The sequence below is a fragment of the Pleurodeles waltl genome, chromosome 4_2 (genome assembly GCF_031143425.1).
Source record: "Pleurodeles waltl isolate 20211129_DDA chromosome 4_2, aPleWal1.hap1.20221129, whole genome shotgun sequence".
NCBI lineage: Eukaryota > Metazoa > Chordata > Amphibia > Caudata > Salamandridae > Pleurodeles > Pleurodeles waltl.
In genome coordinates this window covers 104,313,956-104,458,134 of record NC_090443.1, presented here as the reverse complement: position 1 = coordinate 104,458,134, position 144,179 = coordinate 104,313,956, and the positions used below count along the sequence as shown (strand labels likewise).

The 144,179-nt window shown below is 48.3% G+C and overlaps 1 pseudogene; it reads left to right on the top strand.

The window, feature by feature from the left end:
- Positions 1-11,524: 11,524 nt before the first annotated feature.
- LOC138294406 (5.8S ribosomal RNA) lies at positions 11,525-11,676 on the top strand (annotated as a pseudogene).
- Positions 11,677-144,179: the final 132,503 nt, after the last annotated feature.

The following is a 144,179-nucleotide window of genomic DNA, read 5'->3' as shown; positions in this document are numbered from 1 at the left end:
GATCCAGTTTTTATCTTTTTGATTTTGCAGAGAGTCCTTAGCTCTGACATCCTAAGATGCAGGTAAGAGGTGAGGTTCAGCTCCACCACCATCTCTTCTGCAGCAGACATTAATTCCCTAAAAGTTGGGATACTTTTTAAGAATCTAAAACTATCTCTAGAACTTAATCCAAACTTTTATAAAACATTTAAACTCTAAAAGAAATGCTAACAGGGACTAACACAAGGCCCTAGCAGGACTTTTAAAAATTTAGAAAAATAGCTCAAATTTCAAAAATCAGTTTCTAATGTCAATTTTTTGAATTTTAGTCGTGTGATCAGGTATTGGCTGAGTAGTCCAGCAAATGCAAAGTCTTGTACCCCACCGTTGCCACCAATGTAGAGGTAAGATAGTGGCAAAAAGAGATAACTCTAATGCTCTATTTTGTGGTAGTGTGGTCGAGCAGTAGGCTTATCAGAGGGTAGTGTTAAGCATTTGTTGTACACACACAGGCAATAAATGAGGAACACACACTCAAAGACAAATTCCAGGTCAATAGGTTTTTATATAGAAAAATATATTTTCTTAGTTTATTTTAAGAACCACAGATTCAAGAGTTACAAACAATAATTTAAATGAAAGGTATTTCACTCAGGTATTCTAGGAACTTTGAATTATCACAATAGCATGTACAGTTTTGACAAAAATGGCAATAAGTTATTTTAAAAGTGGACACAGTGCAAAAATCAACAGTTCCTGTGGGAGGTAAGTAAATGTTAAGTTCACAGGTAAGTAAAACACTTACAGGGTTCAAAGTTGGGTCCGAGGTAGCCCCCTGTTGGGGGTTCAAGGCAAACCCAAAGTTACCACACCAGCAGCTCAGGGCCGGTCAGGTGCAGAGGTCAAAGTGGTGCCCAAAACACATAGGCTTCAATGGAAATAGGGGTGCCCCGGTTCCAGTCTGCCAGCAGGTAAGTACCCGCGTCTTCGGAGGGCAGACCAGGGGGGTTTTGTAGGGCACCGGGGGGGACACAAGCAGGCACAGAAAGTACACCCTAAGCGGCACAGGGGCGGCCGGGTGCAGAGTGCAAACAGGCGTCGGGTTTTCAATAGGAATCAATGGGGAGACCCTGGGGTCTCTTCCATGATGCAGGCAGGCACGGGGGGCTCCTCGGAGTAGCCACCACCTGGGCTAGGCAGAGGGTCGCCTGGGGGTCTCTCCTGCACTGGAGTTCGGTTCCTTCAGGTCCTGAGGGCTACGGGTGCAGTGAGTTTTCCAGGCGTCGGGTTCCTTGAAGCAGGCAGTCGCGGTCAGGGGGAGCCTCTGGATTTCCTCTGCAGGCGTCACTGTGGGGGCTCAGGGGGGTCAACTCTGGCTACTCACAGGCTCGCAGTCGCAGGGGAGTCCTCCCTGTAGTGTTAGTTTTCCGCAGGTCGAGCCAGGGGCGTCGGGTGCAGAGTGGAAAGTCTCACGCTTTCGGTGGGAAACATTTTGGGGGTCATTCTGACCCTGGCGGTCGGTGATAAAGCGGCGGCCAACCCGCCAACAGGCCGGCGGTCAAAAAAATGCAATTCTGACCCTGGCGGGAACCGCCAACACAGCCCGCCGCATTAACACTCCGACCGCCACGGCGGAACAAACAAACAACGACTTGACCGAGCCTCCATCCATGAACTGTGTGCCCAGCTGGAGCCAGCCCTGATGTCCCCCATCCGCCAACCCACAGGAATTCCCCCTCTAGTGCAGGTTCTGTCTGTCCTCCATTTCTTTGCAACTGGCTCATTCCAGACAACAGTGGCCATGTCATCTGGGATGTCTCAGCCTATGTTTTCCAAGATCTTATCCAGAGTGTTGTCTGCCCTGATGAAACTCATGCGGAGCTACATCATTTTCCCAGAGGAGGGTGATTTGCCTACAGTGAAAGCTGATTTCTATGCCCTTGGACACATCCCCAACATCATTGGTGCAATTGATGGGACCCATGTGGCTTTAGTCCCCCCAAATGACGATGAACAGGTGTACAGGAACAGGAAGAATTACCATTCAATGAATATCCAGGTGGTCTGTTTGCCTGACCAGTACATCTCCCATGTAAATGCCAAGTTCCCAGGGTCAGTGCATGACGCGTATGTTATGCGAAATAGCAGCATTCCCTATGTGATGGAACAGCTACAGAGACAGCGTGTGTGGCTAATAGGTGACTCTGGTTACCCCAACCTGCCGTGGCTATTGACCCCAGTGAGGAATCCCAGGACCAGGGCAGAGGAACGGTACAATGAGGCCCATGGGCGTACTAGGAGGGTGATTGAGCGAACCTTTGGGCTCCTGAAGGCCAGGTTTAGGTGCCTGCATATGACAGGTGGATCCCTCATGTACTCACCAAAGAAGGTGTGCCATATCATCGTGGCGTGCTGTATGCTCCACAACCTGGCTTTGCGACGCCAGGTGCCTTTCCTGCAGGAGGATGGTCCAGATGGTGGTGTTGTAGAAGCCGTGGAGCCTGTGGAGAGTGAAGAGGAGGAAGACTCTGAGGACGACACAGACAATAGGGACAGAGTGATACAACAGTATTTCCAGTAACACACAGGTAAGAATCACCCACGCCATTTCACAATTGCTTATAGCCTCCTGCATCTGTACTTTCTGTAGTTCCCCACAGATGTTTTTCATTAATTTTTGCCTTTCCCTTCCTTCTCAGTGCTGTCTGACTCAGTACCTGACTTCTGCTTGGTTCGCCCATGAAATACAGCGTATTGACATTGGTATGTTGTCATGACTAATTGACAGAACAGAAATCGAACAGTAATATGTAATACATTTGTCAATAATACAGCATGACTCAAAACAGATTTGTGCGCAAAATTAGATTTATTTACAGTGCTAGATATCGGTACATGTGATTCTAAGGGTGATGGGTGGGGGTGGAGGAATATCCATGGCAGAGTCCAGTTCTCAGTCTCACAGGTGCATTGTCCTTTTGCCTGTGGAAGGATGGAGCATAGGCAGTTCATGATTGGACAGGGTGGCAATGTGGGACAGTGGGAAGACTTGAGGGGGTATGTCCTGCTGGCGGGGGTCTTGACATCCTACTCTGTCTTTTTTTTTGGTCTCAGGCTCCTCTTACGGGGTGGTTGTTCTTCAGCAGGAGGTGGGGTTCTGGGGGGCTGTCGAGGTGTTGGGACCTCCTGTCCACTAGCGCCGGCGGAGGTGGTAGGCTGTTCCTGGTCCGGGCTAGTGACAGGGGCCCTGTGTGGTGCACCATGGTCCCGCAACGCGTCCTCTATCCTGTGGAGGGCCAGGACGATGGTCCCCATTGCGGTCCCGATGATTCTCAGCTCCTCCCTGAACCCCATGTAGCGTTCCTCCTGCTGTGCCTGGATCTCAGTGAACCTGGCCAGTACCGTCGCCATCGTTTCTTGGGAGTGGTGGTATGCCCCCATGATGGTGGTGAGGGCCTCTTGGAGAGTGGGTTCCCTGGGCCTCTCCTCCCCCCCCCTGTCGCACAGCAGCCCTCCGAGCTGCCCGGTTTCCCCCGGCCTCTGTCCCCTGGACGGTGTGCCCGCTACCACTGCCCCCAGGTCCCTGTTGTTGTTGGGGTGTTGGGTTAGCCTGGGTGCCCTGTAGTGGCAGACACACCGCTGATTGAGCTGTCCTAGAGACAGAGGCATGGGCCCGCTGGGTGGGAGCTGTGCTGGTGTTGGCAGAGGGGGTCGGGTCTGGTGTGGCCTGCGGCTGCCTGAGGGGAACCGACTGCCCAGAGGTCCCCGATGGTCCGGGCTGGTCATCAGGTTCACTGTCGACAGAGCTGCTATCCTCAGTGTGGGCCTGTTCCGGTGGTGGGATGGACACTTCTGGACCCTCCTGGCTGGTGTTGTCGTTCGGGTCCTGCATGGGGTAAGAGAGTTTGGTTATTGTTTCTGTGTGTACAATAGCGTGCGTGTTATGGGTGCCCTTGTCCCCCAGTGCAGGCATTCCCTTGAGGGAGGTGTTGTGAGGGTAGTTAGTGGGGGGGGGGGGGTTAGTGCAGTGGTCATGCTTAGGTGATGGGTGCCCATGATTTGTGTTGGCATGCAGGAGTTGGTGTTGGGATGGGTGGGTTGTGCTGGTGAGACATTGTCAGGGAGGATGTGTGCTGGGGGGTTGGGGGTGAGGGTGGGGGTGTGGGTTGGCATGCTGGTGGGGTGGGGGGGATATAGTAGTTGAGATTGGACTTACCAGAGTCCATTCCTCCGGCTACTCCTGCGAGGCCCTGAGGATGCAGGATGTTCAAGACGTCTTGCTCCCACGATGTGAATTCGGAAGGGGTGGGTGGGGGTCCGCCGCCAGTCTTCTGGACCGCGATGTTGTGCCTGGAGACCATCGATCGGACCTTCCCCCGTAGGTCGTTCCATCTTTTGCGTATGTCCTCCCTATTCCTGGGATGCTGTCCCACCGCGTTGACCCTGTCCACGATCCGCTGCCATAGCTCCGCCTTCCTAGCTATACTGGTGTGCTGCACCTGCGAGCCGAAGAGCTGGGGTTCCACTCTTAGGATTTCCTCCACCATGACCCGGAGTTCTTGGTCCGAAAAGCGTGGGTGCCTTTGGGGTGCCATGGGGTGGTGTGGGTGAGGTGTGGGGTGGTGTATGTGATGATGAGTATGTTGGTGAGTGGTGCTTTGTGCTACTATGTGGTGTGTGTGATGGTGTAGTGTGCCTCAGTGTGTCTTGCTTTGGATTGTCTGCTGTGTCTCTCTCTCCTTCTCTCAGTAATTATGGTCGCAGGGGTTTGTGGGTGATGTGGGTGTGTGTTTTATAGTTGGTTGATTGTGTGGGAGTGGTGTGTGTATGTGTATCAGGTGTGTGTATTTCAAATTGTCCAATGTGGCTGTGTTTTGGTGATGTGTGTGTATTCGGACCGCCGCGGTGTGTACCGCCAATGGAATACCGCGTTTGAATGACCGCCGTGTGGATTCGTGGGTCGTAATGGCATGGGCGTATTTCTGTTGGCGTGACGGTGGAGGTTTGGTCATCTCCAGTTTATCGCTGCCCGCTGATGTGGCGGGCTGCAGTGGAGGACGGAATTTTGGAGGTTTGGCCGTTGTGGGTCAGAATGACCGTGGCGGTTAACCGCAGCCGCGGCGGTGTTATGGCGGTCTTCTGACCGGCGGTAAGGGCCTTTTACCGCCGAGGTCAGAATGACCCCCTTGGTCTTTAAAAGTTGTTTCTTTGTTGCAAAGTGTTGCAGTTTCTTAAACAGGGCCACTGTTCTCTTGAGTTTCTTGGTCCTTTAGATGCAGGGTAGTCCTCTGAGGCTTCAGAGGTCGCTAGACCCTGTTGTATGCGTCGCTGTTGCAGGTTTCTTCGAAGTAGGGAGACAGGCCGGTGGGGCTGGGGCCAAATCAGTTGTGGTCCCCGTCTTCACTGCAGGGCTTCAGGTCAGCAGTCCTTCTTCTTCTTTAGGTTGCAAGAACCTATCTTCCTCAGTTCTGGGAGCCCCTAAATACTCAATTTAGGGGTGTGTTTAGGTCTGGGAGGGCAGTAGCCAATGGCAAAAACTAGTCAGCCCACACTGGATGTCAAGTATGTTTTCAGGGGGCATCTCTTAGATGCCCTCTGGGTGCATTTTTACAATAAAGTGTACACTGGCATCAGTGTGCATTTATTGTGCTGAGAAGTTTGATACCAAACTTCCCAGTTTTCAGTGTAGCCATTATGGTGCTGTGGAGTTCGTGTTTGACAGACTCCCAGACCATATACTCTTATGGCTACCCTGCACTTACAATATCTACGGCTTTGCTTAGATACTGTAGGGGCATAATGCTCATGCACATATGCCCTCACCTGTGGTATAGTGCACCCTGCCTTAGGACTGTAAGGCCTGCTAGTGGGGTGACTTACCAATGCCACAGGCAGTGTGAGGTTTGCATGGCACTCTGAGGGGAGTGCCATGTCGACTTAGTCATTTTCTCCCCACCAGCACACACAAGCTGGCAAGCAGTGTGTATGTGCTGAGTGAGTGGTCCCTAGGGTGCCATAAGATATGCTGCAGCCCTTAGAGACCTTCCCTGGCATCAGGGCCCTTGGTACCAGGGGTACCAGTTACAAGGGACTTACCTGGGTGCCAGGATTGTGCCAATTGTGGAGACAAAGGTACAGTTTAGGGAAAGAACACTGGTGCTGGGGCCTGGTTAGCAGGGTCCCAGCACACTTTCAAATCATAACTTGGCATCAGCAAAGGCAAAAAGTCAGGGGGCTACCATGCCAGGGAGGCATTTCCTTACAATATGAAAATATAAAATATGCAGTTTAAGCTCACGGTATTTCCCAAACTTTTTCCTGGTGTGGTAACTTCTAAAACAGCCAGGCACACACAGCCCAGGCTTTAAAGGGCAATCGGGGCAGTACATCCGGCTCTCCCTCCGATTGCTCTCCGGGCACATACTCTACATTTCTTTGTGGGCAAGTCTTTTTTGGGAGTGGGAGGAATGTGATGTGGAAAGTGGCGATCTTTCAATCTAGCCACTTCCACTCTAGGAACTCTTGCCCGTTCCACCACAATAAGGCTCTCTATCACTGACTCCTGAAATTTAAGAAATGTCATCCTTGCTCAGGTGAACAATCCTTGAACACAATAAAAGCATTAAAAGTTGCCAAATGAAATAAATATAGGGTCAACTTTTTATACCACACATAAGACTTACGAAGAGCAGTTTAAGGTTCCAACCTCTGATCTACTCTATCAACACCACCCACGTGCCTATTGCAGTCCAACATGCACGCAGGTTTGAGCACTTCCACAACCTGACCCCAGACAGTCACAGGGGAAGTACTCTCATCATGGATGGTAGATAGCATGTACACATCCCTCCTGTCTGAAAATTTCAGAGCTAGCAGCTCATTATTCCGCAAGGCACTGCACTGTCCCCTCTCAAGTTTTTTACAGACAAGCTCCCTTGGATAGCCTTTCCGGTTAGAACGGATTGTGCCACAAGCAACAGTGTCCACTCTAAACAACTCCTTGAACAACTGCACTCCAGTGTAGAAATTATCTACGTACAAATGGTGACCTTTGTTAAACAGTCGTCTACCAAGTTCCCACACAATTTTTTCGCTACCTCCAAAAGTGGCCGGTCAACCAGGAGGGAATCCCTACCAGTGTAGACCCGGAAATTATACACATATCCTGTACTGCTTTCTGACAGCATATACAATTTAATCCCATACTGTGCCCTCTTACTAGGAATGTACTGCTTAAAAACTAAACGCCCCTTGAAAAGGACCAAAGACTCGTCCACACTTATCTCTTTGCCTAGAACATAGAACTCTGAAAACCGATCTACAAAATGATCAAGGACAGGCCTAATCTTAAAAAGACGGTCACAATCAGGGTGATCTCGTGGCAAGGCTAAAGCATTGTCTACAAAATGCAGCATACGAAGAAGAAGCAATTAGCGATTACGTGTCATAGTTTCAGGAAATATAGCCGTTGCCATCAAGGGACTAGTAGACCAATAAGAAGCCAGTGACGGCTTCCTGATCAACCCCATCAAAAAAGTAAAACCTAAAAACTTTTTCATCTCTTCCAGATATGTGGGAACCCACTGAGTAGCTCTAGACTGAGGCCTAAGTGTGGCAGTGTTGTCCCTCAAATATTGCTCTGCATACAAATTAGTCTGCTCCACAATCTCTTCCAAAAATACATCGTCCATAAACAAGTGAAAGAAATGGACAGGCAAACAGTTTTCCGTATTGACTCTACACCCTGGGAGACCAGTAAATGCAGGTAACAGTTGCTGCTTCATGTTTGGGGCAATCCAGGTGTCAGGTCTTCTAATGGGAAACCCTTCAGCCCTAGGCTGCTGCACTCTTGGCACATCAATGTCCTCCTCTAAAACAGGCCCTTCACTGAGAGTAGCTTCCTCATCAGAAGAATACTCTCGGACAGAAAACTCACTGCCAGAATCTCTCACTTCCTCCTCTGCCTCAAATGCAGAGTCAGTCTCGTAATCATGGTGTAAGGAAGTGCCTCCTTGGCATGGTTACCCCCTGACTTTTTGACTTTGGTGATGCCAAGTTATGATTTGAAAGTGTGCTGAGGCCTGCTAACCAGGCCCAAGCACCAGTGTTCTTTCCCTAAACTGTACTTTTGTCTCCACAATTGGCACACCCTGGCATCCAGGTAAGTCCCTTGTAACTGGTACCCCTGGTACCAAGGGCCCTGATGCCAGGGAAGGTCTCTAAGGGCTGCAGCATATCTTATGCCACCCTGGGGACCCCTCACTCAGCACATGCACACTGCTTGCCAGCTTGTGTGTGCTGGTGGGTAGAAAATGACTACGTCGACATGGCACTCCCGTCAGGGTGCCATGCCAACCTCACACTGCATATGGCATAGAGAAGTCACCCCTCTAGCAGGCCTTACAGCCCTAAGGCAGGGTGCACTATACCACAGGTGAGGGCATAGGTGCATGAGCACTATGCCCCTACAGTGTCTAAGCAAAACCTTAGGCATGGTAAGTGCAGGGTAGCCATAAGAGTATATAGTCTGGGAGTCTGTCAAACACGAACTCCACAGCACCATAATGGCTGCACTGAAAACTGGGAAGTTTGGTATCAAACTTCTCAGCACAATAAATGCACACTGATGCCAGTGCAAATTTTATTGTGAAATACACCCAGAGGGCATCTTAGAGATGCCCCCTGAAAACATACCCGACTTCCAGTGTGGGCTGACTAGTTTTTGCCAGCCTGCCACACACCAGACATGTTGCTGGCCACATGGGGAGAGTGCCTTTGTCACTCTGTGGCCAGTAACAAAGCCTGTACTGGGTGGAGGTGCTTCACACCTCCCCCTGCAGGAACTGGAACACCTGGCGGTGAGCCTTAAAGGCTCACCCCCTTTGTTACAGTGCCACAGGGCATCCCAGCTAGTGGAGATGCCCACCCCTCTGGCCATTGCCCCCACTTTTGGCAGCAAGGCTGGTGGATATAATGAGAAAAATCAGAGAGGAGTCACTGGCTTGTCAGGACAACCCCTAAGGTGTCCTGATCTGAGGTGACTCTGACTTTAAAAAATCCTCCATCTTGCAGATGGAGGATTCCCCCAATAGGATTAGGGATGTGACCCCCTCCCCAATGGGAGGAGGCACAAAGAGGGTGTAGCCACCCTCAGGGCTCGTAGCCATTGGCTACTAACCTCCCAGACCTAAACACACCCCTAAGTTGAGTATTTAGGGGCCCCCAGAACCAAGGAAGACAGATTCCTGCAACCTGAAGATGAAGGACTGCTGACCTGAAGCCCTGCAGAGAAGACGGAAACACCAGCTGCTTTGGCCCCAGCCCTACCGGCCTGTCTCCCCACTTCAAGAAAAACTGCAACAGCGACGCGTCCCCCAGGGTCCAGCGACCTCTGAAGCCTCAGAGGACTACCCTGCATCTAAAAGGACCAAGAAACTCCAGAGGACAGCGGACCTGTTCAACAAACCTGCAACTTTGCAACAAAGAAGCAACTTTTAAAGACCACACGTTTCCTCCCGGAAGCGTGAGACTTTCCACTCTGCACCCGACGCCCCCGGCTCGACCTGCGGAAAACTAACTCTACAGGGAGGACTCCTCGACGACTGCAAGCCCGTGAGTAGCCAGAGTTGACCCCCCTGAGCGCTCACAGCGACGCCTGCAGAGGGAATCCAGAGGCTCCCCCTGACCGCGACTGCCTGTTTCTAGGAACCCGACTTCTGGAAGACACACTGCACCTGCAGCCCCCAGGACCTGAAGGAACCGAAGTCCAGTGCAGGAGCGACCCCCAGGCGGCCCTCTTCCTAGCCCAGGTGGTGGCTACCCAGAGGAAACCCCCCTTTGCCTGCCTACATAGTTGAAGAGACTCCCGGGTCTCCACTTTGAATCCTATTGCAAACCCGACACCTGTTTGCACTCTGCACCCGGCCGCCCCTGTGCCGCTGAGGGTTTACTTTCTGTGCCTGCTTGTGTCCCCCAGTGCCCTACAAAACACCCCTGGTTTGCCCTCCGAAGACGCAGATATTTACCTGCTGGCAGACTGGAACCGGGGCACCCCTATTTCCATTGAAGCCTGTGTGTTTTGGGCACCACTTTGACCCCTGCACCTGACCGGCCTTGAGCTGCTGTTGTGGTAACTTTGGGTTTGCCTTGAACCCCCAACGGTGGGCTACCTTGGACCCAACTTTGAACCCTGTAAGTGCTTTACTTACCTGTGAAACTAACAAATACTTACCTCCCCCAGGAACTGTTGATTTTTGCATTGTGTCCATTTTTAAAATAGCTTATTGCCATTTCTTGCCAACACTGTACATGCTATTGTGATAATTCGAAGTTCCTAAGATACCTGAGTGAAATACCTTTCATTTAAAGTATTGTTTGTAAATCTTGAACCTATGGTTCTTAAAATAAACTAAGAAAATATATTTTTCGATATAAAAACCGATTGGCCTGGAATTGTCTTTGAGTGTGTCTTCCTCATTTATTGCCTGTGTTTGCACAACAAATGCTTAACACTACCCTCTGATAAGCCTACTGCTCGACCACACTACCACAAAATAGAACATTAGAATTATCTCTTTTTGCCATTATCTTACCTCCAAGGGGAACCCTTGGACTCTGTGAATGCAATTTCTTACTTTGAAATAGTACATACAGAGCCAACTTCCTACAACAATCAAACTTGACTATCTAGAGGAAATAAAAGTCGTAACAAGGTTTCCGTAGGTGAACCTGCGGAAGGATCATTAACGGCGGAGCGGACCGAGCAACCCAGGGTGCCAGCCCTAAAGCCCTCGGCTGCCTCCCAGAACGCAACACCCGTAGGCACAGGGCCCGGCCCTCACCCTGGCGCATCCCTGGCTGGCAGAGCGGTCAGCGGCTGCCGGGGAGCCCGGGAGAGAGGACCGGGTGCCGGGTGGGCTCCTCCGGCCAGGAGGACCGACCCTCTCAAGCGGGAGGGACGAAGGAGCGCGTGCCTTCCCGGCTCCGGAGCCTCCGGGAGCGGCAAGGCGGAAAAAGCCCCTCCCGAGACGTAACCCACGCCCACCCGGCACGACCCTGGGAGGGAAAACCGAATCGAAGTGCCTCCCTTGGCTGGGACCACCCCCAACCCCAGAACGTCCTGCCGCCTGGGCGCTCCCGTGCCCGATGTCCAGACCCGCGAAGGAACCACGGCTCCTTCCGACCAGGGCAGGGGGTGGGCTAGTCCCAGCCGGCTGGCACAGCTCGTGCCGCCCGCCTTGAGCCTGGAGACTCTCGACCCGCAGGGGTCGAGACCCCATGGAGGCCGGCCGGCGTGCAGGTGGGGAGAGACCCCCCTCGTTGCCAGGTACCCTGACCCGTCCCTGTCCCGTGCGGCCGGGCCGAGTGTTTGAAGACTCGCACGGCTCCTCCCAGTCCTCCGGGAGGGAACAGCGGCGGCGGGGCTGCCCGGGCCGAGCCGCTCCGGGAACACCCCTCGCCCGTGGAGGGAGGCTCCCGGGCCGAGTGCCTGGAAACGTTCTTGGAATCGTGGAGGCTGACTCTCAAGAGGGGAAATGTTGCCTGTGACTCTTGGAGGTGGATCACTCGGCTCGCGCGTCGATGAAGAATGCAGCCAGCTGCAAGAATTAGCGTGAATTGTAGGACACAGTGATCATCGACACTTCAAATGCACCTTGCGGCCCCTGGTTCCGCCGGGGCTTTTCCCGGGGCGTGGCAGGGGCCGTCGCAGGGTAGCTATGCTCCCTTCGTCCCCCCAACTCCAAGGTCAGACCACCCCCGATCGCCAGCAGCAGGATCCCAACCCTCCCGCCCCCGGGTCCCGCCGCGGAGGTACGCCTGCCAGCGCGCCCAGCCTCGCCACCCTTCCTCGGTGGGAGGGTGGGCAGGCTCGCTGTTCCGCCCCGGGCCCGTCCCGGGCCACCTGGCTGCGTGCTGAGCATGGCTGTCTGTGGTGTCCCACGGCTGCCCACGCGCACTGCCTCGGGCGCCCACCTCCACGGCCGGTCCCCCCTGCGGGGCGGCGGAGGGCCATGCGCTGGCCTCGGGCTCCGATCGGGGGGGAAAAAATAATAAAAGTGCGTGCTGGCTGCGGCTCCCCCGTCCCCTGCAGCCCAGGGGACGGTGGTCCCGGCTTGTGCCCCCGCTGCTTCGGCATCCGACTATGACCTCAGATCAGACGTGGCGACCTGCTGAATTTAAGCATATTACTAAGCGGAGGAAAAGAAACTAACCAGGATTCCCCCTGTAAAGGCGAGGGAAGAGCCCAGCACCGAATCTCCGCCCGGCGGTGAGTGCGGGAAATGTGGCGTACAGAAGACCGACTCTCCGGCGTCGCTCAGGGGCCCCAAGGCCTTCTGATCGAGGCTCACCCCGCGGACGGTGTTAGGCCGGTAGCGGCCCCCGGAGCACCGGGATCGGGTCTTCTCGGAGTCGGGTTGCTTGGAAATGTAGCCCAAAGCGGGTGGTAAACTCCATCTAAGGCTAAATACGGGCGCGAGACCGATAGCCAACAAGTACCGTAAGGGAAAGTTGAAAAAAACTTTGGAGAGAGAGTTCAAGAGGGTGTGAAACCGTCGAGAGGTAAACGGGTGGGGTCCGTGCAGTCCGCCCAGAGGATTCAACATGGTGGGAAGGTCAGCCGGCCGTGACGGTGGATCCCCTCCGAGGGACCACCGCCCAGGCGCGCCTGGCCCCCACAGGGCGCATTTCCTCCGCTGCGGTGCGCCGCGACCGGCTCTGGGTCAGCTGGGAAGGCTTCAGGGTGGCAGGTGGCTCTCCGCTCCGACGGAGAGTGTTACAGCCCCCCTGGCAGCAGCTTCGTCGTGTTGCGGGGCCGAGGGAGATTTGACCGCCTACGCGCCCTGCCCGGCAACCGCCCCTGGCCGCCCCTCGGGGTGTGCCGGGGCAGGGAAGAGGGATGGGGCCCCCTGCTCCTGGTGCGACTGTTCGACTGGGGCGGACTGTGCTCAGTGCGCCCCGACCGCGCTGCCGGGCGGGGAGACCCACACCGGGCGCCAGAGGTCTGCGGCGATGTCGGTTACCCACCTGACCCATCTTTAAACACGGACCAAGGAGTCTAACACGTGCGCGAGTCGGAGGGCCGGGCGAAACCTTGTGGCGCAATGAAGGTGAGGGCTGGCGCGCGACCGCTGAGGTGGGATTCCGCAACAAACCCAGCGGCGGGCGCACCACCGGCCCATCTCGCCCGCTCTGTCGGGGAGGTGGAGCATGAGCGTGTGTGATAGCACCCGAAAGATGGTGAACTATGCCTGGGCAGGGCGAATCCAGAGGAAACTCTGGTGGAGGTCCATAGCGGTCCTGACGTGCAAATCGGTCGTCCTACCTGGGTATAGGGGCGAAAGACTAATTGAACCATCTAGTAGCTGGTTCCCTCCGATGTTTCCCTCAGGATAGATGGCGCTCGGAAACCCCAGTTTTATCTGGTAAAGCGAATGATTAGAGGTCTTGGGGCCAAAACGATCTCAACCTATTCTCAAACTTTAAATGGGTAAGAAGCCCGGCTCGCTGGTGTGGAGCCGGGCATGGAATGCAATTGCCTAGTGGGCCACTTTTGTTAAGCAGAACTGGCGCTTCGGGATGAACCGAACGCCGGGTTAAGGCGCCCGATGCCGACGCTCATCAGACCCCAGAAAAGGTGTTGGTTGATATAGACAGCAGGACGGTGGCCATGGAAGTCAGAATATGCTAAGGAGTGTGTAACAATTTACCTGCCAAATCAACTAGCCCTGAAAATTGATGGCGCTGGAGCATCGGGCCCATACCCGGGTGTCGCCGGCGCTGAGAACCGCGGGGGCTAAGCCGAGATGAGTAGGAGGGCCGCTGCGGTGTGCACGGAGGCCCGGGGCGAGGGCCCGGGTGGAGCCGCCGCAGGTGCAGATCTTGGTGGTAGTAGCAAATATTCAAACGAGAACTTTGAAGGCCGTAGTGGAGAAAGGTTCCATGTGAACAGCAGTGGAACATGGGTCAGTCGGTCCTAAGAGATGAGCGAGTGCCGTTCGGAAGGGACGGGCGATGGCCTCCGTTGCCCTCACCCGATCGAAAGGGAGTCGGGTTCCGATCCCCAAACCCGGAGTGGCGGAGACGTGCGCCCTCACGGCGTCCAGTGTGGTAACGCAAATGATCCCGGAGAAGCCGGCAGGAGCCCCGGGGAGAGTTCTCTTTTCTTTGTGAAGGGCAGGGCCCCCAGGAATGGGTTCGCCCCGAGAGAGGGGCCCGAGCCTTGGAAAGCGTTGCGGTTCCGGCGGCGTCTGGTGAGCTCTCACTGGTCCTTGAAAATCCGGGGGAGATGGTGTAAATCTCGCGCCGGGCCGTACTCATATCTGCAGCAGGTCTCCAAGGTGAACAGCCTCTGGCATGTTGGAACAATGTAGGTAAGGGAAATCGGCAAGTCAGATCCGTAACTGAGGGATAAGGATTGGCTCTAAGGGCTGGGTCGGTTGGGGTGGGGCGCGAAGCGGGGCTGGGCACGCACCGCGGCTGGACGAGGCGTCGTCCCCCGGGGCAGAGGAGACTCTGGACGCGAGCTGGGCCCTTCCTGTGGATCGCCCCAGCTGCGGTGGTCGCCTCTCCCCGTGCCCCTCCCGGGGTGCGGGCCGGCGTTCTGCCTCGGCCGGCGCCTAGCAGCTGACTTAGAACTGGTGCGGACCAGGGGAATCCGACTGTTTAATTAAAACAAAGCATTGCGAAGGCCCGAGGCGGGTGTTGACACGATGTGATTTCTGCCCAGTGCTCTGAATGTCAAAATGAAGAAATTCAATGAAGCGCGGGTAAACGGCAGGAGTAACTATGACTCTCTTAAGCACGGTCGCCTGGGGGTCGCTCCTGTACTGGAGTTCGGTCCCTTCAGGTCCTGGGGGCGGCGGGTGCAGTGCTGGTTCCAGGCGTCAGGTTCCTTGTTACAGGCAGTCGCGGTCAGGGGGAGCATCTGGATTTCCTCTGCAGGCGTCGCTGTGGGGGCTCAGGGGGATCAACTCTGGCTACTCACAGGCTCGCAGTCGCCGGGGACTCCTCCCTGTAGTGTTAGTTTTCCGCAGGTCGAGCCGGGGGCATCGGGTGCAGAGTGGAAAGTCTCACGCTTCCGGCGGGAAACGTGTGGTCTTTAAAAGTTGCATAAAGTTGCAGTTTGTTGAACAGGGCCGCTGTTCTTGGGAGCTTCTTGGTCCTTTTAGATACAGGGTAGTCCTCTGAGGCTTCAGAGGTCGCGGGACCCTGTTGGGTGCGTTGCCGTTGCAGTTTTCTTTGAAGTAGGGAGACAGGCAGGTGGGGCTGGGGCCAAGTCAGTTGTCATCTCTGTCATCACTGCAGGGCTTCAGGTCAGAAGTTCCTTCTTGTTCTTTAGGTTGCAGGAATCTATCTTCCTTGGTTCTAGGAGCCCCTAAATACTGAATTTAGGGGTGTGTTTAGGTCTGGGAGGGCAGTAGCCAATGGGGTGACTCATCCTTGTTTTCCTCATTATCTCCTCCAGCCTTGCCGCCAAAAGTGGGGGCAGTGGCCGGAGGGGCGGGCATCTCCACTAGCTGGGATGCCCTGTGGTACTGTAAAAAAGGGGGTGAGCCTTTGAGGCTCACCGCCAGGTGTTACAGTTCCTGCAGGGGGAGGTGAGAAGCACCTCCATCCAGTACAGGCTTTGTTACTAGCCACAGAGTGACAAAGGCACTCTCCCCATGTGGCCAGCAACATGTCTGGTGTGTGGCAGGCTGGCAAAACTAGTCAGGCCACACTAGAAGTTGGGTATGTTTTCAGGGGGCATCTCTAAGATGCCCTCTGGGGTGTATTTCACAATAAAATGTACACTGGCATCAGTGTGCATTTATTGTGCTGAGAAGTTTGATACCAAACTTTCCAGTTTTCAGTGTAGCCATTATGGTGCTGTGGAGTTCGTGTATGACAGACTCCCAGACCATATACTCTTATGGCTACCCTGCACTTACAATGTCTAAGGTTTTGCTTAGACACTGTAGGGGCATAGTGCTCATGCACCTATACCCTCACCTATGGTATAGTGCACCCTGCCTTAGGGCTGTAAGGCCTGCTAGAGGGGTGACTTATCTATGCCATGGCCAGTGTGAGGTTGGCATGACACCCTGAGGGGAGTGCCATGTTCTCCCCACCAGCACACACAAGCTGGCAAGCAGTGTCTGTGCTGAGTGAGGGGTCCCAAGGGTGGCATAAGACATGCTGCAGCCCTTAGAGACCTTCCCTGGCATCAGGGCCCTTAATACCAGGGGTACCAGTTACAAGGGACTTACCTGGATGCCAGGGTGTGCCAATTGTGGAGACGAAGGTAGAGTTTTAGGGAAAGAACACTGGTGCTGGGGCCTGGTTAGCAGGCCTCAGCACACTTTCAAATCATAACTTGGCATCAGCAAAAGCATAAAGTCTGGGGGTAACCATGCCAAGGAGGCATTTCCTACACAACCCTCCCCCCCCCCCAAACGAAAGAGGATGAGACTAACCTTTCACAAGAGAGTTTTCATTTTCTAAGTGGAAGAACCTGGAAAGGCCATCTGCATTGGCATGGGCAGTCCAAGGTCTGTGTTCCACTATAAAGTCCATTCTCTGTAGGGAGATGGACCACCTCAACAGTTTTGGATTTTCACCTTCCATTTGCATTAGCCATCTGAGAGGTCTGTGGTCAGTTTGAACTACAAAGTGAGTACCAAAGAGGTATGGTCTCAGCTTCTTCAGGGACCAAACCACAGCAAAGGCCTCCCTCTCAATGGCACTCCAACGCTCCTCCTGCTAATGAAAGCAACAGGCTGGTCAAGGCCATCGTCATTTGTTTGGGACAAAACTGCCCCTATCCCATGTTCAGAGGCATCAGTCTGCACAATTAACTGCTTGGAGTAATCTGGAGCTTTTAGAACTGGTGCTGTGCACATAGCTTGTTTCAGGGTGTCAAAGGCCTGTTGGCATTCTACAGTCCAGTTTACCTTCTTGGGCATTTTCTTGGAGGTAGGTTCTGTGAGGGGTGTCACTATTGATCCATATCCCTTCACAAACCTCCTTTAGTAGCCAGTCAAGCCAAGGAATGCCCTGACTTGGGTCTGGGTTTTTGGAGCTGCCCAGTCCAGAATAGTCTGGATCTTGGGCTGGAGTGGCTGAACTTGGCCTCCACCTACCAGGTGTCCCAAGTAAACCACAGTTCCCTGCCCTATCTAACATTTGGATGCCTTGATAGAGAGGCCTGCTGCTTGCAGGGCCTTCAAAACCTCCTTCAGGTGGACCAGGTGATCCTGCCAGCTGGAGCTAAAGACAGCAATATCATCAAGATAAGCTGCACCAAAGGACTCCAAGCCAGCAAGGACTTGATTCACCAACCTTTGGAAGGTGGCAGGGGCATTCTTTAAACCAAAGGGCATAACAGTGAACTGATAGTGCCGTCAGGTGTGGAGAATGCTGTCTTTTCTTTTGCTCCTGGTGCCATTTTGATTTGCCAGTACCCTGCTGTCAAGTCAAAGGTACTTAAGTATCTGGCATCACCTAGTTTGTCAATCAATTCATCTGCCCTTGGAATGGGATGGGCATCTGTCTTGATGACAGAATTAAGTCCTCTGCAGTCCACACAAAACCTCATCTTTCTCTTTCCATCTTTGGTGTGAGGTTTGGGGACTAAGACCACTGGGCTAGCACAGGGGCTGTCACAGTGCTCAATGACTCCCAATTCCAGCATCTTGTGGACTTCCACCTTGATGCTTTCCTTAACTTGGTCAGACTGTCTGAAAATTTTGTTTTTGACAGGCATGCTGTCTCCTGTGTCCACATCATGGTACACAGGTATGTCTGACCAGGGGTTAGGGAAAAGAGCTCAGCAAACTGTTGCAGGACTTTCCTACAGTCAGATTGCTGTTGGCCAGAGAGGGTGTCGGAATAGATCACTCCATCTACTGAACCATCTTTAGGGTCTGTGGAGAGGAGATCAGGGAGAGGTTCACTCTCAGCTTCCTGGTCCTCATCTGTTACCATCAACAGATTCACATCTGCCCTGTCATGAAAGAGTTTGAGGCGGTTCACATGGATCACCCTTTTGGGGGTCCTGCTAGTGCCTAGGTCTACCAGGTAGGTGACCTGACTCTTTCTTTCTAGCACTGGGTAAAGGCCACTCCATCTGTCCTGAAGTGCCCTGAACCCAGACTTTCTGCCCTGGCTGAAACTCCACCATAGCAGCCTTTTGGTCATACCACATCTTCTGGAGTTGTTGGCTGGCCTCAAGGTTTTTGCTTGCCTTTTCCATATACTCTGCCATCCTTGAACGTAGGCCTAGTACATAGTCCACTATATCTTGTTTAGGCTCATGAAGAGGTCTCTCCCAGCCTTCTTTTACAAGAGCTAGTGGTCCCCTGACAGGATGGCCAAACAGAATTTCAAAGGGGGAAAACCCTACTCCCTTCTGAGGCACCTCTCTGTAGGCGAAAAGCAGACATGGCAAGAGGACATCCCATCTCCTTTTGAGTTTTTCAGGGAGCCCCATGATCATGCCTTTCAATGTCTTGTTAAACCTTTCTACAAGACCATTGGTTTGTGGATGGTATGGTGTGGTGAATTTGTAAGTCACCCCACACTCATTCCACATATGCTTCAGGTATGCTGACATGAAGTTGGTAGCCCTGTCAGACACCACCTCTTTAGGAAATCCCACTCTGGTAAAAATACCAATGAGTGCTTTAGCTACTGCAGGGGCAGTACTGGACCTAAGGGGAATTGCTTCAGGGTATCTAGTAGCATGACCCACTACTACTAGTATGTATTGGTTCCCTGAGGCTGTGGGAGGTTCAAGTGAACCCACTATGTCCACACCCACTCTTTCAAAGGGGACCCCCACCACTGGAAGTGGAATGAGGGGGGCCTTTCGGTGTCCACCTGTCTTACCACTGCCTTGACAGGTGGTACAGGAGACACAAAACTCTTTTACCTTCTGGGACATGTTGGGCCAATAGAAATGGTTAACTAACCTTTCCCAAGTCTTGGTTTGTCCCAAATGCCCAGCAAGTGGAATATCATGAGCTAAGGTCAGAAAGAACTTCCTAAACTTCCTTAAAAGGTTTGGGATCTCTTGCCTCAGTGTAGAGGAGTCCATCTTCCCAATAGACTCTATGTGTTCCAGTGATTTTTCCTTTGGACTCTTCAGCAGCTTGCTGCCTAAGGCCTTCAAGAGAGGGACAGGTTTCTTGCCCCTTACACAACTGTTCCCTTGTGGGTCCCCCTGGGCCTAGGAGCTCAACCTGATAAGGATCTAACTCCATGGGTTCAGTTCCCTCAGAGGGCAGATCTTCTTCCTGGGAAGAGAGGTTCTCTTTTTCTTGTTGTGTTGAAGCGTGTTTCCCAGTCTTCTTTCCTTTTCTCTTGGACGGTTGGGCCCTTTTTCCAGGCTCCAACACCACTTTTTCACCCTGAGCCTTGCACTGTGCCCTTGTCTTGACACACACCAGTTCAGGGATACCCAGCATGGCTGCATGGGTTTTGAGTTCTACCTCAGCCAATGCTGAGGACTCCAGGTCATTTCCAAGCAAACAGTCTACTGGGATATTTGAGGAGACCACCACCTGTTTCAGGCCATTGAGAACTCCCCACTCTAAAGTTACCATAGCCATGGGATGTACTTTAGTCTGATTGTCAGCGTTGGTGACTGGATAAGTTTGTCCAGCCAGGTATTGACCAGGGGAAACCAGTTTCTCTGTCACCATGGTGACACTGGCACCTGTATCCCTCAGGCCTTCTACACTAGTCCCATTAATTAAGAGTTGCTGCCTGTATTTTTGCATATTAGGGGGCCAGGCAGCCAGTGTGGCTAAGTCCACCCCACCCTCAGAGACGAATGTAGCTTCAGTGTGAACCCTGATTTGCTCTTGGCACACTGTTGATCCCACCTGGGGACTGGCTATTCCAGTGTTAGCTGGAGTGGAGTTAGAAGTGGAACCTTTCTTGGGACAGGCCTTGTCTCCAGTTTGGTGTCCCTGCTGATTACAGCTACGACACAAGGCCTTTTTGGGATCAAAGTTTTTACCCTTGTACCCAAAATTGGATTGTGAAGAGGCTTTGGACCCTCCCTCCTGAGCAGGTTTTTGGGGCCCTGTAGAAGACTCTTTACTTTTTCCCTTGGATGTCTCAACACTCTTCCCCTGGGGAGTCTTTGTGACCCCTTTCTTTAGGTCACCCCCTGTGGAAGTCTTGGTCACCCTAGTCTTGCCCAATGGTCTGCCTTCTTTCCCAATTCTTGGGGAGAAATTGGTCCTAGGTCTATCACATGCTGATGCAGTTTATCATTGAAACAATTACTTAAAAGGAGTTCACAAATAAATTGTACAGGCCATCATAATCATTTACACCACTGCCATGAATCCAACCATCCAGTGTTTTAACTGAGTAGTCAACAAAATCAACCCAGGTCTGGCGCAAGGATTTTTTAGCCCCCCTGAACCTAATCCTGTACTCAGTTGAGAATCCAAAGCCCTCAATCAGGGTAGCCTTCATGAGGTCATAGGATTCTGCATCTTTTCCAGAGAGTGTGAGGAGTCTATCCCTACACTTTCCAGTGAACATTTCCCAAAGGAGAGCACCCCAGTGAGATTTGTTTACTTTTCTGGTTGCACAATCCCTCTCAAAAGCTGTGAACCATTTGGTGATGTCATCACCATCTTCAAATTTAGTTACAATCCCTTTAGGGATTTTCAACATGTCAGGAGAATCTCTGACCCTATTTATGTTGCTGCCACCATTGATGGGACCTAGGCCCATCTTTTGTCTTTCCCTTTCTATGGCTAGGATCTGTCTTTCCAAAGCCAATCTTTTGACCATCCTGGCTAACAGGAGGTCATCTTCATTGAGACTGCCTTCAATGCTCCCAGAGTTGCTAGACTCTCCTGTGAGAGAAGCAGCATCTCTGACTATCACTTGTGGAGACAGGGTTTGAGAGACCCTGGGCTCCCTATCTAGGACTGGAGGTGGGAAATCCTCCACATCACTAGCTTCCCCCTCTGGGAAGGTATCATCAGAGGGGTTGTTTATAGAAAACTCTGCCAAAAGCTCCTGGAGCTGTACTTTGGTAGGGTTTGAACCAGTGTTTATCTTTTTTATTTTACTGAGAGACCTTAACTCTGACATCCTAAGATGCAGGTAAGGGGTGAGGTTGAGTTCCATCACTATCTCTTCTGCAATAGAAATTATGGGGGTCATTTTGACCTCAGCGGTCTTTTTGAAAGACCGCTGAGGGACCGCCGTGCGGAAGACCACCAGTGGTGGCGGTTTTCCACTCGGCCTATTATGACCGTTGGCAGCTCTCCATCCTTTTTCGGACGGAGAGCCGCCAACAGCCATACTGGCGGGAGGCGGGGAAGTGGAGGTTGCTCCACCTCCACCGCCACACCAACAGAACACCGCCCAGCGAATCACGTCCTGTGATTCGCTGTGGCGGTGTTCTGTTGGCGGCGTGGTGTCGGCGGAGCTGCCCCCATGGCTCCCGTCCCCTCCCGGAGAATCGACGGACCAGGTAAGTCGATCGTCCGTGAAGGGAGGGGGGGGGGGTGTTGGGTGTTGTGTGCGTGCATGGGGGTGTGCGTGTGTGTATGTGAAGGGGGGGTGTGAGTGCGTGTATGCTTGCGGGGGTGTTGTGTGTATTGGAATGAGTGCATGTATGTCTGTGGGTATGTCAGTATGGATGTGTGCGTGAATGTTTGAATGTGGGTGTGCGGCGTGTCTGCTTGTGTGTGTGTATGTAGGCATGTATGTTGGCGTGTGTGCGTGTGAGTGTGTAGGTGGTGCCTGCGTGCGCGTCATGTGGGAATGGGTGATGTGATGTTGGGGGTCGGGGTGGGGAGGGGGAGGGGGACCCTGCCACCTTTGGGGGGTGGCAGAGGTGGTGGGGGGTAGGGGAGGGAGTCGTGGTGGGGGAGACCCCTATCAGTGCCAGGGAAGGAATTCCCTGGCACTGATAGTGCTTACCGCCATGGATTTAATGGCGGTTCAAACCGCAGGAAATCCAAGGCGGTAAGCCGGGTCAAAATACCGCCGGCGGTATAGTGACGGCCGCTGGGCTGGAGACCCAGGTCTCCAGCCCGGCAGTCGTCTCCGCCCTGGCGGGCGGAACGGAGAACCCGCGGATGACCATGGCGGTAACCGCCATGGTCATAATTCCATGAAGGGAGACTGCCAGCCTGTTGGCGGTCTTACCGCCAGTTCTCCGCCTTCCGCCAGGGTCGTAATGACCCCCTATGTTTCTAAAAGTTGGAATAATGTTTAAGAATCTAAAACTATCTCTAGAACTTAATTCAAACTTTTACAAAACTTTTAAACTCTAAAAGAAATGCTAACAGGGACTAACACAAGGCCCTAGCAGGACTTCTAAAAATTTAGAAAAATAGCTCAAATTTCAAAAATCAGTTTCTAATGACAATTTTGGGAATTTAGTTGTGTGATCAGGTATTGGCTGAGTAGTCCGGCAAATGCAAAGTCTTGTACCCCACCGCTGATCCACCAATGAAGGAAGTTGGCTCTGCCTGTACTAATTAAAAGTAAGAAATAGCATGCACAGAGTCCAAGGGTTCCCCTTAGAGGTAAGATAGTGGCAAAAAGAGATAATTCTAATGCTCTATTTTGTGGTAGTGTGGTTGAGCAGTAGGCTTATCAGAGGGTAGTGTTAAGCATTTGTTATACACACACAGGCAATAAATGAGGAACACACACTCAAAGACAATTCCAGGCCAATGGGTTTTTGTATAGAAAAATATATTTTCTTAGTTTATTTTAAGAACCACAGGTTCAAGATTTACAAGTAATACTTCAAATGAAAGATATTTCACTTGGGTACTTTAGGAACTTTTAAACAAAAAGAAAAATAAATGGACAGGGGGAAATTAACATAGTTACGTCAGTGCGAGGCAGGGGGCGGGGGAGACACGGAAGAGCTTCTGTGTCTCCCTGGGAACAAAATAAAAATAAAAAAATCCTCGGGTGCGTCTAACCCCCTCCCTGGTGTCAGTCACTGGTCGTGACCCGCACCAGGGAGGTAGTGCGGGTGTCGGGCACTGGTGGACGCCCGCATTGAAAGGGTTAAACAATGAAACAAACATGAACAACAAAACTAAACAAAAGAATGGAAAATAATTGATCAACGCGATAAAAAAAGTCATCAAAATGTTTCGGTTTGTGTATCAATCTCCTTTATCTTCGCAACCCCTCCAGCTCTTTATTTCCTTTCACCTCTTCTTCCCTTTGAACAGCATCTTTTCCTCACAGTTATTAGAACTAACGTTTTCCATTTCACTGTGAGTACCTAAGTTTCTACAACTAGCATCTGGATAGACTAAGTAAGATGCACCATTGTTGACCACAGCTGACCTCCTGGATTCACTACTGTTCGACTTCATGTTACCATTATTTAGTCGGTCACAATCCACCACCTTTGCAACTCCCCTCTTACTCCATCACTTCCCAGCTTCTATTTTAACCCGTACGGTGCCTTGGACGAGGTGATCTCGTCGGACGGGATCCCCTCGTCCTGCACCCGGCCCACCCACACCCGCTGGTCGTGGATGGAAGGGGAATCGCTTCCCCTTCCACCCCGCCCCCCCCCCCCTCGGCAATCTGATGACGTCAGCGCGCTCACAGCGCACCGACGTCATCAAGTATTGCCGAGGGACGCATTGGAAGCCATTTGCTTCCAGCGCGTCGGCAAGAGAGGACTCAACAGGTGAGTCCTTCCCTTTTCAGGGGTTTGGGGGGGGGAAAACAGACACGGGGGAAAAGGAAAGGGTTTTTCCTTTCCTCCTGTGCCTGTTTTCAGTGGATTGATCCTCCACGATTGCAGACGGGGCCCGCGATCGTGGAGCAGGAATCCCCACTAGGCACCAGGGATTTCTTTTTATGGTTAGTTTTGGGAGCGACCCCTTGGGCAAGGGTCGCTCCCATTGGGGGGCTATTTTCTTCCTATTTCGGACCCCCTGGGGGCAGATCGGGTGAGTTTTCGGCCGATCTGCACCCGGTGGGGCCGAAAATCACTAGACACCAGGGAAATTTTTTTGGGAGCAACCCCTTGGGCAAGGGTCGCTCCCATTGGGGGCTAATTGTTTTTCCTATTTTGCCCCCACCCCCGGGGCAGATAGGCCGATTTTTCGGCCGATCTCCCCCCAGGGGGGGCCGAAACCCACTAGACACCAGGGAAATTATGTTGGGCATGTTTTTGGGAGCGACCCCTTGGGCAAGGGTCGCTCCCATTGGGGGCTAATTTTTTTTCCTATTTCGGCCCCCCTGGGGGCAGACCGGCCGATTTTTCGGCCGATCTGCCCCTAGGGGGGGCCGAAAACCACTAGACACCAGGGAAATTATTTTGGCCATGTTTTTTGGGAGCGACCCCTTGGGCAAGGGTCGCTCCCATTGGGGCAAATATTTTTTCCTATTTCGACTGCCCTGGGGGCAGATCGGCCGATTTTTCAGTCGATCTGCCCCGGAGGGGCTGAAAACCACTAGACACCAGGTCATTTTTATTTGTTATTTTTTTGGGGAGCGACCCCTTGGGCAAGGGTCGCTCCCATTGGGGGCTATTTTTTTAATTCTATTTCGGCCCCCCCCATGGGCCGATCTGGCCCCCAGGGGGTCAAAACCCACTAGGCACCAGGGATTGTGTGGTGTGTGTGTGTTTTGTGTGTTTGGGGGCACCCCTTGGGAAATTTCATATTGGTCATCTCTGCCCCCTTGGGGGAAGATGGGCCTATTTTTGTAGGCCCATCTGCCCCCAAGGATGGCAGAAACCACCAATACGGCAGGGAATATTTTTTTTCCCACTTTTTTTGTTTAGTGCTGGGGGGTGCCCCCTTTTGCCCCCTTTGGCAAGGGTCGCCCCCTAAAGGGGGCACAGAGCTCTTGGCCATTTCTCCCCCCCTTGGGGGCAGATTAGCCAATTTTTTTTTTACACCCATCTGCCCCCAAGTTGGGCAGAATCCACTTAGGCACCAGGGATCCTGTGTGTATGTGTTTTGTGTGGGGGGGGTGGCACCTTTGGCAAGGGTCGCCCACCAAAGGGGACACTAGTGATGGCCCTTTCTGCCCACCTTGGTGGCAGATCAGCCTATTATTTTTTTAGGCCCATCTGCCCCCAAGCAGAAGGCACCAAGAAGATGTCAGAGATAATTTTTTTTGGTTCCCTTAGTTTATTTTGTGCTGGGGGCACCCCCATTCGCCCCCTTTGGCAAGGGCCACGCCCCCAAACAGGGTACAGAGCTGTTGGTCATTTCTGCCCCACATGGGGGCAGATCAGCCTATTTTTTTTTAGGCCCATCTGCCTCCTAGTGGGGCAGAAGCCACTTAGGCACCAGGGGCAATGTTAAGTTCTTGGTGACGGGGTGTTTGTCAACTGGCGAAGTATTTGTATTTGTGATTATAACAGTTTATTTCTTCTTTTTGTTCTAGTTCAAAGCTTTTGATTCCTTTGCTGTGGATCCTTGCGGTTTTGGCAGTAGTTGTCCTGCGGTTTGCATTGTTGCATGTTTTAGGTAAGTGAAAGCAATTTACTCCAAAGGAGTATTGTTGACATGCATGAATGACATGTTTGTAGGTGGTGTACTAAATGCAGTATTGTGTGTGAAATTGTCCTTAGATTTGAGCACAATGATATTTGTGTTGTCAGATGTCTAATTTGCTTTTTTCTTTTTTCTTTTTAATGGGATATCATTGGTGATTGCTGTGTCTGTGCAGAGTAGTTGCTGGTGAGTAGCTTTTTCAGGCAAGTGAGTGGTATAGTTTTTTAGTACATAACTCTTTGTGATAAAGCTACACTTTTTTTATTACTTATTTTAGTGCTAGTTGTTGTTGGCAATCCATTTGTTGTTAGTGAGGATCATGGCTAGCCGCAGAGTGACCGCTCAGCAGGTTGTTGGCATGCTCTTTGAGTCATCTCCAGACCATGATTACGAGACTGACTCTGCATCTGAGGCAGAGGAGGAAGTGAGAGATTCTGGCAGTGAGTTTTCTGTCCGAGAGTATTCTTCTGATGAGGAAGCTACTCTCAGTGCAGATGAAGGGCCTGTTTTAGAGGAGGACATTGATGTGCCAAGAGTGCAGCAGCCTGGGGCTGAAGGGTTTCCCATTAGAAGACATGACACCTGGATTGCCCCAAACATGGAGCAGCCACAGTTACCTGCATTTACTGGTCTCCCAGGGTGTAGAGTCAATACGGAAAACTTTTTGCCTGTCCATTTCTTTCACTTGTTTATGGACGATGTATTTTTGGAAGAGATTGTGGAGCAGACTAATTTGTATCCAGAGCAATATTTGATGGACAACGCTGCCAGACTTAGGCCTCAGTCTAGAGCTACTCAGTGGGTTCCCACATATCTGGAAGAGATGAAAAAGTTTTTAGGTTTGACTTTTTTGATGGGGTTGATCAGGAAGCCGTCACTGGCTTCTTATTGGTCTACTAGTCCCTTGATGGCAGCGGCTATATTTCCTGCAACTATGACACGTAATCGCTATTTGCTTCTTCTTCGTATGCTGCATTTTGTAGACAATGCTTTAGCCTTGCCACGAGATCACCCTGATTGTGACCGTCTTTTTAAGATTAGGCCTGTCCTTAATCATTTTGTAGATCGGTTTTCAGAGGTCTATGTTCCAGGCAAAGAGATAAGTGTGGACGAGTCTTTGGGCCTTTTCAAGGGGCGTTTAGTTTTTAAGCAGTACATTCCTAGTAAGAGGGCACGGTATGGGATTAAATTGTATATGCTGTCAGAAAGCAGTACATGATATGTGTATAATTTCTGGGTCTACACTGGCAGGGATTCCAGTATTGACCCTCCTGGTTGTCCGGCCACTTTTGGAGTTAGCGAAAAAATTGTGTGGGAACTTGGTAGACGACTGTTTAACAAAGGTCACCATTTGTACGTAGATAATTTCTACACTGGAGTGCAGTTGTTCAAGGAGTTGTTTAGAGTGGACACTGTTGCTTGTGGCACAATCCGTTCTAACCGGAAAGGCTATCCAAGCGAGCTTGTCTGTAAAAAACTTGAGAGGGGACAGTGCAGTGCCTTGCGCAATAATGAGCTGCTAGCTCTGAAATTTTCAGACAGGAGGGATGTGTACATGCTATCTACCATCCATGATGAGAGTACTTCCCCTGTGACTGTTTGGGATCAGGTTGCGGAAGTGCGCAAACCTGCGTGCATTTTGGACTACAATAGACACATGGGTGGTGATGATAGAGTAGATCAGAGGTTGGAACCTTACACTGCTCTTCGTAAGTCTTACGTGTGGTATAAAAAGTTGGCCCTACATTTATTTCATTTGCCAACTTTTAATGTTTTTATTGTGGTCAAGGATTGTTCACCTGAGTCAAGGATGACATTTGTTAAATTTCAGGAGTCAGTGATAGAGGGCCTTATTGTGGTGGAACGCGCAAGAGTTCTTAGAGTAGAAGTGTAGGAAGTTGACTCTGTATGTATGTAGGAGGCTGGAATGGCTTGTAGTGAGTACCAAGGGGTACTTACACCTTGCACCAGGCCCAGGTATCCCTTATTAGTGTATAGGGGTGTCTAGCAGCTTAGGCTGATAGAAAAGGTAGCTTAGCAGAGCAGCTTAGGCTGAACTAGGAGACGAGTGAAGCTCCTACAGTACCACTAGTGTCATATGCACAATATCATAAGAAAACACAATACACAGATATACTAAAAATAAAGGTACTTTATTTTTATGACAATATGCCAAAGTATCTCAGTGAGTACCCTCAGTATGAGAATAGCAAATATACCAAAGATATATGTACACAATACCAAAATATGCAGTAATAGCAATAGAAAACAGTGCTAACAATGTATAGTCACAATAGAATGCAATGGGGGCACATAGGGATAGGGGCAACACAAACCATATACTCTAGAAGTGGAATGCGAACCACGAATGGACCCCAAACCTATGTGACCTTGTAGAGGGTCACTGGGACTGTAAGAAAACAGTGAGGGTTAGAAAAATAGCCCACCCCAAGACCCTGAAAAGTGGGTGCAAAGTGCACCTAAGTTCCCCAAAGAGCACAGAAGTCGTGATAGGGGAATTCTGCAGGAAAGACCAACACCAGCAATGCAACAACGATGGATTTCCAGACGAGAGTACCTGTGGAACAAGGGGACCAAGCCCAAAAGTCACGATCAAGTCGGGAGTGGGCAGATGCCCAGGAAATGCCAGCTGTGGATGCAAAGAAGCTGCCACCAGATGGTAGAAGCTGAGGATTCTGCACGAACGACAAGGGCTAGAAACTTCCCCTTTGGAGGATGGATGTCCCACGTCGTGGAGAGTCGTGCAGAAGTATTGTCCCGCAGAAAGACCGCAAACAAGCCTTGCTAGCTGCAAGGGTCGTGGTTAGGGTTTTTGGATGCTGCTGTGGCCCAGGAGGGACCAGGATATCACCAATTGCGTGAGGGGACAGAGGGGGCGTCCAGCAAGAGAAGGAGCCCACTCAGAAGCAAGTAGCACCCACAGAAGTGCCGGAACAGGCACTACAAAGTGGAGTGAATCAGTGCTCACCCGAAGTTGCACAAGAGAGTCCCACACCGCCAGAGGACAACTCAGGAGATCGTGCAATGCAGGTTAGAGTGCCGGGGACCCAGGCTTGGCTGCGCATGAAGGAAATCCTCGGTGAGTGCACAGGAGCCGGAGTAGCTGCAAAACACGCGGTTCCCAGCAATGCAGTCTGGCGTGGGGAGGCAAGGACTTACCTCCACCAAACTTGGACTGAAGAGTCACTGGACTGTGGGTGTCACTTGGACAGAGTTGCTGAGTTCAAGGGACCTCGCTCGTCATGCTGAGAGGAGACCCAGAGGACCGGTGATGCAGTTCTTTGGTGCCTGCGGTTGCAGGGGGAAGATTCCGTCGACCCACGGGAGATTTCTTCGGAGCTTCTAGTGCAGAGAGGAGGCAGACTACCCCCACAGCATGCACCACCAGGAAAACAGTCGAGAAGGCGGCAGGATCAGCGTTACAATGCCGAAGTAGTCGTCTTTGCTACTTTGTTGCAGTTTTGCAGGCTTCCAGCGCGGTCAGCAGTCGATTACTTGGCAGAAGGTGAAGAGAGAGATGAGCTCTTGCATTCGTTATCTAAAGAATTCCCCAAAGCAGAGACCCTAAATAGCCAGAAAAGGAGGTTTGGCTACTTAGGAGAGAGGATAGGCTAGCAACACCTGAAGGAGCCTATCAGAAGGAGTCTCTGACGTCACCTGCTGGCCCTGGCCACTCAGAGCAGTCCAGTGTGCCAGCAGCACCTCTGTTTCCAAGATGGCAGAGGTCTGGAGCACACTGGAGGAGCTCTGGGCACCTCCCAGGGGAGGTGCAGGTCAGGGGAGTGGTCACTCCCCTTTCCTTTGTCCAGTTTCGCGCCAGAGCAGGGCTGGGGGATCCCTGAACCGGTGTAGACTGGCTTATGCAGAGATGGGCACCATCTGTGCCCATCAAAGCATTTCCAGAGGTTGGGGGAGGCTACTCGTCCCCAGCCCTTACACCTTATTCCAAAGGGAGAGGGTGTAACACCCTCTCTCTGAGGAAGTCCTTTGTTCTGCCTTCCTGGGCCAAGCCTGGATGGACCCCAGGAGGGCAGAAACCTGTCTGAGGGGTTGGCAGCAGCAGCAGCTGCAGTGAAACCCCGGGAAAGGCAGTTTGGCAGTACCCGGGTCTGTGCTAGAGACCCAGGGAATCATGGGATTGTCTCCCCAATACCAGGATTGCATTGGTGGGGCAATTCCATGATCTTATACATGTTACATGGCCATATTCGGAGTTACCATTGTGAAGCTACACATAGGTAGTGACCTATATGTAGTGCACGCGTGTAATGGTGTCCCTGCACTCACAAGGTCCGGGGAATTGTCCCTGAACAATGTGGGGGCACCTTGGCTAGTGCCAGGGTGCCCACACACTAAGTAACTTATCACCCAACCTTTACCAGGTAAAGGTTAGACATATAGGTGACTTATAAGTTACTTAAGTGCAGTGTAAAATGGCTGTGAAATAACGTGGACGTTATTTCACTCAGGCTGCAGTGGCAGGCCTGTGTAAGAATTGTCAGAGCTCCCTATGGGTGGCAAAAGAAATGCTGCAGCCCATAGGGATCTCCTGGAACCCCAATACCCTGGGTACCTCAGTACCATATACTAGGGAATTATAAGGGTGTTCCAGTATGCCAATGTAAATTGGTAAAATTGGTCACTAGCCTGTTAGTGACAATTTGGAAAGAAATGAGAGAGCATAACCACTGAGGTTCTGATTAGCAGAGCCTCAGTGAGACAGTTAGTCATAACACAGGTAACACATACAGGGCACACTTATGAGCACTGGGGCCCTGGCTGGCAGGGTCCCAGTGACACATACAACTAAAACAACATATATACAGTGAAATATGGGGGTAACATGTCAGGCAAGATGGTACTTTCCTACACAACCCCCCCCCCCAAACGAAGGGCAATAAGACTAGCCATGACCTGATGAGTCTTCATTGTCTAAGTGGAAATATCTGGAGAGTCCATCTGCATTGGAGTGGGTACTCCCAGGTCTATGTTCCACTGTATAATCCATTCCCTGTAGGGATATGGACCACCTCAATAATTTAGGGTTTTCACCTTTCAGTTGTTTTAGCCAAAGTAGAGGTTTGTGGTCTGTCTGAACAATGAAGTGAGTGCCAAACAGGTATGGCCTCAACTTCTTCAGTGCCCAGACCACAGCAAAGGCCTCCCTCTCTATAGCAGACCAACGCTTTTCTCTAGGGGTCAACCTCCTGCTGATAAAAGCAACAGGTTGATCGTGGCCCTCAGAATTAAGTTGTGATAAGACTGCCCCTACCCCTAATTCAGATGCATCAGTTTGGACAATAAATTTTTTGGAGTAACAGGGGCTTTTCAGGACAGGTGCAGAGCACATGGCCTGCTTCAGCTCCTCAAAAGCTTTCTGACAGCTAGCTGTCCACAATACCTTTTTAGGCATTTTCTTAGATGTGAGGTCATTAAGAGGGGCTGCAATGGAGCCATAGTTCTTTATGAACCTCCTGTAATACCCAGTGAGGCCTAAGAAGGCTCTCACCTGGGTCTGAGTTGTAGGGGGAACCCAATCTATAATCGTTTGGATTTTCCCCTGAAGTGGTGCAATCTGTTCTCCACCTACCAGGTGTCCCAGATAAACCACTTTCCCCTGCCCTATCTGGCACTTTGAAGCCTTGATAGTGAGGCCTGCCTTCTGCAGGGCCTCTAAAACGTTCCATAGGTGGACCAGGTGATCATCCCATCTGGAGCTAAAGACAGCTATATCATCTAGATATGCTGCACTAAAAGCTTCCAGCCCTTGCAGGACTGTATTCACCAACCTTTGAAAAGTGGCAGGTGCATTTTTCAATCCAAAAGGCATTACTGTGAATTGGTAATGGCCTCCAATGGTTGAAATTGCAGTTTTTGCTTTTGCATCTTCTGATAACTTGATCTGCCAATACCCTGCAGTCAAATCAAAAGTGCTTAGATACTTGGCAGATGCAAATGTATCTATTAGCTCATCTGCCCTGGGTATAGGGTGAGCATCAGTTTTGGTTACCTGGTTGAGACCTCTATAGTCTACACAAAACCGCATTTCCTTCTTTCCATCCTTGGAATGAGGTTTTGGTACAAGTACCACAGGAGAGGCCCATGGCATTTCAGAGTGCTCAACCACTCTCAGTTCAAGCATTTTCTGTACTTCTTGCATTATGCAGTCTCTGACATGGTCAGGCTGCCTACAGATCTTACTTTTGACAGGCAAGCTGTCTCCAGTATCTATAGTGTGCTCACACCAAGAAGTGGTGCCTGGCACAGTAGAGAAGAGTTCAGAAAACTGACCCAGGAGATTTATGCAGTGGTCTTTCTGCTCAGCAGTAAGACAATCTGCCAAAACTACACCTTCCACTAGAGCATCTTGTTCTGTGGAAGAGAAGAGATCAGGGAGAGGGTCACTCTCTTCTTCCTGTCCCTCATCTGTTGCCATGAGCAGGGTGAGATCTGCCCTGTCATAGTAGGGTTTCAGGCGATTGACATGGAGCACCCTAAGGGGACTCCTGGCAGTGCCTAAGTCAACTAAGTAGGTGACTTCTCCCTTCTTTTCAACAATTATGTGGGGCCAACTCCATTTATCTTGGAGTGCTCTTGGGGCCACAGGCTCCAAGACCCACACTTTCTGCCCTGGTTGGTACTGAACCAAAACAGCCTTCTGGTCATGCCATTGCTTTTGAAGCTCTTGGCTGGCCTGAAGGTTTTTACTGGCCTTTTTCATGTACTCAGCCATCCTAGATCTGAGGCCAAGTACATAGTCCACTATGTCTTGCTTTGGAGCTTTTAAAGGTTGTTCCCAACCCTCCTTAACAAGTGTTAGAGGACCTCTCACAGGGTGTCCAAATAGGAGTTCAAGGGGGCTGAAGCCCACTCCTTTTTGGGGTACCTCCCTGTAAGCAAAAAGGAGGCAAGGTAACAGGATATCCCATCTCCTGCTGAGTTTTTCAGGGAGTCCCATAATCATGCCTTTGAGAGTTTTGTTAAATCTCTCCACCAGTCCATTTGTTTGTGGATGATAGAGTGTGGTGAACTTGTATGTCACACCACATTCCTTCCACATGGCCTTTGAGTAAGCAGGCATGAAATTGCTTCCCCTGTCTGATACCACCTCTTTTGGGAAGCCCACCCTGGAAAAGATTCCCAGGAGGGCCTTTGCCACTGCAGGAGCTGTAGTGGTCCTTAGAGGAATTGCTTCAGGATATCTGGTGGCATGGTCCACTACCACCAAGATAAACCTATTGCCTAAAGCAGTAGGAGGGTCAAGGGGGCCAACTATGTCAACCCCTTCCCTTTCAAAGGGGACCCCAACCACAGGCAGTGGGATAAGGGGTGCCTTTGGAGTGCCACCTGTCTTGCCACTGGCTTGACAGGTTTCACAGGACTTACAAAATTCCTTTGTGTCCTCTGAGATTCTAGGCCAATGAAACAAGGGGACAAGCCTGTCCCAAGTTTTCATTTGCCCCAAATGTCCAGCTAAGGGAATGTCGTGGGCTAGAGTTAGGAGGAACTTTCTGTACTCCTGAGGAATCACCAATCTCCTGGCAGCTCCAGGTTTTGGATCCCTTGCTTCAGTGTGCAAGAGGTTGTCCTCCCAGTAAACTCTGTGAGAGTCACTGACATCCCCATTTGCTTGTTTGACAGCTTGCTGCCTTAGACCCTCTAGTGTGGGACAGGTATGCTGTGCCACACTCAGCTCCTCCCTGGCAGGCCCCCCTTCACCCAAAAGCTCAGCAGTGTCTGCTTCCAGCTCCTCTGGTGTAGGTTCTGCACAGGGTGGAAATTCTTCTTCCTCAGAAGTAGAATCCACTGTAGAGGGAGGGATAGTAGGTAGTGATTTACTTCTACTAACCCTAGCTTTAGGGAGCACTTGGTCCATTCTTCCAGGATCCAAGTCACCCTGTCCTTTTTGCTTTTTGGCCTGAGCCCTGGTTAAAGCAAAAATATGCATTGCTGCATGAGCCTCCAACTCCACATCTGACCAAGCTGATGTCTCTAAATCATTTCCCAGTAGACAGTCTACAGGTAAATCTGAGGCAACCACAACTTTCTTTGGACCAGTAACACCCCCCCCCAGTTGAGATTTACAACAGCTATGGGGTGGCTAAGTGTGTTGTTATGAGCATCGGTTACTTGGTACTGGTGACCAAGTAGGTGTTGTTCAGGGTGGACCAGTTTCTCTATTACCATTGTAACACTGGCACCTGTGTCCCTGTAGGCCTGAACCTCAACACTATTTATTAGGGGTAGTTGCTTGTACTTATCCATGTTAAGGGGACAAGCAACCAAGGTGGCTAAATCAATAGCCCCCTCAGAGACTAACACAGCCTCTGCGGTCTCCCTAACAAGACCAACCCCAACTAAATTACCAAAAGTGAGCCCAGCTACTCCCTTGGATTGGCTATTAGTAGGTTTGCTCCCACCACCACTGCTATTACTAGGGGCACTAGGTGTAGCAGCAGGGGTTGTAGTGGCAGGAGGCTTGGTGCTTTTCTTTGGACAACTGGGATCTGTTGTCCAATGGACTTTTATTTTACATAAATAGCACCATGGTTTCTTTTCTTTGTTTTGATTTGAAGAGGATTTGGGCCCACCACCCCCACCAGAGTGTTTTTGTGGGCCTGATGAAGACTCATTTTTAGATTTGTCCCCACCCTTGTCAGAAGACTTACCATCCTTCTTCCTGCCATCTTTGTCACCCCCTGTATGAACTTTTCTGTTCACCCTTGTTCTGACCCATTTGTCTGCCTTCTTTCCCAATTCTTGGGGAGAGGTCAGATCAGAGTCCACCAGGTACTGGTGTAACAAATCAGACACACAATTATTAAGAATATGCTCTCTCATGATTAAGTTATACAGGCTTTCATAGTCAGCAACCTTACTGCCATGTAACCACCCCTCCAAGGCCTTCACTGAATGGTCAACAAAGTCTACCCAGTCTTGTGAAGACTCCTTTTTGGTTTCTCTGAACTTCATCCTGTACTGTTCAGTGGTTAAGCCATAACCATCTAGGAGTACATTCTTAAGAACTTTGAAATCATTGGCCTCACTTTCTTTTACAGTAAGGAGCCTATCCCTACCCTTTCCACTGAAAGATAGCCATAGGATAGCAGCCCACTGCCTTTGAGGAACATCCTGTACAACACAGGCCCTCTCAAGTGCAGCAACCCACTTGTTAATGTCATCCCCCTCCTTGTAAGGGGGAACTATCTTGTGCAGATTCCTAGAATCATGCTCTTTTGAAGGATGACTATTTGGAATACTGCTGCTGCCACCATGGGTTTCTAAACCCAATTTCTGTCTTTCTCTTTCTATTTCTAAGGACTGCCTATCTAAATCCAGCTGTTGCTTCTTGAGCTTCAGCCTGGATTGTTCCACTCTCAATCTATTGAGTTCCCTTTCTAACACTCTGTCATCAGGGTGGGTGGGTAGGGCATGTCTTGAAACAGAAGAATGGTGAGAATGAACAGAAGGAGACCTGGCCTTAACAGATGTCACACTAACATTCTGGCCTACAGAAGTGATACTTCTACTGTGTTGAGAAACAACACTATTACTGTGATGTGAAACAACACTCTTACTGTGATGTGAATTCACATCAGTACCAGCTATGCTAGTTGGTTTGCTAAGGGGCGGGTTGGAAAGATTCCCTCCCAACTCTTTTGCTAGGGGTGCCCCAGAATCAGAGTGGGAACCATCAGCTAATTTCTCACCAGAAGTACCAACAGAAGTCTTGTCTTGTTCAACTAGCATGTTAACTAGTAGAGGGATTCTTCCCTACCCCTAAACCTCTTTCTACACAGAGACTCCTTGCTGCCTTCCAGCTAAGGTGATCATAAGCAGTCTTGGACAGATCAACAGTTTGGCCTGTGCCAGACATTATAGAAAGTGTTTAAGGGATAGAAAAAGAAAGAAAAAGTTTTTAGAACTTTTTAAAGAACAGGAAAAAAACGTTTTTTACTTTTAAAGAACTTTTTGAAAGTTTTAGAGGTACTTTTCAGCACTTAGAAAAGAAGTGAGAGAAGAAAAGCAAAACTTTTTGGTTAGGTGTACATACACTGAACTTGTTTTGTATATTTTTCTCTTATGAAAAGTACAATGACAAAAGTGGTAAGTAGTTGCAAAGTACTTATCCCACCGCTGCACAACCAATGTAGGAGGCTGGACTGGCTTGTAGTGAGTACCAAGGGGTACTTACACCTTGCACCAGGCCCAGGTATCCCTTATTAGTGTATAGGGGTGTCTAGCAGCTTAGGCTGATAGAAAAGGTAGCTTAGCAGAGCAGCTTAGGCTGAACTAGGAGACGAGTGAAGCTCCTACAGTACCACTAGTGTCATATGCACAATATCATAAGAAAACACAATACACAGATATACTAAAAATAAAGGTACTTTATTTTTATGACAATATGCCAAAGTATCTCAGTGAGTACCCTCAGTATGAGGATAGCAAATATACACAAGCTATATGTACACAATACCAAAATATGCAGTAATAGCAATAGAAAACAGTGCAAACAATGTATAGTCACAATAGAATGCAATGGGGGCACATAGGGATAGGGGCAACACAAACCATATACTCTAGAAGTGGAATGCGAACCACGAATGGACCCCAAACCTATGTGACCTTGTAGAGGGTCGCTGGGACTGTAAGAAAACAGTGAGGGTTAGAAAAATAGCCCAACCCAAGACCCTGAAAAGTGGGTGCAAAGTGCACCTAAGTTCCCCAAAGAGCACAGAAGTCGTGATAGGGGAATTCTGCAGGAAAGACCAACACCAGCAATGCAACAATGATGGATTTCCAGACGAGAGTAACCTGTGGAACAAGGGGACCAAGTCCAAAAGTCACGATCAAGTCGGGAGTGGGCAGATGCCCAGGAAATGCCAGCTGTGGATGCAAAGAAGCTGCCACCGGATGGTAGAAGCTGAGGATTCTGCACGAATGACAAGGGCTAGAAACTTCCCCTTTGGAGGATGGATGTCCCACGTCGTGGAGAGTCGTGCAGAAGTGTTTTCCCGCAGAAAGACCACAAACAAGCCTTGCTAGCTGCAAGGGCGCGGTTAGGGTTTTTGGATGCTGCTGTGGTCCAGGAGGGACCAGGATGTCACCAATTGCGTGAGGGGACAGAGGGGGCGTCCAGCAAGAGAAGGAGCCCATTCAGAAGCAAGCAGCACCCGCAGAAGTGCCGGAACAGGCACTACGAAGTGGAGTGAATCAGTGCTCACCCGAAGTTGCACAAGAGAGTCCCACGCCGCCAGAGGACAACTCAGGAGGTCATGCAATGCAGGTTAGAGTGCCGGGGAACCAGGCTTGGCTTGTGCACAAAGGAAATCCTCGGTGAGTGCACAGGAGCCGGAGTAGCTGCAAAACACGCGGTTCCCAGCAATGCAGTCTGGCGTGGGGAGGCAAGGACTTACCTCCACCAAACTTGGACTGAAGAGTCACTGGACTGTGGGAGTCACTTGGACAGAGTTGCTGAGTTCAAGGGACCTCGCTCGTCGTGCTGAGAGGAGACCCAGAGGACCGGTGATGCAGTTCTTTGGTGCCTGCGGTTGCAGGGGGAAGATTCCGTCGACCCACTGGAGATTTCTTCGGAGCTTCTAGTGCAGAGAGGAGGCAGACTACCCCCACAGCATGCATCACCAGGAAAACAGTCGAGAAGGCGGCAGGATCAGCATTACAATGTCGCAGTAGTCGTCTTTGCTACTTTGTTGCAGTTTTGCAGGCTTCCAGCGCGGTCAGCAGTCGATTCCTTGGCAGAAGGTGAAGAGAGAGATGCAGAGGAACTCTGATGAGCTCTTGCATTCGTTATCTAAAGAATTCCCCAAAGCAGAGACCCTAAATAGCCAGAAAAGGAGGTTTGGCTACTTAGGAGAGAGGATAGGCTAGCAACACCTGAAGGAGCCTATCAGAAGGAGTCTCTGACGTCACCTGCTGGCCCTGGCCACTCAGAGCAGTCCAGTGTGCCAGCAGCACCTCTGTTTCCAAGATGGCAGAGGTCTGGAGCACACTAGAGGAGCTCTGGGCACCTCCCAGGGGAGGTGCAGGTCAGGGGAGTGGTCACTCCCCTTTCCTTTGTCCAGTTTCGCACCAGAGCAGGGCTGGGGGATCCCTGAACTGGTGTAGACTGGCTTATGCAGAGATGGGCACCATCTGTGCCCATCAAAGCATTTCCAGAGGTTGGGGGAGGCTACTCGTCCCCAGCCCTGACACCTTATTCCAAAGGGAGAGGGTGTAACACCCTCTCTCTGAGGAAGTCCTTTGTTCTGCCTTCCTGGGCCAAGCCTGGCTGGACCCCAGGAGGGCAGAAACCTGTCTGAGGGGTTGGCAGCAGCAGCAGCTGCAGTGAAACCCCGGGAAAGGCAGTTTGGCAGTACCCGGGTCTGTGCTAGAGACCCGGGGAATCATGGGATTGTCTCCCCAATACCAGGATGGCATTGGTGGGGCAATTCCATGATCTTAGACATGTTACATGGCCATATTCGGAGTTACCATTGTGAAGCTACACATAGGTAGTGACCAATATGTAGTGCACGCGTGTAATGGTGTCCCTGCACTCACAAGGTCCGGGGAATTGGCCCTGAACAATGTGGGGGCACCTTGGCTAGCGCCAGGGTGCCCACACACTAAGTAACTTAGCACCCAACCTTTACCAGGTAAAGGTTAGACATATAGGTGACTTATAAGTTACTTAAGTGCAGTGTAAAATGGCTGTGAAATAACGTGGACGTTATTTCACTCAGGCTGCAGTGGCAGGCCTGTGTAAGAATTGTCAGAGCTCCCTATGGGTGGCAAAAGAAATGCTGCAGCCCATAGGGATCTCCTGGAACCCCAATACCCTGGGTACCTCAGTACCATATACTAGGGAATTATAAGGGTGTTCCAGTATGCCAATGTAAATTGGTAAAATTGGTCACTAGCCTGTTAGTGACAATTTGGAAAGAAATGAGAGAGCATAACCACTGAGGTTCTGATTAGCAGAGCCTCAGTGAGACAGTTAGTCATAACACAGGTAACACATACAGGGCACACTTATGAGCACTGGGGCCCTGGCTGGCAGGGTCCCAGTGACACATACAACTAAAACAACATATATACAGTGAAATATGGGGGTTACATGCCAGGCAAGATGGTACTTTCCTACAATGTACTATTTCAAAGTGAGAAATAGCATGCACAGAGTCCAAGGGTTCCCCTTAGAGGTAAGATAGTGGCAAAAGAGATAATTCTAATGCTCTATTTTGTGGTAGTGTGGTGGAGCAGTAGGCTTATCAGAGGGTAGTGTTAAGCTTTTTTTGTACACACACAGGCAATAAATGAGGAGCACACACTCAAAGACAATTCCAGGCCAATAGGTTTTTATATAGAAAAATATATTTTCTTAGTTTATTTTTAAGAACCACAGGTTCAAGATTTACAAACAATACTTTAAATGAAAGGTATTTCACTCAGGTATTCTAGGAACTTTGAATTATCACAATAGCATGTACAGTTTTGGCAAACATGGCAATAAGCTATTTTAAAAGTGGACACAGTGCAAAAATCAACAATTCCTGGGGGAGTTAAGTAATTGTTAAGTTCACAGGTAAGTAAAGCACTTACAGGGTTCAAAGTTGGGTCCAAGGTAGCCCACCGTTTGGGGGTTCAAGGCAACCCCAAAGTTACCACACCAGCAGCTCAGGGCCAGTCAGGTGCAGAGGTCAAAGTGGTGCCCAAAACACATAGGCTTCAATGGAAATAGGAGTGCCCCGGTTCCAGTCTGCCCAGGCCAGGGGTGTTTTGTAGGGCACCGGGGGGGACACAAGCAGGTACAGAAAGTACACCCTCAGCGGCACAGGGGCGGCCGTGTGCAGAGTGCAAACAGGTGTCGGGTTTTCAATAGGAATCAATGGGGAGACCCGGGGGTCTCTTCAACGATGCAGGCAGGCACAGGGAGGGCTCCTCAGGGTAGCCACCACCTGGGCTAGGCAGAGGGTCGCCTGGGGGTCACTCCTGCACTGGAATTCGGTTCCTTCAGGTCCTGGGGGCTGCGGGTGCAGTGTCGTTTCCTTGAAGCAGGCAGTCGCGGTCAGGGGGAGCCTCTGGATTTCCTCTGCAGGCGTCGCTGTGGGGGTTCAGGGGGGTCAACTCTGGCTACTCACAGGTTTGCAGTCGCTGTGGAGTCCTCCCTGTAGTGTTAGTTTTCCGCAGGTTGAGCCGGGGACGTCGGGTGCAGAGTGGAATGTCTCATGCTTCTGGCGGGAAACGTGTGGTCTTGAAAAGTTGCATCTTTGTTGCAAAGTTGCAGTTGTGTTGAACAGGGCCGCTGTCCTCAGGAGTTTCTTGGTCCTTTTAGATGCAGGGTAGTCCTCTGAGGCTTCAGAGGTCGCTGGACCCTGGGGGATGCGTCGCTGTTGCAGCTTTTCTCGAAGTGGGGAGACAGGCCGGTAGGGCTGGGGCCAAAGCAGTTGTCTCTGTCTTCTCTGCAGTGCTTCAGGTCAGCAGTCCTTCTTCGTCTAAAGGTTGCAGGAATCTATCTTCCTTGGTTCTGGGAGCCCCTAAATACTCAATTTAGGGGTGTGTTTAGGTCTGGGAGGGCAGTAGCCAATGGCTACTGGCCCTGAGGGTGGCTACACCCTCTTTGTGCCTCCTCCCTGTGGTTAGGGGGGCACATCCCTAATCCTATTGGGGGAATCCTCCATCAGCAAGATGGAGGATTGCTAAAAGTAAGCGTCACCTCAGCTCAGGACACCTTAGGGGCTGTCCTGACTGGGGAGTGACTCCTCCTTGTTTTCCTCATGATCTCCTCCAGCCTTGCCGCCAAAAGTGGGGGAAGTGGCCGGAGGGGCGGGCATCTCCACTAGCTGGGATGCCCTGTGGCGCTGTAACAAAGGGGGTGAGCCTTTGAGGCTCACCGGCAGGTGTTCTACTTCCTGGAGGGGGAGGTGAGAAGCACCTCTACCCAGTACAGGCTTTGTTCCTGGCCACAGACTGACAAAGGCACTCTCCCCATGTGGCCAGCAACATGTCTGGTGTGTGGCAGGCTGGCAAAAACTATTCAGCCCACACTGGAAGTTGGGTGTATTTTCAGGGGGCAACTCTCAGATGCCCTCTGGGTGTATTTTTACGATAAAGTGCACACTGGCATCAGTGTGCATTTATTGTGCTGAGAAGTTTGATACCAAACTTCACAGTTTTCATTGTAGCCATTATGGTGCTGTGGAGTTTGTGTTTGACAGACTCCCAGACCATATACTCTTATGGCTACCCTGCACTTACAATGTCTAAGGTTTTGCTTAGACACTGTAGGGGCATAGTGCTCATGCACCTATGCCCTCACCTATGGTATAGTGCACCCTGCCTTAGGGCTGTAAGGCCTGCTAGAGGGGTGACTTACCTATGCCACAGACAGTGTGAGGTTGGCATGGCACTCAGAGGGGAGTGCCATGTTGACTTAGTAATTTTCTCCCCACCAGCACACACAAGCTGGCAAGCAGTGTGTCTGTGCTGAGTGAGGGATCCCTAGGATGGCATAAGACATGCTGCAGCCCTTATAGACCTTACGGGCAGTCCCAGGTCTGTGTTCCACTACAAAGTCCATTCCCTGTAGGGAGATGGACCACCTCAACAATTTTGGATTTTCACCTTTCATTTGCATTAGCCATCTGAGAGGTCTGTGGTCAGTTTGAACTACAAAGTGAGTACCAAAGAGGTATGGTCTCAGCTTCTTCAGGGACCAAACCACAGCAAAGGCCTCCCTCTCAATGGCACTCCAACGCTGCTCCCTGGGGAGTAACCTCCTGCTAATGAAAGCAACAGGCTGGTCAAGGCCATCATCATTTGTTTGGGACAAAACTGCCCCTATCCCATGTTCAGAGGCACCAGTCTGCACAATGAACTGCTTGGAGTAATCTGGAGCTTTGAGAACTGGTGCTGTGCACATAGCTTGTTTCGTGGTGTCAACGGCCTGCTGGCATTCTATAGTCCAGTTTATCTTCTTGGGCATCTTCTTTGAGGTAGGTTCTGTGAGGGGTGTCACTATGGATCCATATCCCTTCACAAACCTCCTGTAGAACCCAGTCAAGCCAAGGAATGCCCTGACTTGAGTCTGTGTTTTTGGAGCTACCCAGTCCAGAATAGTCTGGATCTTGGGCTGGAGTGGCTGAACTTGGCCTCCACCTACGAGGTGTCCCAAGTAAACCACAGTACCCTGCCCTATCTGATATCTGGATGCCTTGATAGAGAGGCCTGCTGCTTGCAGGGCCTGCAAAACCTTCTTCAGGTGGACCAGGTGATCCTACCAGCTGGAGCTAAAGACAGCAATATCATCAAGAGGAGCTGCACTAAAGGACTCCAAGCCAGCAAGGACTTCATTCACCAACCTTTAAAAGGAGGCAGGGGCATTCTTTAAGCCAAAGGGCATCACAGTGAAGTGATAGTGCCCATCAGGTGTGGAGAATGCTGTCTTTTCTTTTGCTCCTGGTGCCATTTTTATTTGCCAGTACCCTGCTGTCAAGTCAAAGGTACTCAAGTATTTGGCAGCACCTAGTTTATCAATTAACTCATCTGCCCTTGGAATGGGATGGGCATCTTCTTGGTGACAGAATTAAGTCCTCTGTAGTCCACACAAAACTTCATCTCTCTCTTAGCATCTTTTGTGTGAGGTTTGGGGACTAAGACCACTGGGCTAGCCCAGGGACTGTCAGAGTGCTCAATGACTCCCAATTCCAGCAGCTTGTGGACTTCCACTTTGATGCTTTCCTTAACTTGGTCAGAGTGTCTAAAAATTTTGTTTTTGACAGGCATGCTGTCTCCTGTGTCCACATCATGGGTACAGAGGTGTGTCTGACCAGGGGTTAGGGAAAAGAGCTCAGCAAACTGTTGTAAGATCTTTCTACAGTCAGCTTGCTGTTGGCTAGAGAGGGAGTCTGAATAGACCACTCCATTTACTGAACCATCTTTAGGGTCAGTGGAGAGGAGATCAGGGAGAGGTTCACTCTCAGCTTCCTGGTCCTCATCTGTAACCATTAACAGGTTGACATCTGCCCTGTCATGAAAGAGTTTGAGGCGGTTCACATGGATCACCCTTTTGGGGGTCCTGCTAGTGCCTAGGTCTACCAGGTAGGTGACCTGACTCTTTCTCTCTAGCACTGGGTAAGGGCCACATACCATCGATTTTGTGACTGTCTACGTAGGCTAGTGTTTTAGACCAACAGTTTAGCCAATAGCAGAGATGGCATCTTGATGGATGACTGCTGCCGCCACTCGGGTTATAGAGGACAGCTCTGACATAGGATCAGAGACTGAGACATCAGATACTGAGACAGCATCTGAGGGATAGGACAATGGCGCAGACTCTGGGAGTGATTTTTCAGTCGGAGGAGTCCCATTCGATAACTCCTCTTCCGGTACATTATGATTGAGGTGATGTGGACAGTCCTGCTGTCCCTTCGCAAGCAGTCTGTGCAACTGGGTAATAGTGGGTTAGCCCAACCCAGAGAGCAGGTGAATGCGGCGGCAAGCAGAGAGAGAGAGAGTGCTATCTTGGGAGCTCCCCAATTTAGTTTAGCCCCAAATTCCACCGCCCAAATTGTATTGTGGAGACATCAAAATTATCTATCGCAAAACTAACTGGTTTTGTAAGGCAGGCACCTGTGTTTTTGGTCCTGGGTTCGGTGGCCATATAGAGAAACACACTAAACCCAAACATTTCTGGAAACTAGACATTCGGGGGAGTCCACAGAGGTGTGACTTGTGTGGATTTCCCAAAGTTTTCTTACCCAGAATACCCTGCAAAGCTGAAATGTTAAATAAAAACTCTATTTTTCTCGCATTTCTGTCACACAAACTACAGGAATATGCTGGGATCCACAAAATTCCTACCACCCAGTGATTCCTCACCTGTCCTGATAAAAAACACTATCCCACTTGAGCCTGCGTCAGGAATGGATCACAGCATGGTTAACAGCTGCCTCATGTAAGGACCAACAATGACCGTTGTGTGATCTATTCCTGTTGCGGGCACCAGGCCTACCCACACAAGTGAGGTACCATTTTTATCGGGAGACTTGGGGGAACGCTGGGTGGAAGGAAATTTGTGTCTCCTCTCAGATTCCAGAACTTTCTGTCACCGAAATGAGAGGAAACAGTGTTTTTTTGGCCAAATTTGATGTTTGCGAAGGATTCTGGGTAACAGAACCTGGTCAGAGCCTCACAAGTCACCCCATCATGGATTCCCCTGGGTTTCTAGTTTTCAAAAATGTGCTGGTTTGCTAGGTTTCCCCAGGTGCCGGCTGAGCTAGAGGCCAAAATCCACAGGTAGGCACTGTTTTCAAGGAAAAAATTTGATGTGTCCACGTTGTGTTTTGGGGCATTTCCTGTCGTGGGCGCTAGGCCTACCAACACAAGTGGGGTATCATTTGTATCGGGAGACTTGGGGGAACGCTGGGTGGAAGGAAATTTGTGGCTCCTCTCAGATTCCAGAACTTTCTGTCACCAAAATGTGAGGAAAACGTGTTTTTTTAGCCACATTTTGAGGTTTGCAAAGGGTTCTGGGTAACAGAACCTGGTCAGAGCCCCACAAGTCACCCCATCTTGGATTCCCCTAGGTCTCTAGTTTTCAAAAATGCACAGGTTTGGTAGGTTTCCCTAGGTGCCGGCTGAGCTAGAGGCCAAAACCTACAGGTAGGCACTTTGCAAAAAACAGCTCTGTTTTCTGTCAATGAGGTATCATTTTTATCGGGAGACTTGGGGGAACATAGAATAGCAAAACAAGTGTTATTGCCCCTTATCTTTCTCTACATTTTTTCCTTCCAAATATAAGAGAGTGTGTAAAAAAGACGTCTATTTGAGAAATGCCCTGCAATTCACATGCTAGCATGGGCACCCCGGAATTCAGAGATGTGCAAATAACCACTGCTCCTCAAAACCTTATCTTGAGCCCATTTTGGAAATGCAAAGGTTTTCTTGATACCTATTTTTCACCCTTCATATTTCAGCAAATGAATTGCTGTATACCCAGTATAGAATGAAAACCAACTGCAGGGTGCAGCTCATTTATTGGCTCTGGGTACCTAGGGTTCTTGATGAACCTACAAGCCTTATATATCCCCGCAACCAGAAGAGTCGAGCAGATGTAACGGTATATTGCTTTAAAAAATCTGACATCGCAGGAAAAAGTTACAGAGTAAAACATAAAGAAAAATGGCTGTTGTTTTCAGCTCAATTTCAATATTTTTTTATTTCAGCTGTTATTTTCTGTAGGAAAACCTTGTAGGATTTACACAAATGACCCCTTGCTGAATTCTGAATTTTGTCTACTTTTCAGAAATGTTTAGCTTTCCGGGATCCAGCATTGGTTTCACACCCATTCCTGTCACTAACTGGAAGGAGGCTGAAAGTACAAAAATAGTAAAAATGGGGTATGTCCCAGTAAAATGCTAAATTTGTGTTGAAAAATGTGGTTTTCTGATTCAAGTCTGCCCGTTCCTGAAAGGTGGGAAGATGGTGATTTTAGCACCAGAAACCCTTTGTTGATGCCATTTTCAGTGAAAAAAACACTAGCCTTCTTCGGCAGCCCTTTTTCCCATTGTTTTGAAAAAAACAAAATGTTCACTGTATTTTGGCTAATTTCTTGGTCTCCTGCAGGGGGAACCACAAACTCTGGGTACCATTAGAATCCCTAGGATGTTGGAAAAAAAGGACGCAAATGTGGAGTGGATAGCTTATGTGGACAAAAAGTTATGAAGGCCTAAGTGCGAACCACCCCAAATAGCCAAAAAAGGGCTCAGCACTGGGGGGGGGGGGGGGGGAGGCCCAGCAGCTAAGAGGTTAAGGTAAATGTGTTGTTTCTGTAGGAGGAGAGGTATGTTATGTTGTGTATTATGTCATGGAGTTCTTGACTTGCTAAGGTTGGAATGTGGTACTCGATCCCATGTAGCGACATTCCAGGGAGTGTCAGTTGTTCTGCTGGCTTCTTGGAAGCTTTACTCACACTTATAACAAATTGGAGCCTTAAACTCATCTCAGCGTTTTCGTCATTGGTAAGAGAGGATGTGTTGGAGTGTGTCTTTTAAAAGCAATATTAATACGAAAACTTGCAATATATTGTGTGAAGAAGCCGCATAGAAAATGTGTTAACATAGAAAATAATACACACGTTTGAAATGTGCCCACGGGGAGTGGCTACTAATGTATACGAAGACTAATGAAAAGGCTTTTAAATTCTGAATTAATATGCAATAATGTTTTGAATTTGTATTAGTATATCGTAATGAAGGTTTCATGTTAAGAGTTTGCTTTATATTAATAAAGGCCTAACTTAGTAATGGCTTGGGCCTAGCTGCCTGGCCTCATATTGAATTGCATTTTCTAACGTGTAGTGTGCTGTTTTTCCTGAGGAACACAAAGCTGTATTTTTCCAGGAGCATTATGTGTGTAGCGGCAGTAAATTCTTTCTCATGAGAACCGGCTTGCTCAAGGCGATGTTCTTGCTAAATGCAACAGTGTAATTTGTAACAGGTGCAAGGTTAACCATACTAGGAGAAGACAATGAAGACACTGACTGGAGCGTAAGTGTAACATTTTCTACCTGACATTCCAACCGTTGAAGACGTCAATAATATGGACCAATCCGTGACATGGGAACTGTGAACTGTGGACATTTCTAGCAAGGTGCTTACCGAATTATTGGACAGAGATAACAATGCACCAAACTTGATCCAATAGGGAATTAAGGAATAGTTTGACAGTTTTAATTCAACCGCATGACCCAAGAAGAAATCATCACACTTATGCCATTCTGTTTCGTTCTTTTAGCCATTCCATCCTATGCCATTCTTCTGACCCCTCAAAGTTATTCTTCCAGCGTTTGCCCTGATACTCCAAACCATCCTCTGCCCATCCTTTGCTTGATATTACCTTCTCCTCCATCTGAGGGAAGTAATCTATTCCTTAGCTATGCTATCTTGAGACTTTGCCCTGTCCTATCTCTGCCTGATGCTGATGAACTGATGTCCTGAGGACGAAGACTGACTCTGCTTGCTGATCTGTTGGATTGGTAACTATCCGATGCAAATTGTGATTGTTTGTTTGCCTTTTCTTTTTAGGTACCAGCTGCTATTTTGATAGAGGCCTTAGTTTAGATGTTTTCTAAATTTGTGTTCACTAAAATGTTTTGCATGTAGCCCAACATGCTAATGCTAATTTGAGGTTAGTTAAGGTGTTCACTAATATCTGATGCAAATAGACAAATGACTGAGTTCTTGCTTTGTTGATTCATGTACTAATGAGACTCTGTTACGTTGATTCATATTAATGACGTGCTTAAATTCTGAATGAGTATAATCCATGCTTTGATTAAGTTGCGCTCTGATTGCCAAATAATAGTGTTTTGATGTATTATTGCTATTGAGATTAACAGACATGATATTAGATTGTTACTAATTGGGGAAATAAATATCCTAATATTTAACTAAACTGGTGTGGTTATTCATGACTGAAAGGTCATGGTGTGTTCAGTTATTGATTCTTATTGACTGTTTATCGATTAGTGATTGTTATTATTGATTATTACATTGATTTATTGATTGAGGATGCCAAGAAAATATTTCGTACTGGGAAGTCTCCAAACGTGGTCCAAAGGTTTGTCGATCTAAACACGTCTCCTTGTAAGTTTACTTATTAAGGCTCTGACGCGCTAACAGTTTTGGTAGCAGAGGTGATGGTTTGGCCCTTTGGGGCCCCAGTACGAAGGATCACGGTTTGATAGAGTTGGTGGTACGATAATTAACAGGTTTTGTAGCAGTGCGGTTGGTTTGGCCTTTGGGGCCCCGGTGTCAACAGTTTTGGTAGAGATTGATGGAGTTGGTTCTTTGAGGTCCTGGTACGGATGGTACAAGGTGAAACGGTTTGGTGGTAGGCAAGGTGTACCAAATTAATTGGGTTTTGAATAATTTTTAAATGATGCAAGTTGGAGTGAGGATGCGTCCCTAAGTCCCAAATGACTTTCCCGGAATCTCGGAGCTTACTGAAGGAAGTTTGAGTATGTTCTCGGCATTCTAGTGATAGTGTGAATGAAGTAGGTTTTGCGCTTGCACAGCTTATGCCTATCGCAGGTGAATTGTGATGTTTGTGAGGATTTTAGGCCAGATGATGAAGTTTTAGTAGTGGCCGTACTCCACAGTATGAGAGTAGTGAAGTCAGCAAACTTCATGTGAGTGTGGCGCTTTGTGCTCAAAATATTGTCCACGTGGTTGTTGGTGATGTACGGACCCTGCGTGGACTAAGACTCCGGAGTATATTGATAAGTGTATGAGACACTTGGTTTATGTTGTAATTTGTGCGGTTTAATAGGTCGATAGTGAAATCGACGAGTCGAGTTCGAGTCAAAGTGAGTGAATGAAAACTTCGATGGAGATTTGGTGAGTTCTAAAGTGCACTAGAACAATAATCCATTGACAAGTCGAGAGTAGAATTTGCGGGTCAAATTTTGCTTGCGGGTGCGGGATCTGAGAAGGAGAGAGTAGCGGCCGAGACTAAGCGAAATCTCTGTAAAGTTCTGAAGCGATTGTATTAACTTTTCCTGTAGTAAACCGGCAAATTTGAGTTTTATTTTGGTTGGTGCTCGCAATATATTGCATTATTCTGTGTGGATCGAGAGTGGGAAGACAAGCCGTAAGACTTTGTCAGCCGCAGTGCGTGTGAGTGTGATGTCATTGGAGCCGCGCTGGGATAGGTTGGTTAGTGAGAAAGGTCGCACACGGATTGGCAGCTGTCCGTGAGAGGCAATTGGTTGAGAAGGTAGGAGAAGAAGAATTCTGGGAATTAAAGTCACTTCCTGATTTGATTGTGAACAAAACAAAAGACGTAAAGATGACATTTTTCAAGGCTTTAAAGAGCGCTTTGAGGGGAGATGTATATATTACTGCGAGTGTAGGGGAGGTAACACCGCCAGAGGGTACACCGGCTTATATTGTAAAGTAGGAAAAGGGTGTCGCGCCATGTCTTTGGCTAAAGCAATGGTGCAAAGTCGCGGAGAAAAAGGGATGCTTAGCGTTTCCTGAGAATGGAACATTCAACTTGAGGATTTTAGAAAATTTGCAGAGGGTGCTAATTGATACGAAGCCACCTCCGAGACCAGCACAGTTTGAGGTGTTAGCAATTTGGGAATTAATGGCAATACGGCAACAGCAACAGAAATTTGAGAGGAGAATGAGGAAAGCAGAAAAGACACTAGCGGAGGCTAGATGGGATAGTGCACAGAGAGTTTGGAGGAGAGAAACAATAGACGGAATTAAACTGTTTTCAGCGATAGCCCAAGAGGGTGAAGGCAAATGGAGGAAAGCTACTCGTAAGACTGACAAAAGACAAAGAAGCTAGGAAGTCTTTGACAGAGATAGAGGACTCAGACGATGGTGAATTCCTTAATCAGTTACTGAATGATCGTCCACCACCATATGTGGCAGACGACAATGGCCCGAGTACCAGTACATGTCCTATAGGTTTGATACAAGAGAAGGCGACAATGAATCCAACACATGTTAATCCTGTCTCGACACAAGTCCCGATGCAGAGTAGTTTTGGCATGCCCACCACTCAGGTAATGCAACCTCAGTTGCAATCGGCACAGGTTCAGAGGCTTTACCCTGATGTACCCATTTTAGAGACTACTACTAATCTGATGGTGCCGACAGAACAGGTATACACAAGGCCAAAGTTGATGCAGACTCATCCAACTCCACCTTTATTGCCCCAGGTGCAGCCGCAAATGATCCCGAGGTATACTTCGGTCACAGGACCACAGTCAGACATGACACCAGTGATAAACCAGAATATGGGAGTTAATCTTCCACAGGTTTTGGGAAACAGGCAGACACCAGATGCCATATCTTTGCCTATTACGGTTGGTCCACCGGTACCATTGTATGCTCAGGTAAAGCATAGTGCATGCGATCAAGGGGTAATGACACAAAGTATGACAAGAGGAGGGTTTGTAGGAAGCTCCCAAGGGACGACTCCAGTAGAACCAACATTTGAAGGATCTAGATCTCTGATAGACTTCAGTCTGATTGGGGCCCCTCCTGATGCCATGAGACAGTCAGGTTCGAGACTGCTGACACCGCAGATCTCGAATGCGAATGTACCACAGACACCTTTAGTGCAGGCTGGGAATATCTCATCACAAGGTTTAACAGCACAACAGCTGAACGACTGGTTAGACAAACTTAATACTCCACAGACTGCTCCTGTAGCAGCAGGGAGAGCGGAAGGAGAAGAGTACCTGAACCATGTGAGGTTGGGCATGGAAGCCAATTAACTCGTTGAAGGAAGCATGGGTGTGAACAGGCTAGAGTCATACAGGGAAGCGGAAGTGAGGTACTTGTGCCCAAAGATAACTAGAGAAGTGAGCAGGGTGCACAAAAGGTTGGCGAATTTGGCAGACAAGTACGGCATAGATTTAGAGAATACCAAACATTTGAGGAGAAGTTACAGGTTAGATTTTGAGCCAAAGGATTTTGAACACATGGTTCACCGTCTCCTGATGTGATGAAGTATTATTATAAGGTGACTGAGTTTCTGAAAACAAGAGTTTCACCTAAGAATATTGATTGGCAAAGGATTGATCGAATGGCTCAGGAAGTCAAGGAGTCGATACATGCCTATTATGAGAGGTTGTTGAAGGCGTTTAAAAATTACAACAGCGCAGAGGTTATTGAGGCGAAGGACATGAACCACCTTGTGTTCAGATTCGTGGAAGGGTTGAGACCTGAGATTGGCCAGATGATTAAGAATCATTTGATTTGCTGGCAAGCAAAGCCGATTGATGAGGTGTTGCAGTATGCGAAGTACTGTAGCGATGAGATTGAGTTGAAGCAGGGAAAGTTGAAAGAGAAAGCAATAGTGATGCAAATTAAGGCAGCGCAGACAGGGATGCAGGGAGGTTTTCCACAACAGATGGCGCAGCAGCCGCAGGGAAATGGGATATTTCAGGCACAGGTGAGAAGTAGAGGTCGAGGAGGTTTTGTGGACCGCAGTCCAGACTTGAACACTGTAGTAGTTCAAAACGATGCACAGGGAATGAAGAAGATGTTACCTTGTCATGCTTGCGGGATCGTTGGACACTGGAAGCGGGAGTGCCCAATGATGGTGCAGGATGGTGTTGTTCAACAAAGCAATGATGTCAGTCCATTCCAAAATGTGAGAGGACCGAGATTGAGAGGTCCAAACCCAAATTTTCAGAATAATGTGAACCAAATGCAAGGTTTTCAATCCATGCAGCAGGTGCAGTTGCCACGTATACAGCCAATGCAGTTACAACAAATGCGACAGCAGGTCCCCATGGTACCTAGATAGCAAATGCAAGTACCTTTAGCCCCAATGGAACAGCAACAGGTGATGCTTCCTCAACAGGTCACAGGTCAAAGAATGAGTCAGACTCACATAGTACAACAATACCCATTGCGTGGTGAGAATGGAATAAACGATGAATGGTCAGATGAAAGTTCAGACGGAGAAGAGTGCAGGCTTGCAGCATCCTTAGAGGTAGATAAGAGAGGACCCTATGTTCAGATGAAGGTTATGAGTCACAAGGTTCCATTCTTGGTTGACACAGGAGCTACACGCTCCACAGTCAGAAGTGCAGAGGTTCCGAAACTGCCCCTTTCCGGACAGACAGTTAAGGTAGTGGGAGTAGCAAACCAACTCCTGACTAACCCGATCACAGATCCGGTTCAGGTTGAGCTTGGCACTTTCCAAGGATTGCACAGATTTGTGGTTTGTGACTCAAGTCCCGTATCCCTATTGGGAAGAGACTTAGGCCCTCATTACAACATTGGCGATAAAAGCCGCTTACCGCCGTGCAGAAGACCACCAACACCGCCGCGGCTGCGGAATTCCGCCACAGCTATTATGACCCACAGTTCGGAATCTGCCAAAATTCAGACACCCACACAAGTCCGCCGCACCAAAGGTCAGTGATAAACTGGTGAAAACAAAACCTCCACCGTCACGCCAACAGAAATACGCCCACACTATCACGACACACGAATCCACGCGGTGGTCTTTCAACCACGGTATTCCATTGGCGGTACACACCGCTGCGCTCAAAATACACACACTCTTACAAAACACAGCCACATTGGACAATTCCAAATACACACACCTGATACACATACACACACCACTCCCACACACTCAATACACTATAAAACACACACCGACATCACCCACAAACCCTTACAACCACAAATCACGAACGAAAGCCAGAGAGAGACACCACCATCAACAACGCTAGCATCCACAGGCACACAACACCATCACCCACATAACTTCCACGCACCTCACACAACACCCCACTACATATCAGCACACTTATCACCCCACACACCACCCCACACATAACCTACACCACCCTTTGGCACAGAAAGACACCCCAGGTTCTCAGAGGAGGAGCTCAGGGTCATGGTGGAGGAAATCATCCAGGCAGAGCCACAGTTATTCAGATCACAGGTGCAGCACACCTCCATTGCAAGGAAGATGGAGCTATGGCGAAGAATAGTGGACAGGGTAAACACAGTGGGACAGCACCCAAGAAATCGGGAGGACATCAGGAAGAGGTGGAACGACCTACGGGGGAAGGTGCGTTCCGTGGTCTCCAGACACCACCTGGCGGTTCAGCAGACTGGCGGCGGACCCCCACCTCCTCCCCCACAACTAACAACATGGGAGGAGCAGGTCTTGGCGATTCTGCATCCTGAGGGCCTCGCAGGAGTAGGTGGAGGAATGGACTCTGGTAAGTCAAAGCTTTACTATTACATCTCCCACCCTACCTGCATGCCTGCACATACCCCCACCCTCACCCCCATCACTCCTACTCCTCACAAATGTCCCACTATCACAAACCACACATCCCAACACCAAGCCCTGCATGCAACACCAAAGCATGGACACCCATCACTAAAGCATGCCCACTGCACATACCCATTCACCCCCCTAAACCATCATCACACAAGGTCCCACACAGGAATGCTAGCACTGGGGTACACGGTCACCCACCCATTGCACACCTTGACACACACAGATGCAATAATCATGCCTTTATACCCCTGCAGGACCCCTACCTAACGTCACCGGACAGGAGGGTCCACACATGTCCACACCACCAACAGAAGAGTCCCATAGTGATGACAGCACCTCTGTCCAACTGGATCTAGATGACCAGCCCGGCCCATCTTGGACCTCGGACAGTCGGTTCCCCACACCCAGTCACAGGCCACTACAGAGCTTCCCCCCTCTGGAAACACCAGCACAGCACCCACCCAGCGGGCCCACACCTCCGTCCCCAGGACACGTCAATCAGCAGTGTGTCCACCACTACAGGGAACCCAGGCTAACCCACCACCCCAACAACAACAGAGACCTGGGGGCAGTGGTAGTGGGCACACGGTCCAGGGGACGGAGGCCCAGAAACACAGGGGAACTGGGAGGGCTGCTGTGCGACAGGGGGCGGACAGGCCCAGGTAGGCCCTCTCCTCCATCATGGGAGCCTAGCACCACTCCCAGGAGACGATGGCAACAGTACTGGCCAAGTTTCAGGAGACCCAGCGCCTGCAGAAGGAACAGTATATGGGCTTCAGGGAGGAACTCAGAACCATCAATTCCACCCTGGGCACCATCGTAGGGGTGCTGAAGGAAGTACTCAACACCGAGAAGGACACTGTGGCACTACAAGGGGCCCCTGACACTAGCCTGGACGATGAACTGCCCACCACCTCCGCCGGCGCTAGTGAACAGGAGGCACCACCACAGGACCACCACACCAGCACCCCACCCCCTGCAAAGGGAGAACCACCTCGCAAACGGCCCCTGAGATCCAGGAACAAGACAGAGAACGATGCCAAGACCCCCGCCAAGAAATGAGACCACCCTGATTGTCATCCTACTGTCCCACTTTGTCACCCTGTCCATCCTTAAACTGCCCCAGCTCCACTTCCTATGCCCATTTGGGCAATGCACCTGTGAGACTAATAGACTGGACTCTGCCTTGGACAATCCTCCGCCATCACACCTCACCATTTTGCTACCCCCTCCAATTTTGAGCACTAAAATAAACACCCTTAAAGCACAAAACAATCTGGAGTATGTCTGTGATTTCGGAATACTGTATTAGCAATAACTGGAAAAAAGCTCTTTCATTTGTAATGTCAACATACCTATGTCACACAGCTCTAGTCCATGAGGAATCAAAGCAGATGTCACACTGTGGGACCAAGATCTGTGAAATCTTAAGGGAAAGTGACAACTCAGTGACCATACACCGGGTGAAAAAGACAGACAGTAGAGAGGTAGTATTGTATAAGTACATGTAGTAGGCAGGTTTGTATTCTTACCTGTGTCTCACTGGAAATATTGCTGGATCACTGAGTCCCTGTTGTCCATGTCTTCTTCCTCTGCTTCCTCGTCTTCACTGTCCACAGGCTCCACAGCTGCAACAACACCGCCATCTGGACCATCCTCCTGCAGAAAGGGCACCTGTCGCTGCAAAGCCAAGTTGTGAAGCATACAGCAGGCCACGATGATCTGGCACACCTTCTTTGGTGAGTAGTACAGGGATCCACCTGTCATATGGAGGCACCTGAACCTCGCCTTCAGGAGGCTGAAGGTGCGTTCGATCACCCTCCTAGTTCGCCCATGTGCCTCATTGTAGCGTTCCTCTGCCCTTGTCCTGGGATTCCTCACTGGGGTCAGTAGCCATGACAGGTTGGGGTAATCAGAGTCACCTGCAAATGGCGAGGGACAACTGTTGGACACACACTAACCTCGAGGGATATCCCCAGACCCAGACAACCATTCCCACTGACTAGCTTCCAGGTGCTCACCTAATAGCCACACACAGTGCCTCTAGATTTGACCCATCACATAAGGGATGCTGCTATTCCGCAGGATGTAAGCGTCATGCACTGAGCCAGGGAACATGGCATTCACATGGGAGATGTACTGGTCTGCCAAACATACCATCTGTACATTCATCGAATGATAACTCTTCCGGTTTCTGTACACCTGTTTACTCCTGTGGGTGGGGACCAAAGCCACATGTGTCCCATCAATGGCACCTATGATGTTGGGGATATGTCCCAGGGCATAGAAATCACCTTTCACTGCAGGCAAATCCTCCACCTGAGGGAAAACGATGTAGCTCCGCATGTGTTTCAGCAGGGCAGACAACACTCTGGACAACACGTTGGAAAACATAGGCTGGGACATCCCTGATGCTATGGCCACTGTTGTTTGAAATGACCCACTTGCAAGTAAATGGAGCACTGACAGCAGCTGCACTTGAGGGGGGATTCCTGTGGGATGGCGGATAGCTGACATCAGGTCTGGCTCCAGCTGGGTACACAGTTCCTGGATTGTGGCACTGTCAAGCCTGTATGTGATTATCACATGTCTTTCCTCCATTGTCGACAGGTCCACCAACGGGAGGTACACCGGAGGATGCCGCCATCTCCTCACATGTCCCAGCGGACGGTGCCTATGAAGGACAACAGCGAACACAGAGTCAAACAACTCAGAGGTACGTACCCACAGCATACACAGAACACCATTCATACTCAAAAAGTGGCCTGTATGTGTGCTGAGTCTAGGCCTAGGTATGTGTGACGCAGTTAAAAATGAAGCCATGTAGGCCCCTGAAATGGCGGCTGCCTGACCTCTAAAGTGGGACAATGGGATGTGAGGTAACTTCGCTGGCGTTGCACACCGTCGCGGTAAGTGGTCGAAGACCGCGGCGCAATGCTGCATTGGTTAACATTGGACCCTATGGGTCCCAGGAGCCAATGCCGATGTACGCCGGCGGTGACGGTACGCACCGCCGCAGACATGACCGCCATTTCCTATCTGTTCAATCACTCGATACCTGATCTTCGACAGGAGAGGACCTACACTGCAAGTGATGCTGTGACCTCGGTCTGGAAGAGACAATGGCTCGAGTGTCTGGGGAAAGGGCCCCTGTCTTCACATCGGAGGAGTTGGAGAAACTCGTGGATGGGGTCCTTCCCAAGTACACGCTACTCTACGGTCCTCCAGACAAACAGGTAAGTACACTGGGAACATGCTGTATGGGCTATGCCTGTGTGGAGAGGTGTGGATGTAAGAAGGAAGGGGGAGAGTGCGGCATGCATGAAACGACGGTGAGTGCATGTGCCACATGGCAAGGGTAGGGATGGGGCCAATCACTTTGACGGTGCAGTTGGTAATAACTTTCTCTTCCCCCTGTACAAATCATGTAGGTCAGCGCCCACCAGAAAAAACATATTTGGCGTGCCATCACCAAGGACGTCCGGACCCTGGGGGTCTACCATAGACAGAGCACCCACTGCCGGAAAAGATAGGAGGACGTTCGCCGCTGAGGCAAGAAGACAGTGGAGGCTCAGCTGGGGATGGCCTCCCAACGTGTGAGGGGTGCCCGTCGCACCCTGACCCCCTGATGTTCAGGATCCTGGCAGTGGCGTACCCAGAGTTGGATGGGCGCTTGAGGGCATCACAGCAGCCACAAGGGGGTGAATACACTCGCATTCTGCTGACTTTGCGCGCAGTGGAGGGGTCTGGGTGGGGGAGGTGGGCTGTGGGTTTCCCTAGGCCAGGGCGAGTTTAGTAGGCAAGGTCCCTCCGTAAGGCAGGCCCTGTGGCACCCCACCCCACCTCTGTAGAGTGCCAACTACACCTAGTCATGCCCCTGTGTCATCTATGTGTGCAGATGTCGTCCATAGCCTTGTAGGCCATTTCCCAGGAATTGAACAGTGGAGCCCAAGAGCGCGGCGTAGTGCAGAGGGCTTCTGTGTCTGTTGTGTCCGCCAACGGTAGTGGTAATGCATGCACTCAACATGTCTTTCTTCTGTCGTTCCCCCCCCTTTTTGTGGTCTCCCTGTTCTTTTGTGCATTAGCATCACCAGGCGGAGGAGCAGTGGCACCGGAGCACGAGGGGGCTGCATCCCACATGGCCATGGAGGGCCACACTATGGACTCGGAGTTCACCAGTGGGACGGAGGGCGAGGGGAGCTCCACGGCGGGGACAGGAGCTGAGACCAGTGACACGGACTCGTCCTCTGATGGGAGCTCCCTTGTGGCGGTGGCAACATCTGTGCCCCCCCCATCTACAGGTACAGCCGCCACCCCCCCTTCCAGCACTGCCCTCCCAGCAGCCCCTCAGCCTTCGCCCCATGCCCGCTAACCCGGGAGGGTGGGCATCACCTTCGCCCCAGGCACCTCAGGCCCTGCCCCAGTCACCCCTGCTGCCCTCAGTGAGGAGGCCATTGACCTCCTCAGGTCCCTCACTGTTGGGCAGTCTACCATTTTGAATGCCATCCAGGGTGTAGAAAGGCAGTTGCAACAAACAAATACATTCCTGGAGGGCATTCATTCTGGTCAGGCAGCCCTTCAGTGAGCTTTTCAGACTCTGGCCTCAGCAGTGATAGCATCCATTGTCCCTGTCTCTAGCCTCCCCCCTCCAACTTCCTCCACCCAGACCCAATCTCCTGTACTTCAGCCTATCCCAAGCACACCTCTAGACCAGCATGCACACACGTCAACACACAAGGGAAGCTCAGGCAAACATAAGCACCACACATCCCACAGGCACTCACGCAAGCATCACACACATGCAGACACACCAACATCCACTGCCTCCACTGTGTCCCCTTCCTCCTCATCTCCCTCCTCCCTCCCTGTCTCGTCTACACTCACACCTGCATGCACTACCTCTACAGCCACCAAGTCCCTCTCCAGCACACCCACCACCACACCCCGCTCACATGCAGTCACCACCCCAACTACCATTCACACATCCCCTGTGTCCTCTCCAAGTGTGTCTGTGACGCCCCCTCCGAAGATACACAAACGCAGGCACACACCCACCCAACAGCCATCCACCTCACGACAGCCTCCAGCGCATGCACCTTCACCCAAAGTCAGCAAACGAACACCTCCTACAACCACAACCTCTTCCTCCACTCCCAAACCCAATCCAGCTACCCATCCAAGTGTGTCAAAAAAACTTTTCCTGTCCAACCTTGACCTCTTTCCCACACCTCCCCCACCCCGTTCATCTCATAGGTCCTGAACTAGCACCTCAGACACAACATCTCCGGGACCAGTGGTGCCTGTAGTCACCGGAATTTGGAGTGCACCGGCCACCAGGGCAGCCAGTGTGGCACGGAGCCACAGCACAGACAGTCCCCCACCTGTGAAGCATCAGAAGTTGGCCAGTGCCCGGCGGGAGAGGGGGAAGACTCCAGTCACCAAAGCTGCTCCCAGGGGTCCCGGTGGGAGTGTGGAGACAGCTGTGACACCTTCCAAGGTGGGGAAGGGCCACAAGAAACCCGGCAAATCTGGGAAGAGCAGCACGCCGGAGAAGACTGCCATCATCCCCGCTGCCCAGGAGGCCACTGCCAGCACAAGCCCAAGCCCAGCTGCCCAGGAGGCCACCGCCAGCACAAGCCCAGCTGCCCAGGAGGCCACCGCCAGCACAAGCCCAGCTGCCCAGGAGGCCACCGCCAGCACAAGCCCACCTGCCCAGGAGGCCACCGCCAGCACCAGCCCAGCTGCCCAGGAGGCCACCGCCAGCACCAGCCCAGCTGCCCAGGAGGCCACCACCAGCCCAGCTACCCAGGAGGCCACCGCCAACACCAGCCCAGCTGCCCAGGAGGCCACCGCCAGCACCAGCCCAGCTGCCCAGGAGGCCACCGCCAGCACAAGCCCAGCTGCCCAGGAGGCCACCGCCAGCACAAGCCCCGCTGGGCCACGAAGGACCGCCAGCAAAAGCCCCGCTGGGCCATGAAGGACCGCCAGCAAAAAGCCCCGCTGGGCCATGAAGGACCACCAGCACAAGCCCCGCTGGGCCATGAAGGACCGCCAGCAGCTGAGTCCCTGCAATGGAGACCGCCATCTCAAGCACCGCTGAACAGAGCACCGCCGTCTCAAGCACCGCTGAACAGGTCACCGCCGCCTCAAGCACCGCTAAACAGGGCACCGGCGTCTCAAGCACCGCTGAGCAGGGCACCACCGCCTCAAGCACCGCTGAGCAGGGCACCGCCGTCTCAAGCACCACTGGCCCATGAGCGCCAAGGGCACTGACGCTACTGAGCCCGTCAAGGGCAGAATGAAGCACTCTGGGCACAAGGCCCCCTCTAGAACCAGTGGAGAGATCCATCCACTACCTCTGTCCTTAGCAGGATGAAGCACTCTGGGCACAAGGCCCCCTCCAGAACCAGTGGAGAGATCCATTCACTACCTCTGTCCTTAGCAGGATGAAGCACTCTGGGCACAAAGCCCCCTCCAGAACCAGTGGAGACTGTTATCCACTTGAGAGACTGTGGCTTTGCACTCCCCAGGATAAAGCAGTGAGCAAACCACCCACTTGAGAGACTTGAGAGACTGTGGCTTTGCAGTCACCAGGATGTAACAGTGGGCAACCCACCCACTGTATAGACTTGAGAGACTGTGGCTTTGCACTCCCCAGGATGGAACAGTGGGCAGCCCACCCACTGTATAGACTTGTGAGACTGTGGCTTTGCACTCCCCAAGATGGAACAGTGGGCAAACCACTGTAGAGACTTGAGAGACTGTGGCTTTGCACTCCCCAGGATGTAACAGTGGGCAAGCCACCCACTGTATAGACTTGAGAGACTGTGGCTTTGCACTCCCCAGGATGGAACAGTGGGCAACCCACCCACTGAAAAGACTTGTGAGACTGTGGCTTTGCACTCCCCAGGATAAAGCAGTGGGCAACCCACCCACTGTATAGACTTGAGAGACTGTGGCTTTGCACTCCCCAGGATGTAACAGTGGGCATGTGGCCCCCTCGTGGATTTGGCGTCGTGCACTCAACCGGCTGAGGTGCCCCCACTTTCCCACCCCCTGAGGTGCCTGATTAGTTGCTGTCTGATGCCCCTGCGGTGCTCTTTCCATCATGGTCGGGGATCTTGTATGGGCATCGCCCATACCGTGTGGGCCCAGTGTTCCACTGACTTAATTGGAGCACTACCTGGACTACTATGCTTGGTATATATTTTGTAAATGGTGTCAATATATATTTTTGCCTACTTGATTTTAATATATTACAATGGTTACACTCATTTTCTATTGTCTTTGCATTCTTCCGGGGGCTTTGGGGTGTGTAACTGTGATGTGTCATGCTGTATTAATGTGTGTGTTGTAGTGGGTGGGGGTGTTGTGTGTTGCATGTGTGTGTCCCTGTTTTTTCCCTCCCCCCTCCCCTGTGTTGTAGGTGCAGTACTCACGTGGTCTTCGCCACCGGCGTTCGTGCTCCTGGTAGAGGAGCAGGAAGACTATCGCAGGTAGAATTAGGAGTTCCGTGTCCATGGTGTCCTCGTTCCTCGTGGGGTGTGTGGAGGTGAGCGTTTTCCCTTCGGAATTCCTGTTTCCGCCGTGTTTTTATCCGAGGTGAATCCGCCCCGGAAAAGGTGGCGGATTGGCCTGTCATAATAGTGTGGGCGGTACATTGTCTCCTGCCTGTCTGTTGGCGGTGACCGCCACACTGTATGTTTGTACCGCCGAGGCGGTCGGAGTGTTAAAGTGGCTGTCTTTGTTGGCGGTTTCCGCCACGGTCATAATTACACATTTTTTACCGCCGGCCTGTTGGCGGTCTTACCGCTGCTTTAACACCGTCCACCAGGGTTCTAATGACCACCTTATTGGGCAAGACGAGGTGTTCAATCACCTGTTCCAATGAAGGAATCGAGGTCCAGACAAACAGTGACGATGAAGGGGAGGAACAGGGTTCAGAGCCTGAAAGTGAGACCACAGATGAGGAATATCCTCTGATTAACTTCTTTCCGATGTTTACAGTGGCTGATCTCCTGGCGGACTTACAGGGAACAGTTCAAGAAAAGGTGTGAGATTTGACCCGGAAAGAAGTAGGGCTGATAAAAGGAGTAGAGCCAGTCAAAGTCAGTGTGAAGCCAAACGCTGTGTTCCCCCAGATACCGCAGTATCATATGGCGCAAGATGTCCTTATAAAGGTTGCGCAAATAATTGCAGATTTTGTGAAAGAGGGAGTCTTGAAAGAGGTGTTGAGCAGTCCATGTAATTCACCAATAATGGGACTGAGAAAGCCTTGTGGGAAGGTTCGGATTGTCCAAGATTTGAGGAAGATCAATAACATAGTGGTGAAATGTTGCCCAGTGGTGCCAAATCCGGCTGGGATTATGTTTCAGATTCCATGTGATGCAGAATGGTTCACAGTAATTGATCTGTCCCAAGCGTTCTTTTCTGTGCCTCTTCATGAGGACAGCCAATTTCTCTTCTGTTTTAAATTCTTGGACAAGGTCTACAGTTGGTGTCTAATTCCTCAAGGTTTTCGGAAGCACCTTCCATATTCAATCAGATACTGAAGAAGAATTTGGAGTCATTGGAGCTGCCTTTGCAATCGACTCTAGTGCAGTACATTGATGATTTGTTGATTGCATCCAAAACAAGGGACGAATGCAAGTATGATTCGATTGCCTTACTGAATCACTTGGGAAAGAATGGGCACAAGGTGTCCCCAAAGAAATTGCAGTATTGTCAGAAAGAGGTGAAATATTTAGGTCATCAAATTGAGAAAGGGTCAAGGAAGTTATCCAGAGACAGAATAACTGCAGTGTTACAAATGAATCCCCCAACAACACGGAGAGACGTTAGGATGTTCCTAGAAATGGCGGGTTACTGTTGTCAGTGGATCCTGAATTTCTCAGTCATTTCCAAGCCATTGCAGAGGCTGACGGTCAAAGAGAGTCAGGACACTATAGTTTTGGGAGAGAAGAAAATGAGAGCGTTTACTGAGTTAAGAGAGAGCATGTGCAGGGCTCCAGCTTTAGGTATGCCTGATTACACGAAGTCATTTGTTCTGTTTTGCCATGAACGCAATGCATGTTTTTTGTCTGTCTTAACACAGGTCCATGGAGGTGTAAACCGACCAGTAGCATATTTTTCAGCTACTTTGGACCCAGTTGCAGCAGCCTTACCGGGTTGTCTGCGTGCAGTAGCAGCAGTTGGACAAAGCCTCACACAGTGTGAAGGCATAGTGATGGGACATCCTTTAACAGTCATGGTCCCTCACTCAGTCGAGATCCTGTTGACATGTACAAAGACGCAGCACATGACTAGTGGAAGATTGACCAAATATGAAACAATTATATTGGGGTCACCAAATGTAACGTTAAAGAGATGTACAGTGTTAAACCCGGCAACTTCGCTTCCAAGTGAAAATACAGAGATTGAAAATCTGGAAGATGTAGAACATGACTGTCTTGAGGTAACAGAAATGTGCACCAAACCAAGACCTGATATTAAAGATACCCAATTGGAAGAAAATGACCAAATTATCTTTGTTGATGGCACATGTAGGAAGTTGGCTCTGTATGTACTATTTCGAAATAAGAAATAGCATGTACAGAGTCCAAGGATTCCCCCTAGAGGTAAGATCGTGGCAAAAAGAGATAATTCTAATGCTCTACTTTGTGGTAGTGTGGTCGAGCAGTAGGCTTATCAGAGGGTAGTGTTAAGCATTTGTTGTACACACACAGGAAATAAATGAGGAACACACTCTCAAAGACAATTTCAGGCCAATAGGTTTTTATAAAGAAAAATATATTTTCTTAGTTTATTTTAAGAACCACAGGTTCAAGATTTACAAACAATACTTTAAATGAAAGGTATTTCACTCTGGTATCTCAGGAACTTTGAATCATCAGAATAGCATGTACAGTTTTGGCAAAAATGGCAATAAGCTATTTTAAAATTGGACACTGTAAAATTCAACAGTTCCTGGGGGAGGTAACTATTTGTTAGTTTTGTAGGTAATTAAACCACCTACAGGGTTCAAAGTTGGGTCCAAGGTAGCCCACTGTTGGGGGTTCAGGGCAACCCCAAAGTTACCACACCAGCAGCTCGGGCCGGTCAGGTGCAGAGGTCAAAGTGGTGCCCAAAACGCATAGGCTTCAATGGAAATAGGGGTGCCCCGGTTCCAGTCTGCCAGTAGGTAAGTACCCACGACTTCGGAGGGCAGACCAGGGGGGTTTTGTAGGGCATTGGGGGGGACACAGGTCAGCACAAAAAGTACACCCTCAGCGGCACAGGGGAGGCCGGGTGCAGAGTGCAAACAGGCGTCGGGTTTGCAATAGGCTTCAATGGGAGACCCAGGGGTCTCTTCAGCGATGCAGGCAGGCAAGGGGGGGGGGCAACTCGGGGTAGCCACCACCTGGGCGAGGGAGAGGGCCACCTGGGGGTCACTCTTGCACTGGAGGTCGGGTCCTTCAGGTCCTGGTGGCTGCGGGTGCAGTGTGTTTCCCAGGCATCGGGTTCTTTGAAGCAGGCAGGCGCGGTCAGGGGGAGCCTCTGGATTCCCTCTGCAGGCATCGCTGGGGAGGCTCAGGGGGGTCAACTCTGGCTACTCACAGGGTCGCAGTCGCCGGGGAGTCCTCCCTGTAGTGTTGGTTCTCCGCAGGTTGAGCCGGGGATGTCGGGTGCAGAGTGCAAAGTCTCACGCTTCCGGCGGGAAACGTGTGGTCTTTAAAAGTTGCAGTTTTGTTGAACAGGGCCGCTGTCCTCTGGAGTTCTTGGTCCTTTTAGATGCAGGGTAGTCCTCTGAGGCTTCAGAGGTCGCTGGACTCTGGGGGACGCGTCGCTTTTGCAGTTTTTCTTGAAGTGGGGAGACAGGCCGGTAGGGCTTGGGACAAAGCAGTTGGTGTCTCCGTCTTCTCTGCAGGGCTTCAGGTCAGCAGTCCTTCTTCATCTTCAGGTTGCAGGAATCTATCTTGCTTGGTTCTGGGGGCCCCTAAATACTCAATTTAGGGGTGTGTTTAGGTCGGGGGTTAGTAGCCAATGGCTACTAGCCCTGAGGGTGGCTACACCCTCTTTGTGCCTCCTCCCTGTGGGGAGGGGGGCACATCCCTAATCCTATTGGGGGAATCCTCCATCTGCAAGATGGAGGATTTCTAAAAGTCAGAGTCACCTCAGCCCAGAACACCTTAGGGGTTGTCCTGACTGGCCAGTGACTCCGCCTTGTTTTTTTCATTATCTCCTCCGGCATTGTCGCCAAAAGTGGGGCCGTGGCAGGAGGGGGCGGGCATCTCCACTAGCTGGGATGCCCTGTGGCGCTGTAACAAAGGTGGTGAGCCTTTGAGGCTCACCGCCAGGTGTTACAGTTCCTGCAGGGGGAGGTGTGAAGCACCTCCACCCAGTACAGGCTTTGTTACTAGCCACAGAGAGACAAAGGCACTCTCCCCATGTGGCCAGCAACATGTCTGGTGTGTGGCAGGCTGGCAAAAACTAGTCAGCCCACACTGGACTCGGGTATGTTTTCAGGGGACATCTCTGAGATGCCCTCTGGGTGTATTTCACAATAAAATGTACACTGGGATCAGTGTGCATTTATTGTGCTGGGAAGTTTGATACCAAACTTCACAGTTTTCAGTGTAGCCATTATGGTGCTGTGGAGTTCGTGTTTGACAGACTCCCAGACCATATACTCTTATGGCTACCCTGCACTTACAATGTCTAAGGTTTTGCTTAGACACTGTAGGGGCATAGTGCTCATGCACCGATGCCCTACCCTGTGGTATAGTGTACCCTGCCTTAGGGCTGAAATGCTTGCTAGAGGGGTGACTTACATATGCCACAGACAGTGTGAGGTTGGCATGGCACCCTGAGGGGAGTGCCATGTCGACTTAGTCATTTTCTCCCCCCACCAGCACACACAAGCTGGCAAGCAGTGTGTCTGTGCTGAGTGAGGGGTCCCTAGGGTGGCATAAGACATGCTGCAGCCCTTAGATACCTTCCCTGTCATCAGGGCCCTTGGTACCAGGGGTACCAGTTACAAGGGACTTACTTGGGTGCCAGGGTTGTACCAATTGTGGAGACAAAGGTACAGTTTAGGGAAAGAACACTAGTGCTGGGGCCTGGTTAGCAGGGTCCCAGCACACTTTCAAATCATAACTTGGCATCAGCAAAGGCAAAAAGTCAGGGGGTAACCATGCCAAGGAGGCATTTCTGTACACCCCCCCACCCCCCCAAACAAAAGAGGATGAGACTAACCTTTTCCAAGAGAGTCTTCATTTTCTAAGTGGATGAACCTGGAAAGGCCATCTGCATTGGCATGGGCAGTCCCAGGTCTGTGTTCCACTATAAAGTCCATCTCCTGTAGGGAGATGGACCACCTCAACAGATTTGGATTTTCACCTTTCATTTGCATTAGCCATCTGAGAGGTCTGTGGTCAGTTTGAACTACAAAGTGAGTACCAAAGAGGTATGGTCTCAGCTTCTTCAGGGACCAAACCACAGCAAAGGCTTCCCTCTCAATGGCACTCCAACGCTGCTCCCTGGGTAGTAACCTCCTGCTAATGAAAGCAACAGGCTGGTCAAGGCCATCATCAATTGTTTGGGACAAAACTGCCCCTATCCCATGTTCAGAGGCATCAGTCTGCACAATTAACTGCTTGGAGTAATCTGGAGCTTTGAGAACTGGTGCTGTGCACATAGCTTGTTTCAGGGTGTCAAAGGCCTGTTGGCATTCTATAGTCCAGTTTACCTTCTTGGGCATTTTCTTGGAGGTAGGTTCTGTGAAGGGTGTCACTATTGATCCATATCCCTTCACAAACCTCCTATAGTAACCAGTCAAGCCAAGGAATGCCCTGACTTGAGTCTGTGTTTTTGGAGCTACCCAGTCCAGAATAGTCTGGATCTTGGGTTGGAGTGGCTGAACATGGCCTCCACCTACAAGGTGTCCCAAGTAAACCACAGTTACCCTGCCCTATCTGGCATTTGGATGCCTTGATAGAGAGGCCTGCTGCTTGCAGGGCCTGCAAAACCTTCTTCAGGTGGGCCAGGTGATCCTGCCAGCTGGAGCTAAAGACAGCAATATCATCAAGATAAGCTGCACTAAAGGACTCCAAGCCAGCAAGGACTTGATTCACCAACCTTTGGAAGGTGGCAGGGGCATTCTTTAAGCCAAAGGGCATCACAGTGAAGTGATAGTGCCTATCATGTGTGGAGAATGCTGTCTTTTCTTTTGCTCCTGGTGCCATCTTTATTTGCAAGTACCCTGCTGTCAAGTCAAAGGTACTCAAGTATCTGGCAGCACCTAGTTTGTCAATGAATTAATCTACTCTTGGAATGGGATGGGCATCTGGCTTGGTGACAGAATTAAGTCCTCTATAGTCCACACAAAACCTAATTTCTCTCTTACCATCTTTTGTGTGAGGTTTGGAGACTAAGACCACTGGGCTAGCCCAGGGGCTTTCAGAGTGCTCAATGACTCCCAATTCTAGCATCTTGTGGACTTACACCTTGATGCTTTCCTTAACTTGGTCAGACTGCCTAAAAGTTTTGTTTTTGACAGGCATTCTGTCTCCACATCATGGGTACACAGGTGTGTCTGACCAGGGGTTAGGGAAAAGAGCTCAGCAAACTGTTGTAAGACTTTCCTACAGTCAGCTTGCTGTTGACCAGAGAGGGTGTCTGAATAGATCACTTCATCTACTGAGCCATCTTTAGGTTCAGTGGAGAGGAGATCAGGGAGAGGTTCACTCTCAGCTTCCTGGTCCTCATCTGTAACCATTAACAGGTTTACATCTGCCCTGTCATGAAAGAGTTTGAGGCCGTTCACATGGATCACCCTTTTGGGGGTCCTGCTAGTGCCTAGGTCTACCAGGTAGGTGACCTGATTCTTTCTCTCTAGCACTGGGTAAGGGCCACTCCTTCTGTCCGGAAGTGCCCTGGGAGCCACAGGCTCCAGAACCCAGACTTTCTGCCCTGGCTGAAACTCAACCATAGCAGCCTTTTGGTCATACCACATCTTCTGGAGTTGTTGGCTGGCCTCAAGGTTTTTACTTGCCTTTTCCATGTACTCTGCCATCCTGGAACGGAGGCCTAGTACATAGTCCTCTATATCTTGCTTAAGCTCATGGAGAGGTCCCTCCCAGCCTTTTTTAACAAGAGCTAGTGGTCCCCTTAAAGGATGGCCAAACAGAAGTTCAAAGGGGGAAAACCCTACTCCCTTCTGAGGCACCTCTCCGTAGGCGAAAAGCAGACATGGTAAGAGGACATCCCATCTCCTTTTGAGCTTTTCAGGGAGACCCATGATCATGCCCTTCAAGGTCTTGTTAAATCTTTCCACAAGACCATTGGTTTGTGGATGGTATGGTGTGGTGAATTTGTAAGTCACCCCACACTCATTCCACATGTGTTTCAGGCATGCTGACGTGAAGTTGGTACCCCTGTCAGACACCACCTCCTTAGGAAATCCCACTCTGGTAAAGATACCAATGAGTGCTTTAGCTACTGCTGGGGCAGTAGTGGACCTAAGGGGACTTGCTTCAGGGTACCTAGTAGCATGATCCACTACTACTAGGATATACTGGTTCCCTGAGGCTGTGGGAGGTTCAAGTAGACCCACTATGTCCACTCCCATTCTTTCAAATGGGACCCCCACCACTGGAAGTGGAATGAGGGGGGCCTTTGGATGGCCACCTGTCTTACCACTGGCTTGACAGGTGGCACAGGAGGCACAAAACTCCTTTACTTTCTGGGACATGTTGGGCCAAAAGAAATGGTTTACTAACCTCTCCCAAGTGTTGGTTTGTCCCAAATGCCAAGCAAGTGGAATATCATGGGCTAAGGTCAGGATGAACCCTCTAAACTCCTGATGCACTACCACTCTCCTGGTGGCCCCAGGTTTGGGATCTCTTGCCTCAGTGTAAAGGAGTCCATCCTCCCAATAGACCCTATGTGTTCCACTGATTTTTCCTTTGGTCTCTTCAGCAGGTTGTTGCCTAAGGCCTTCAAGAGAGGGACAGGTGTCTTGCCCCTTACACAGCTGTTCCCTTGTGGGTCCCTCTGGGCCTAAGAGTTCAACCTGATAAGGTTCCAACTCCATGGGCTCAGTTCCCTCAGAGGGCAGAACTTCTTCCTGGGAAGAGGGGTTATTTTTCTTTTGCTTTGTTGAAGCTGGTTCCCCAGTCTTCTTTCCTTTTCTCTTGGAGCGTTGGGCCATTATTCCAGGCTCCAAAACCACGTTTTCACCCTGAGCCTTGCACTGTGCCTTTGTCTTGACACACACCAGTTCAGGGATACCCAGCATGGCTGCATGAGTTTTGAGTTCTACCTCAGCCCATGCTGAGGACTCCAGGTAATTTCCAAGCAAACAGTCTACTGGGATATTTGAGGAGACTACCACCTGTTTCAGGCCATTGACCCCTTCCCCATTCTAAAGTTACCATAGCCATGGGATGTACTTTAGTCTGATTGTCAGTGTTGGTGACTGGATAAGTTTGTCCAGTCAGGTATTGTCCTGGGGAAACCAGTTTGTCTGTCACCATTGTGACACTGGCACCTGTATCCTTCAGGCCTTCTACACTAGTTCACATTAATCAAGAGTTGCTGCCTGTATTTTTGCACATTAGGGGGCCAGGCAGCCAGTGTGGCTAAGTCCACCCCACCCTCAGAAACTAATGTAGTTTAGTGTGAACTCTGATTTGCTCTGGGCACACTGTTGATCCCACCTGGAGACTGGCTATTCCAGTGCTAACTGGAGTAGTAGTAGAAGTGGAACCTTTCTTGGGACAGGCCTTGTCTCCAGTTTGGTGTCCCTGCTGATTACAGCTACGACACCAGGCCTTTTTGGGATCAAAGGTTTTACCCTTGTACCCAAAATTGGATTGTGAAGAGGCTTTGGATCCTCCCTCCTGAGCAAGTTTTGGGGCCCTGTAGAAGACTCTTTACTTTTTCCCTTGGATGTCTCAACACTCTTCCCCTGGGGAGTCTTTGTGACCCCTTTCTTTTGGTCACCCCCTGTGGAAGTCTTGGTCACCCTAGTCTTGACCCAATGGTCTGCCTTCTTTCCCAATTCTTGGACCTAGGTCTACCAGATGCTGATGCAGTTTATCACTGAAACAATTACTTAAAAGGTGTTCTTTCATAAACAGATTGTACAGACCATCATAATCATTTACACCACTGCCATTAATCCAACCATCCAGTGTTTTGACTGAGAAGTCAACAAAATCAACCCAGGTCTGGCTCGAGGATTTATGACCCCCCTGAACCTAATCCTGTACTCCTCAGTTGAGAATCCAAAGCCCTCAATCAGGGTAGCCTTCATGAGGTCATCGGATTCTGCATCTTTTCCAGAGAGTGTGAGGAGTCTATCCCTACACTTTCCAGTGAACATTTCCCAAAGGAGAGCACCCCAGTGTGATTTGTTTACTTTTCTGGTTGCACAAGCCCTCTCAGAAGCTGTGAACCATTTGGTGATGTCATCACCATCTTCATATTTTGTTACAATCCCTTTGGGGGATGTCAGGAGTATCTCTGACCCTGTTTAAGTTGCTGCCACCATTGATGGGAGATAAGCCCATCTCTTGTCTTTCCCTTTCTATGGCTAGGAGCTGTCTCTCCAAAGCCAATCTTTTGGCCATCCTGGCATCTTCATTGAGGCTGCCCTCAATGCTTCCAGAGCTGTTGGACTCTCCTGTGAGAGAAGCAACATCTCTGACTATCACTTGTGGAGTCAGGGTTGGAGAAACCCTGGTCTCCCTAACTAGGACTGGAGGGGGAAATGGTCCTCCACTTCACTAGCATCATCCTCTGTGAGGACATCATCAGAGGGATTTTCTCTAGCAAATTCTGCCAAGAGCTCCTGGAGCTGTACTTTGGTAGGGTTTGAACCAGTTTTTATCTTTTTGATTTTGCAGAGAGTCCTTAACTCTGACATCCTAAGATGCAGGTAAGGGGTGAGGTTGAGCTCCACCACCATCTCTTCTGCAGTAGACATTATGGGGGTCATTACAACTTTGGCGGTAAAATCTGTGTACCGCTGTGCAGAAGACCGCCAACACACCGCCACAGCAGCGGAAATCCACCACAGCTATTATGACCCACAGCTCGGAATCTGCCAAAATTCAGACACCCACACAAGTCCGCCACACCAAAGGTCAGTGATAAACTGGCGAAATCAAAACCTCCACCATCACGCCAACAGAAATACGCCCACACTATCACGACCCACGAATCCACACGGAATTCCATTGGCGGTACACACCGCAGCGCTCAAAATACACACATATCTCCAAAACACAGCCACATTGGACAATTCAAAATACACACACCTGATACACATACACACACCACTCCCACGCATCCAATGCAATATAAAAAACACACCCACATCACCCACAAACCCCTATGACAAAAATCCTGAAAGAAGCCCAGAGAGAGACACCACAATCTATAACCAGGCATCCACAGGCACACAACACCATCACCCACATAACATCCACGTACCCCACACAACACACCACTAAATATCACCCCACATATCACAACACACACCACCCCACCCATCACCCACACCACCCCATCGCACGGCAAAGACACCCCAGGTTCTCTGAGGAGGAGCTCAGGATCATGGTGGAGGAAATCGTCCGGGTAGAGCCACAGCTATTCGGATCACAGGTGCAGCACACCTCCATAGCTAGGAAGATGGAGGTATGGCGAAGAATAGTGGACAGGGTCAACGCAGTGGGACAGCACCCAAGAAATAGGGATGACATCAGGAAGAGGTGGAACGACCTACGGGGGAAGGTGCGTTCCGTGGTATCCAGACACTACCTTGCGGTACAGAGGACTGGCGGCGGAACCCCACCCCCTCCCCCACAACTAACAACATGGGAGGAGCAAGTCTTGGCGATTCTGCCTCAAAGGAGTAGCTGGAGGAATGGACTCTGGTAAGTCAAACCTTAACTATTACAACCCCCACCCTACCTGCATGGCATCACATACCCCCACCCTCGCCCTCACCCCCATCACTCCAATTCCTCACACATGTCCCACTATCACAAACCACACATACCAACACCAAGCCCTGCATGCAAAACCAAAGCATGGACACCCATCATTAATGCATGGCCACGGGACATACCCATACACCCCCCTAAACCATCATCACACAAGGTCCCACACAGGAATGCAAGCACTGGGGTACACGGTGTAAGGAAATGGCTCCCTGTTGCAGTTACCCCCCACTTTTTGCCTGATACTGATGCTGACTTGACTGAGAAGTGTGTGGGACTCTGCTAACCAGGCCCCAGCACCAGTGTTCTTTCACCTAAAATGTACCATTGTTTCCACAATTGGCACACCCCTGGCACACAGATAAGTCCCTTGTAAAAGGTACCAGTGGTACCAAGGGCCCTGTGACCAGGGAAGGTCCCTAAGGGCTGCAGCACATGTTGTGCCACCCTAAGGGACCCCTCACCTAACACATGCACATTGCCATTGTAGATTGTGTGTGTTGGTGGGGAGAAAAAGGCAAAGTCGACATGGCATCCCCCTCAGGATGCCCACAAAATACTGCCTGTGGCATTGGTAAGTCACCCCTCTAGCAGGCCTTACAGCCCTAAGGCAGGGTGCACCATACCACAGGTGAGGGCATAGCTGCATGAGCAATATGCCCCTACAGTGTCTACGTCTATTCTTAGACATTGTAAGCACAGTGTGGCCATATTAAGGGTATGGTCTGGGAGTTTGTCAAAAACGAACTCCACAGCTCCATAATGGCTACACTGAATACTGGGAAGTTTGGTATCAAACTTCTCAGAATAATAAATCCACGCTGATGTCAGTGTTGGATTTATTAAACAAAGCACACAGAGGGCATCTTAGAGATGCGCCCTGTATTTTACCCAATCCTTCAGTGCAGGACTGACTGGTCTGTGCCAGCCTGCTGCTGAGAGACGAGTTTCTGACCCCCTGCGGTGAGAGCCTTTGTGCTCTCTGAGGACAGAAACAAAAGCCTGCTCTGGGTGGAGGTGCTTAACACCTCCCCCCTGCAGGAACTGTAACACCTAGCAGTGAGCCTCAAAGGCTCAGGCTTCGTGTTACAATACCCAGGGCACTCCAGCTAGTGGAGATGCCCGCCCCCTGGACACAGCCCCCACTTTTGGCGGCAAGTCCAGGGGAGATAATGAGAAAAACAAGGAGGAGTCACCTACCAGTCAGGACAGCCCCTAAGGTGCCCTGAGCTGAGGTGACCCCTGCTTTTAGAAATCCTCCATCTTGGTTTTGGAGGATTCCCCCAATAGGAATAGGGATGTGCCACCCTCCCTTCAGGGAGGAGGCACAAAGAGGGTGTAGCCACCCTCCAGGACAGTAGCCATTGGCTACTGCCCTCCCAGACCTAAACACACCCCTAAATTCAGTATTTAGGGGCTCCCCAGAACCTAGGAAATCAGATTCCTGCAACCTGAAGACGAAGAAGGACTGCTGACCTGAAGCCCTGCAGAGAAGACACCAACTGCTTTGGCCCCAGCCCTACCGGCCTTTCTCCCCATTTCGAGAAAAACTGCAACAGCGACGCATCCCCCATGGTCCAGCGACCTCTGAAGCCTCAGAGGACTACCCTGCATCTAAAAGTACCAAGAAACTCCCGAGGACAGTGGCCCTGTTCAACAAAACTGCAACTTTGCAACAAAGAAGCAACTTTTAAAGACCACACGTTTCCTGCCGGAAGCGTGAGACTTTCCACTCTGCACCCGACGCCCCCTGGCTTGACCGGCGGAAAACTAACTCTACAGGGAGGACTCCCCGGCGACTGCGAGCCCGTGAGTAGCCAGAGTTGACCCCCCTGAGCCCTCACAGCAATGCCTGCAGAGGGAATCCAGAGGCTCCCCTGACCGCGACTGCCTGCTTCAAGGAACCCAACGCCTGTTTGCACTCTGTACCCAGCCGCCCCTGTGCCGCGGAGGTGTACTTTCTGTGCCTGCTTGTGTCCCCCCCGGTGCCCTACAAAACCACCCTGGTCTGCCCTCCGAAGTCGCCGGTATTTACCTGCTGGCAGATTGGAACCGGGGCACCCCTATTTCCATTGAAGCCTATGTGTTTTGGGCACCACTCTGACCTCTGCACCTGACCGGCCCTGAGCTGCTGGTGTGGTAACTTTGGGGTTGCCTTGAACCCCCAACTGTGGGCTACCTTGGACCCAACTTTGAACCCTGTAAGTGTTTTATTTACCTGTGAACCTGACAAATACTTACCTCCCCCAGGAACTACTGATTTTTGCACTGTGTCCACTTTTAAAATAACTTATTGCCATTTGTGCCAAAACTGTACATGCTATTGTGATTATTCAAAGTTCCTAAGATACCTGAGTGAAATACCTTTAATTTAAAGTATTGCTTGTAAATCTTGAACCTGTGGTTCTTAAAATAAACTAAGAAAATATAATTTTCTATAGAAAAACCTATTGGCCTGGAATTGTCTTTGAGTGTGTGTTCCTCATTTATTGCCTGTGTGTGTACAACAAATGCTTAACACTAGCCTCTGATAAGCCTACTGCTCGACCACACTACCACAAAATAGAGCATTAGAATTATCTCTTTTTGCCACTATCTTACCTCTAAGGGGAACCCTTGGACTCTGTGCACACTATTTCTTACTTTGAAATAGTATATACAGAGCCAACTTCCTACACACGGTCACCCACCCATTGCACACCATGGTACACACAGATGCAATAATCATGCTTTTACACCCCTGCAGGATCCCTACCCAATGTCACCGCACAGGAGGGTCCACACATTTCCACACCACCAACAGAAGAGGTCCACAGTGATGACAGCAGCTCTGTCCAACTGGATCTAGAAAATCAGCCCGGCCCATCTGGGACCTCGGGACAGTCGGTTCCCCTCACACAGTCACAGGCCACCACAGAGCTTCCCCCCTCTGGAAACACCAGCACAGCACCCACCCAGCGGGCCCATACCTCTGTCCCCAGGACACGTCAATCAGCAGTGTGTCCACCACTACAGGGAACCCAGGCTAACCCACCACCCCAACAACAACAGGAACCTGGGGGCAGTGGCAGTGGGCACACCGTTCAGGGGACAGAGGCCTAGGAACACAGGGGATCTGGGAGGGCTGCTGTGCGACAGGGGAAGGACAGACCCAGGGAACCCACTCTCCACGAGGCCCTCTCCAACATCATGGGAGCGTACCATCATTCCCAGGAGACGATGGCAACGGTACTGGTCAAGTTTCAGGAGACCCAGCGGCTGCAGGAGGAACTGTATTTGGGCTTTAGGGAGCAACTCAGATCCATCAATTCTACCCTGGGTACCATCGTAGGGGTGCTGAAGGAAGTCCTCAACACCAGGAGGGACACTGTGGCACAACAAGGGGCCCCTGACACTAGCCTGGACGATGAACTGCCCACCACTTCCGCCGGCGCCAGTGGACAGGAGGGAGGGAGAACCACCCCGCAAACGGTCCCTGAGATCCAGGACAAAGACAGAGAACGATGCCAAGACCCCCACCAAGAAATGAGACCGCCCTGAATGTCATCCTTTTGTCCCACCTTGTCACCCTGTCCATCCTCAAACTGCCCCAGCTCCACTTCCTAAGCCCCTTTGGACAAAGCGCCTGTGAGACTTATACACTGGACTCTGCCATGGACATTCCTCCACCATCACCCCTCACCGTTTTACAGCACCCTCCAATATTGAGCACTTAAATAAACACCCTTAAAGCACAAAACAATCTGGAGTCTGTCTGTTATTTCGAAATAGTGTATTAGCAATTAGAGTGACAAAATGGTCTTACAATTGTAATGTCAACATACCTATGTCACACAGCTCTAGTCCATGAGGAAACAAAGCAGATGCCACACAGTGGGATCCACATCTGTGAAATCGTAAGGGAAAGTGAAAACTCAGTGACCATACACTGGGTGAAAAGGACAGACAGTAGAGAGGTAGTAGTGTTACATTACATGTAGTAGGCAGGTGTGTCTTCTTACCTGTGTCTCACTGGAAGTATTGCAGGATAACCGAGTTCCTGTTGTTGATGTCCTCTTCTTCTGCTTCCTTGTCTTCACTGTCCACAGGCTCCACAGCTGCCACAACACCTCCATCTGGACCACCCTCCTGCAGAAAAGGCACCTGTCGTCACAAAGCTAAGTTGTGAAGCATTCAGCAGGCCACGATGATCTGGCACACCCTCTTTGGTGAGTACAATAGGGAACCACCTGTCATATGGAGGCACCTGAACCTGGCCTTCAGGAGGCCGAAGGTCCGCTCTATAATCCTCCTAGTTCGCCCATGGGCCTCATTGTAGCGTTCCTCTGCCCTTGTCCTAGGATTGCTCACTGGGATCAGTAGCCATGACATGTTGGGGTAACCAGAGTCACCTGAAAATGGCGAGGGACAACTGTTAGACACACACTAACCTGTAGGGATATCCCCAGACCCAGACAACTAGTCCCACTGATTTGGTTCCAGGTGCTCACCTAATAGCCACACACGGTGCTTCTGGAGTTGACCCATCACATAAGGGATTCTGCTATTCCACAGGATGTAAGCGTCATGCACTGAGCCAGGGAATTTGGCATTCACATGGGAGATGTACTGGTCTGCCAAACACACCATCTGCACATTCATTGAATGATAACTCTTCCGGTTTCTGTACACCTGTTCACTCCTGCGGGGGTGGACCAAGGCCACATGTGTCCCATCAATGGCACCTATGATGTTGGGGATATGTCCCAGGGCATAGAAGTCACCTTTCACTGTAGGCAAATCCTCCACCTGAGGGAAAACGATGTAGCTCTGCATGTGTTTCAGCAGGGCAGACAACACTCTGGACAACACGTTGGAAAACATAGGCTGGGACATCCCTGATGCTATGGCCAATGTTGTTTGAAATGACCCACTTGCAAGGAAATGGAGTACTGACAGCACCTGCACTTGAGGGGGGATTCCTGTGGGATGGCGGATAGCTGACATCAGGTCTGGCTCCAACTGGGCACACAGTTCCAGGATTGTGGCACGATCAAGCCTGTAGATGATTACATGTCTTTCCTCCATTGTCGACAGGTCCACCAGCGGTATGTACACCGGAGGATGCCGCCATCTCCTCACATGTCCCAGCGGACGGTGCCTATGAAGGACAACAGAGAGCACAGAGTCAACCAACTCAGAGGTACGTAAACACAGCTTACACAGAACACGATTCATAATCCGAAATTAGCATGTATGAGTGTTGAGGCAAGGCCTAGTTATGTGTGACTCAGTTAAAAATAGAGCCATGTGGGCCCTCTGAAATGGCGACTGCCTGACCTGTAAAGTGGAGCAATGGGATATGAGGTAAGTGCGCTGGCGTTGTACACTGTCGCGGTAGGCGGTCGAAGACCGCAGCGCAATTCTGCATTGGTTAACATTGGACTCTATGGGTCCCAGGAGCCAATGACGATGTACACCGGCGGTGACAGTACGCACCTCCGCGGACGTGACCGCCATTTTCTATCTGTTCAATCACTGATCTTCGACAGGAGAGGACCTACACTGCAAGTGCTGCTGTGACCTCAGTCTGGAAGAGACAATGGCTCGTGCGCCTGGGGAAAGGGCCCTTGCCTTCACATCGGAGGAGTTGGAGAAACTCGTGGATGGGGTCCTCCCCCAGTACACGCTACTCTACGGTCCTCCAGACAAACAGGTAAGTACACTGGGAGCATACTGTATGGGCTATGCCTGCGTGGAGTGGGGTGGAGGAAAGATAGGGGGGGAGAGAATGAGGCGTGCATGAAACGACGGTGAGTGCATGTGCCACATGGCAAGGGTAGGGATGCAGGCCAATGACTGTGACGGTGCAGTTGGTAATAACTTCTCTTTTTCCCCTGTACAATTCATATAGGTCAGAGCCCACCAGAAGAAGGATATTTGGCGTGCCATCGCCAAGGACGTCTGGACCCTGGGGGTCTATCACAGACAAAGCACCCACTGCCGTAAGAGATGGGAGGACATTCGCCGCTGGACCAAGAAGACGTTGGGAGGCCCAGCTGGGGATGGCCTCCCAACGTGGGAGGGGTGCCCGTCGCACTGAGACCCCCCTGATGTTCAGGATCCTGGTGGTGGCGTACCCGGAGTTGGATGGGCGCTTGAGGGCATCACAGCAGCAACAAGGGGGTGAGTACACTCTCATTCTGCTGATTCAGCGTGCAGTGGAGGTGTCTGGGTGGAGGAGGTTGGCTGTGGGTTCCCCTAGGCCAGGGCGAGTGTGCTAGTTAGGTCTCCATTTTCAGGCAGTCCCTGTGGCACCCCACCCCACCTGGGTAGAGTGCTAACTACACCTAGTCAGGCTCCTGTGACATCCATGTGTGCAGATGTCGGCCATAGCCTTGTAGGCCATGTCCCAGGGATTGAATAGTGGACCCCAAGTGCGCGGCGTAGTGCAGGGGGCTTCTGTGTCTGTCATGTCCGCCAATGGTAGCGGTAATGCATACACTCAACATGTCTTTCTTCTGTCGTCCCCACCCTTTTTGTGGTCTCCCTGTTCTTGTGTGCATTAGCATCATCAGGCGGAGGAGCAGTGGCACCGGAGCAGGAGGGAGCTGCATCCCACATGACCCTGGAGGGCAACACTACGGAGTCGGATTTCACCAGTGGGACGGAGGGTGAAGGGAGCTCCACGGCGGGGACAGGAGCTGAGACCCAAGAGGCCCTCACCACCATCATGGGAGCGTACCACCACTCCCAAGAGACGATGGCGACGGTCCTGGCCAGGTTCCAGGAGATCCAGGCCATGCAGGAGCAACAGTACATGGGGTTCCGGGAAGAACTGCGCAGCATCAGTTCCGCAATGGGTACAATCGTGGTGGCACTCAACCAGATTGTCACCACATTGCAGGACCATGTGGCCCCCCAAAGGGCCCCTGCCACTAGCATGGAGGAAGAACAGCCCACCACCTCCGCCGGCGCTAGTGGTCAGGAGGCCCGACACAACAGCAACGGCCCACCCGGACCCCACCCCCTGCAGAACAAGAACCACCCCGCAAGAAAGGCCTGAGATCTAGGAAGAAGACAGAGTAGGATGTCAAGACCCCCGCCATGCACGGATCCCCCCAGATGTCATCCCACTGTCCCACTTGTTCACCCTGTCCAACCTTGAACTGCCCCTGCTCCACCTTCCACAGGCATATGGACAATGCACCTGTGCGAACGAGAGTCTGGACTCTGCCATGGACATGCCTCCACCATCACCCATCACCCTTTTTGAACTATACACCAATTATTCCACTTCAATAAACACAATTATTGCACAAAAACCATCTGGAGTCTGCTATTTTTTTTTTTAAACCAAATGTATTCGATATAACCAACCAAAAATGTCCAATTACATTGTGATGACAACATACCAGTGTCACACAGCGGTAGTCCATGGGGAAATAAACCAGAGGGCACTCCGTGGGGACCAGATCACTGAAATAGGAATTGAAATACACAACTAAGTTACCATACATTGGGGTGAAAGGACAGACAGTAGAGAGCCAGTACTGTTACAGATATAATAAAATGCAGGAGTAGATTCTTACCTGTGTGTTACTGAAAATACTGCAGTATCACTCTGTCCCTGTTGTCTGTGTTGTCCTCTTCGTCTTCCTCCTCTTCACTCTCCGCAGGCTCCACAGCGGCCACAACACCACCATCTGGAACATCCTCCTGCAGGAAAGGCACCTGGTGTCGCAAAGCCAGGTTGTGAAGCATGCAGCAGGCCACGATGATATGACACACCTTCTTTGGTGAGTACATTAGGGATCCACCTGTCATATGCAGGCACCTAAACCTGGCCTTCAGGAGGCCGAAGGTCCGCTCGATCACCCTCCTAGTACGCCCATGGGCCTCAGTGTACCGTTCCTCTGCCCTTGTCCTGGGATTCCTCACTGGGGTCAATAGCCAAGGCAGGTTGGGGTAACCAGAGTCACCAATTAGCCACACACGCTGTCTCTGTAGCTGTTCCATCACATAAGGTATGCTGCTATTTCGCATGACGTACGCGTCATGCACTGACCCTGGGAACTTGGCATTTAAATGGGTGATGTACTGGTCAGCCAAACAGACCACCTGGACATTCATCGAATGATAACTTTTTCGGTTCCTGTACACCTGTTCATTGTCTTTTGGGGGGACCAAAGCCACATGGGTACCATCAATAGCACCAATGATATTGGGAATGTGTCCAAGGGCATAGAAATCACCCTTCACTGTAGGCAAGTCACCCACCTCAGGGAATATGATGTAGCTCCGCATGTATTTCATCAGGGCAGACAACACTCTGGACAATACCTTTGAAAACATAGGCTGAGACATCCCAGATGAAATGGCCACTGTAGTTTGAAATGATCCACTAGCCAAAAAATGGAGTACTGACAGCACCTGCACTAGAGGCGGAATCCCTGTGGGTTGGCGGATGGGTGACATCAGGTCTGGCTCCAGCTGTAGGTGAGGATGACATGTCGTTCTTCCATTGTCGACAGGTCCACCAGCGGTCTGTACACGGGAAGATTCCTCCGTCTCCTCGCAAGTCCCAGCGGACGGTGCCTAGGAAGGACAACATGGAGCACAGAGTCAATCAACCCACAGGTAAGTTCCCACAGCTTGCACAGTACACAAATCTCTCTGGATTGAATGGCTTGTATGATTGTCGATGCAAGGCCAAGCCATGTGTGACGCAGTAGGAATTAAGCCACGTGGGCCCTTGAAATGGCGGCTGCCTGACCTGTGAAGTGTGACAATGTGAAGTGAGGTCATTGCACTGGCGTGGCACACCGTGGCGGTAGGCGGTCGAAGTCCGCGGCGCAAAGCCGCATTGGACAACATTGAACCCTATGGGTTTCAGGAGCCAATGGCGATGTGCGCCGGCGGTCGCGGTACGCACCGCCACGGTATGCACCGCCGCGGCCGTAACCGCCATTTTCTCTCTGCTTAATCACACGAGACCTGAGCATCCACAGGAGAGGACCTATACTGCAAGTGCTGCTGTGACCTCGGTCTGGAAGTGACAATGGCTGCTGCAACTGGGGAAAGGGCCCCCGCCTTCAGTTCCGAAGAGTTGGAGAAGCTCGTGGACGGGGTCCTCCCCCAGTATGCGCTACTCTACGGTCCTCCAGACCAACAGGTGAGTACACGGGGGGCAATGCATAGTGGGCAATGCCTGTGATGAGTGGGGTGGATGTACGATGGAGGGGAGGGGAGCGAATGACGAATGCATGGCACGACAGATGAGAGCATGTGCCACATGGCAAGTTTGGGGAGGGGGGGCCACTCACATCGAGCATACTGAAAAGTGATGATGTTTCTTTTCCCCCCCCTGTACATGTCACATAGGTCAGCGCCCATCAGAAGATCGAGATTTGGCGTGCCATCGCCAAGGACGTCCGGGCCCTGGGGGTCCACAACAGACGGGGCACCCACTGCCGCAAGAGGTGGGAGGACATCCGCCGCGGGAGCAGGAAGACGCCGAGGCTCTGCTGGGGATGGCCTCCCAACGTGGGAGGAGTGCCAGTCGTACCTTGACCCCCCTGATGTCCCGGATCCTGGCGGTGGCCTACCCCGATTTATAGATGGGCGCTTGAGGACATCACAGCAGACACAAGGGGGTGAGTACCAGCACATTCAGCTATATTTGCGCGCAGTGGAGGTGCCTGGGTGGGGGAGGAGGGCTGTGGGTATCCCTAGGCCAGGGCGATTTCTGTAGGCTAGGCCCCTCCGTGAGGTATGGTCCTGTGCCCCGCCCCCCACCTCTGTAGGGTGCCTAGTAACGCTATTCATGGACCTGTGTATTCTGTGTGGGCAGTTGTCGCCCATAGGCTTGTAGGGCATGTCCCAGTGAATGAGTAGTGTACCCCAAGTGCGCAGCGTAGTGCAGGGGGCTTCTGTGTCTGTCCTCTCCGCCAACGGTGTCCCCAATGCATGCACTCAACTTGTCTTTATTTGTCCACCCCCCACCCCATTTTCTTTGTTTTTCTGTGAATGTGTGCATTAGCATCATCAGGCGGAGGAGAAGTGGCATCGGCGCAAGAGGGAGCTGGATCTCACATGGCCCCGGAGGGCATGCAACCGACTCCGACATGACCAGTGAGACGGAGGGTGAGGGGGGCTCCACCACGGGGACCCGTGCAGACGTCAGTGACACCGACACGTCCTCGGATGGGAGCTCCCTTGCGGTGGCGGCAACATCCGTACCCACCGATACTACAGGTACAGCCGCCACCCAGCGCACCAGCTCCGCCCTCCCAGCAGCCCCTCGGCCTTCGGCCCGTGCCCGCACGGCCAGGAAGGCGGCCATCTCCTTCGCCCCAGGCACCTCAGGCCCTGCCCTAGTCACCACTGCTGCCCTGAGTGAGGAGGTCATTGACCTCCTGAGGACCATCACTGTTGGGCAGTCTACCCTTTTGAATGCCATCCAGGGTGTGGAGAGGGAGGTGCATCAAAGCAATGCATAGCTGGAGGGCCTTCATTCGGGTCAGGATGCCCAGCAGCGATCGTTCAACGCTCTGGCCTCAGCACTGACGGCAGCGATTGTCCCTGTCTCCAGCCTCCCTCTTCTAACTCCCTCCACCCAGTCCCACTCCCCTGTTCTTCTGCCTATCCCATCCACACCTACAGACCAGCCTGCACACACCTCAACACCCAAGGGAAGCTCATCCAGACATAAGCACCACAGAACACACAAGCATTCACCCAAGCAACATACAGATGCAGACATGCCAACAGCCACTACCTCCTCTGTGTCCCCCACCTCCTTGTCTTCCTCCTCCCTCCCTGTGACGTCTACACTCACACCTGCATGCACACCACCATCAGCCAGTACACCCATCACCAGCACACCCTCCAGACCAGTCCGCACACGTGCAGTCACCACCCCCACTGCCATGTACACGTCCCCTGTGTCCTCTCCCAGTGTGTCTTTCACCCCCGCTTCTAAAACACACAAACGCAGGCAGGCACCCAACCAACAGCCATCCACCTCCCGTCAGCCTCCAGCCCAAGCACCTGCACCCAAAGACACCAGACTTGACTCTCCTACAACCACATCCTCTTCCTCCACTCCCATACCCACTCCAGCTACCCTTCCCATTGCTCCTAAAAAACTATTCCTCTCTAAACTGGACCTCTTTTCCTCACCTGACCCACCCCCTCCATCTCGTCAGAGTTCCAAAAACACCTCAGCCACCACCAGCCCAGCAACTCCCAAGAACGTCGTTCCTGGGTTTTGGAGTCCGCCCTTTCCTTGGGCAGGGACATCGGCCAGCAGCAAAGGCACAGCCAGCCCCCCCCCCTGGGAAGAGGAGCAAAAAACTGAAGGGCAGGCGCGACAGGCCTGATACGCCTGCCCCCAAGGAGGGTAGCCTTGCACTGTCACCTGCCACATCGGGTAAGGGAGCCAAGGGCCACGGAGAGTCTGCCAAGGAGGGCAAGGGCAGCAAAGCGCAAAAGGCAGGGAGCAGCCGACCTGGCCATGAGGGCCCCACCAGCCCCATTCCGGGGGTATCGGAGGAGACCCAGGGCCCCAGGTCTCCATCACAGGAGGGCCCCGCAACGGAAAGGTCCGATGCTGACTGAGCGGGAAGTATTGGCCAGGTGTGGTTCACTCGAAACACAAGACAGGCACCGCTGAACAGGGCCCCGCCAAGACAGGCACCGCTGAACAGGGCCCGCCGTGAGAAGCACCGCTGAACAGGGCCCGCCGTGAGAAGCACCGCTGAACAGGGCCCGCCGTGAGGAGCACCGCTGAACAGGGCCCCGCCAAGACAGGCACCGCTGAACAGGGCCCGCCGTGAGAAGCACCACTGAACAGGGCCCCGCCAAGACAGGCACCGCTGAACAGGGGCCCGCCGTGAGAAGCACCGCTGAACAGGGCACCGCCGTGAGGAGCACCGCTGAACAGGGCCCCGCCGTGAGGAACACCGCTGAACAGGGCCCCGCCAAGACAGGCACCGCTGAACAGGGCCCGCCGTGAGAAGCACCGCTGAACAGGGCCCCGCCAAGACAGGCACCGCTGAACAGGGCACCGCTGTGAGGAGCACCGCTGAACAGGGCCCCGCAAAGACAAGCACCGCTCCGCTGGGCCCTCCTGTCAAGCACCGCTCCGCTGGGCCCTCATCTCAAGCACCGCTCCGCTAGGCCCTCCTGTCAAGCACCGCTCCGCTGGGCCCTCCTGTCAAGCACCGCTCCGCTGGGCCCTCATCTCAAGCACCGCACCGCTGGGCCCTCCTTTCAAGCACCGCTCCGCTGGGCCCTCCTGTCAAGCACCGCTCCGCTGGGCCCTCCTGTCAAGCACTGCTCCGCTGGGCCCTCCTGTCAAGCACCGCTCCGCTGGGCCCTCCTGTCAAGCACCGCTCCGCTGGGCCCTCATCTCAAGCACCGCTCCGCTGGGCCCTCCTGTCAAGCACCGCTCCGCTGGGCCCTCATCTCAAGCACCGCTCCGCTGGGCCCTCCTGTCAAGCACCGCTCCGCTGGGCCCTCCTGTCAAGCACCGCTCCGCTGGGCCCTCATCTCAAGCACCGCTCCGCTGGGCCCTCCTGTCAAGCACCGCTCCGCTGGGCCCTCCTGTCAAGCACCGCTGGCCCATTGGCAGGCCCGGTTCTGTGTCGGGCAGGGCTTCACGAGGCACTCTGCCCACCATGCCTCCTCCATGACCAGTGGACTCTGTAATCCACCTGATGGACTGTGGCTTTGCACCCCCCAGGATGGCACAGTGGGCAATCCACCCACTGTAGAGACTTGAGAGACTGCAGCTTTGCACTCCCCAGGATGGCACAGTGGGCAATCCACCCACTGCAAAGACTTGTGAGACTGTGGCTTTGCACTCCCCAGGATGGCACAGTGGGCATGGAGGCCCTTCGTGGATCTGGCGTCGTGAACTCATGTGGCTGAGGTGCCCCCCCTTCCCTTCCCCCTGAGGTGCCAGTATTTTATTTTTGTGATGCCCCAGCAGTGTTCTCTCCAATGGACTCGATCTCGTGTGTGGGCTTTGCCCATGTGTTGCTGCACATTGGCCCACGGACATTTGAACTTTGCAAAACTGTGCCGGACTTTTGCTACTTGTATATATAAAGTTCTAGATGTGTAATAATTCTTTATATATTGCTAAGTTCGCTATACTTAATTATTGCTATAATATAGTTCTATTTTTACAATCATTGCCTTTTGTCTTTGCATTTTTGTTTTGGGGGTTTGGGGGTGTCACTCTGACTTTTTAATCTGCATTGGTGTGTAGGTATTTCGGTGGGGGTGAGGGTGGGGGTGGGTGTGTCGCGTATGTGTGTGCCCGTAACCTTTCCTTCTCCCCCCTGTGTCGTAGGTGCAGTACTCACCGTTGCCGTCTGCGGCAACGTTTGTGATCCTGGAAGAAGAGCAGGAAGGCAATGGTTGGGAGGATGTGGAGTTCCGGTTCCATGCTGTCCCGATTCCGCGTGGAGTGTGTCGAGGTGAGCGTTTTCCATTGGAAATGTCTGTTTCCGCCGTGTTTTTATCGGCGGGGCTCCCGCCCCGGAAAAGGTGGCGGATTGGTGAGTCGTGATAGGGTGGGCGGTACATTGTCTGCCGCCTGCCTGTTGGCGGTGACCGCCGCGCTGTTTGTTTGTGCCGCCGTGTCGGTCGGAGTGTTAATGCGGCGGCCTGTGTTGGCGGTTCCCGCCAGGGTCAGAATTCCATTTTTTTGACCGCCAGCCTGTTGGCGGGTTGGCCGCCGCTTTAACACTGACCGCCAGGGTCAGAATGACCCCCTAAGTCTGGATGAAGACTCCACTCGTGATCAGTCGAGATTAGCCGACTGAGACTGTCCGCACGTACGTTCAAAACCCCGGCCAAATGATTTTCCACTAAGCAAATCCGATGGTCCTGTGTCCAGGGCCAGAGCCGCAGAGCTTCTCTGCTGAGAAAGTACGACCCCACTCCTCCCTGTTTGTTTACATACCACATCGCGGTAGTGTTGTCCATCAGGACCTGGACAGACCGGCCACGAAGGCAAGGGAGGAAGGCCTTGAGAGCCAGACGTATCGCCCGCAATTCCAACAGATTGATGTGAAGCATCTGTTCCACTGGAGACCAATGACCTTTGATCTCCAGGTCCCCCAGATGAGCTCCCCACCTTAGAGTGGAAGCATCCGTTATCACCGTGGCCACTGGAGGAGGTAGCGAAAACGGCAGACCTTGGGAAAGGTTGCCGCTCGCAGCCCACCATCGTAGATCCGCTGCAGTGTCTCTGGAGATCTTTATCGACTCTTTGAGATCGCCTCTGTGTTGAAACCAATGCCTGCGGATGCACCACTGAAGAGCCCTCATGCGCCAGCGTGCATGAGTGACCAACAGATGGCAAGAAGCGAACAGTCTGAGCAGAAGAAGGACCTTGAGGACTGGAACGACCGCTCCATTCTGAAACATTGGAATCAACGCCTGAATGTCCTGAATCTGCTGAGGCGGAGGAAAGGCCTGCCTCAATGTTGTGTCCAGTACTGCCCCTATGAACAGGAGGCATTGAGAGGGCTCTAGTTGAGATTTGGGCACGTTCACAGAAAAGCCCAGATCGAACAACAACTAGGTTGTGATCTGCAGATGGTGCAGCACGATCTCCAGAGACTTGGCTTTGAGCAACCAATCGTCCAGGTAAGAGAATACCACTATCACCCTCCTCCTGAGTTGTGCTGCAACCACCACCATCACCTTTGTGAAGACTCGAGGTGCTGAAGTAAGACCAAATGGAAGGACCGCATTGTGTGCCTTGATTATCATCCTGAAGATAGTTATTAGTGGGCCTGGCACACGTGGAGTACTTGCAGCATTTATTTATTATGCGACTAATAGCAGTACAAAGATGCACTGATCATTTAATTAAGTACACACCTTGTTGTGCATTGCTGTGGTGTTAGATAGTTGATGGGTAGGCTGCATTGACATGTCATTCCTCAGGGACATTCTATCATCTGTACTGTGATTTGGACTGTATGTCCTATTTTTGATGAAGTGTTAGAATATCATCTGTAGATGTATCACACAATGATGTCACTAATGTTTGGCTTTCTCTATTTTTACAGCTGCCAACATGAATGCCCAGGAGATACGGGAATTCTGGAGGCGGGCAGTGCGTTACTGCCAAATACTCGATGTGGAGGCTGGGTTCCGCAATATGGCACGTAGATATCACCATGAGAGAGCCAGAGGAGTATGGAGGGTATTTGTCCAAGTGGGGGCCAGCATTGCACACAACTGCCACCACCACCACCACTGCTCAGACCACAGTGGCCCCAGGGATGACAGCCAATGTAGCAGGTCCCTCGACTTCGTCTGCTCCGGGCCCACAAGCACCACCTCCTGCACCTCCACCTCCAACCACAGCACCGGCACCAGCAACGGCATCTACAAGTGCTACCCAAACAACCTCAGCTGCTGTGGTAGACAATCAGGATTTACAGACACTGAAACGTGACATGCAACTAATGTTGCGCAGGATGGACAGGCTGCAGCAGGAGGTGTCCCGCAATAGCAGGAGACGCCGGAGTATCAAAAAGATCCTGCAGAGGGCCAATTTGTAACTTTTGGATCCTCACCCATGATTCCCTACCATCCCTCCTCTTTCCTTGTTCTTTTCTTTAGTGGGTTTAGGGGGCTTAGTGTTAGGTTAGAGTAGGTTGTTAGTTTAGTTAGTATAAGTGGGTTGGGGGGAGGGTGTTAAATTATTACATGTTTTTTTGTGGGTTGGTGATGATGTTGGAGTCTGTGTGTATAAAAAAACACACACAAAAAAATACAAAAATATATATATTTGTTTACGATAAGTTAGTATGTGTTTAGGTTAGTATATGTTGTCCTACATGTGTCCCGTCATATAAGGGGAGGGCGGGGATTTATGTTTAGAGTGTTTAGTTAAATGTGGTAAGTAAGTTTAGCTCAGGGTAGTTAGGGCCAGTTGTGGGTAATGTATAGTTAGGATAGGTTAGGTTGGTTAAGGTGCTTCCCCCAGTTTAAGTTTAATTTATTACTGTAAAATAAAGTTTTAGGTACTCCTTTACAGTATGTGTCATATGCTTGGGGATCAGGCCCTTTGCATGGGTGTACAGTGTCAATTTAGTTTTTGCATTTCTGATGGATACAACTACCTGTGGATTCCTCACATAATGAATTTTCCCCCATGCGCCAGCATCCAATGGAAATTTTCTTCTAGCTCTGCACGTCGACGAGGACATCACAATTGCCCGACTCCCACGCGATGCCGTCTGACATCATCCAAGCAATAAGAGGTCCTCGCTGGCGTGCTGACGTCAGTGCCCTTTTTTCCATGCCTTCGAGTGACGGTTATTTCTTCGAGGCTCCAGGGAGCAACTGTATCTCTGTGTAGTGATACTTAGTTAATAATTTCTCAGCCACGAAAATCTGGCTTTAAACCCTGCAGGGAGTGTGGTGGTCGTATGTTGGTTACGAATCCACATAACGATTGCTTGTGATGTCTCAGTTCCGATCATGATGTCGAGGAGTGCGGTTCATGTCAACGGATGAACCCCGAAGCACTCAAAGAGCGGGAAGCTAAGTTATTCTTGGCGAAGTCGAAGAAGAAGAAAGAGAAACATCATCATCGAAGATCTTCTTCTAAGTTTTCGAAGTCTCATAAGAGGCATCGTCATGACTCCCGGCGCCGGCATGGTTCACGACGTCGGTTGAGTAAGGACCACTCCCGCTCGAAGTCGCCGTCAGCTCTGCACCGTACGGGTTGGGAAGTTAGCCCGACTTTGACACCTCAACCGTCGACACCTCCTGCTTCTCCGGCACCATCGGTTTATGAGGTCGAACCTCATCAGAGTCCGGATGTCTCACCGGCACAATCGGATGTACCCGAGCCGATGCCGGTTCCACCTCAAGCACCAGCGCCACAGGAGTACCCAGCGTTCCCGGCACCAGGTATGGATCCAGCCACATTTTTAAATGCGATGTTTAATATCTTCGCCCACATGGCCCCGGGCGGTGGATCTGCTGGACCTTCGGGTCCTATGGCATTTGACTTGGGTGTTCCGGCTCCGTGCAGACCAATGCCCTTCATGCCTTTCTGGCCTGTGGGAGGTGCTGGTTCGGCGCCAGTACCGGTGGCGTCACCAAGAAGGCCTGTGACGCCCATGACTTCTGCTGCTCCGGCGCCGATGTCTTCGCCTCAGCTTCAATCGACGCCGGAGAGGGTGGTCCATCAACCCACGGCGCCGATGGAACCGGTGTCGGATGGATCCGATGATCGACGCCAACCAAGATCTTCAGCGTCAATAAACGCCTTGTCGACTCCAAGAATTGAGGCCAGACTGCGCTCCAGGAGAAAAGCTCTTCGACTACTTAAAGAGCAGGATTATAGGAGACAGCTTCTGGAAGAGGGTGAGATTGGAGAGCCCCTTGGGGACCTACTGGGCTTGGACTCCGCCAGTGGTCTGGACACTTCCCCGGAATGGGACTTGGCTTCTCCGGGGGAGTACACTGAAGAGGCGGCATCGTTTCACACAGTGGTGAGGAAGGTGGTGGATTTTCTTGACCTTCCACTTCCCGCTGCTGAAGTTAAGACTAACATCCTCACTGAGGTATTGCACCCTGCTTCAGCTGTGGCGGAACCGCTTCTCCCCTTTAGTGAGGTGCTCATGGATCCAATCTTGGAGGTGTGGAAAAAGCCTGTGTCTTCTGCAGCAGTGAATAGAACTGTAGCGAGACGATACCAAGTGGCTCCTGGGGACCCAGGATTTCTTCCAAAATACCCGACTCCGGAGAGTTTGGTGGTGCAAGCCTCATGTTCTTCGCGTACAGCTCCCGGGTCTTTTCCTGGGGTCCCGTCAAACAGAGAATCCAAGAAGATGGAACAGTCCGCGAAGAAAACTTTCTCTTCATGTAGTATGGCCCTAAAGTTGACAAATGCAACCTGTGTCTTGGGCAGGTACATATATGCCCTAAAGGAGAAGGCCAAGACTGCACAGACTGGGTTGTCACAGGAGGTTCTGAGGCTTTTGGCTGATGCACAGGCTCAGGATTAGGTTATCCAGTCAGGGCTAGACACATCTGATTCAGTGGCCAGGGCAATGGGCACATCCATAGCGACCAGAAGACAGGCCTGGTGAAGGTCATCGGGATTCTCTTCCGATGTTCAATCTACCCTCCTAGACTTACCTTTTGATGGGGGCAAACTCTTCGGAACAAAAGCTGACTCTGCCTTGGAACGGTTCAAGGAGAATAGGGCTACCGCAAGATCCTTGGGCTTGCAAGCTTCCACCTCTACTCCTTTAAGATCATTTAGGAGGTTCAGGGGGTTTGGGCATGGCTCTTCCTTTCGGGGGAGATTCCAGTCAGCAGGACAGCAACCTAATACTGCTCATCCCTATAGATCGTATAGGGGGCAGGGTAGAGTTCGTACAAGAGGGGCCACCCAGCAGCACACTGCCTCTTCCTCTTCCTCCAGAGGGGTGCAGCAGGGAAAGCAGCCTTAGTCCTCCATTAGTCCCTTCACATACATCTCCTGTATGGGGGAGGTTGTTGCGTTTTCTCCATATTTGGGAGTCAATAACATCGGACTCTTGGGTCATCGATGTTGTGGGGAAAGGCTATACCCTTCCCTTTCGGGAGTTTCCTCCTCCCATCCCTCCCCGTCCATCCTTCTGTACGGAAGACCATCTCCTGTTGCTACAACAGGAGGTTCTAGTCCTTTTGTCAAAAGGTGTAGTGGAGTTGGTCCCAGAGCAGGAGAGGGGTCAGGGTTGTTATTCCAGATATTTCCTGATCCCCAAGAAGGATGGTCGTTTGAGACCAATCCTGGACCTGAGGATTTTGAATTGGTTCCTCAAACAGGAGAAGTTCAAGATGCTGACCCTGGCGCAGGTACTTTTGGCGTTGAACGAAAGAGATTGAATGGTGTCTGTTGACTTGCAGGATGCTTTCTTTCATATCCCTATACTCAAGTCGCACAGGAAGTATCTCCGGTTTGTGGTGGGATCGCAACACTATCTGTGATTTGTATATGGAACTGCCAGGACAGTAAGCAGTTGGTAATCATGAGGGGGCATTGTAGTTTGGAACACATGAATGTTTGAATTACATGTCTGTCAGCTACACTGGGATCATCACACCTAGGTACACATATTTTCTAAACCTAACCCTGTGCCTCGGGGGGATGGACATGCAACACATACTTTCAAACATCAAGGACAACCACGAAGCTTTGGACAGCTGTCCATGGCTTTAGTCAGTCCACCACAGGTAAGGAGGGCTGCCAACTAGGACTGAGTCAACCATTGGACAATCACATCTATATTTATTTTTCTAACTGCAGACAATTGTCAACATCATTAGATCTCACTGACACCTTTCCAAAATCAAGTACATTGATGCAAGCACCCATCTGGCCTTGACCTGCATGCACGCCTATGACATTTCACTCAAGTGCCACATAAATGGATTACAACATGTGGAGCTAGATGCTGCCCAAAAGTCACCCATACAGTCCTACATGTTCATTACTTAACAGGGATGCTCAAGTCTGTGTGTAAAATTTAAGCATCACTGGTGTATGTGAATCAGGGTATGACTTGCTGACTAAATTATGACACTGGCCACCTCCAAATTAATTATTGGCATACATGTAGCAACAGATCATTCAGTTCACCTGCCCATGCCTATAGCGCAGCACTCACTCGACTCCCAATATATGACTCTCCGCTGCAGAATGTCTAACTCTAACATGGAACAAAATGTCCACCTCCAGTCAAGTCACATCTCAGCTCACGTGCCAGCACATCATACCTTGCACTGAGTCCAACACAACGGAGTCAATCACACAACAGCTGCAAACACAACACAGGACAAACATATTAACACTTACTGAATACGTCTGGGTCCGCAAACTGAGCCACTTCACCAATTGTATAGGGGGCGGGTCCACCTGTAAAACATGGAAGGGTGACATGTGCTCAATGTCTGCTCACTGTACAAAACTTGGAACAACAAATTACTGTGTCTGACATTTTATATGATAGAGCTGCACATCAGGCATGAAGACACACCAACAGACATAGTACTTCAAACATGCATTGACACTGTCACTCCAGTGAGTGATAGACACACATATGCACACATGCACTGGCCCTAACAATCATGTGGTGCCAAACATGATTACTCTATGTTGTGCTTAATTAATTCTAGAGGGTACTCCATTTCATCATTTATTATTATCAGAGACATTCAATGCCACATTCCTGGTGCACTGCAATACCAGTGACTCAGGTATTGTGGCTTGTGCATCAAGAGACAATGAGTTGTTGTGTGATGCTCATGTGGGTTGATTTGCGTTCAGGAATTATTGTGCTTTCAATGGTCCATTATTTGTGTGCCAGTGCTGTATGTAGGTTACATATGCCACATTGGCAGTGTACCCAGATCTGTATATGACCCTTATGACAACATGATGGCAGGGATAATGTGTGTTACTTGATGACAATTTTATGCTAAACATGATTGGCCATTTATCTGATTCAAAACAACAAAAAGATGTCTGCTGACAGTGTCTAATTTGATCATCCGTGACAGAATGCATGGGCACAGGTGTAGTCACTGCACCTGAAATGTGTCACTCTGGGCCCTGTGTACCTATATCAGGTATTGTAAATCACACTTTCCCACATTCATTAACTTAGATTTGCCAAGTTGGGTGATCTGTGGTAATACAACCGAACTGACACTGTCCGCTAATTAAAACATGGGTTAGTAAATGTCCTACTTCTTGAAAGCACCTTGGGAATGGCGGCACTCACAGGAATGCTGGCCTGCTGATCTTAACATACCACCATGTCTATGATAATAGCCTTCATACTGAGAAGTTAATAATTGTACATATGCTGCACTATGTCAGCAGGGGTGTACCAAACGTAAAATAACAACCTATTTTGTCACTTAAATTGTGTAATGGAAGCAGTCAGTGGTCCCTTGCACAACATCATGCAAATAAATAATTTGTGACCATGCATTCACAAAGAGGAGGGATCCCATGATGACCCATTCACTTTACAAAATTGTTTGGCTCTAAAGTGACACAGATGGTAACTGCACTAGCTCTGTACCAGCAATTGCGACCAAGGCAAAAATGTTGTTGGGCCATGCTACACAATGATAGGATTTCAATGGCTACTCCGAAAAGCCACGAGATGAATCTGTTTTGTGCTATTGCAATCTGGTAGCATCCAGGCACAATTGGGTTTGGCCATGTGAAAGATTGTCTGTCCAGACGTAAACACACAGAAACAATGAACTTAGGGCCAGACGTGTCTTTTTTTAATTTGCATTTGTTTCATTTGTTAACGCTACAGCTATGGAAATTAGCATCAAACATTTGATTGTAGCAAGTGTGCTATACTTTGGCATCCAGAAATAATGCAAATGCTGCACAAACAAAGTAGAAATATCGGCCTAAGATATTAGCAGAGGTTAGGAAGAGCTTTGTACGTATGGTCATGTATATTGTTCAGACATGGTTTAAAAAAACTGGGACTACATTGGTTCCTTGTATTAGCATGTGAAATACTTCCCATTCTTGGTACACTCACAGGCCCTGATTCATTAATTTGTTTGTGCCGCATTACCATCATCTCTTGATGCCAAAGCGGCACTAATTTACTAGATAAAGTTGCCTTTTGTAAGTTTGTGCAGTTTTAGCATCAACAAATGACGGTAATATGTTGCAAAATTAGTATAAATCAGGGCCACAGCATTCCACATGTCCACAAACATTGCATGCAGCATGTCACAAAATCTGCTACTGTCACTCCAGAGCATTGTACTGTACACATTAGCCAAATTTGTAATCACCAACAGGGCCACCAATCACCACACCCAGGTGGTCCAGCAGGTCCTGCTCTCGGGCCACCAGGTCAGCACAGCGATGTTTCAATTGGTGGTCGTTGCGCTGGCTGTTGAAGATTCTTCTTAGGTGGAACAGCACCTTTGCCCACCTGAGCCTCCTTGCCTCCGTGTGATACCCCTGTATCACCCGGCCCCCAGCCTTCAAAATCAGGGGGAGGAAGTAGCACACCAGCCACACAAAAGCCCCTAGCTCCTCCTCACCCATTCTCCCCAGACTTGGCCTTCCCAATATCTCTAACAAAATAGGATAAGAAAGGGTAAAGAGGGAAAAACAGGGAAAGGAGGTATGAAAAGGAAACTTAACTACCCCACAGACAGCCCAAAAATACCCCAACTAACAATACCCACAAACACACTCCCAACAGTACAAAGACAATTCTAATCACAATAAATTACAAAAAACACTTACACAGATTCATTCAGACACTTACAAAACAACAGAATACAGTAGCAATAGCACACAGGAGACAAAAGCACAATATTCACAGAGACAACTCAAGACACAGCCACACAGTCTAGAATAATCACAGACTGCAAAGTGAAAGTGAAAGTACACCCACTGTACCATTTCTGTAAACAAGATATCCTATTAGATCACTTCCTATCTCAATTGCGGGGCGTTTCTTTTTATATTGCGTGTAATTTTATGATGCTTACGGGGTTTGCGTCAATATTTTTTTACACATATGCATGAAAATTCCCCCGCATTCAAGGATCAATTTTTTATGAATAACTGATTTCCTGGGGTGCGGTGTTGGAATTAACGCTAGGGACCAATCGATGTATTATAGGTGTGAGCGTCATTTTTAACGCATATGTGTTATATTTTGAAGCATATGCCTCTTTTTTTACGCGTGTGCATAAAAAATCTGTCTTAAACTGTGTTTGTGTGATTTTTCATTTTTTTTTACATGCATGCAAACCTATAACTGTACAAAGATAGGATGGTATGACCTGCAGTGTGTGTTCTAGTGTTTGGGCACATGTGGCAGATCATACTACTGCGGACCATAATACTCATGTTGTTGTGCCGGATTAGCTCTCTTAACTGATGAAACAGCAACACAAACTTTTGGAATAAAATTGGTATTTCCTAGTTTGAGCAGGTGTTGCATCAATGGAGGATAGCAAGGCTACGCAACTAAACAAATAGACTCATGGCCTGTGTGTTTATGTCTGTGAATTGGCTCTTCAAATTGTTGTTGTGCCTCTGTGGGAACGTCACGGGAAAAGTTTGGCGTAATGTGCATGTATGAATGTGTTATAATTGTGTATAACCATAAGATGCCATTCATTGAGGTACATCAGTCATGATATGTGTTTGTTATATCTGTTGCGTCTTATGCTGTGTGTACTTCTTTGACTTTGGGGACAAAACATTTCCCATGACAAACTATACATAGTATAGATAGAGGACGGTTGATAATGGCTATGTCAGATATGTAACCCATCACATTTAATGACATGTTGAATACCACTTCATGGTCACTTGTGTGTATACTACCCATGAGTCCATCATTTGAACATGCTTGGTAGGTATAGTGTTTGTGACACAGAGTCTCAAATCCAATTCTAAAATTGTTCTGTACTCCACAGTTTGAGGCATGTAAATGACCTATGTTTCTCCTGTGGCTGTGGAGGACCAGCAGACCATGCTGCATGTGTTGACATATTTCCAGTGGTTCATTGCACAAAGGTGTCCAGTTCAAGTGTGTGGCCATGTGTACCCTGTGTCAATATTGGCCTCCATGTTGTCACAGTTACGTGCAGGTCTAGTCTTGAGTCTGTGGAGCCAATCCCTGAATTAACAGAGTATCCTTCAAAACAGAATTGAGCTAAAGCCAAAGATCAACTAACGACACACATGGGGATAGTCCAGCTATGGCACTGCAGAACGTTTATAGGGCTGACGACAGAGCAACCTTGGTGTGCTCAAATACTTTATGGTTCAGTAATAGGAAACAGGCAGCTTTCATCACAACATTTGTACACAGGGTGGGCTCTAAAATTCCCACTGCAACAGGGAACATCAGTGCCTCTGTGCTGATTAATCTCACAGCTAGTCACCACGCAAGCCCCATCAAAAGGTGGCGGCAGAAGTGAATCTGTGTGTGGACCGTCAGGGCACAAAAATGTTTTGTCCTTACATACCCATTAGCAACCCTTGTTTGTTGTGCTGTAGGCACTGTACTGAATCCATGCATACAGCCATAGCACACTGTCACTGTTTGGCACTAATGAATACATGCAAAACCAGACAAGGGATGGGGGCTGGATTAGGCCATTCAAATACATGTCCCAGAACAGAATACGATAAGTAAACTGATTAAACTATACTATACATTTGAGGATTCATCGTAGACCTACCAGACACAATACCCCAGCAGGAAACAGAGGGCATGGAAAGCAACTATGAGACAAATGTAGCCACAGGGAACCTCTATGTTTAACGCAAAGACTGGAACCAGTCTGGCTAACAGGATGCAGGCTCTGTCAGGAACAAACATGAACAAGGCAAATACACATTGAGCAGACTCTGACTGGGACGAGCAGGAACAACACTGTGGGAATTAAAAACAGTTTGTGCTGTGGTCTGCAACGTTACACAATCCCCCAATGGCTCTGGTACACAAGTGATTTGTACGCCAATGCACAACAAGGAGATTCAGAAAATGGCAGCCTCTGAGCACTTCCAGGCAGCAGCAAGGGCAGATGAAATGGCTGGTCTGCATGGAAGTGCTCACAGGTGTGTGCACCTTCTGTCTCTCACAAGTCCTGGAGTTGAGAATCAAGTTCAAAGGGCCAACTGGACCTTTCACATGGGAAGCAATGGACAGCTGATTAATGGTCCTACCGACTACCAGGCAGTGCATTATCGGACCTGAAGTCTATGCAGACTGATGAACTATGACTACGGCATGCCATACTGAAGAGGGAAGCACACAGGAGTCAGAATGGGAGTCTGGGTATGTGTAGATGAAGATTCTCAGGGTACAGATAGTCCATTTACAGGCCCCCCTAGAAAAGGGTGGGCAGAGACTTTAAACCTGGCAGTGGCAGGACTTACTACATGGGATGGACTGCGCAGTACATATCTGGTGAGCAATGCTTGTCATATCTGGGGCACTTGTGCTATCCATTTTCATGTTTGATGCACTTCTTGTCACACATGCTCCTTGCAGAGATAGCTCATGTCACACTTACTGCTGTCAAGGGTCTGGTCATACATTCCTGTTACCAATGCAATTGTACATCCACTGCCTCAGGTATGAAGCACTTTTTTACCTTATGATTGATGGTGTCTTAGTTGTGTGTCATATGCTGCAATGGACCATGTTGGCAACATGGATGTGTCTCATAGCTGTGGTCCTCTGCTATTGCCCTTCAAATGTGAAATAGACAGGATATATGTCATTAACACTGTATGTGATGTTTGCTGTACATTCATACACATCAAATGTGATGTGGCTTTTTCAGTATGCAAATTTGTATTTCTGCAATGCTCCATGAGGCAAAACTCTGATTAAGATTCCTAGAGATCATGTGATGCATAAATAATTACCCAGAGCATGATTGAGTGATGAAGTGAAGTGTTTAATTACATAGGATAACAAGGTGGTGATGGTGACTATAGTTAGAAGAGGTTTTGTACGATGTGTTGTCTCGGATGCAATCCTGCAACTGTGTTTGGATGTTCCTCCTCATTTTCACAGACAGCATCCTCCTCTTCCTCTTCTTCAGGCATTTGTTGATCCGGTTCATAGAGGGGAATGTTCCTCCTCACACAAATGTTCTGCAGGATGGCACTGGTCAAAATGATCTTGCAGACCAGTTCAGGGGAATATAGGAGGCTGCCTCCGGTGATGTCCAGGCACCTGAATCTGGACTTCAAGATGCCAAAAGTCCTCTCAACTATGGTGCGTGTCCTATGATGTGCCTCATTATAGGCACGCTCTGCTGCTGTGCTTGGATTGGCAATTGGGGTCATGATCCATGGCAGGATCCCATAACCCTGATCAGCTGAAAGAGAAAATGAGGGTAAGTATTTTGTTGTTGGTTGCACCATGATTGTCACTTTGCATGGCAATTGTTATCTTGTGTCGTCTGTGACTCATCTGTGTTTGTGGTATTGTGTGGGATCCTAGGCCTCTGTGATGTTATTTCTGCATTGGCTTGTTTAACTATCAAAGCTGTTTTTTGGCTGATTGACATGATATTAGTGGTTTATTTAGAAACTTGCAGTTCAGTGTGTATCTCCCATGCGTTATGTAATGTGAAAGAAGTGTCTGTGGGCCTTCACTGGAGGTGACATGATACTTCCACACACACAATCAATTCCACTGTGGTGGTAACATGGTTGCACTATATGGGCTGAACATTCCATCCAATTCGACATATATAATTGCAGGTGAAATGCAACTGTGAGGCCCTTTGATTTAGCTAGGTGACAATGCACAACACATCTCCATAATTTGGCAGTACTGAAGTGTTCACAATTGACAATGCACAATTATGCCATGTGTGACAAGTTCTATGTCAGCCTATTTCGTGCCCTCACCGAGTTGGCTCATGTGCAAATGTGTACCTACACTACTGAACTTGGTTCAGGTAAGCTGGCTAACTCGATTGTGGGGGTGAAGGTTTTAGTGTCTGAAGGTCCATCTGCCTGTACATCTGTTATGTATGTGGGGAATTGTCTCAATCCGTATGTGTAGCAGTGTGCACTTTGCATTAGTGTCACATCCACATGTTTTCATAGCACAGTCCACTTCCTTATAGCTAGCTGGCAATGTCACCCCGGAGTGATGTGAGATGTTGGTACTGCCTCAATGATTTCATGTCACCTTCATTAGAGCCAACCTCATCATACTATGTGTCTCATGGTGTTTGACCTGTCGCAACACACATTGCACACCCCTTACACAGGACGTATTGCTTGGAAGGGTGTGGGATTAAGGGGGTCATTCTAACTTCGGCGGGCGGCGGAGGCCGCCCGCCAAAGTTCCCCCGCCAGAATACCGCAGCGCGGTCAAATGACCGCCGCAGTAATTCTGACTTTCCCGCTGGGCGGGCGGGCGACCGCCAAAAGGCTGCCCGCCCGCCCAGAGGGAAAGCACCAGCAACGAGGAAGCCGGCTCCGAATGGAGCCGGCGGAGTTGCTGGTGTGCGACGGGTGCAGTTGCACCTGTCGCGATTTTCAGTGTCTGCTTGGCAGACACTGAAAATCAATGTGGGGCCCTGTTAGGGGGCCCCTGCAGTGCCCATGCCATTGGCATGGGCACTGCAAGGGCCCCCAGGGGCCCCATGACACCCGTTCCCGCCAGCCTGGTTCTGGCGGTGAAAACCGCCAGAACCAGGCTGGCGGGAAGGGGGTCGGAATCCCCATGGCGGCGCTGCTTGCAGCGCCGCCGTGGAGGATTCGCAGGGGAAAACCGGCGGGAAACCGCTGGTTTCCCTTTTCTGACCGCGGCTTTACCGCCGCGGTCAGAATTGCCCTTGATGCACCGCCAGCCTGTTGGCGGTGCATCCTCCAACCCCGGCCCTGGCGGTCCATGACCGCCAGGGTCGGAATGACCCCCTTAGTGTTATTGATGTGATATTGAAAGGTTCATCTTCCAAGTTGGACTGCCAGTTAAGGCCATGTCATTGTCACTGTGTGGTTTTAAATTGGTCCCGTGTGGCACTAGAGTGGCATCTCTTGTTATTTGCATCTGTCATTTGTCCATAGGTGTGTATCACATTGGGTCAGGATATCAAACACGACTACCAGTGTCACACCTCAGTGTCTTCCTGCCCACTTGTCGATGTAGTGGTGTATGTGTTGGGTGTCCTCCAGGGTTGCTGTGCTGTGTGTAAATAACTAGGTTTCTGTACTTACCAACAAGTAGGCCATTGCCATATCGTCCATCCTAGAATTGCTGATTGATGGTGCTGTGGCGGAATATGAATGAATCATGTACACTCCCAGGATACTTTGCCATGGTGCTGGTGAACAATCCACGGTGATCCACATTGGCCTTCATATTGATGGAGTGTGTGTGCTTCCTGTTGCGGTATAGGTGCTTGGTTGCAGCAGGTGGCACTATCCGAACATGTGTGCAGTCAATGGCACCAAGCATGTGCGGGAAGCCATGAATTTGATAGAACCCCTGTTTGGTCTCCTGCTGCTTCTGCTGTGTGTTGGGGAAGCTGATGTGTTGGGGTGTGAGGGAGATGATCGCATCCAGTACCTTGGGAAGGAAGGCAGAAAATTAGGGCTGTGAGATCCCGGCAACCAGGGCACCAGTGGTTTGAAAAGAGCCACTTGCTAGCAGCTTGGTCTCCAGTGGAATGATGTGGGGTGTCTGCAAGCTGGGTGCCGACTGTGGCTCAATGTGGCGCAGCAGATGCTGCATGGCTTGCCAGTGTAGTCTGTACCTCTGGATGATGTCATGTTCCCTGAGGCCCTGAAGGGTTGTCCTGGTTCTGAATATCCTCTCCTGCCTTCTGTGTTGCTTTTGGGGTCCATGTTGGTGTGGTGGTGGCTGCTGCTGTTGCTCCTGTGCTCTGCATCTTCGTGCATGCTGCATGAGTATCACCTCTATGTCTTCCTTTTTGAGCTCTAATGTTGCTTGTGTGAGTTTTCCTTAAGTAGTGGTGTGTTTTCCCCATTTTAACGCCTGCCCTGACCCAGGCGTTAAATCAGGATTTGTACCATTTTCCGGCTCTGCCTCCCAGCCGTGCGCCATTTTTGCACAGTTGGATAAATATGGCGCCCGGGTGTTTAAGTCATTTTTTAGACGGGAACGCCAACCTTGCATCATATTGATGCAAGGCGGTTTCACACATAAAGAAAATGGCGCACACAGGGATATTTTGACGTTAGACGGGTCTACCGTCAAAGTGTAAATAAGGTTTTAAGTTTTTAGCGTAAAAAAATGACGCTAATCCGGCGCAAAGGGAGTATAAATATGGGCCCTAATCGCAATTTCAGTCCATTAAAAAATGCTAAATTGCCTTTTCAGATGTACAAAGGCCAACAGAGAATTGCAAAATGCGATTTCTACTCAGTAAAAATTGCATTATGCGATTCTCAAATAGGAAATACCAAATAGGGATTTCCTATATGCGATTCCTTAAGCACATGTACAAAGCATTTCCTAAATGCGAAATAGGCATTTAGAAAATGCTATTACCATCGACTCCAAGTTGATGGCAACCATGTGCCATTTAAAAAAATGCACCCAAAATACATTTTCTTAGGCTGCCACGTAGCGCTCAAATGTCCCTAGGGCATTTGTGCACTTCACATGTGCATCAATTTTTTTGGGGGTGCATCAATGCGGGTCGTAGGCCCCTAGGTACCTTTGGGTTTGCATTTCCTAACTTGTGAAATTTGGAAGGGCAAACCCATTCATACCTATGGTCCCTATGAGACTGAACTGTGTAGCATTTCCTAAATAGTGATTTCTAGCACGTAGGAAATCTCTGTTTTTGTACATTCCATTTTGCATTTCCTAAATAGCGATTTCTTAGGATTCGTTATTTAGGATATGTAAAATAGGAATTTCGTACATCTGGATCTTAATCTCTAGTTGTATGAACTCCCCTAATGCACCTCCATTAAACCGTTTTCCAACCTACCTGTGATCAACTGGCTGTGTCCAAGAAGTCAAGCTGTGCTGTGAATACCTTCTTCACTGGGGCTGAATTTTGGGCTTGGACTTTCCCACTAGTTTCTCTCTAAGGGTTCTTTCTTGCTTTCTATCAAATAAATGCATTAATTAATTACTCTACATATTTTATAACACAACCATAGTTATTGTCATCTACCTTAGTAGTACCTAGGGCTTTTGGATTCTGTTGTTGCTCCTCAACAATCTCTACTAGTTTTCTGTTTTTCTTCAAAAGAATTGCTCTTACACTTTTTTTGCACACAGAAATTGGTTCTCAAAGTCTATACTTAAAACTCAGAAAATGTCAAGTCATCTCCGAAGTTCATTCTTTGGATACTCTCTCTTATCTTGGGCCCTTGATATACCTCTGTAAACAAATTGTTGTCCAGAGATTTTCACTTTTGATTTGTGTTTTTGGATCATTAGAGAAGTAATTTAGCTTGGGTAGACATCGCTGATCCGGGCCAAATTTTTCTGGAAGACATTATTGTAGTGATGATGTCATATTTCACAAACCATGGGAACTATATACTTTATTTTGGTGTCAAACACACAGGTTTTGGGGTCACGTATTCTTAAAGAGATAGAAAATACCTCTTCAGAATAATCCTTCTGCCATTTTCCAAAATTACAACTATTATAGAGGAAGAAGAGACATAGGGGGTCATTCCGACCCTGGCGGTCAAAGACCGCCAGGGCCGCGAATGACGGAAGCACCGCCAACAGGCTGGCGGTGCTTCCCTGCCCATTCTGACCGCGGCGGTAAAGCCGCGGTCAGAAAACCGGGTCCGGGGGTTTCCCGCCGGATTTCCCCCGGCTGGGCGAATCCGCCATGGCGGCGCTGCAAGCAGCGCCGGCATGGGGATTCAGACCCCCTTACCGCCAGCCTGTTTCTGGCGGTTTACACCACCAGGAAGAGGCTGGCGGTAACAGGTGTCTAGGGGCCCCCTAACAGGGCCCCTGCACTGCCCATGCCACTGGCATGGGCAGTGCAGGGGCCCCCTAACAGGGCCCCAGCCTGCTTTTTACTGTCTGCGTAGCAGACAGTGAAAAGCGCGACGGGAGCAACTGCACCCGTCGCACACCTGCAACACCGCTGGCTCCATTCGGAGCCGGCTTCAGTGTTGCAGGCCCCCTTCCCGCTGGGCCGGCGGGCGCTAACAATGTTAGCGCCCGCCGGCCCAGCGGGAAGGTTGGAATGGCTGCAGCGGTCTTTTGACCGCGGAGCGGCCAAATGGTGGTTACTGCCAGGCGGGCCGCGGCCGCCGCCCGCCGGGGTCAGAATGACCCCCCTAGTCAGAAAAGAAACAAATAATAATGATTTTGATCCTTTTATGTATACGCCAAACAATGTTTTTGATCTGAATATTAAAGAAATATTGTTTATCACTCCTGTTTTCAACACATTTTCATATTTTACGTTATTTATTTATTTCGGCAATCACTCGTGGCACATTGGCAGAAGGTTGAACATTAGAGAAGAGCATATTTACAGACATATCTTTTTGCAGCACAGCTTTTGCAAGTACATGTAAGTGTAAGTACTATGGGTAGAGGCTTTAGAAATTTCATAGGTTTTAGCAACCCATCAATATCTTCCCAACCAAATTCCCATGGATCTTTCTCTACATATGGGTGATCCAAAACATTTACACATCTTCTGATCAAGTAGAATGCTCTTTCGATGTGTCCACACACAGAATATTACATCGATGGAAGGTCATTTATCGGGACTGATCTCTTGAACTGACAGTACTGAGGATCGTCAAACGTGTGACAGTCAGACCTCATTTTTCACATATGCACAAGGAATTTTTCCACTTCTTTAAAGTCACATTCTTCTTCTGTCTCAGCAAATCCTTTTAGAAACTTCACCGTTTCAGCAGTTAAAGCTCCAAGCCTTTCCAATTTTGTTCCAGTTTTCCAGTTTTGTTCCAATTTTCCTCATAGTGTCATCACCCATAAGAATATGTGCCTTGATAAGAACACTGGGCATCTATGGGTCAAGTTTCTTGTACAGAGTATTAAGTAAATTAAGGCCCTCTTTATAATCCTGGAAGTCTTTTGACCGCCAGGGTTAATGTGGCGGTATTACCGCCAACAGGCTGGTGGTGTATACCGCCACAATATGAGATTGGCGGGTTGGCTGAAGCCAACCTATCACTTCTCTACTCATACCGCCAAGGCGATATGAGCCACCGGTCTGTAGATATCTATCTCCAGCCTGGCGGCCGACATAGTACCACCCATGGCATTATGAGCCAGCCTACCACCATGGTTTTTGTGACGTTAGCAACGCACGAAAACCATAGTGGTCGGCCCTACTGGTGACAGGGAATTCCTTCCCTGTCACTGGTAGGCGGCTCCACCATCCCCCCAACACTCACCTGACGCTCCCCCTCTATCCACACTCACTCCCCCAACACCCTCTGATCCACTCACTCACCCCATTCATGCACACACCACACAACTGACCCCACACCCACAGCTACACATGCACACATTACCCCCTCCCCCAACCCCTCTACAGTGACAGCGCCCCTCAAACCGACGCCCCCCTTGCATACACACACACAGACACTCACATGCACCGGTACACACCCATTCACTTAGACATACATGCATTAATTCACACACTTACATACATGCATTTATTCACGCATACTTCCAGACATACACACATTCTAACACAATCACACTGACATGCAGACACGCACTCACTTCACTTTCTTAAAGCATTCACTCTCACGCATACACCCATGCAAACAACACAACACACACAGACGCATTCACACACACACACTCAGACAATTATGCACGCACTCAGACATACCCAAAACACCCCCCACTCTCCTACCCACCTCCCCTGTCGGAAGCCTGGCTTACATTGGTCGAGGAGCTCGTCTGGCAGGGAAGGGGCGCTGCTACCACCAGCAGCGCCCCGCCAGCAGAACACCGCCATGCCGTGTTACTGGACATAATACAGCTGGCAGCGTTCTACTGGCATGGTGGTGCTGGTGGTAGCAGTGCCAGCTTACCACCATCCACCACCACAAACACTGCCGGATTTCCGCCCTTATTGTGGTGGATGTCAGGCAGTGCTCATAATATGGCAGACGGATGGTAGCTGCAGTGGCGGTATGTTGGCGGCCATCACCGCGGCGGTAGGCGGTAGATACCGTCAATGTAATAATTAGGGCCTAAGTGTCTTTTCTCACCTGTGCCATAACATAGCCATAACTCTGACAATCCTTGACTTATTAACATTGTAACAAATCCAAGTAGCACAATAATAGCATCTCTGTCATTTGAAAGTACAATGACTCGATTGGAACCATTTTGTACAGATCATTCAACTTGTGACACAACACGAAGGTCAGCTTCCTCTAATTTGTTTTTAAGTTCTTGAAAAATATGGCCCGTACCTTCTGAATATATATGTCGACAGGCACAAACTCCTCATTGACAATCATTCTACTTGCAATATTTGGTAATTCAGTGTTCACTGAAGCATCAGCAATGTTTTGGCGAGTTAACACCTCCAAGTTCATCTTGTTCGATGTTGATTACTGGAATTCATCAAGTTGCACAGGTATAGGTGTCTAATTTTTCATGCAGGCAAGGTCAATTGTTCAACTTTTAGACATTTGTCTGATTCTCCCACATTCTTTGACAGACAGTTCTAGTTCTAGATAACTGTCAAAGACAATGCTCCTTTTCTTCAAGGTGCACACTGACTTTGATATGTGTAGAACAGACTAAACGACCTCTCCGAAGTTTTGCATGGATGAAAGTGGCATATAGTCCACAACAACAGCAGTTTTTAATGAGGACACCTTTTCAAATTGAAATTCTTCAGGTGAAAGTTTTTTTTTGTGCTCTTGTACGAGTTTGTGCTTCACTGGTTTGGTTATAGTGTCCCCATCAAATAATGCGTTTGTTGGAAGAAGATCATGCAACAGAATGCCCTTCATAAATTCACCCGTTTCTTTTGCAACATCCATCTCTCTATGTGCTTGTGAATGTTGATTTTCTATAACCTGTTTTGTTGTGGCTGTCTGGGCGAAACTCTTCCTATGGCAATTAAAGGTTGGAAGTTTAGCTTTAGTGATTTTGTGAAACAGCTTTTTCTATTTCAACGGAAATCTCTCCTATTTCAGTTCTGCATATAGTTTTGATCAATGTTCCAGGACATCTAGTAGAAGTGTCTAACACCCATCGTTAGATAAAGATCATCAAATTCCACTGGATTGCTCATACAAATGTCAGCTACAATACAGTAAATACCTTTGTCATAGAAAATTGGCAGGATATGCTGGTCTTCAAGCTGAGTACGCACATTCTGGAAATTGTTTAGAGCTGTGTGTACTGTTGCGTAGTTTGTGACTGGAGATGGTATTACTGATAAAAACCCGCCGTTCTTCACTGGGACAGTATTCTGAGAGACCAGAGCATGAATTCCAGCCCATGTAGGAACTGGTCTTTCTTAATCCTTCAATCCACACCAAATAAGCAATATTATAAATTCAGTTAAATCAGCTTTGCAAACCACAGCACCAGGCAAAAAAAGATCCATGTCCTCAGTGACTTTGAAACTTTCTGGTAGAGTGTTGATGGCTTGTACTGATGTTGCACACGTTGGCAAGGCAGTTTGGTTATAAGTTTGCAGCTTCATTTGTTTATGCCTACAGCTGACACTGCCTATTTTCCAGCAGCTACTTTTTGGGAACAGTCTTGAAAAAGCACCATGGCGGCATCATGTGTGCAGAATGTTCCGGACAAAGAAGAGCTGTCTTCAAAATCTAAATTATAAAGGACAGCAGTTGTAAATCCTTTCCTGGTAAAGTGACTTGGAAGTGGTGTGCTGATGGACTCACAAGATTTTACAGCATGAGCTGCTAGCAAGTTCCTGCTCTGTGCTATGTCAATATAACCTGTTGATTAGCTCTCTACTTTTGCACCAGTCATAGATTGCATGGGCAGTCATCATGTATAGCAGAGATTTCTTTTTGCTGTGATGTAATTAATAAAATATGATTTGGAAAAGACAGTACATTTGCACAGCATAAGCCTGTCGGTTCATGGGAATGTCTTCCATTTCTTTGCTTATATCTTTCAAGCCATCATCAATGTTGTTGGCTTCTGTTACGAACTCAAGAACTTTAGTTTGTAACAGTTTTGCTTTGCTGCTACTAAACAATGATGTAAAAAATGTAAAGACAAAATCAGGCATTCTTGTTCATTCCCATGATTTGCGGATATCTGGGGGCATCACAAAATTTGTCATTAAGTCCAAAATCTAAATCTTTCAGGACATTTCTTAAAATGGTTCCTGATGATTTTACTGCATCCTGGGAGATTATTTTGGCAGCAAGAACTTCAGGAGTCAAATCAGCCGAGAACACCATAAATGGCTCATTCTTTTTGTTAGACTGACAAAAATGAATTCTATCATTGTACATTCTCACCAGAAAAACCTTAGTTTCATTATTATGGATCAATGCAGTTTCATCAACGTTGACCATTATTTCTCTGAACTCAGTGAGTGTGAACCCATATCCAGCACTCAAAAGTGGCTTTAAAATGTAATTTGCTTTTTCAAAGAGTGGAAATTTAACTGAAGGCTGGCAGTTACGTAGCTGCTGGGAGCTCATTGTACATTCATATTTTCAAATGTATGCGCACATGCAGTTAGGGCGGGCACACAAATCCGCAGCAAATACATTGACCTTGCTGATTAGATTAGCTACTCTGCTGAAAACTTAGGCCCTCATTCCGACCCTGGCGGTCTGTCGCGAATGACGGAAGCACCGCCAACAGGCTGGCGGTGCTTCATTCGTCATTCCGACCGCGGCTGACAGCCGCGGTCGCCCAGCCGGGTCTGGCGGTTTCCTGCCGGCTTTCCCCCGGCTGGGAGAATCCTCCAGGGCAGCGCTGCCCTGGGGATTCCGACCCCCTTCCCGCCAGCCTGTTTCTGGCGGTTTACACCAGGAGGCCTAAACACATTGGCCCTCATTACAACCCTGGCGGTCGAGGCTGGCGGTAAAAATTTTTGAATTATGACCATGGCGGTTATCGCCATGGTCATCCGCCACTTCTCCGATCCGACCGCCAGGGCGGAGACGACCGCTGGGCCTCCAGCCCAGTGGTCGTCACAATACCTCCGGCGGTATCATGACCCAGCTGACCACCATGGATTTCATGGGGTTTGGAACCACCATGAAATCCATGGCGGTGAGCACTATCAGTGCCAGGGAATTCCTTCCCTGGCACTGATAGGGGTCTCCCCCACCCCCACACCCACCCGAGTCCTTCCCCTACACCCCCCACCACCCCTGCCACCCCCAAAGGTGGCAGGACCCCCCTCCCCACCCCTACCCCCAACATTACATTACACATTCACACCCGACATGCACGCAGGCACCACCAACACACATACCCGCACACACACCAACATACATGCCAACAGCCACACACACAGTCATACGCACACACTCACATTCAGACATACACGCACACATCCATACAGACATACATACTGACAGACACGCACTCATTTCCAAACACACAACACCCCCGCATGCATACACGCACTCACACACCCCCTCTACATACACACACGCACACCCCCATGCACACACACAACACCCTCCCCACCCCCCTCCCCTAACGGACGATCAACTTACCTGGTCCGTTGATCCTCCGGGAGGGGACGGGATCCATGGGGGCTGCTCCACCGCCACCACACCGTCAACAGAACACCGCCACGCCGAATCACAGAACGTGATTCGGTGGGCGGTGTTCTGTTGACGTGGCGGTGGAGGTGGAGAAACCTCCACTTCCCCGCCGCCTGCCAGTATGGCTGCTGGCGGCTCTCCGTCCGAAAAAGGACGGAGGGCTGCCAGCAGTCATAATACGCCGAGCGGAAAACCGCCACCACTGGCGGTCTTCAGCACGTCGGTCCCTCAGCGGTCTTGTCAAGAGACCGCCGAGGTCGAAATTACCCCCATTGTGTTTTTCCTTTGGATGCAGACACTTCAGCTGTGACGCAGGTAAGTGGATGAAGTCAACATGAATTTTCTTCATGGATGAAGATCTTGAGTCAAAGAAAGCCTTATTTCCTGTGTGTGGTCTAAATATGAGGCACATGAGAGGGCTAGTATGATTTGCTGAGATCTTGCAAGATCTTGGCAACTCTCAGTAGTTGCAAACTGTGACAATAAAGTAACCCAGAATCCCCTAACCACATCAGCGGTAGAACAAAGGTTGGCATGGACTCGTAAGTGAGAGTGCTGTGCTTGAGGGGCTGGGATGACGTTACAAACCATTAAGGCAGAGATATGGAATATAACTCAACCTACACACACACATAGGCAAGCTGTGGAGAGGCACTGTGTATTAAATATAGGTTTAGGGTGTTAAAACTATTATGTGATCCATGTGTCATGGCTTGACAGATCTTGCGTGGTATGGCATGATGGATCGTAACAGCTCCCCCCTAAAATGAGTGCCAAAACAGGAAGGACTGGACGGGGCTTGTGGAGATTATGGGTATGGAAAGTACACACCAAGCAGAAAGCATGGTGGACATACAAAATGGGCTCCCAAGAGTGTTCCTCTGGGCCATAGCCTTTCCAGTCCATGACTTAATACAGTTTTACCTTGGTGCTTCTAGAATCTAAAATACACAACAAAGTATTCCATGTGATCATCCACCTCTATTGTGGGATGTGTATGGCCATTTCTAGTACTAGGATGGAGCAGTTTCAATGGAGACACATGAAACACCGGTGTACTTGCATTGCATGTGGCAAAGCCAATTGTACAGAGATTGGATTCAACACCCTAGCAATCTTGTAGGGGCGAAGAAAAAATGGTACTCATTTCTTTCTACCATGTAAGTTTAGATTTTTGGTGGGCAAACAAACCTTTTCACCAACAGCAAATGTAGTTTCCAATTGTCAATCTTGTAAAAGATTCTTTGGCTCTGGCTAATGGGAAAGTGTCCTGGTCTAAAAGTGTATAAAGGGATGCATTATACTTATGTACTTCTGGAACTTTAACAGTTGATGCTTTTGCCCAAGGCACAGTTCATGGGTGATAATCATGTACACAGTAAAAAGGGGACATTCTTAAAGATATGTGATCCCCATTGTTATAAGCATAATCTATGGCCCACAACAAGTCAGTCCAATTCCCATTGGTAGCTCGAGGCAAGTACTGATTTGCTTGTCAAGAGAATGGTAGAGTGCATTGGAAGGCCATAGTGGACTGTAGGGTGGGACATAATCAGGGAGCACTCAAAGAGTCACGTTAAACAGCTGCATGAAAAAAACACAAAGCAGCGCTTATAGTAGGCACTACTGGTGATAGGTTACCAGTCGCACAAACAAGATAAAAGGCAGTATCTCAAAGACCTCTTCTATTTTTCCTGAGGGTCTGTATGAAAAGAAACGAAAGAGACTGACAAGAGAGAAAAGTGGGAGAAGAGAGTGAACCTACATGGCCAAAAGAAGTGTGAGGTAATTTTCTTTTGAGAGACTTACTCTTTTTTTCCCTTTAACTGTGATAATTACCACATACAAATACTTGAGGAAAAGATACCTGAATAACAATAAACTCTTTCCTCAAATTCATATGTGTCTCATCTGTCTGAACCTGTTACAGTTTATTTATGTTAAATGACTACTAGCATTTACGAACTAAGGAATATCAAAAGGGTTTGTGGCTTTGTCATGTCATGATAATCTTTTGGATAGTCATTCAGGATACCAAAAGTCTTTGAATCTGTTAAAAAGACACTTTAGATGGCCATCCATGTCTAAAGACACACATGACTACATGAATACTTACTCTACTTGCGCTCAAGGGAAAGGTTCTCATTCACCACCAGTTGGGTTATTGCACCCAATCCTAGTCCCAGCACCACCTAAACCATACCGCACTGTGTCAATGAATTTCATAGTAGAGCTTCCGAAGACTAAATCTGGGTACACAATCATTCTCACAGTGGTAAATCATTTAACAAAAATGGCTCATTTAATCCCATTAAAAAATACTTCCTTCTGATTTGGAACTGGCCTCCATTTCTATGACCCATGTGGTAAGACTTCATAGGCTATCATCTGTTAACAACAGATCGAGGTAGGCAATTTGTCTCCCACTTCTGGAACACATTATGTACGTCTTAAAATATGGATGTGTGATTTTCAGCGTCTTAGCATCAACAAACTGATGGTCAGACTGAGAGAAATACTCAAACTATGCAACAGTAGCTATGCTGAAAAATGAGGAATGAAGCATCAGTAATATCTGGCTAGGACCAAAGGGTAATATTTTGAAGTGGTATAGCCCTGACGGTCTAACAAAAGCAGTTTTTTCTTTGGCTGTTTCTGTGAGAGGTATTTGCCAGTAGTCTTTAGTAAGATCTAGGGTGGATAAGTATTTGGCCTTCTCCAGTTGCTCAATCATTTCACCTACCCCAGGTAGGTATTGAATTTTTATTCACTGTTGAGTTGTCTAGAGTCTTTGCAAAATTGAAGACTACCATCAGGTTTGGGCACCAGAACAATGGTATAAAACCAGGCACTGTTGGAGGGTTCTATAATTTTTGTCTTTAAGCATGGCCTCCACTTCCTTTTTTACAGTTTGCCTATGTGCTTGAGGAATTCTCTAGGGGCATAATCTAACTACCTTATTCCCATCTACCACAATGTCATGCTGTATATGCATGGTCCTTCCTGGTTTTCCAGACAAAACGTCCTTATATTTATCTAAAGGGGCTCTCAACTGTTCCCCTTGGTTAGAATTGATTTGTTACCCAATTTTGATGGTTACGCTCTTATCTTTTTGTCTGTGGGAAGGAAGCAATGTTTAATGGATGGGAATATAAACAAATTTACATTCTCATGGAGAGGCTACCTGAAGTGGTTCTTCCCATTTTTTCAACAAATTAATATGTAATGTTTGCCCCCTGTGTCTTAACGGGAATGGCTATCAGGTAAGTAACCGGGAATACATTGGACAGAACTGGATTAGGACCCTGCCGCTTACCTAGTAGTTTGGTATTTGAAGACTGTCACAATACCAGGACTTTGTCCCCTTTATTAAGCTCTTGAAGAGTTGTAGTTGTGTCATAGTTTGCTTTTTGTTTTGTTTATTCCTTCTCTAGATTTTCCTTTGCTTTTCTCCAAAGGGTATGTACATCATTTTGCAATTGAGCTGCATAACCAAAAATGTTTTTCCTTCATCTTTCCCCTCTTCCCACTGTTCCCACTGTTCGGCTGCCATATCAAGGAGGGTGCAGGGCTGTCCACCGAACATTAGTTCAAATGTAGAGAACCCTATAGAGGATTGTACATGGCATCTAATAACAAAAAACATAGGTAATTTCTTGTCCCAATATTTTCCTTAGTAGCATACCACATTCTTAAGGAGGAACTTGATGGTACAATTGTATTGTTTGAACAAGCCACCCATTTGAGGGCGGTACACAGAGGTTGTTATTTGTTTCATGCCTAAGATTTTACAAACCTGGGACATAAGTTGGGACAAAAAGGGAGTTCCCTGGTAAATCAGCAATTCGCAGGGAACCCTACTTGAGAAAAGAAGTCTACCATTGCTCGAGTGACCACTGTGGTTGTCATGCTAATAAGGGGAATCGCCTCAGATTATCGCAAGGCGTTATCAACTACCAGTATATACTGATATCCTTCCAAGGAAGGATTCAGGGGTTCTCCCAGGTCCATGTCCACCCTGGTGAATGGTAAGTCAATTATAGGGAGTGGTCATAGAGTGCTTTTGAAGTGTGTGATGGGTTGACTAATTGGCAACATTCACATGAGGCACAATACCTACAAATATCTGAATATACTCCTGGGCTATAAAAGTGCCTCAATAGATAATCTTCTGTTTTGTCACAACCACAATGACCACCCCCTACCTGGTTGTGGTCTCACTGTAGTACCTGTTGCCGAAAGGACAGTGGAGCAGAAAGTTGTATTTTCCTTTCATCCCCTAATGGACTAAACCATACAACATCCCATTCTTAGTTAAAAATAGGGTCATTCCTTTTCCTGATCTTCCACACTGGCTTGAGCCCAGGCTTGACTGAGAATACTACTGTCTCGTTGAGCAGTCCTGAAACTAGGTTGCATATTTCCATAAGTGGGAGAAGATAACTAACGTGGATTATCAATATGTTGCCCAGAAAATGAGGGCTTATCAAGACCTTTCTCTGCCTCAGTTTGCCTTTGTTTTACCTTACCTTCCCCTTTGTCCTCACTTTGATAGGTTAATGGTTATATTGGGGGTTGTCTTATCCTAGTCCTAGTGGCTCTAGGCAAGGCATCTAAGAACTGCTTTAAATAGATCTTATCAATGCTTTCTTCGCTAGTGGATGTGGCAAGGGTTAGCCATCTTTCCCTAAATACTCTATCCTATAATATAATACTGAGGGTTATTTTATTTCTGAAACTTAGTCCTAGAGTATTCGCTGTCATAACCTTGTGGTTCCAAAATGGTTGGCAGCTTGATAGGCCATTAGTAACTCTTCCAAGAATAAATGAGCTATATACTTTCCCCACCTTTCAGATGGCCATGAAGCGATTGTTGCAACTCTTGCGAAATTAGTAAAGAAAAAAGTCTGGGCCTTCCTCAGTCTGATATTTTTGCAGCACAGATCTGGGGACGTCGGGGTGAACCTACGAGCTAGCTAGTGCGTCAGTTGCAGAAATGTACGGTCATGAGCCTGTTGGTTGTCTGATATCAACGTGACCTGAGCCTTCAGGGCTACATTGACGTTTTCCCTGTTTTGTTGTAAAGTTTGGGTATGTTGTTCTAAGACTAGTTGTAAATGTTGTTGGCCTTCAGCCAGTTGTTGGATCATTTGTTCTATGGTCACTAGCTGTGTCATGTCTGCAACCTGTTACTGGGATTCCAGATTCCACTTCTCACATCATATGTAACAGGTTCAGACAGATGAGACACAGATAAGTGTTTGAGGAAAGAATTTATTGTTATTCAGGGATCATTTTCTCAACTATTTTATGTGGTAAATTATCACTGTTGAGGGGAAAAAAAGAGTAAGTCTCTGCTTCACTCTTCTTATGGCTATGTAGGTTCGCTCTCTTTTCCCGGTTTTCTCTTTTCTCAGTCGCCATCATTTCTTTTTTATACAGACCCTCAGGAAAAATAGAAGAGGTCTTGTTTGTGCGACCTGTCATCAATCTCCAGTAGTGTCTACTATAAGCTCTGCTCTGTGTTTTCTTTGTCTCACTTTGGGCCACAGTCGTGGGGACCTCAGCACCTCTCTCACTAGGGCTACTGGGTCTAAAAGTGATCTCTCTCGCGATCTGGGTGAAGTCAGCAGCAGTCAGCACTCCTCCTCTATTGGCCACTTGTTCCACATCCTCCACTTGCCTGATTGTACTGCGGGTCCCACTCTCCTGCTCCTCTGATGGTCCGCTATGCTCTTCAGTCACCTTCTTCCACTTCTCCCATTTCTCCTGATGGCTCCCAATACTCTGTGAACCTCTGACCACCTGTGGCTTCCACACGCTGTTCTCTACCCTTGCATTACCCTCGGCTGGCTCATTGGGCGACCTCATGCCCCCATGATTTCCCTCGAGGGACATTGTTAGAGGTGTAACTTCCATTTTCTTTTGACCCAGGATGGCAGCCATATACTTAAACCTTTCCGTAAATCAGTCAAAATTCTGAAGTTAGCACAATCCTCTGAAAGCAGTTTATGCGAATGATTGCTTCTTGTTGTTACAACTCTGAATTGTCTGATTCTCCAATGCGAATTAAGACATTGGCCTCAGGACTTTCTTTTCCTGAATGGTAAATTATCACGAAATTTTAATAATTGAAGAATGATGTCCACTTAAGTTGACATGCTGTTAAGGCAAGGGCAGGTAGAAGGAATTGTAAATTCTTGTGGTCAGTGTAAATGGTAGTAGAGTGTTTAGTTCCTAACAGGTATTGGCACCATTCTTCAAAAACTGTTCTCATTGCTAACAATTCCCAACCTGCAATTCGGCAATTTCTTTCATCAGGGAGTAACTTGCAAGAGTAATGCTATGGGATGCAGTTGCCCTGTGACTTTGTCTTTCTGTAAAAGTTTGCCACTCAAAGCTGCTTGAGAAGCATCTGCTGTGACTATGTAGGGACAGTTAGGGTCTAGATGAGCGAAGTGGCCAGTGGTGAATTTCTTTTTGTTGTTGTTGGAAGGCCTGTACCACTTCACAATTCCAATTAGACTTAACTCCCTTGTGTAAAAGGCAGGTTATGGGTTTGATGATACCAGGGAAGTTGCTTATAAAGTGCCAATAAAAATTGGCAAACCAGAGAAAATTCTAGATTTGTTTTACATGCGAGAGAGAGGGCCAATTCAGGATGGATTCAGCTTTTCCATGGCCCCATGCTAACCCTTTCAGATCTTAGTATACAGCTCAGGAACTCTACCTTTGTGATGTGCAAGACACTTTTTTTCAAAGTTTGCGCATACATTTTGTTTTTGGAGTTAAAGAAGAATGGCGAGGAGCTGTTTTATGTGTTCCAAGAGCGAGTGAGAATATATGAGGATGTCATTCATATACATGACACAATACACACCAATGAATTCGAAGAACTTCATCAATGATAAACTGGAAAGCAGTGGGGGTACTGTAGAGCCTGAAACGCATGATCTGCTACTCAAACACACAAAACGATCAACAAATAAATTAGGTTCTCAACAAGGTCTTCCATTCGTTACCCTTTTGCACTTAAACCAATTGCTGAGACCACAGCAGATCCTTCTTGGTGTAGATTACCGCATCCTTAACTTGATCTAGCAGATTTAGAATCAATGATAATGGATATCAATTGTTTATCTGTACATGATTCAGAGTGCAGTAATCTATGCAGGTATGAAGTTCCTGCACATTCTATGGAACAAGCAACAGAGGTGAACATACCATGGACTTTGAGTGTTGGATAAAGTTGCTCAAGATGATCATCTAAGTATGGATGGCGGTGTTTGTTCTCCTTTTCAGTTAACCGTACATTTTATTACTGATAGTTTGATAGTTTGGCCCAAGGAACCAAATCTATCCTGCAGTTAATACTCAAGGGGCTGAGATGCGTTACAAACCATCAAAGAAGGCACATGGACATATAACTCGAGCTACCCACATACACCTATGGGTGTAGAGTATTAAATCCACGATGTGATCTGTGTGTTATGGCTTCACATATAATGCGTGGTATGGCATGATGGATCGTGATAGTGTAATAAACCTACTATGTCATCTGTGTGTCATGCCTTGAAGGATTCTGCATCGTATGCCATGATGGATCATGACACTGTTATGAGGTTGATTAGATGCACTCTCAAACCTCATAACTGCTTGAATGCCTTAGGCAGCTCACCTCAGCTCTGTGCACTTTCTTAGCCCTGTATTCTATGTGATTTGAACTGAATATACGCAGACCATTCTATAGATGGCAGGTACTGGCTTATGCAGCCATGTCTTTCCTCGCATGACTCTCCTACACTCTTGAATAAGCACAGCTACATGCATGCTTATGATATAATTTCAACAGTGTCAGCCGCATAAACACACCAAAACATTTCAAACATATGCCAGACTGGACTTAACACTTCTATCATTCAAGTAGATTGTAGCGTTTAAGCAACCTATATCTCTCTCATTTTCTCTTCAAACTCATACAGACCTTTGGTCCTAACTCTGGCCCTGATGCATGACATCACAAAACTCCCCATAGAGGTCACACAACAAATATGCACTGTTCCATCTATGTCACTCCATGGAGTAGCATGCTATTACCCTGCAAATGCACTTTGGTGTCACATTAGGATTAAAAAACACTGCATAAATAAAATTACGATACAAATCAACATACTCGAACCCCACAGCACTGTGAGGCCATAATAATACCAAATCAGAGCTATGCAATATCTGTTGACATAATCTATACCTGCTTCTATAAACCTACACACTTTACTCAGATACCGATTCAAAGTTGTCTTTTATATTCCAATCCATGTGCAAATAGATTTTTGCACATATTTCACAATTCTGAGTTGTGCTTTAACACACTCTGCAACTCTCTCCTGACAGATTTCACCAGAAAAAGCCTGAGGAAATCTATCAGGGTAAAATGCTAAGTCATGAATACATATGATTCAGTAATCGGTGTAGTAAACACCAATTGTTGTCAGTTCAGCACCAAGATACCTTTGGGTGTTTGGTGCACTTTGTAAGTAACAGCGCAGCCCAACTCAAATGTTTCATGTATATGTTTTCAATATGTGTAATATGTGCCTTCTTTCAGACACTAAACTTAGGAGGAATAGCAATTTTAGAAATGATAGGTTTTTCCTCTTGCCCTTTGGTGATGGATCATTATCACCTAAGTCATGGTTCAAGTGTCTGGCACCGGGGGAGGAGCTTGCCGCCAGGAAAGATGACCGCGAGTTAGGCGAGCTCCCGAGCCACTGGGGTGAATGCCCCCCAAAAATCTGCTAAAATCCTGTCAGAGACAGGGCATAAAGTGAGCCCTGTGCCACTGGTCACGAAGAGTAAAGAAAAAAATGCCGGGGCTGTCACCAAAGCACCGGGGACAACGAGAAAAGCGCCTTCCACCTGGTGCGGCCTCTGGGCAAGATGGCGGACAGGAGGTGAAGCCGAGGTTGGAGTGGAGGAGGCTGGTGGTAGGGTGGCAGCAGGGCATGGGACTCGCGGAGGGGGCCCTCCCGACGGCACTGAGGCCAAGAGAGCAGAGTGACTCATGGTGCCCGGAAGTTTGACACAGTAGTGCGCCACTCAGTGAGAAGTCGCAAAAGAGAAGAGGCGGCCCGGCCACAGCACAGCAACGAGGAGGTGAGCGGTCCCCAAAGGGCCCCGGGATCTATTGGTCCCTGGAGAAAGAAGGAAGGGGGCTGGCTTGGAGCGGTCGGGAGGTCCATCGGGTGACCTCCCACAGAATGGGGCCCAGGACAGTGAGGCCCGACCCAGCCCAAGGACTGCAGAGGCAGAGTAGAGGTGAGCGGTGCTCCTAGGCCATTGGAGACAGTGGTTAATCAGGCCACCAGAAGACGGGAGGAAGGGGGCCTCCTGGACTCATCCGGCAGGGGGCAGGCAGGAGTCAACAGGGGAGCCCCCCACGGAATGAAAACAAGGGACAACAAGGCCCTGCCCAACCAAGTCCAGAGGCGGAGGTGCAGTGGGGAGCGGTGCCCCTTGGCCCGGGGAGACATTGATCACGCAAGCCCCAGGAGAAGAGAGAAAGGGGTCCCAAGAGGCACCGATGGTCTGGAGGCAATCCGGGGGTGGGGGGAAAGGGGTGCCCCCCCAAGATCAAGGACAGCAAGTCCCGACCCAGCAAACGTGCAATGTCCGGCAGTGAGGAGGTGAGCAGGGCCCCTGGGCCCCGGAAGGCATTGGTTGCGTGGGCCCCCAGAGAAGGGAGGTAGGGGGCCTGTGAGACATAGCTGGCCTGGAGAGGTTGGGAGACACATCGAGCGACCTCCCATGGAGCGGGGCCAAGGACAGCAAGGCCTAGCCGAAACACCACAGCGGGAGCGTGGAGGTGAGCAGTGCCCCGGGCCCTGGGATATATTTGTCTTGCGGGTCCCCAGAGAAGGGAGGAAGGGGCCTGTGAGACATAGACGGCATGGGGCAATCTGGAGGTGAAAGGGGAGCCCCCCGATAGAGCGGGACCAAGGACAGCAGGGCCCAGCCCAGTCAGAGCACAACAGTTGCAGCGAGGAGGGGGACGGTGACCCTGGGCCCCGGAAGTATATCAGCCGTTCGGGCCCCTGGACAAGTGCGGAAAGGGGCCTGTTGGTTCCACCGGGCGGCGGCCCCTGTAGGGCCTGGTGGAACAACAAGGGTGCAGAGAACAGGGAGGGGGCATTGGTGGCCCTGGCAAGAACTAGAGGGCAGCGCAACAGGCGGCACCGCAGCAGTTGCAAAAGACAGTCACAAGGCGTGAAATAGGTGGAGGAGACAATGGTGAAGGGCCGCACCCCTAAATCCACACAAGTGAACAGTTTGGACAGATACGCAGTGAGCATGGAGGCCATGGAAGGCCCGAGCCGGGAGGAGGTGCGGCCAGGACCGAGGGACAGAACCCGGTAGGGGAGCCCTCATTAAGTTCGATAATGGCCGCCATACAGGACATTCGGGGCTCCCTCTCCCCTCTGGAACCGAAATTAGACACAGTTCAAATCAAAGTCAATCTCCTCAGGGCAGACATGAACAAGGTCTCGTAGAAAGTGGCCAGGGCAGAAACGCACATAGATGGCTCGATGGCAACCACAAAATATCTGTAAGAACAGGTCAGATCACTCACCAGGAAAAGTGCAGTAATGGAAGCTGATCAGTATATGGAAAGGTGCGGAAGACATTGTGACGCGAAGGGTTAATTAGCTTAAGCAGTGTAGATGAGTGTGATGCCTGCTGAAACAAACAACGTGGAAAAGTTCATGATATTATTTTCAAGCGTGTTTGTGTAGAAGACTCCGTCTCAACCTTCAGAACGAAAGTACAGGGAGAAGATTGAATGAAAACAAAGGCTGGAGAAGGGCAGAGCAGCCAAGTACTGATAACATAGCTAGAAAATGCCAGAATGAGATAGAACCCAAGCTTTGAGTTATTTAAGCACTGAAGTGTGGGTGATGGATTTTGAAGCTCGCAGATGGAGTTATGAAACTGTCATCTTCAGACCCAGAGCTGCCTCCCTGTTTTGCTGTTCCAAGACCGTGACGCTCGAGGGGGAGAGAGGTCCAAGCGGGCGGTAGAGGGCTTCCCAGCATTCGTGGACTAAGTTAAGTTCCACCCAGGGATGAAAGGCTTTTTGTTTCTCTGCTCTGTTATTATGATTGATTATCATGCTTGCACTGTGTTTATAATCTGAGAAATTCAGCTTGTTTATAGTTTTTCTTCCTTACTGAACATCGTAGTGTGAGTCTGCCACAGTAATTGAAATATGCATTTTAGAGTGCAGTAAATCAAAGCTTATCTGAAGTATTCAACTTGTTTATATTCTGCTCCCTGAACATCATAAGTGTATCACATTTTGGTATATAGTTATTCCAAGTTTATATCTGTCAATGAACTCTTTGCTCAGATGTATACATAGATGCTCTTTGTAGTGTACTAATATATATATATATAGATGCTTTTTTATTGCTATTCTTATTCTGTCAATGAACTCTTTGCTCATACGTATACATAGGTACTCTTTGTAGTGTACATATATATGAATAGATGCTTTTCATTGCTATTCTTATTCCACTATTGTTGATGTGCTAAATGCCTGCATTTACCTGAAATTATAGTAAAGCTAAATTGTATTCATAATTGGCGTGTGGTCCTTCATTGAGCGTCCTTATTGACTTATACCGAACAGGTGTCAACCAGCCACCTAGATAAGACATTTGGTACCAGAAGTGGGGTATAAGTCAATAATGCCTCTTTGGGGACGTAAGAAAAGTGAGGCAGAGAGCGGAAGACAGCATGGGGCAGAAGCCAGATCCATTCCCGGGTGGTTAGCAACTGGCCCGTTCTCTGGTGTGGCAGGGCTCTTGAACTGGTGGGCAGCGCCGGTGTTATAGGAGGCATTAGATGAGAAAGTGACTCCCCTTTTAGTGGAAGGTGCGGTTGAGAGTGTGAAGCTAAGAGGAGCGAAGCTGGAGCTGAAAGCAGCAGGGCAAGTGGGATGGCTTTTCCTGTCTGCGCTCCGTACGGTATACAGGAAAACATTAACACAAGATGCAGAGATAAGAAAACTGCAGGATGAGGTTGTAGCCTTGCAGGAAAGGCAGTTACTTATGAAAGAGACCATAGAAAGTGCAGTGACTCGGGGTGATCAAATGGAGGCAAGGTGCACCACATTAGCAGTACGAGTAGCAAAACAGAAGAGTAGACAGAAGCCTAAAATGCCCTCAACTGTGCAAGTGAGGGCACAGTTACGCAAACAGAAGAGTAGGCAGAAGCCTAAAATGCGCTTAGCTGTGCAAGTGAGGGCATTGGTATGCAAAGAAAATTGGGATCTACATACTTGGGAGGATGAGGTGGAAGTACGTGTAACAGAACTAGGTGGAGTTGAAAGTGGAGAAGGACATGTAGGTGAAATTGAAGGTGAAAAGGGAGTTAATGGTGGGCAAATACAGAATTCTCGTTTGGTAAGAGATTATACGCAGAGTGAGTTGTTGGATGGAACCCGTATGTTTAGGCAGATGCATAGGCAGATGCCTGCAGAGCCTTTGTTTAAATGGTTGGTGAGATCGTGGGACACTGGAGCAAAAGATGCCCTACAGAATCCTTTTACGTTAGGTCCCATCACAGAAGGAGACCCGTTTGAGCTGGAAATGATAGTACAGGATGATGTAGATGATGTAGTGATGTGGAGCCTATGGCAGAGGCAGGGAAAAAAGAGGGTGCCACAAGATTGGGCCTTAGTAGAAATAGAACACATAACTGATGATCGGCCGGTCACCTTAAAAACATGGGTCCCCTTACTAGGTTGGACAAGAGAAGGAAGGGTTGGCAATAAAGTAGGCAGAGCGCAGGAGTTTGCCATCGTGAAGTGGAAATGGTATCTGCAGCAGAGGGCAAAACCAGGACCAGCAGGAGTGTCGAAGTTACAAGAAGATAAGCTAGGGGCAGTGGACTTGCAGGCAATGGCCCCTGCGCCAGAGCCCTCTGAAATGGAATCCTCACCATTTAAGACAGCCCCGCCTTTTGAACGACTCATTGAAGAAGAACAGCAAAATGCATGGTTCACAGATGGTATCGCCCGGTACTATCAAGGAAAAAGACAATGGCAAACAGTCGCATTCCAGCCTGCTACAGAAACGATGTTGCTGCGAGAAGGGGATAGTGAATCAAGCCAGCTTGCAGAACTGCAGGGGGTAGCAGCAGTGATCGAATAAGCCCCCATCAGAGAGAAAACATTTGTGTACACTGACAGTCGGGCCACTTACCAAGGACTAGTAAGCTGGGCCCGACTTGGCGCAAGGATGGATGGAAAATCAAAGGCACCCCCATTTGGGGAGGCGAGCAGCTATGGGAAGAGATGTGGGAGAAAGGGCAAAAATGTCAAATCCATGTGGGACATGTGGATGCCCATTGCCCATCGGATACCTCACTTGTATCTCTATTCAACAACACCGCAGATCAAATGGCTAAAACGCGAACGGTGGTCATCAAGGAGGAAGCTGAAGCTGCTTTAGCAAACAGGGCCCATGCAACATCCGGACATTTAGGAGAGAATAGCACTTATGCATGGGTACAGCAACGACAAAGTCCAGTTACTAAAGAACAAGTGCAACAAGCAGTAAATGAGGACCCCATATGCAACCAGATTAGACAAATGCCCCTGCAAAAGAAGCCTAGCGGGCATATCAGAAGAGGAACTGCAGCTGCTATAGTGTGGCAACTGGACTATATCGGGCTGCTACCAAAAGAAGGAGGGAAAAGCTACGTATTAACCATGGTGGACACCTACTCTGGCCTTATGTTGGGTATGCCCTATAAGTCTGCAGATCAAAAGTCCACTTTGCGAGGGCTAAACTACCTGATAAAACATTATGGGGCACCTGATGAGATACAAACAGATAGGGGCACACACTTTTCAGGGAAGACAGTGCAGGGCTGGGCGCAGAAACAGGGAATTTGGTGGATTGTGCACCATAGTTATTATCCACAAGCTGCAGGCATGATTGAGAGATATAACGGATTATTGAAAGAACAGCTAAAAAAGTTACCAGCAGATGACAGACTTGCTCAATTGATTTGTGAACAAGCGTACACCTCACACATTGAAGAAAGATCTGCCCCCCCGATAATACCCAGAGAGGTGAGGGAGGATTTGGAAGCACAGGAAGAAAAGTATGGGTGAACTATCCAGGAAAAAAAAAAAAAAGCCAGAGGCAGGAGAGATATTGAGTCAAGGGGAGGGGAGTAAGTATATTATACCTTTAAAGAACTCTAATGTACCTGTATTTGTACCTGCAGTGAGACTTACCCCACGGTCGTAAATGATGACATCTGCATCGATGACGTGGTTCCCGTTTGCTATCAGACCGAATGTAGCAGAGAATGTCGTTGCGGACCTTCATGTCACTTGTGCACCTCAAGCCGCTAACGTAACTGATGACCAGGGAAATGTTTCACTTTGCAATGTGAAGGTACCTGGAGGCAAGTGGATGGCTGCCAAAGCTGTAACCTGGAAGGTAACTGGACAGCAAATCCGACATGCCAACGGACTGAACGAGGTGCAGGGGACGCCAGCAATAGTACAGGCTTTGAGTTATATGCTAAACATGATATGTAAATATTGTGATACCAAGACACATGGTGGTTGTTACAGTGAACAATAGAACACCACCCTTCATGTTTTATGTAACCGAAAGACGCATGGTTAACAACTTAAGAAACGTTTCTATAGTGCGATATAGAATAGGATGTAAGCAAGTTCTGCATGCAAGCATAATTAATCGTATTGTGTTACAGATAAATATTGTCAAGGGGAATGTCTCAAAGTATGATCCATTATGTGCACCATGGACACCACAGTTATGGCCCTTGCCAAAGTTACGCAATAGAAGAGATCTAGGGTCCTTGATAGCTGGGGCCACCGGAATCGGGGTAGGGGACCTGAATTCTATTGATGTTGAAGCCATTAGGAATCAGCTATCTCCTACAGGATATAGTACAGGAGAGGCCATAAAAGTAATTCCTCAATGGGGGCCCACACACTCACAAGAAGTATGGAAAGTCCTGTGTGGGTTGTATCGCGATTGGCAATGGCATAATTTCACTTATGGACAATTCAAAAAAAGAAAAAGCTTTTAAAACACACAAGCAGTGTCCAAGGGCATCCAGTGCATACTATGTCAAAGCAGTGTTAATCTACAGTGTGCAGACTTTTTACGAAGAATGGGGACAGCCTCAGGGTGAATATTGGAGACAACAATTGCATTTGCCTGAAGAAATATGGGTAAAGCCCATACAGTTTCACGGTGAGGAAGAAATGTGTTAAGCTCTTTTTGATATAGTAGGAAGTGATCTTCCTCCTGACATATGGTGCCCCTTTATATTGCTCCCCGTAGTGATAAGTAAAAGAATGGTGGATACCTCACACTGACAAAAAGTAGATTGGTTAAACAAATCACACTGTAGATCCCACTAGATGTGCAGATTGGTCTCAGGGGTGGGTATGTACCCACACTGGACGGGTGCTAGATCCATGTCTTCACACAATACCGGGAGAATGTGAATGGTTACCTTATCCTATTAAATGGCACAGACTTATATCAGATAGGGACAGAGAGTATATGTTATGTCATTAATCATCCCTTACTTATTAACGGATTTATACAAACCAACGGAGAGCAAGTAATGTGTATGCGCAATATTACTAGCATTATTGACATAAGCACTCACATCTTGTACCGACCGACTAGGTTCACCATAACCACATTACAGACGCAAATCCGTGCACAGTTAGAGTGAAACATCTCGCTTGTTTTTAAGCTACCCAGATTAGAGGCAATCAGGCACTACGCACAAGTTACCTTTGCTAAATTTGATATGGCAGCTAAATACACCAAGGATACAGCCATACTGATGACCATAAACGCTAAGCAGCTTATGCACAATGCTTCATGCATCCAGCAAATAACTGAGCATCATTGGTATGACATCTTTTTAGGCTGGGCACTAGGAGCTATGAAGACGCTAAATATAGTGTTACAACAGCTAATTTGGTTATAGATTGTTTGTGTTACGCTAATGACTATACTATGTAGACTATATGTATGCACAAAAAGCTTTATACAAAAAATGCATGCGCTTAGAATAACGCTGACCAGTATTAGTAGCAACCTAGCTAGCGGAATGTCAAAGTAAATGATATCCGTTTCAGCATGCATCACGCTCATCTAAGGGGTGGAGTGATCAGTATAGGGAAAGGTGCGGAAGACATTGTGACGCGAAGGGTTAATCAGCTTAAGCAGTGTAGATGAGTGTGATGCCTGCTGAAACCCATCCCCCCGCCCCCCAAACAACGTGGAAAAGTTCATGATATTATTTTCAAGCTTGTTTGTGTAGAAGACTCCGTCTCAACCTTGAGAACGAGAGTACAGGGAGAAGATGGAATGAAAACGAAGGCTGGAGAAGGGCAGAGCAGCCAAGTACTGATAACATAGCTAGAAAACGCCAGAATGAGATAGAATCCAAGCTTCGAGTTATTTAAGCACTGAAGTGTGGGTGAGGGATTTTGAAGCTCGCAGATGTAGTTATGAAACTGTCATCTTCAGACCCAGAGCTGCCTCCCTGTTTTGCTGTTCCAAGACCGTGACGCTCGAGGGGGAGAGAGGTCCAAGCGGGCGGTAGAGGGCTTCCCAGCATTCGTGGACTAAGTTAAGTTCCACCCAGGGATAAAAGGCTTTTAGTTTCTCTGCTCTGTTGTTATGATTGATGATTATGCTTGCACTGTGTTTATAATCTGAGAAATTCAGCTCGTTTATAGTTTTTCTTCCTTACTGAACATCGTAGTGTGAGTCTGCCACAGTAATTTAAATATGCATTTTAGTGTGCAATAAATCAAAGCTTATCTGAAGTATTCAACTCGTTTATATTCTGCTCTCTGAACATCGTAAGTGTATCACATTTTGGTATACAGTTATTCAAAGTTTATATCTGTCAATGAACTCTTTGCTCAGATGTATACATAGATGCTCTTTGTAGTGTACTAATATATATATATATATATATAGATGCTTTTTTATTGCTATTCTTATTCTGTCAATGAACTCTTTGCTCATACGTATACATAGATACTCTTTGTAGTGTACATATATATGAATAGATGCTTTTCATTGCTATTCTTATTCCACTATTGTTGATGTGCTAAATGCCTGCATTTACCTGAAATTATAGTAAAGCTAAATTGTATTCATAATTGGCGTGTGGTCCTTCATTGAGCGTCCTTATTGACTTATACCGAACAGGTGTCAACCAGCCACCTGGAAACGACAGAAGCCAAGCTGGACGACAGGGAAGAGAGGTCCAGGAAGAACAACATGAGATTGGTGGGAATACCTGAGGGCAGGGAAGGCCAGAGTGTGGACTTATTCGTAGAGGACTTGGTCCTGAATAAACTTAAGCCAAAACGACTATCCAACTTCTTCTCAATGGAGAGAGCACACAGGATACCTGGCCCTCCACCGAAACCAGGGTCCCCTCCACTCACTATAGTAGCTAGGATCCTAAACTATAGGGACCGGGATGCCATCCTGCAGGCAGCCAGATCATTTGGGGATCTAAAACAGGGCAATGCTATTATCCGCTTCTTCCTTGACTTTACCTCTAATGTGCAGTGCCAAAGGAACAACTTTGAGGAAGTCAAAAAAGCACAGAGGGCGAAGGAGTGCATGATGCTATTCCTGGCTCAGCTACGTGTGGTGGTGGATGGCAAGACCTGGCTCTTCAGGTCCCCGGAGGAGGCATGGGACTGGCTGGAGGGCAGGAGGCCAACAGGCAAACAGCAGGGAGACAACGGCCACTGGCACAGAAGGAGGGGCATGGCCTCATCCAGAGGGGAGGCGCATCCTGCAGATAGAGGAAGGAACGGACTCTGGATTGTGACCTGGGCATGGCAACCAGCAGATGTATGGGGGGGTACATGGATCAAATGCTTAGGTGAAATCCATTAAGAGACACTATACAGGTGGTGACGCATACCCCCAGCGAGACACGTTGGGCGACAGGGACTCTGCAAGTTGGGGTGATGGGCAATACTGGACCTACAGAGCAGGGTTGCTGGGAGTGGGGAGTTGGGGAAGAAAGTTTTGTGTTTGCATCTTTGAGTGTAGTTATGTTTTTGATTTTTGAAACCAAGTGGGGGGGGGCAATTTGGGTTAACACAGCACAGATGGGAGGATTCAAGGCACTTGATTGGGAGAGGAAGAAGTCGGGCAAGCATGTCTGGCCCCCACATCTACAAAACACTGACAAATGGGTAGTCCTTCGCGAAACCTGACTGTATGGTCATGGAATGTAAATCTTCTGGGTAGCAGGATCAAACGCACACTAGTCATGCAGCATATAAAGCGTCACATGCCAGGCGTAGTCCTGCTCCAGTAGACACATCTCCGAGGGACTCACTATAAGGCACTCAATAGATTTGGATACATGCTCAGGGCACACAATCTTGGTATACCCCTGACTTCAGGCAGGTGGGCATATTAGTTAAGAAGTCGGTAGCCCTCACTATACACCAGGTGGAAAATGATAGCAATGGGAGGTATATGGCATTGTCGGGAACTTGGGAGGGAACTACACTCAATGTGTGCTCTGTGTATCTTACCCCACGCCTGTAGGAGGTAGCCCTCCCGGAGATGGGGGACCTGCTCCTTGACCTGCCTCCTGGGACCCTGATACTGTGAGGTGACCTAAACTTGACCATGGATGCAGGGATGGACAGATCAAGGGGGATGGGAGCTGGAGGAGGCAAGGGATTACTTTCTCAGTTTGCAGGTGTAATGGGTCTGACTGATCTAAGGAGGGGGGCAGCCCACACTCGAGACAATACACATACTTATCCGCGACTCATGGGTGCTTCTCCCACCTAGATGACATCTTCACACTGAGCGCTCAAGCCCACTGGTTACGTGACGCAACCATTCATGCAAGGGGGAATCTCTGATCACTCAACGGTGGGGGTCACACTGTTGGGTCCAGTGAGAGGCTTCACGCTACCAGGTCGCCTGGATGCCTGGGGGTAGCAAGAGCAGGAGACCAGAGACAAACTGAGAGAAGGGGTGGTTCTCTACTTTAAAGAAAATCAGGGCCCAGTACTCTCGGCAGGTAAGCTTTGGGAAGCTTTTAAGGTGGTCCACTGAGGACAGGCCCAGGTATTAACTGGGGTGGCAAGGAAAGAAACGTGGCTGCAGTATGCAGCTATGGAGAGAGAGGTGATAGAGTTGGAGGGAGTAGCCCTGGCTTCCAGGGATCCAGAGGACTGGGACAAACTGAAATTGAAACAGCAGGGGCTGCGGGCCCTGGTGGAAAATCACGCCAGAAAATACACGACTGCAGTCAATCATCAACTGTATGAAGTCGGGGACAAACTGCTAGCATGGCTGGAACAGAGGGACAGAGAGCGTGCGTGGGTGTAAGGGTGGAAAATGAAGGGCATGTCCTGCAGATGTCGGGTGCTGAGATTGTGGAGACTTTTGCAGACTACTATGAGAACTTATACACATCCAGATCCACTATGTCTACGGAGGATTGAACTGATTTCCTCTGGGACAAACAACTGCTGGGGAGGTCGATAGAGACGCTTTAGAGGGAGTTATAACAGAAAAGGAGGTGACCTGTGCCTTACAGGCAGACCTGGGACACCTAGAAGAAGATGAGTGGGGGGAGGCCCTTTAAAGCTCGAGGGACATAGCCATTAGGGCCAGATTCCAGCTTGTCCAGCTGAAACTCCTGCATAAAGCATACTACTCCTGCACATTGCTACACAAAATCAGTAGGGCAGTGAATTTGCAGTGTCAGAGGGGCTGCAAAGAAGAAGGCACATTCATACACACCCTCTGGGGCTGCCCCCGGATATGGGACTACTGGACCAGTATAATCAATGAAATGCCCCGAACCATAGCGCTGGCCATACCTTTGGACCCTAAGAGGATAATCCTTGGAATATCAGGAGACCACTCCTGGCCCAGATACACCGAAATTTGGTTAAGACTGACTTCAAGGGTAGCTAAACGTAGTATCGCAAGGGCATGGGGGGGGGGCACAGCCATTTCACTAGTATCCGATTTGCAGCATAACCTGGAGAAGGTGATATATAGAAGCAGGGGCTGTCCTAGGAAATAGGAGAAGATATGGGGAGCCTGGGCAACGGCTAGAGGGAGTGAACTTGCAGAAGGCCTACGGGAGATCACGAAGGTAGGGGATTGAGGGTGGGGGACGAACTCCACAGGAGAGGCCGTAAAAGCGCCATGTTGGTCTGGGGGACATGTCCAGTGGTAAGGTGCAATAAGTGAGAAACACCTATGAACAAACCCACTATGCATTGGTGTACCCAACAGTGCAAACCCTGTAAAACAATTAAAAGACATTTTAAAAAAAGGGTCTGGCACCTGACTTATGGCTAGACTAAGAGGCATACCTCTGCTGCCAAAAAAAAATACCTTTATGATGAGCTTCTCAGAGTGTATTGTAAGACAGAATGTCCTTATAGATGTGCCTTGTGTGTTTTCACTCTGGGATGGCGTCTATGCAGAGGTAGTACACCAGAATCTCCCTTGTGTAGGCATTGTATTGCTCCATCCTGCCTCGTCATACTTGTGTAGTTTGGTGGCAAAATACCTATAAAACCTTATTCTTCTGTCAAACTAAGCCTGGATCTGTAAACAGCAGCATAACGTTGATATTTGGTCTAGTACACTACCAATACAAAAGCAATGCCAATAAAAACACTACTTTGTGCACTTATTCTTCCATTGTTACAATAACAAACTGATAACCATGCTGTCTGCCTCGTATCTCTCTTATGCTCTGTTCAAAGTGGTCTCTTCTTCCTAGGCTTGGCTACATGCTGTAATAAGTATACACAACCTGATAGAGACTTTTAGTTACAGCTTCTTTACCTTTGAATATCCCAGGTGTTAGACTGGACCCGGAAGATTTTTAAACAGTACCCCTGCATGCCAAAGGTAGTGTTGTTCGGCTCTGCATCGTTATCGTCCACCCCGGAAATGACATGTGTAGTACCTATACATGCGCCAACGTGCTGCGCTGATGGCAGTTCTTTCCTTTTCAAGCCAGATTGCGTTGATCCGGATTGATCAACCCTTCATTCACATTTTGACTGGTATTATTTTGAGGTTTCTCTCCTAGTATGCAAAAGTCACCCAAGAAACCATCAGGTATCAAACCATGGGGGGCCTGTCATAGGCAAATGTCAGTGACAGACCCCCACTTGGTGTGTTTGTGGTACCATGGAGCTGGGACAGAACACTAAGGCATGTGAAGACTGCCTCGCCAGCGATCCCTCAAGCTGGTCGACTCCAACATGTTCAAGGTCCCATTCATGTGGAAGTCCCGAGAGCATTCGAGGAGCCCTTCCCATTGTTCTTCATTGAACTCAAAGTCATCGGGGAAGTCCCACAAGCACAAGAAGTCAAAGAAGTCCAAACACTCTTCGACTACCCTGCATCCATTGAAGTCATCTGACCACATGAGGGAGCGTCGGCACTCCAGGCCCCACGAGTTGGCAGGGCCGTATCCTGGGTCTATCCTGCACTTCCCTGATTTTTCCAGAGGGAGAGTGACCCCTGCCCAACTAAAATATTTTATGAGACCATGCACCTCATCTTTGGGCGGCCCTGCCACTCTGGAGTGCCTTCATGTCTCACAGGCGCAGGAGGGGCCCTTACTGGGATCACACTGGCGGATTGGCCCTCTGCACCTGTTGGGCCCCGAAGATCCCTCACTGGCTCGAGAGCAGAGCAGCTGGTGAAACCAAGACCTTCTTCGCTACCCGCTCCAGTGCCTACGCCCCTAGACGGTGACCCCATTGTCATTCTCAGCTCTGACACAGAGCCAGATGGGCGTTGTCAGATGCCACATCTGGCGCTGACCAAAGAGATCCTTTCTGGGGCAGAGCCAGTGCCCTATTTGATGAATTGGTCTGGTGAGGGAAACAATTAGTTATAGTCAGGCACACATCTAGCTGATATTAATTCACAGTCTATATGTTAATGATATACAATCAGTATTTATTACATAATGTTCAATCATCCCTGATACCTCTTCTAAACAAAATATAGTACATATTATGACTTTTCAATAATGAAGTCAAACCTAATAATATCCTCATCAAATCAAAATTTGTGGTATAATTTGTATATTAGCTTCTCCAAGTCCACACACAAGCCACATCGAACATTATAATTTCCCAAAGTCCAAATAGGCTTTTACGGCATGCCCACCAAGCCAAAGTCCAACATAAGCCTTTATGGCATCCACACTAAGCCAACTCGTGTTTCGTCAGGGATATCTCCCGCCAGACTTCATCAGGGCTGAAATAATATATAACATAACACAACTCAACATATCATGTTCATATTGTTGCTAATAATAACCCACCCAGTGGTGTTTAGTGAAGAGCAAAATATCTCCAATATTACTTAAGTGTAAATAGTGTGATTAGTAGCTGTTAAATACTTGCTCCACATGAGATCTTTAGTAATAAATGTAAATGATGTAATATTTTATATCTATATATTAAGTCTTATTATTATACCTTTTAGTGTTAATCACTTCCGTATTGCCGCCTCCATAGATGCGAGTACGCTCATCCAACCGGCATGGTAAGCACTTGACAGTTAAATGACTGCCTTTACGTGCCGTGCGTAGGGGCCAGCGTCTACGCTCCGATTAGTCCTACTTCAATTTTAATTATATTCATCATTCTCCAAAACAAAAAGATCAAAAGCGGACTAAAATGGTCCCCTTTCTAGGTTTTGCTGGTCAGTTTTTATAATTCTCATAAGTCCAAACATCTGTTTGTTCTCATAAATACAGAACATCAGATTATCAATTTACTGCTCCGACTGAAGTTATTGAAGATGTCTCATAAATGAATATGATATATATTAATTATATGTGTTCCTATCTACTTCCAATGCTCATATAATAGATGTGTTTATACTTATTAACCTCATATTCGAAAGCGGGTTATCAAATCTGCTGAATTATCATAAACTGTTAAGTGCACAGATCTCAAGAAATAAGTAATGCTTATATTGCTATTCCTACTTACTCCTCCTACTCCATTAGTTGCTAGTACCTATTAATGATAGTTCACCCCTATGCATATTGTATACTATTATATGAGTCTATTTCGTTAGAAGTGTCACTCTTGAAATAGTACTACCCCCTATATTGATTATTATCATACTCTAGAGCTATTGCACTTGTATACATATTTATTGATGATGAGCTGCAAGCCTTACTGTACTTGAATATGTGTGTGCATGTGCCACAAGGGTGTTTCTTTCTCCAATTATTCTACTTAATATCCTCGGTAAAATACACCTTATACATTCAATGTTTTATACATATTATGTTTTCTCCATTATACTCCCAAGAAATATTCTAACTCATGGTCTGTGTTTAGACCTTCGTCCACCGCTTGTAGTTTCATTATCCATAGTGATTCCCTACGTCTCAGATATAGTTCCCTGTTACCTCCCCAGGGGTCAGCAGGAATGTGTTCTAAACCAAAAAAGTTTATATTTTCATATGTATTTTGCTTAGTACATGATTGAACATTTTGTACAATTAGAAATCTATCATCCATTTGTTTCAATGCTCTCAAATGTTCTCCAATTCTTATTCTCAAGGGGCGTATCGTACTGCCAACATATATACGTTCACATTTACACTTGATGACATATATTACATATTTTGTACCACAAGTCATATGTGATCTTAACTGGTGGATATTACCACTGAGGTCAACATATTCTTTCATCCCATGACAGGCCCATTTACAAACGCCACACTGACCACATTTAAAGAAACCTTGATTCTTTTCAGTAAGTCAATTCTCATTAGTCTTTGGTTTTTGATAAGTTCGACACAACTAATTTCTTAATGATCTTCCTCTTCTGTATGTAATTAACGGACCTGAAATGGTAGAGGCATTCAAAATATTGTCCTGTTTGAGAATATTCCAGTGTTGTTTCATCATTTTCTTCATGATGTATGCAGAATCTGTGTAGTCCGTGATCAGTCATATCCTTTCTTTTTCTTCCTCTCGAGATTCCTTGCGAGGTAATAAGGTCTCTGTTCTCTTGATTTTCTTGATCCCTTCTTGTGCACCCTTAATAATATTCTTATTATATCCTCTTTGTTCAAAACGTAATGTCATATCCTGTATACATTCTTCAAAATCTATATCCCTACTACACTTGCGTCTCGCCCTTACTGACTCCCCAAATGGAATTGCTCGTATCTGGTGCTTTGGGTGTCCACTAGAGGCATGCAAAATTGCATTGCATGAAGTAGGTTTTCTACACAATCTGCTATAAATTTGATCCTCACTGATAAATAATTCTACATCTAGAAATTCTATTTTGTCTTTGCTGTATTGAGAGGTGAATCTGATATTCACATCATTATTATTTAGATACTCACAAAATTCAGTGAGTTGTTCTGTATTCCCTGTCCATAACATGAAGCAATCATCGATAAATCATCCCCAATATAGTATGTAGTTTTGCGAATTCTTGGCACCAGGTCCCCAGACCCACCTCTCCTCAAACCATCCCATGAAGAGATTGGCATAAGAAGGGGAGAATCTGGCTCCCATCGTCAGTCCTTGTTTTTGTCTGTATCATTAGTTATTGAAAAGAAATACATTCTGGTTCAAAAATAAATCTACCATATTCAGAATCATTTCAGTATGTTTAGGCAAACTAGCTGATCTCCGATTTAGCATATATCTCAATGCCTCAAGACCTACTTCATGCTTAATACTCGTATATAATGCTACCACGTCTAATGTTACTAGCATCATCTCTGTTTGCCACTGTATGTCCCCCAGTAATCCTAAAATATGTTTGGTGTCCCTAATGTAGGATGGTAAGTTTACTACCAACAGTTGTAAGAATATGTCTACAAATTCTGAGATTCTCTCAGTGGGTCCCCCAATCCCTGATATAATTGGTCTCCCTGGGGGAAAGGGAGGTTCTTATGTATTTTTGGTAGAGTGTAAAAGCATGGATATCTAGGTCGATCTACTTTCAAATATGCATAGTCTTCTTCATCCAGAAACCCTTGTTGATGCCATGTCCCTAATAAGTTATTGATTAATTTAGTGAGACTATATATCGGATTAGAGGGGAGAGTTTCATAACATTCTCCATCATTTAACTGATTGTAAATCTCCTGATCATAATCTCTCTTATTCATGATAACAATGTTGCCACCTTTGTCAGCTTGTCTAATTATTATGTCCTCATTTTCTTGCAATGATTTGAGTGCTTGCCATTCCTTCCTAGTAATATTAGTTCTCGTTCTTCTCTTCCTTGTTTTAAAGACTTGTTCTCTGAAATCCCTACTTACTAATTTATAGAACACTTCAATATTACTGTCATTAGCCATTCTTGGTGTCCAATTCGATTTTTTTCTTTAAACCACTAGTTTCATGTAAATCTGAGAAGATATTCAGGTCATTCAATATTTTCTGGATAATGGTAGGCACCTCCTCATAATCTGTGATGGACATTATAGTTGCTGTATCATGGATGTCCTGTATCGTCAGTTCACTATATTTCATCTTCTCTCTTAAAGGATCAATATTCTGTCGTAGTGGTTTTCTAATTTCAAAAAATCTTTTTAGATTAAGGCGTCTCAACATATTTAAAAAAAACAATTTGCTGTTTGCAAAACTCTCCCTTATTAGTTGGGCAAAACCCTAATCCTTAATTAAGCAAGAAGATCATATCTGTTGTTAGATTTTTTCCGACAAGTTAATCACATTAATTTGGTGCCCTATTAAGGCTGTTGGGATTCATGGCTTCCTGCATCCTGCTGTTGACATATGCCCAGTTGCATAAGCAGGCTCTGCAGTGGGATCAGAAGACCTAGTGGGCGAATCATCAGGGGAATCTCTCCTACATGGCTCAGATCTTGGAAAGAACTGCACTAGAACTGCTGAGGTGGCTAATGAACCGTGATTGGTTCAGTGGCAGATCCCTCTCCCTTCCCCAACCAGATCCAACAGTGATGACAGATGCATCACACCTTAGCTGGGGAGGACATCTGGGAGAGGTGGAGATCAGAGGACTCTGGTCTCCGGTGGAGTTTGAGCTTAACATGAACCTGTTGAAACTTTGGGTGAATTGCTTTATGCCAAAAGCATTTCTTCCTTCGATCAAGAGAAGGCTGGTGCAGGTGTTCATGGACAACACCATTGCCATGTGGTACTGCAACAAACAGGGCAGGGTGGGGTGTGGACGCTGTGTCCAGAGCCTCTGCACCTTTAGGCATGGCTGGAATGTCTGGGCATTTCTCTAGTGGTGCAGCACTGGAGTCCCAACCCAGAGGTGGTGTAAGGTCTCTTTCAGCAGAGGGGAGAGCCTTGCTTAGATCTGTTTGCCACTGCTGACAACGCTCAATGTAGCAGTTCTGTGAGCTAGAGCTTTCTAAGAGACTCTCGCTCACAGGCGTTTTTTGTCTCAAGTGGAGGTCAAGCCTCCTGTACACCTTTACACCAATCCCACTTCCACCCAGAGTTCTCAAGAAGATCAGCAACAACTGGGCCCAAGTCATTCTTGTGGCACGGAGAGTCTGGTATCTTGAGCTGTTGAGCATGACCATCAGTCTTCCAATCAGGCTGCCTCTTAGGGAGGATCTTCTGTCGCAGAAACAGGGCTGTGTTCTCAACTGGAACATGTGCGCCCTGCACCTATATGCATGGAGATTGAGTGACAATAGTTGAGAGCTTTCGAACTTCCTCTGGAAGTTTGTGATGCCATTCTGGCAGCCAATCATCCCTCCACCAAGTCGGTATAGGCCTGCCGTTGGGGGAAATTTGTGTCATGGTGTGCATCCCACAACTTTGACCCCCCTATCTGCATCTCACTCCTGTGTTCTCTTGTTGCCCAGCAGGGCTCTGCTTTGGGGACAGTGAAGGGCTCTGCCGTACTGGCATAGAAAGTTGGGAAAGTGTGCTGAGGTGGACGTCAGTGTGCTGAGGTGGCACCTATATGGATTTGTCACCTCTGGTATGGACAACCCAAACGACACCAGCTACTGGCACACAGGGGTACTGCTCATAAATCTTCCGGATCCAGTCTGATGCCTGGGGATATTCAAAAGTAAGGAATCAGCAGCTAGATAGAGTCTCTACCAGATAAGGCGTTACCAAAGTTAAGTAACTTGTTTTTTAGGAACAATCAATACAGAGAATATGGTAATTCTTTTCAAAGGAACTTTGGAAACATATGTAACCAATATTTCATTTTAAAATGCACGTGCATTGCCCTGCATGGTTTAAAAACAACAGTGATATGTTCGTGGATTTGACAATTTATGTGGTTGGGGACTCAGAACAGAACTAGAAGCATGGTTGTTGTTATTATAACATGATATATGCTACTAAGGGCCTCAACGTCTGTTTCTGTGGGAGTGACCTCCTAGCAGGGCACACATTTTACATTTTCTGGATATTGAAGGACTACTTGTACACATTGTATGGTAGAACATACGGCCAGATGTACTAAGCTTTTTTTGTGTTCGCAAAAATACTGATTTCTCAGAATTGGCCAATTTGTGACTGCAAAAAAGCATTTTGGGATGTATGAAACCCAAACTGCAGTTTGGTAATATGTTACTGAATTGCAATTTGGGTTTATGACCAAGTACTGATTCAGTATTTGGACGGGGCATGTTTAGGGCGTCCTTTCCAAATACCAAGACGGAATGGTATGTATTAATGTTTTGCGTGCGAATTCCAGTCACAAAACAATAATACTTTACTGTCGACAAACATGTATGGTAACCTATTCACAAATGGGAATGGGTACCATTGGCATCTCTTCCCCTTTGTGAATGTAAAAAACATGTGTTTAAGAGGATGCAGTGTTCCACAGACCCCTGGGTCTTCTTAAAAAAAAAGCAAATAAACTTTTCTTTTTAAATGCAGCCCCATTTCCTTTAAGGGAAATGGGCTGCCCTTTTTTTTTTTTTTTAAAGATTGCTTTGTTAAAAAGCAATCAGAGACAAGGTGGTCTGCTGACTCCAGCAGGCCACCATCCCTGTGACGAGTACAATTCATAGGGGGTTGCAAATTGCAATCTACTTTATTGACATTGATGAGGTAGGTCCAATTTCAACCCACTATGAATCAGTAATTCACAAATCGACTTATTAGTACATAAGTCAGTTCCCAAATTACCACAATGGTCACAAAAAATACTGGTCACAAATTGCGACCAGCTGTAGGTACATCTGGCCCTTAGTTTGTTGCTGAGTTATTTAAAGGAACTTACCTGTTTAGACCGTTATTTAGGCCTTACAGCTTTCTGCAAGGATGTAGCTCAGTCACCTCATGTGAGAATTCCACTGCACAATGTGGTATACTACCAACATATATTTTATATTGATTTAGAAAAGTGCAGAATCCTGGCAGAGAAATTGAAAGGCGGTAATGTTGCCAGCTGATTGGCACTCGCTTATTCAATCTGAGGATGAAAATGAGATGGATTAAGAATCAGACTTGTGATTTCCCCATCACAGATCCCTAAGTTTGGTGTGTTAACCCACCAAGCTCAATATTCTGAGGCCTAAACCTGTGTGCTTCCTCAAACAAGCATATGTTGCAATAACCTGATGAGGAGACTGAAAACATACCTCTGATCAACAGTCAGGCAGAAGCTCCTTTCTGAAGATTGAATTAAAACTTTTTCATGAGATCACTTCACTGTCATTTTACAGAAGAAATTGGAGAAAGGTTGGTAGTTTTGAAACAGCTTTATGAAAACTGGTTCTAAAGTGCTTTGTATTGAAATCGGTGGAAGTTGCTTTTCCGATATCAAATTACCCATTGTGCAGTAGTGGCCTGTAAATATTGTGAATTGTATTAAAACATGTTTGTTGGTATTTTTTCAGGTTTGACCAGTACGTTTAAAATGCACAATTTATCATACTAGTTTCTTGTATTGACTCTAAGGATAGCTGAGTCCTGTTCTTTATAGTGTTAGCCCTGCCTCCATCGACTAACATATTAGCTCCTCCCTCCAAAGTCCAGGTCTAGTTGAGCCCCTTTTGTAGGTCATCCGGCCCAAACGAAAGCACCATCTCAGCCCTGGACTCCATATCCTCTAGATACGTTGAGACAAGAATCTCAAGCCCTGAAACCCCGAACTTGAACACTGGCTCCTTCCCCCAACAGTACACCCCACACCTCCAGCCTTCCTCCAATGAGCCCACTGATCCGGACAAGGTATGAGCATGGTGTATTTCTGGGCAAGGCCTGGTAGTTTTGTACATTGGTCCCAACTCAGCATCACAGACTTACATGGTGCTCCTATGAGTCAGATATATTTTTTCATAGGGGCAGTTGATTATACATTGGCAGAAGGAGGCCGTCCTCTAGCAAGGGGTTCTTCTCATGACCCAGCAACCGATTTAAACGTGGTGACAGGTGGAGATTGTGTCAGGCAGGCATGATTGTCCTAACAGACTGAAAATTAATCCAGCCCACCTCCACCCCACTCCCCCCCCCCCCCCCCCGAAGCTCGACATTTAAAAATCATATGGTTCCATTCAACACCTCTTTTTTTACAATGACTAAGGGAGCAGAATAATGACTTTGGGATAGCGGTGGGGCCCAATAGCTCAGAGTTGGTAATTGCCACCCTTCTGTGACTCTCCATGACTCGCAGAATATACACTGAGTTCACCACCATCGCTGGCTCTTAGGGCAGTTTAATAGAGGGATAGGTCAGTTCTGTCATCCCATAGGCGTTACTCCGAGAAGAAACTCTGCAGTCTGAACCTATACCATACATCCAGCTGGTGAAATACTTGTAATGTGTAAGGCCTGATATTGAGAAATCTGCTTAAAAATAATTCCCATGTTGCTCCTCCCAAATAGATTTCCTAACTTGTTATATAACCCACACAAAGAATGAGCAGGATGGGAAAATGAATAGAGTTGGATGATAGCTGTGTAGGCATGTGCTTAACACATTTTTGAAAAATGTTGAATTGCAGTCCCAGATGATATGAACTGTCTGTACCACTTAACCCTTAATAATAATTGCTCTAGGGAAATTAATCAAACTTTCTTGGGAGACACCCCACTCCCTGTCAGTTTGTATACCATTTATAGGATACTTCGCCCTCTCTTGGCAGTCTATGAATGATTGGAATATTTCATGTCTGCACCTTGAGTACTGCCTGTAAATACATTTTCAGTAAATTTTGGTCTCATTGTTTTCACACATTCCTCAAGAAGGGTAGATGTGTATACTCTCTTTTCACTCTTGATACAATTCGTGGAACGGATTTACAGCTCACCACTTTGAAAAAACCCAATAGTTGTCACTTTACAGAGTAACAGAATGGAGAAAAAATTTAAGAAAACTGAATATTTTCGTTTAATTAATATTTGCAGACAAGATAACAGACTGCGTTTATTTACAAACTATTAGGCTCAATGACTCATTTTCATAATTAATCTGCAGGGCTTTAGAGGCTGCGGAGAATCAGACAGTTAAATATTAATTAAAAACGAGGGCGATATAAATTGGGAAGAGGTATAATTGTACGACACTGTTGTATCAAATGCTCCTTTTAATCTTGTTCCATTTAAAATGTTTTATGAAATAATTTCCAGCCATTGCCCTGAAATGGATTTAAGCGATGTCCTTGTTAAGCTAAGTAACAAGTTCCTTCCAATCTCTATTTGATGAGAGCTCAATCCTTCAAGCGAATGAGCTCATCTTCGGTTACACTGTAATAGTTCATTCAGTCTCTCGATGTAATATGCCTTCTTTTTCTTAATGCATAAGATGTGTTTTAAGTAGTATGGTCAGTTCTACCAAACACTGTGCCATCAAATCTCTAACTATTCCCAGATCTGATCATATATAGAGCCAGTCTTGTTCCAGCAGGGATCAGCTATCAAAATAAGATAGGCTTCCCTAGAGTTAAAATAATCATATGGTGTAGTGAAGGTTCGATGTGATTTCTGTTATTTCTTGCTATCACGCCATCAATCCAACGTCTGTACTTATCAACGCGAGTGTAGACTCCAGGATTCTGTGGGTTTCCGCAGCCGAAACCAAAGCTTGTGATACCCAGTTGATAAAATGTCAATTCGTTTTGAAAGAAGCAGGAGAAAGGTCCACCACTGTCGCCCTGTAAAAATGACATAGCTTTTACTGATCTGTCTGTTGTTATATTAAGCGTTATTCTTAACCTAAATTAGTGCCTATATGAAATCAATTGATATGAACAGCTACTGCATGTGACAATATACTGTCGTTCAGGAATTGATCAATTACAGTATTTGAGTTAAAGATGGAGATATTTCACTTATCTTAGGAAGAAGTAATAATGACCTACTGACATTCACTGAAGACAGGGTCAGGGGGCACAACTAAAGAAATAACTGCCAAAGTTAGAGCCTCACAAACTACAGTCGCCATATTCAGCATGCAATTGGCATGCCCAACACCCGCAAAGCATGTAGTGAACAGAGACTCTTCTTCTGTGCCATCTGGTGAACCAGGGTGTGTCACTAAATGCGTCCCTCTTCTAGCTCGAGCTTCCCAAACCTTAACACGAACTATCTCCGTGAAGCTTCTTAAACCAAGAATCTGGTCCCTTAACTGGCAAATTCTTCTCTCCCTGATCTGACATGGGACACTGTCAGGCAGTGACACAGATGCCCCATGGTGAGACCTATCTCCAAACCCAGATCATGTACTCTCAGTAGCTTGTGGCATACAGTTCTGCTAGCCTTTGCTTCTCCCTGAAACACTTCCACCCTTTTGGTGTTGACGTCAGGTGGGGCCACTACACTCTTCAGTGTTCTTGGTCCACTTTTCAGGTTTGCTTCCCAGCAGGCAGGATCTTGCTCCTCCTCTTGCTAGGATATCATAAGTGAAAGAATTACATATCATAATAGTAGTTCCAAGTAGCTTCATAAAGCTCATAAAAATATTATGTACACATCTCCAGTCCAAGAAACACATTTTTAAAACAGAAAACTATAGTTCAAACATGGACGGAAAGGCTTACCTAATGACACATTACCTCACCCTTGCCTCTTCCTATTTATTCAGTATTAGGATCTCCCCAACCTATTAATAAGGACATGGACAAAAACGAAACAGACCCACTCATAAAGTCACATGAGCAATTGTGGCGTGTCCATTGTGGGAAAGCAAGCAACTGAGGGTAGATGGAAGTATCCAATTCAAGTTTAATTGGAGTATAAGCAAGTATATAAAATTAGCCCACAGAGTGCAGGCAGGGACCCTAGCAAAAGCTGATGTCCAAAGTAGAATGCTAGATGGACAACAACAGGAACCAAGGCAACAGAACTTCAAGTAGAACATATAAAAAGTAAACAAGGTATTTAGAATAACACACATAGGTATATACTAAGTCACAGAAGTAACAAGTGAAACCCAAATACAACATTATAAACAGAACAGCAAAATAAAAATAAATAAATAAAGCAAAATATAAATACATATAATATTCATTATACTTTGAGGGCAACACAACATTCCACTTCATACGACTATCTGTGGAGTCAGAACTGATTAAATTAGACTCATTTAGAATTTGACAATCACCATTTACAGACACGTCAATCTCAGAATTTTCTTCACTGTTGTCCTCCATTTCCCGTTCCTGACTGGTCTATGGGATTACCAGTCTGATGTGCAGAACCAGATACATCATTACCCGTACATAAGTCCCATGTGACACATTCATTCTCTTCTTTGCTCATACCACTTTTCCTTTCCTCACTTATCTCCTTCTGAAGGGGTTTGAAACTCACAACAGCTCCTTTATTCCACCACTCACGGTTTATAAGTAAAACTGCAGAAGGTTTGACCTTCACGATTTGTACTCGATTACAAAAGTTAGAGTCACCTTTAACCGCTTTCTTTGTTTTCTTAATCAACACCCATTCCCATTTTTCAAATGTTTGGAACACGATTCTTTGTCATTGATAGATTCAACTTGAAGAGCTTTATACTTACGTGCACAATTTTCTCTCACATACTCATCAATACACGAAAATTCCTTCAGCACTTTATCAATACAACTCTCTAGTTTAGTATCATTCCAGCTAGGAAGCAGAATATTCCTAGAAATATCTTCCTTTTAGCAGAAAGAAAGGTGAAAATCCAGTTGTGGAATGAGGTGTGTTCAAGTAGCCCCAAACCATTTACACATGTACGTGCCTACAACAACATTAGAAACTAAAGCTATACGCCTTCTTGAAAAAAGGTATTATACCTTTCTGCCAGACCGTTAACTGCTGGAATAGAAAGAGGCATCTTCTTATGTTTTATGCCATGTTTATAAAAAAAATGCAGTCATTTTGTTAGACACAAAATTACTGCCATTGTTGGAAATCAAACCTTTTGGACACCCTTCACTGGCGAAATTTTGTTCCAAGAACTCAATTACTACATGTGTGGTAGGCATTGCTACAAATCATAATTTATCAATTTTCAATAATAATCCGCTAGAACAATAAGGAATTTCATATCCTTTGGTAACCTCTGAAAAGGTCCCCAAATATCTATGGCCAACTTGTACCATGGTCCTTCGGGTACAGGATTGATTGCTGTTTGACTTTATTGACCTTTAAATGTTTGTAGGAAACCAATCACTCTGGACAGTTATTTACAAAATGTTCTACACTACTATCCAATCCTGGCCACCAATAATGCTTCCTAAGTAATTTCTTGGTGGTAGACATATCAGGACGCCCCTTATGAGCAACACCAATGAACCTATCTCTCAAGCTTTTATGTGGTATGAACATTCTGTGCCTAGTGATCAGCCCAATTTCTACTGATAATTCTGCATAGATCTGTTCATAAGGTATATAACTCATATGCAAATTTCTGTCTGGTGGCTATCCATCCAACATGTGTTTTCTTACTCTTGAAAGCACAGGATCTTTGTCACAAGCTGAGATCCACTCATTTACACTCAGACAACCTGACAAATGAACTGATGCATCAACAGCTGAAAAAACACATTTTTGTTCTTGATTTATCTCATACTCATTTTCATATTTGATTGGCATACAAGATAAGCAATCTGTTCTGTAGTTTTTTCGACTGGGAATGTATTTTATCTCAAAATTGTACTCTTGTAATTTAGACAGCAGCCTTACCAATCTGGTTGAAGCCACCCCAGTGCCACTACCTTTCATGAGATAAATGATAGGTTTATGGTCTGTGAGTAAATCAAAGCCATGACCCCACAAATATGATTTAAATTTCTTAACCACCCAGGCTCATGCCAAAGCTTCCCTTGCTATGGTGCTGTAATGGGATTCTGCTTTAGTCAAAGATCGCAACCTGAAAGCTATTGTGTGTTCTTTTCCATGATGTGACTGTCTTAGAACCACTCCAAGGCCAACGGAACTAGCATCCACTATAACAGCTCATCTATCAGTACTACAAAAGGGCTGCAAAGCAGGTGCTGTCATAATCATGTTTTTGACTACTCAAAAATCTTTATCATGCTCATCGGTCCAAATAAACTTATCTTTTGTTCCTCAGTAAACACCTCAGTGGTTCAACATAGATAGCATATCCCTGAACAAAACAGGCATAATATTCACTGAGGCCCAGAAAAGACCTCCACAAATCTTTAGTTGTTGGAGAATGCGCTCTGCTGATAGTTTCAACCAAGTCTGTCTTTGGCTTTATACCCTGTGCAGTGATGGTATGTCCTAAATAATCAAGTTCTTCAACTAGAAATGTGCCCTCCTCCTTTGAGATAGACATGCCTTTGTTATTCAGCACATGCAGAACTTTTTCTTGTGTGGCATTGTATTTTGCAATACTTCAACCATTAATAAGAATATCGTCTTGAAACACCTGTACGCCCTTGAAGCTTTGATATAACAAGTTCATTACTTTCTGAAAAACGCTAGTGGCATATGCTTCCCCAAAAGGTAATCTCATAAATTTGAAGGGTTAACAAACGTAGTTAGATCTTGTGATTGTGGTGACACATCTACCTGGTGATATGCCAATTTGAGATCTCTGATGGAGAACTATTGTGCATAACCAATTGGCATCAACGTTTCCTGAATTGTTGGCAATGGTTGACAGTCCATCACAATGTTATTGTTGAGTGAACGCAAGTCGGCACATAGACGCAACTTGCCATTCTTCTTAACTAAAACAATGGCCGTCACCCATTCTGATGAATCTGTAGGTTGTATGATGTCGTCATTGCACAGCTCATCCAAAAGTGTTTCCAATTCCTTTCTCACACTGATGGGAACAGACCTAACTTTGTGTTTCTTTGGAATAGCATTAGATTTTAACTTGATATCATGGATCGCACCTTTTACACACCCTACTTTTGCATTGAAAGCAATTGGATACTTAACAGTAATACTTTCTAAATGCTTATCACTAACCTCTTCAATAGATTCAATGGGCATTTCACCTAATGCAATGGATTGATCAGTTCCAGGCTTGAGTATAATCCCCATCCTTTACAAATCATGCCAACCAGGTATGTCACTCCCTCTTACTGCAACATATACTTTGGTTAGTATTTTGTGACCTAAAAGACTCACCACATCCTTAAAGTAACCCAACAAATCAATGCTCTGACCACCAAATGCATTTGGGTGAACATCAGATTCAAATCTTTTAAAGAAAAATGTAACATCAGAGAGTATAGTTAGAGGTGAACCAGAGTCAGCCATAACTTCTAATTATTGTCTCTCACTTCTGCAGTACCTGAAAGAGTCTTGAAAGAATTGGAAGTTTCACCATCTATGGTTAACACAAGATTGTGTTGATCAGTGGTTTCACTGTATTGATGCTCATGGATGTAGACTGTCTGGTATTAGATCTACATACAGTTTGATAAATGCCCCTGTTTTTTGCATTTATTGCATTTTCTGTTTACTGCAGGACAGCTTGGGTTGTTTCCCAGGTGCTGTCTCGATCCACATCTACAATTTTTTAAAAGAGCTGGCTACATATTTCTCTTTAGGATTGTCTTACTGCAAAGTTTATTTGAAAGAGCACAAACAGCTTCAGCACTAATATCAGTACTAGTAATCTCTTTTGGAGACATGGTAGAATGCTCTTTGCTTTTGGAAATGTCAAGAGTTTCACTAAGAGTGGGATTCTGCAGGCGAGAAGTCTTTCTTAAACTTTATTACTGAAACAGTTGAAGACAAACTGGTCTGTTAAATATGTATCTAGATTTTCTCCAAATTCACACTTGGAAGCCAGTATCTGCAAGTTTGATCAGTACTCATTGATGGTTTCATCAACAAGTTGTTTCCTTTTAAAGAAGCTATGTCTCTCAACTCTTATGGTAGGTTGCTCATATACTTTTTTCTCTAGTCTTTGAACAGCCTCTGTGTATACATCCCAAAGTACAAATTGGCCGGGGGAAGATTTACTTTCCGGTAGATTGTCAAAAATCTCTTGCCCAGTGTGGTATCTAGGATACCAGATGCACGCTCCTGCAGTAGAACGTGTCATTCGAGAATGGGAATAGGACCATTGGAGGTGGGGAGAGTTTTATCGTAGATGTCAGAGAGGGCCTGGCTGGTTCTTTGTGTGTATGCAATGTCTGGTCCCTCAGTTCAGATGAAAGGAACTCATTGTTGCACATATGTCGCATTCCTTTATAGGAGACTCTGCTTATCCAAACCGTCCTTGTTTGCTGATGCCAATAAGGAATCCAACTATGCCGGGGGAAGTCCGCTTCAGTGAGGCCCATGTAAGAATACAGCGGATTGTGGAGCTGGCTTTTGGGCTCCTGAAGGCCAGATTAAGGTGTCTGGACTGGACAGGTGGAGCCCTCTTCTCACTCTGAAAATTGTGTCAGCTCACTGTGGCATGCTGCATACTCCACAACATCACCCTGCTGAGAAATATCCCAGTCATCCCAGAGGAGGGGCAGCCAGCAGTGCCACCAAATGAGACTCCTGAAATGCAAAATGAGGATGACATTGGTGAAGAGGAAGAAGCTGCTTTGCGGGAAGATCTCATCAAAAGCTACTTTTCTTGAGTGTAAATATGTCATGTGACGTAATGACTGTGATGGTAAAAAGAACTGTAGTTAGAATGTGTGGAGCGGAGTGTTCTGGCAAAAATGGGTAGCTAATATTCAGCAATATTCAGCCAAAGGGCGCTTGAAGGGTTAGCCTTTCACATATCTCACCTTGCTGCAGCTACATTTTTTGTACCAGTCTCATTGCAATGTAATTTCCTTTCCAGATGCTTGCCAGATGAACTGTGTAATAGGATTTTGTTAAAGCCTATAGTCCTTGTTTTATCTTTGTGCAGGTACCATCACCATGACATACTCGTGTGGGCATTTCAGAGTTGTGACATTGACAGCTATCTGATGCTGTTCCGACATAGGAAGTGGACATGGATTGTTTCAGGCAATGTAGGTCACAGATTTGGGGTGTGTGAGACCTGT